Source organism: Aricia agestis, chromosome 15 (assembly GCF_905147365.1).
Source record: "Aricia agestis chromosome 15, ilAriAges1.1, whole genome shotgun sequence".
NCBI classification, from domain to species: domain Eukaryota; kingdom Metazoa; phylum Arthropoda; class Insecta; order Lepidoptera; family Lycaenidae; genus Aricia; species Aricia agestis.
The window spans coordinates 9,702,315-9,846,493 of NC_056420.1; the positions used below are offsets into that span (position 1 = coordinate 9,702,315).

At 36.3% G+C, this 144,179-nt stretch overlaps 6 protein-coding genes across 6 annotated transcripts in view; 3 read left to right on the forward strand and 3 right to left on the reverse strand.

Annotated features, from left to right (window-relative positions):
- Positions 1-333, forward strand: part of LOC121734387 (probable phosphomevalonate kinase) — a 1,618-nt gene extending 1,285 nt beyond the window's left edge. The window contains exon 3 of the mRNA XM_042124982.1: positions 1-333. This exon is cut by the window's left edge and continues 660 nt beyond it. The gene's annotated coding sequence lies outside the window, so the exon portion shown is untranslated.
- Positions 334-5,364: 5,031 nt separating this feature from the next.
- On the forward strand, positions 5,365-95,630 carry LOC121734368 (sodium channel protein para-like). The gene is given in 39 exon segments (XM_042124932.1): positions 5,365-5,493; positions 60,843-60,962; positions 68,859-68,965; positions 70,159-70,262; positions 71,494-71,673; positions 71,849-71,881; positions 73,758-73,913; positions 74,214-74,419; positions 75,136-75,264; positions 75,538-75,629; positions 75,880-76,092; positions 76,444-76,501; positions 76,581-76,725; positions 76,890-77,054; positions 77,166-77,471; positions 79,162-79,227; positions 79,790-80,033; positions 80,270-80,475; positions 81,013-81,121; positions 81,481-81,546; positions 82,960-83,237; positions 83,347-83,520; positions 84,516-84,678; positions 85,718-85,905; positions 86,053-86,257; positions 87,363-87,485; positions 87,611-87,726; positions 87,812-87,953; positions 88,064-88,329; positions 88,409-88,582; positions 89,743-89,865; positions 90,681-90,803; positions 90,890-91,084; positions 91,405-91,650; positions 91,732-92,002; positions 92,076-92,380; positions 92,455-92,658; positions 92,777-93,329; positions 93,332-95,630. Coding segments are annotated over 35 exon segments (6,603 nt in total). The 5' UTR covers positions 5,365-5,493; positions 60,843-60,962; positions 68,859-68,965; positions 70,159-70,262; positions 71,494-71,526; the 3' UTR covers positions 93,745-95,630.
- Positions 53,464-55,284, reverse strand: LOC121734379 (cytochrome P450 6B1-like). Its single transcript, XM_042124953.1, has 2 exons — positions 53,935-55,284; positions 53,464-53,851 (listed from the first exon to the last, which is right to left on the reverse strand). The coding sequence occupies exons 1-2, from the start codon at positions 55,259-55,261 to the stop codon at positions 53,688-53,690; spliced, it is 1,491 nt and encodes a 496-aa protein (XP_041980887.1). The 5' UTR covers positions 55,262-55,284; the 3' UTR covers positions 53,464-53,687.
- An 8,784-nt stretch (positions 95,631-104,414) lies between the features above and the next one.
- On the reverse strand, positions 104,415-116,026 carry LOC121734378 (E3 ubiquitin-protein ligase ariadne-1). Its single transcript, XM_042124951.1, has 10 exons — positions 115,685-116,026; positions 113,091-113,243; positions 112,730-112,798; positions 111,896-111,982; positions 111,466-111,594; positions 110,481-110,651; positions 108,942-109,138; positions 106,073-106,262; positions 105,326-105,552; positions 104,415-104,621 (listed from the first exon to the last, which is right to left on the reverse strand). The coding sequence occupies exons 1-10, from the start codon at positions 115,886-115,888 to the stop codon at positions 104,540-104,542; spliced, it is 1,509 nt and encodes a 502-aa protein (XP_041980885.1). The 5' UTR covers positions 115,889-116,026; the 3' UTR covers positions 104,415-104,539.
- Positions 116,027-138,489: 22,463 nt separating this feature from the next.
- Positions 138,490-139,464, reverse strand: LOC121734386 (COMM domain-containing protein 10). The gene is made up of 2 exons (XM_042124981.1): positions 139,306-139,464; positions 138,490-139,128 (listed from the first exon to the last, which is right to left on the reverse strand). The coding sequence occupies exons 1-2, from the start codon at positions 139,335-139,337 to the stop codon at positions 138,576-138,578; spliced, it is 585 nt and encodes a 194-aa protein (XP_041980915.1). The 5' UTR covers positions 139,338-139,464; the 3' UTR covers positions 138,490-138,575.
- A 733-nt stretch (positions 139,465-140,197) lies between these two features.
- The window catches only part of LOC121734372 (isoleucine--tRNA ligase, cytoplasmic), a 5,786-nt gene continuing 1,804 nt past the window's right edge, over positions 140,198-144,179 (forward strand). Inside the window, exons 1-4 of the mRNA XM_042124944.1 lie at positions 140,198-140,412; positions 140,485-140,590; positions 141,096-141,297; positions 142,633-144,179. The exon at positions 142,633-144,179 is cut by the window's right edge and continues 1,804 nt beyond it. Coding sequence (XP_041980878.1) covers positions 140,285-140,412; positions 140,485-140,590; positions 141,096-141,297; positions 142,633-144,179 — 1,983 coding nt within the window. The 5' untranslated portion in view covers positions 140,198-140,284. The remainder of the gene's footprint in view (positions 140,413-140,484; positions 140,591-141,095; positions 141,298-142,632) is intronic.

Sequence of the window (144,179 nt, forward strand, 5' to 3'; positions counted from 1 at the left end):
TCTTCCATCAATATAGGTGTTATAATGGTATTTGAATGGTCTCTGGTTAGGTTATTTAAGTAGGTATTAAGGGTATTGTTTTAATGCTGCAGGTAAGCACAAAATGGAGTACATGATATTATAATATAGTTATTAAAAATATATTTATTCAGTGATAAGGTGGCTAAGAAAATGGAAAAATTAAAGCATAGTATTAGTAGATTTTTCTACAAATTAGACTCTCAGACATTATGTTATTAGAGGTTATAAGGATAATTTGATTAACCGATTCAGTTGCGGATGACACGGCAGCCGTGTCATTTAAAAAACTGTTGTATCTCCCTCAAATTACACTTTAGAAGGTTCTACTCTAAACAAAACCATCTTAATTTTCCACGTAGAACATGCCTATTAAGCTTGATTTCTGAATAATCTGTGAATTGAAAAAAAGTAGAGGCCGTCAACCCCTCCTAGTCAACAAAGTTTAGTTGATTACAGACAGCCTCGGATCTAGGGGGGGGGGGCGGCAAGCCGGGGCCTGTGCCCCGGGCGGCAAATTCAGGTGGCGGCCAAATTCATACTTCACGGACCAATGGACAACTCATTGACCACGTAATAAAATATATTATAATAGCACAAGTACAGCAATTACTGGACCCCCCACTTTACTATCCATCTTGTCCACTTTTTTACGTTAAGGGACCCCCCCCCCCCCTAAGGAAAGCCCGTGGGGGTGACATTTTTTAGTTTTTGCCCCGCCTGAAAAAAATTGAAGATCCGGGGCTGATTACAGAACCCTTATAACGGAAGCCAAAAGAGCTGATTTTTTGTATATTGATAGATTAATAGTCCTATAATTTAAGAGTAACAAACAGTCCATATTTTAGGACCATCAATTCAAAGTATGAAATCGTCTTATCAAAATCACAAAAAAATATGCTTGATACTAATAAAAAAAAAATGGTCTAGGACTCCCGTACTATAATGGTTATAGCGTTTTTTATACTCCTAATATACTGGCCCTTTAGCCAAGACGTTTTCCTTATCGCTTCTTTATAGAATCGCCGATCAAAATGTATAGAATTGACATAAGCGTTCGATAATATTATGGTCCTTTAAGCCACTCTGACATTGGCAACTCACCGAGGCGGCCATTTTTAAAAGAAGAAGAAGAAGTTGACGTTCGACTTTTTTGATGATAATTTTGATCGGCGTTTCTATAAAGAAGTGATAAAAAAATGTTTTGGCTAGGGGCTCTGGTTATCGAACTGAAAATGTTTCATGTTAATTTCAGTTGTGTCTTGTGGTAGCATTTTTGGATGTAGGTAATATATTTTATAAAAGCGGTTATTTATAATAAAGGATTTATAATAAAACGCAGTTTGTTTTTCCAATTTGGATAGTTATCGCAAATGTCACAATGTACAATCTTTCCAAAAAAACTCGAACGGCAGTCTTTACGTCGAACATCGAAGTAATGAGTAATGAGGGTTATGTAAGAAAGAAAATAACTAAAGAAGTGAGTGGATGAAGAGAATAACATTTTATAACATTTAAGTATCTAAACTCTAAACACGCCATGCCGAAGTTACGCGGCCGAGGTTCCGCATGATTACGTCAGCAATGTCAAACGCATACCACAGAGTACTAGGTATAATACCTACTGGCGTAAGTCGTAACGCATACCCGCGTTAAAAACAATCAAAACGCCGCGCACTCGTAGATTGCAAGAACTATACTGACTAATGACTATCATTTATACTACCTACACTTTTATCTTTCTACTTGAGATGTGCCGACTAGTCGGCAAAGCCGACTATCCGGCTACTTTCGTAGTCGGCGAATAGTCGGCAAAATTTTTAAATATATTGTGATAACAACAAATTAGGTAAGTATGTATTATTAAATCAAGATTACATGTACTATCAGAGAAGTATATTCATAGGCAGATGGAGGGCCTACGCAATTTGGTTGAGTTATTATGTCGAACCCAGCTAACAGATCTCGACTAACATTAATTGACATTACTCGACCAAATGACAGGTCTGTCAACTGCCTATGAATCAATTTCTTCGATGGTATAGGAAATATTTCCTGAAAACCATCACCTGTAACATAAAAAAACCGGCCAAGTGCGAGTTGGACTCGCCTATGAAGGGTTCCGCAGCAACCATAAGGTTTATTTTTATGAAATTTAAAGGTTTTTGATTTATTTTTATGTTTCAGTTGATTTAATTAAAGTTAATTTAAGGTTTACCATGTATGACATGTAAAAAACTACTCACTAGATTTTTTAAAATGAAATAAGGGGGCAAACGAGCAAACGGGTCACCTGATGGAAAGCAACTTCCGTAGCCCATGGACACTCGCAGCATCAGAAGAGCTGCAGATGCGTTGCCGGCCTTTTAAGGTGTAATAGGGGAGGGTAGGGAAGGGAATAGGGGAGGGTACGGAAGGGAATAGGGGAGGGTACGGAAGGAAATAGGGGAGGGTAGGGAAGGGGAAAGGGTAGGGGATTGGGCCTCCGGTAAACTCACTCACTCGGCGAAACACAGCGGAAGCGCTGTTTTACGCCGATTTTCTGTGAGGACGTGGTATTTCTCCGGTCGAGCCGGCCCATTCGTACCGAAGCATGGCTCTCCCACTTTAGATCTCGTTCAAACCAATTTTCGTTGGTAGTTTTTATAGTAACGTACATCATATATTTTTTAGACTTATCAATACTTTAGAAATTAGAGGGGGGGACACACATTTTACCACTTTGGAAGAGTCTCTCTCGCAAACTATTCAGGGTTAGAAAAAAATGATATAAAAAACCTCAATATGATTTTTTAAAACCTATCCACAGATACCCCACACGCATAGCTTAGATGAAAAAAAAATTTTTTGTTTCAGTTGTACCTATGGGGACCCCTAAAATTTTTAATATTTTTTCCATTTTTGTATCAAAATCTTAATGCGGTTCACAGACTACATCTACTTACCAAGTTTCAATAGTATAGCTCTTATAGTTTCGGAGAAAAGTGGCTGTGACATACGGACGGACAGACAGACAGACAGACATGACGGGGATCTATAAGGGTTCCGTTTTTTGCCATTTGGCTACGGAACCCTAAAAATAACATACGCGAAGTAAACATACCACGATATATCCGATAACTTCGCAGGCGGCGTGTGTGACTTACCCGCGAATCGGCGTTACCGAAACTTCCGAAACCATGATCGGCTTGGCCGACTAGTCGGCCTATTAGTCGGCTTCTTTGCAACCGACTAATCGGCTAGTCGACCAAAGTCATGATCGGCGCATCTCTACTTTCTACACTTTCTATCAATAATTTATAGATATTTAAAATTATTCAATGACACTGGTAGACCAAGACTGATAATTTTTAAAACAAAAAAAATATTGTAGAAAAATAATTTACGGGCGATCTGAGGTCGGGAAGGGTGGGGGAGGTTTAAAGGGGGAAAAAAGGTTTATCTCGATTTCCGGCAAAACTAATATTCCTATAAAAAAGTCAAATGGCAAAGTTGCAGGTAAGAAAAAGATTTAAAACTTTTGTATAAATTACGCTTTCTTTCCATAACCTCAAAATTAATGTCGGAGAAATATACTAAAAAAACATAATTTTACTGATATTCATGTACACCCGTGTTCCTTAGGATGTAAGGAACCCAATTATAACATATGTCGTGACCTTTTCGTTTGCACTGCCACATATCGTAAGCAATAAATGTACCACATATCGTAAGTAATAAATGTTTCATACGTGGGAGAGCCATGCTTCGGCACGAATGGGCCGGCTCGACCGGAGAAATACCACGTTCTCATAGAAAACCGGCGTGAAACAGCGCTTGCGCTGTGTATCGCCGAGTAAGTGAGTTTACCGGAGGCCCAATCCCCTACCCTATTCCCTTCCCTACCCTCCCCTATTCCCTTCCCTTCCCATCCCTACCCTCCCCTATTACCCTATTCCCTCTTAAAAGGCCGGCAACGCACCTGCAGCTCTTCTGAAGCTGCGAGTGTCCATGGGCGACGGAAGTTGCTTTCCATCAGGTGACCCGTTTGCTCGTTTGCCCCCTTATATCATAAAAAAAAAAAACTAATGTAGAGACTAAAATGGAAAACATTTCACCTGAAATACATTTAAAAGTATCAAACAAAAATGTGTAAATGTAGGCTGTAGCCTGTATGCCTCCACCGGTATCACGCGAGGCGAGGTACTAATGTCATTATTGGAACACACAATGTGCCTGGCGTAGGGTAGACGAATTGACCCATATTTTACTTTAAGCTTCATGAGGCTGATTTCACAATACACGTGTACTGTGTAATGAAACCGATAAAGCGTAGGTCACAGAGTACTTTATTATATACAGGTAAATAAAGGGATATTGGTTTATATGAACTGCCACCGCCACGAAAATTATGAACGTATTGTCTGAACGCGGGTAAAAAAAAAACTTTATTGTAAGCAATAAGTAATGAACGAAAAGGATGGGTACGGTAGGAAAGCAGTTTACTTATGTATGTATGTTTATACAACTGTGGCGCCTAAACTTCTGTAGATTAGGACCGATATAGGAATAGGTAAGGTTTAGTCAACATAGGCCATATTTTTTGCTTAGTGGGGTTATACTTTGTTATTTAAATAAACAGGTTCATTGGACATATTATTTATTATTTATATAAATTTATTGATATTATGACGAAATCAGATCTATATCTAATGTTGTCCAGGGAACCGAAAAGGTCAGAGAAGGTCCATTGTCCGCACTTCTCGGAAAACTTTAGCAAAATAATGATGCACAGCTAATTCCCTTGAAATTTGTTTTCAGGTCTATAAATAAGGGTCAATATTATCTGTGTCTATGGGGACGGGGGAGCCCTTAGCCAACACGTTTTCTTTGACGCTTAGTTATAGAATCGGCGATCAAAAATCTATGGAATTGACAAGCATTCGTTAATGGACATAAACATTCTTTAATATGATGCGACATTCGACTCATGTCATGTTCATACATTTTGAACGGCGATTTTGTTAGACGATCAATTTTATTGTGCAATATTATTGATCGTCTAGGGTTGATATTGAACGCCTTTCAATCTTATTGTCAAATAATTTGTTCAATGATATTGCACAATAAAATTGATCGTCTAGGGGCCCACAAACGGGTTGGCTAGGGGCTGGTCCTGTAAGGCGCGCTCGGCCGCGGCGGAGGCCGGCGGGTAACAGCCGCTGCGGTGGAGGCGCGAGGTCGGCGGTCGCGCGTGTCCTCGCGCTATCGATGCCGGTGGGGCTGCGCGCGCAGGCTTCGATTTTCCGTCCGGGCGACGGTGGCGGCGCGTTGCATAACCGTGCGGCGGCACTCCGCGCGCGATCCCGCCCCGAGCGCCCGCGAGCGCGACCCGCGCAACGCGCAACGCGCCCGAGCGATAAGCACGTCCAGTGATAGTGTGGTTCCTGGGACGCCGAGGACGGAGCGGGCCGGCGTCGGGCCGGTGGCGGGCCGGTAGGTCTCCTTTGTCCGACGGCGGCGGCGGCTCGCGTGCTGAATAATTGACGCCCCCGCGGCCGCCGCGCTGGCTGCCGCATGCCGCCGCCGCCGCGCCCGATGTTTTTTTATCGATTCACAGTAGTCGTAGTTGACGTATAATTAACCTATTTCGTCCCGCACAGGTAAGGTTCTGTGTGCTAGTAGTCCGTAAGTTTGTTGATGTGCTCGATTCGGTTATATAATTCATACGTGATCGTCGACGTCGAAAGTGAGTCTAGCCTTTGTTGTAGCACCAGATCACGAGTAGATACGTCCTCGGCTTCGACACATGTAGTTGTAGAACAAAAGGAACTGCCAACATTACATGCAGTAATTCGACGGAAACAGACGAGAGTGAAGTCGGTTTATATAAAGTAGATTACGTAAATCTAAAAGTGAAACGGAATCCTAACCTTACATAACTGGACCGCGGCCGTACTACCCTTTATCAATAAGTTTCGGGTCCCAATGTCTGCTCCGTTTCGCGGGCGGTTGGGCGTTCGTAGCACTTTCGTAGCAGCCCTCTACGAGATTACTAGCAGTCATCACATCAAATAGTTAGGTATTTCTTTTGTTCGATAGTATATTATGTCTTGGTATATCAATAATAACAGTATATAAGTGAAATATAAGCCATATAAAAGTCCTAAAAATAAATTACGTAAACAATATCAAAGATGTAAGTTTCGCTTCAGTACATTTTCCTCAAATAACATATGTTTCTGTTTTCGCAATAAGCAATTAACAATCAGCATCATAATCAAAAGTTAAAGACTTTAAACCGACGACGTTTATAATAAAATACTCTTTTATTACAAGTTTTGTTAATTTTTCAATAAACATAATCACTTGTTTTGGATGAGACGGTAGACAAACAGACATACACGATACAAACATAAACTGATCAAATCATTACCCTTCTAGCATAACTGTAGGCAGGTAAAATCACAAGACTAGGCAAATACAAAAGCCTAAATACAGTAGGTTCCTTTGAAATATTTCTTCAAACCCCTCCGCATTTTTAACTAAAATGTCTTACAAAATCCTCCAACCCTGAGCATTACTGAATTAAGGGTAATGTTCCATTCGCTGCCAAAATCAACTGGATATGTGCTATAAAACATTTTTTGCGTTACTTGCCAAGTATCGTGCCATAATATAAAACATATTATAGAGCGTACATTTGGTATAACATATTAAGCAAATTAAATGTATGTTTTTTTTATTACGTAATGTTACAATTGAAGCTTGTTTGTTTGTAATTCATTATTTAAATTATTTAATATTGTGATTGATTAACACATCCATCGTCGTGGGTATCGCAGACACAATAGATTTTCAATTGTTATACGGCAACTGGGTGCCGCTTGGGTATTGATGGGTTAGTTATTATTATAACCTCTCATTTTGAAAAAGAACAACTTTTTCATAAAATTGTTACACACTAAGCTACTAGAGCAAATTCTTCTTTCCAAGTTGGACATAGATGATTAACCACGATTATCATCATTATTGCGAAGCTTTATATTAGCATGCACAATCATCGTCTATTTGCAATACTTGACAAATATACTCTACACGTTCTCAATCACTTGTATTAGTCCATCATGGAAAAGGCACTTGAAAGTAATTTAAAGACCATCAAAATAGTGATTCTCGTATGTGATTAGAAACTTGTACCCGAAGGATTAGCTTCATCAGTCTATCTCGTTCCCTCGGGACACTTTCTTCACTCGATCTCAGTTGTCAGTTTACTCTATAGTACAATTCAGTTTATGTTAGCTTTTAACTTAAGAGATCCACACTGTGTAGTTTGTATACCTGCAAACGTTATCCAATGTTTTGTATAATATTGTATAACATCTTAAAAAGGGCAGTAAAATGTTTTACTGCTTATCTATATTTATGTCGCAGCCGACTGGTTTATTTAGCATACCATGCAATTTTAGCATACCATGGTTACGTCGCGTCCGTCTTATGCTATGGTCTAATAATTTGTGGTAATTCTACCGACTTCGATCGCGCTTTTCGAACACAAAAAAAATGTGTTCGTTCTGCCTGCGGAGCTCATTTCTTAGATAGTTGTAAGCCATTATTTAAAAGACATTCTATTCTACCCCTACCCTGTCTCTACATACTAGAAATCTGTACATTTGTGCATAAATATTGTGACGATTTTAATACAAAGAAAACCGAAACAGCAACCAAAAGCTGCAGACACCATAACAAAATCTGCATTCCTGACCACAGGTTAAATATCTGCAGCAAAAATGCTTATTGTTTTGCTGTTAAAATATACCTATAATAAACTTCCAAAAATATTAAAGGACCTATCTTTGAGAAAATTAAAAACTGAACTTTTTAAATTGCTACTATCTAAAATGTATTATGATGAGAATGACTATTTAATTGACAAGAAATTAGCATTATAATCTAAACGACATTGACATAAATTAATATAACTAATATTGTTTACTTCTTACAATAATTATTATTAATGTTAAATCATGAATTATTTGGTATAACCTGTTTAAGGAATAAAATTAAATAAACAATTAATCAATGTACTTATTGACATCTACTATTATTAAATATTATTACTATGATTATTGACATTTAAATGACAGTGAATTTAACATTATAATTTATTATTTTATTAAAGGTATAATAATTATTATAGTTTGACATTATTTATCTATCAGAAGTCAGAACTTAAAAAGAATAATAATAATAATAATAATAATCATATTGAAATAAATTATTTAATGTATCCACATCATTACTTGACTGAAAATTATATTGTTTATTTTATGAATACTTATAGGACAAATTGACGATGTTACTAATGATATTATTAAGACATATTAAATTAGGAAAATAATAATTGAAGATAAGAAAATGAATTGTAGTGAATAATTATAACTCTTAATTATTTAATTGTACCTAAGTGACTTGTAAAATTTGCACGCCATCCAAAGGCAAAATAAGAGGACTGTTTACCCGACTAACATCATAATATTGTACCTTATTTTAGCAAATAAACGATTTCTATTCTATTCTATTCTTTAAATAGCCGTTCAATCAAACAGCTAGCCCTTTGACTGAACAACGCCATTCAATCACATGGCTTTACGTCGTTTAGTCGATTTGTTGACTACAACGTTCAACACTACAGCTAGACGATGCTTAGCCAACTGGTTTAATGGCAAATTAACTAGGGTGATTATTAGTTTATTATCTAATTTGGGAGAATAGGAAAACTTTTTGTATTTTTTAATTGAAAGATTACTCTCGGATTAAGTTTAAGTGTTGACCAAAAGTTTAATGCAATAAGTAAAAATAAAAAATTCTGAGGCGCGTTTTGTGACGGTCGCCGGCTGCTGCCGCAGCACTGTCACAGTTCTAACCTAACCTACTTTTGGACTTTCTGGATTGTGTTTGGTTTGGATTGATATTTGTTGAAATTTTGATTCAGTCGAATACGACAAAAATTATTAAATTTTGTCTCTTTAATAACACTTGTAACTTTTATTAAGTACTTTCTTTCCGAATAACAACCACAAACACCAACAAACACCTGCTAGTTGACGCCATATTGTAAATAAAACGCACCTAGCGCCGCAGCGGTGCGCGCTGAACCACTTCAATTAGACGGCGGCTTTTGAATCAGCTGTAGTGTTGAACGTTTTGAGCGACTAAAATATTCAATCTAAAAGCTAGACGTGTTGTTCAGTCAAAGGGCTAGCTGTTTGATTGAACGGCTATTTAAGCCAGTCGGCTGCGACATTTATATGACAACCACTGTGGCTCAGTTGGTGGGCTGTTGGTCAAGCCGGGGGTCGCGGGTTCGAATCCCGCCGACGGAACAAAAAGTTTTCATAGTGCCTGGGTCATGGATGTGTATTAAATATGTGTATCATATAATAAAAGTCTTAAATATATGTATAGCATAAATGTATTTAATATATTTCCGTTGTCTGGTACCCGTAACAGAAGGTACTTAGCACGGGGTCAGACTGACGTGGTGTGAAGCATCTATAGATATTATTATATTATTATTATATCTGTTATAGAAAGTTTTAGATCTTCTTTGTGCTTTTCAGATATTACAGACACCAAAAGTAAAAATGTTTTAGATTGCTTTTACCTAAAAACAATTGAAATACAACCATAATGACCTTCTATTTCGTGAAAAATGATTTGTCTATTCTATTAATTATACTATTTTCTTTGTTATTGAAAGTTATTTTTCACATTGACCACTAAAACGAAACTACTAAACTTCGCATATAGCGTAGATAACAGGAAAACAGGAAACGCACAACCTATTTTCATCACAACAACATTTATTTTTGCATGCATAAAATTTCTAGCAACATCAAATACATAACATGTACAGAATATGAACAACAGTTCGCATATGCATCTATTTCCTCGTAACTACCCACAAGGATTAGTTTGTCTGTCCTGCTCCCACGGGGCGTACTCTTCCCTCCTGTCTGTGCAGAAATCCACTCTATCTGAATAAACATGAATAAAATAACTGAGAAGTGCGCTGCCAGTCTTTAGGTTGCTGCTTAAATTTCTCTTGCATTATAAATTTGAATTGGATGCAAAAGCTTACTAGTCAAACGGAGCTTTTTAATGTGGTACTTGGTAGGTACTAATATTATAAATGCGAAAGTGTGTCTGTGTGTCTGTTACCTCTTCACGCTCGAACCGCTCAACCGATTTTGCTGAAATTTGGCATGGAGATAATTTGAGTCCCGAGAAAGGACATAGGATAGTTTTTATCCCGGAAAAATGTACGGTTCCCGCGCGATAAATGAATTTGGCGCAACGGAGTTGCGGGTGTCATCTAGTGTAGTATAAAAGCATAAATGATTACAATTTATACGTGGGAGAGCCATGCTTCGGCACGAATGGGCCGGCTCGAACGGAGAAATACCACGTTCTCACAGAAAACCGGCGTGAAACAGTGCTTGCGCTGTGTTTCGCCGAGTGAGTGAGTTTACCGGAGGCCCAATTCCCTTCCCTATCCTCCCCTTTTCCCTTCCCTTCCTATCCCTACCCTCCCCTATTATCCTATTCCCTCTTAAAAGGCCGGCAACGCACCTGCAGCTCTTCTGATGCTGCGAGTGTCCATGGGCGACGGAAGTTGCTTTCCATCAGGTGACCCGTTTGCTCGTTTGCCCCCTTATTTCATAAAAAAAAAAAAACAACATTTTTTCTGTTACGAAATATAATTGACTTCATTTGTTTTCGAAGATTAGATAACATGTGAATTATTATGTTTAAAATATTATCCTAGTAACGTAAAATAAAACGTTTTAATTATACAGTTTTTTTAATGTCTGATACGTTACAAAAGACGCTTGATACACATCACGACGACAAAATATTGTATAACTATTATTTTGTATACACAGTGTAGATATTTTTATAAGTGTTTGTTTTTTTACAAATCGTCGCGTATATTTCAGCACTTAAGGTCCCGTAATGTAGGACAATGTTTTACATCGAATATTTTTTGCCGAAATTGTGCCCTTAATATCGAGTGTATTCGTCTCCAATGACCTCCCTGACTTTGATATATTATCTCATTTGCCTTGTAACTCGATTATGTGTCAAATTTCACCTTAAAATATCCGTTTATTGGTTTTTTCCACTTGATATCGGTGTTATGGAAATATATTTTTTCTTAGAAATTATAAAGCTAAAAAAACTTTCTTAAATGATTTTATAAATGTATGTCTTTTCCTTACATTGTGTCCGATACAGGCACTTTAAATATTTACGTAGGTCGTAGAGGCTTCGTAGAGGACATTCATGTCATTGCATAGCTTTCGTAGCACCATCGTAGCACGCTCACTGCTTAAAGATGAAGCTACAGATGAAGCGTATAATAATAATAACTCCCACACCGGTTTCGGTGACGGCGGCCGGTTTCATTAAAACCAGGCCAGTTACGCAGGAGTAATTTCATAGTGCCCTAGTGTGTGCGCAGTACACAAGAGCTCTCTCTATTCCTTTTACTCTCATCACCCAGTGGGACGGAAGACCGACACGACTGGCGAGAGATCAGGCGCAGGACCGACTTTTCACGCATGCATCATCTTACTTGTCAGACAATCAGGTGATCAGCCTACATTGTCCTAACCAAACTTGGGAATAACATGTTTCCAACGCGGGGATCGAACTCACGACCTCCGAGTCAAGAGCCACGCCCTTAACCACTGGACCACGGAGGCGTTAAACTCCTATAAAGCCTATTAATATGTTGTAGGTGTAACATACAGATGATAAATTAAAAGATGAATTTATGGGGTAAGCGACTAGAAATATATAAATATATTATAATCAATTCTACTAGTTATAAAGAGGAAAATTTATTTGCTGGCGTCGCATAGTTTCCGAAAGTACTAGGCCCATTTTGATCAAATTTGACATAGATATATATACGACCACGGGCAATACATAGAGACACTATTTTTATGCGGGCGGAGCATTGCGCAACTTCTAGTAATAAAAACAAAGTGTAACAAAATGATAATACTTTAGGGTGTGTTTGTTTTGTAATTTGTTACGTCCTTAGTCCTATATATTATGTCTGTCTGTTACCTCTTCACGCCCAAACCGCTGAACCAATTTTGTTGAAATTTGGTATGGAGCTAGGATACTTTTAGTCCCGGGAAAGGACATAGGATACTTTTTGTCTCGAAAAATTTTTTTCCCCGCAATAAATGATTTTAGGCACAACGGCGTTGCGGTTGTCATGTAGTTAAGAATATTTCTGATGATTTTCTCCCTATTTTATTCTCTTACACGTGCCAATGATGATATAAATATAAATGATTAAATGAAGCATTGGCTTGTATCCGTTTGTACTGAGCTGAGCTTTCGCCCACGCGCGGCGTACGGCGTAGTACGCAGTCGTTCATGAGAATCACTGTTTTAATGATAGAGTAGCAAAAATGTATTTCAAAAGTATTTGTTAGTTTGTGCATTACCAAAATTTCAGTTTCATTTCATTACATATTTTGTTTTAGATTAGTATAGTATTATGATTATTAAAATATGTACGACGTAGCCATTTCCAATAAGCTAAAGATTTTTTGCGCTTATATTGTATCGAACTTAAAAGTTACAAATAAACTAGTTGCACAAGGCTTCATATCGATACTATGAAGCCTTGTGCCACGCCTAAATTTTTGGCCTAAGGGTCAGTTACCTTGCTTCACATCAATTTCCTAGCAAACTCCGTCAAGACCCTGCAAATATTTATTATATAGGTCGCTTGTTATATTACTCCACCTATAAGTTTCCGTAATTACAAACTCGCAAAGTTCCGCAGTCTCGGGGGACGACCAGAGACGTAGTGGACGAAGGGAGTATAAGTAAAAACTTATTATTGACTATCCAAAAGTACAAACTTATGTTTTCTGTGCAATTGGATAAGGTTGCAAGTACATAAAAATTCATGACGTAGATTATAAATTATTTACTTACACAGCAGATATTTTTAAAAGATTTACTGTCATCATGTTTTTTGTGATTCCTCCAATGTGTTAGAGTTTAGACAAAGAAAAATCTAAAATCACTGCACAGCTCGGCACCTATCTTATAAACTATGCAAGCAAGAAAATGATAAAGTATTTTAACGGCTCATATCTTACACTCTTTACGAATTTAATTATAAGATAGCATTTTAAGATAGCATTTTAAAGACTATGTCCACTCTTATTCTTTCACTGTTACTTATTTTCTTGCTGACGATAAGACCAATATGGCTTACAATTATATTTAAATTAAAACTGTTTTTGGACACAAAAGTATCTAATTACATATTTGGAAGGAAAATGGAGGGTTCACGAGTAATTAACTGTGGAAGGGCGTTGAAAGTTATTTGCTACGATCGAACGTGACCAGTTAAATGCCAATGACATGCTTTAAAAGTATTTTTAGAGGTTAAGAAAGGGGCAGTTTGACTAAATTCTTAATCCATACTTCCATACTTAATATTATAAATGCGAAAGTGTGTCTGTCTGTCTGTCTGTCTGTCTGTTACCTCTTCACGCTCAAACTGCTGTACCGATTTTGCTGAAATTTGGCACAGAGATATTTTGAGACAATTTTTCTTCACCAAAACCTGAGTTCCAAGCAATACCTTTAAATACGTTATGTTACCGTCTTAGCCATCGATATCCATACTAATATTATAAATGCAAAAGTGTGTCGTATCTGTCTGTTACCTCTTCACGCCCAAACCGCTGAACCGATTTTGCTGAAATTTGGCACAGAGATACTTTGAGACCCGGGAAAGGACATAAGATACTTTTTGTTCCGGAAAAATGTACGGTTCCCGCGTGATAAATCTAGTGTTCGAATGTTCGAATATTTTCTATAAAAGACTAGATGACGCCCGCAACTCCGTTGCGCCAAAATTAGTTTATCGCGCGGGAACCGTAAATTTTTCCGGAACAAAAAGTATTCTATGTCCTTTCCCGGGTCTCAAAGTATCTCTGTGCCAAATTTCAGCAAAATCGGTTCAGCGGTTTGGGCGTGGAGAGGTAACAGACAGACAGACAGACAGACACACTTTTGCATTTATAATATTAGTATGGATATCGATGGCTAAGACGGTAACATAACGTATTTAAAGGTATTGCTTGGAACTCAGGTTTTGGTGAAGAAAAATTGTAAACAATTTTACGCAGTTGTTAAGAAAATTTCGTGACACGTAGTGTGCAGGGTTTAAATCTACTAAACGATGGAATAGATAATATTAAGATAAAGAAATTTTGCACGGCAAAAGTTATTATAAATGTGTCTTCATTCAAATATCAGTTAATACAGTTATTTAACTATTAAACGCAGCCTTTAGGCAAGGTAGTCACGGTATTGTAAACTCTAAACCAATATTCTTCGTTCACAACGACACTTAACCACAAACAAAAGATAACTACGAAAACTGTCAATGTCACACCACTACATATTATGTATGTGTGTCGTATCGACCCGATCTTTATCACCTACCCGCAGTTCGTCGAAGACGCTCCAGTATTGTCTATCAATAGGCCAGGTCGACATAAGAACCCCCTAACGATTGTTATCGAGATCTCGAGATAGGCTTAGTGGCTAAGGCCGCCGACTATTTCATACTTCAGACCATTTCAATGATATGAAAGATTAATTTAAATTTTAAATTTGTTTTTAATACGTTTGTACACAACTCGTTGAAATTGATTAATTATTACCATACCATATTCAATAAGTATCTTGACACATTTAAAGAGCCCCCGTAGACTACAGACTTTTAGTCGGACGATAGTTTAACCAAGTTGGGCTTTCAGTACATTATCATCGGCCAATACAAATCGTTTAGTTTGCGCATCTTTATACATCTTCCTGCTGGTTAAGCTTTCGATCAAACTATCGGCCGACTAAAAGTCTGCAGTCTGCGAGGGCTCTAATAAAGATTTTGACATAACCTCTAAAGCCAAAATCTTAAATTAAGTTTTTTTTTTAATCGTACTCAAAATTCAAAATAAGAGACAAAATCTTATTAGAAGATAATATTAAGATAATTCATTTTTCCATAACGATGAATAAAATTATTTCTTACATTTAAACGCGTTCCTATACTTAATTTCATGTATGAACTAAGTAGTAGTAATGATAATACATAATATTATTAATATTTTAGTATAACTTGTAAAAACAATCATTTTGGTGTCACAGCTTCGACGGAGAACCTTTCATGTCATTACTTCTTCAAATATTTACAAAACTGTTCATTTGCCGAAGTATTTTGAATGTACACAAAGAATTTATAATGACGTCTATGGCTAACGAACTACTACAAATAAATGCTAGAAATTTCGATGAAATTTACAATCAACCATTTTTACAGCTTGGTGTGATTAATAATCTGCTATGATTCAAACATTTTTGTTCTTGAGTGTTCTACAGAAGAAAATAAAGAACAAAGTTTTAATTTCTAGCTGACGTTGTTTTGCCATATATATTACTAGATGACGCCCGCAACTCCGTTGCGCCAAAACTCGTTTATCGCGCGGGAACCGTACATTTTTCCCGGTATAAAAAGTATCCTATGTCCTTTCCCGGGACTCAAAGTATCTCCATGCCAAATTTCAGCAAAATCGGTTCAGCGGTTTGAGCGTGAAGAGGTAACAGACAGACAGACAGACACACTTTCGCATTTATAATATTAGTATGGAAGTATGGATTATATCTTATATATAAAATTCTCGTGTCACAATGTTAAGCCGCGTACTCCTCCGGAACGGCTTTACTGATTTTAATCAAATTTTATATGCATATTCACTGAGTCTGAGAATCGGCTACTGGGTACTTATTATATTGATAAGTGCATTTGTTGAATAAATAATAGTAAATGATTACAACACGAGTCTGACGGCGACCATTGTTTGCGTGACGGGATAGCGATGGACGGAATAATATGGGCGAAATACTTGATTTATATTATGGCAAAGCAACGTTTGCCGGGACAGCCAGTATCAATATAAAAAGTAGATAAAACCTATTCTCAGGTCTAACGAACGTACATACAAAATGTAATTAAAATCGGTTGAGCCGTTTTGGAAGAGTTCGCGCACAAACACTGTGACACGAGAATTTTATATATTAGAATATTTATATATCACATGAATTCCTTTTTAAGGCTAGAGAAAGAAAAAAAAGTCAGATCCGTAATCTCGTAGACGTCTCGTAGCGGAGCTCTACGGCGTAGCGGCTCTACGACGTTGCTAGACGTGGGAATTAGTCTAGGGCCTAGGCTCTTTCCCTGGCTTATTTAGATTCATAAAGTAAATTAAGGTTGTATAGGGTTCTAAGATAACAATGTACTACACTTAATTGAGCAATAACATAAAAGTTTACTGTTATTACAAAAATTATCGCTCAATTTTGTTAACTAGACAAAAGCACAGATTTGTCTTTTTTTATGAAATAAGGGGGCAAACGAGCAAACGGGTCACCTGATGGAAAGCAACTTCCGTCGCCCATGGACACTCGCAGCATCAGAAGAGCTGCAAGTGCGTTGCCGGCCTTTTAAGAGGGAATAGGGTAATAGGGGAGGGTAGGGATGGGAAGGGAATAGGGGAGGGTAGGGAAGGGAATAGGGTAGGGGATTGGGCCTCCGGTAAACACACTCACTGAGCGAAACACAGCGCAAGCGCTGTTTCACGCCGGTTTTCTGTGAGAACGTGGTATTTCTCCGGCCGAGCCGGCCCATTCGTGCCGAAGTGTGGCTCTCTCACGTCTTTGTCTTGTTTAGTTAGCTTTTTTAATACTTTGTTGCCGCAACTTTGTTGCCGCAGCTTGTCGTGTAGTAAACTAGTAACCTTACATTTTATCACAATAATATCAAGATAATCGTACATCGTAATGTATTACATGACATAATATTATGTTTCAGTACATTCGTACAAAACCCTGGAAGTCGTTTTTAATTCGAATATCGTTATAATATATTGCTGTCGTAACCGTAATCGAACTGTTACCAATCAAAGGGATGTATCGAGGTTTTTATCAATACACACAATTGACTCAAGTGACTTAAGTGGATGAAGTGGGTAACTAAAAATCTGAAAATGTTTTTTTTTTTCGTAAATTGGAGGCCTCACGACCGGGAAAATAAAAAATTGGATTTCATGTATACATGAAATTTTTCATTTTCCTAAGCTAACTAAGCTATAGCTTAGCCAGATGATGAAGTAGGCAATTTACAAGGTTTGTTCAAATTGTAACAAGGGGAAAATGAGTAATTGCCCTTATGTTATAAAATGTTACTTATATCCACTTTATCTACTTAGGGCTTCAAATTTTTTTTATATTTTTGCGTATTATGATATATCAAGCCACTTTATAACGCTGTTAAATTTTATTTCAATGTAAAACAGATTAACTCCCAATTAACGAAGTTAAGCTTTGCACAAAATTTTTAGCTCCCTCTTTTATACCACCAAACTTTTCAACATAGTTAAAAGTATGTCATGGCCACATTGTATTATCAAGTTGTTAAGTGACAAAAGTATTAGTTACAACTATGTTTACCGCAATAAAGCTCCTAGGTGCCGAAAATAAAGCAAAATTCACTCAGCGGACATAAGTGAAAAATTGCCAAACAGTAAGATACACATACCTTACTCCAAACCTTAAGACAAGTCATGAAATTTAATTTCAAATTGTTTGAAACTAGTCTTGCTGAGTTCTACTTCACTCCAACCCGAAAATATCTTTTTAGAGAAAGTTATACAATGGTACTTTTTTAATTTAAATGCAAATTGATAATTATTAATAATAAGTATATCATTTATCCTACGCTCTTAAGGCTGATCTTGTTTGTAATTGAAATAAAGAAGGCAATTGTGAGAGCCCCACATTACTATTTCCTGTTCTTGTGTCGGATAAAAGGCTTTATATAAATCACGTTACAAACGACTTTTGGTTGTTATTTTTATAATGAATGTTTGTTATTTCGTTATGATTGTATTTATTTTGTGTGATATAACAATATCACACAAAATATTGTTTTGTTATTTATATAAATATTATGTCACGGGAAATTCGATAAATCAATCGATTTAATATGAACATTATTATTCGAAATTGAAAACAATAATATCAAAAAATGTTACATTAATAAGATTTTATTAATTTTTGATAAAACGTCATGGTTAAGTTAATGAACTGAGTAGCTAAGTAGCTATTACGCCAAATTAAGATAATTTCTTTCACTAGTAACCACTAATTTGGCTTTGATAACGTTTTCACTAAATGTACAGTTTGCATGTCCGCATGCATATGCCGTGCACGAATTTAAAATACTACAATTATATGTTTCAGCAATTATTATTCTTACATATTTAATACATTATGATTTTTTACTATAGGTACTATTGTAACCTCAATTAGTAACACTTCTTAATTAAAGTCACTAAAGGAAACATTTAATGCGTTGATTATTTTGCGTTTGAGTTGAGACAAGCGCAATTTTGTATTTTGAAATTGACGAAATTTTTTTGAACATTAAATTGAGTTTTTCTATTTGTAATTTACAAATTCTTATTTTCGATACCTCTAGCAAATTTTGCCTTATTTTTCTGCTTAGTTTATTTTTTATAAAATAAGGGGGACAAACGAGCACACGGGTCACCTGATGGAAAGCAATTACCGTCTCCCATGGACACTTGCAACATTAGAATAGCTGCAGGTGCGTTGCCGGGTTTTTAAGAGGGAATACGTTCTCTACTTAAAGTTTTGCAGGTCGTATTGGTCCGGAAATACTGCTGGTGACAATTCATTCCAAAATTTAGTTTCACAATTATTCTTTATAGCCCGAAAAATACACGAATTATGTACAAAAAGAGGTAACAATTTCTCTCTATTAGTTATTACAAACACTGAAGGGAGTTTCTTACGATGCGATGGGTAAATTGTTGCTTTTCGTTAAATTAGTTTAGTTACTAATGTAATTTTATATATTTTTTGTAAAAGATGGCCCCGTGCGAAGAAACTTCTTACGCCGGTTCTTCTATGGTTCACATTTGTATTTAAACTAGCAAATAGAAATAGATAAGACAGGCACATAAAACATAAAACAAGGTATATAATTATAGGTACAATATAAGTAAATAAATAATGTAAAATAAATGTATTAAATGTCTCTCAATTTTAAATGTAATAAGTAAAAGTTGTGATAAAAATGATGAAAATTGAATTGTAAAGTTAAATGTAAAATTAAAATGTCAAGAAATGTTAGATATAAGTATTTATTGCAAAGTTGTGACAAGGATGGAAAAGTTATTTATGTATAAAAGTAATAATGTCTCGTACAAAATGTAAATATGTAGGTGTAAATAAAAACATGTATAACTGTCTAAATACGAACATGTAATAAATAAATAAATGTAGAAATTGTCCCTCATCATGTAAGGGGGAACAAGAGGTCCCAAGTGAGGGGCCATAAAAAAGAAAAAAAAAGAAGTCATCTGGTTTAATCTGTGATTCGATTGAATAACTACCGCATTCATTGAATGACTAAAGGACAACTCGTCAAGACGTTGATGAGAGACGTTGTGATGTTTAACGTCTTGACTAAAAGTCATAATATGGTGAAGTCGCTAAATGGCATGTTATTTTTTTAAGTAGCCATTGACGGGGTAAATCGGTAAATCCACGCTGTCATGATATTATTTTATTACAAATAAAGCGCTTTAAAGTAAATTTAATGGACAAAATATCAACACGTACTGTCTTGATATGTATCAGCTGCGCGAGCTGTTCGACGCCACATTTGTTTTAGTGACTATATTAGCGCCGTAGTGGAAAAAAAATGAAATACGTTCAATTACCTGACTGATTTTATGTCTGCTATCATCAAAGGGCTATGTTATAAATCGCTAACTAGTTGGACGTTGAGTGACGATCATTCAATCGTCGTTCGGTCGAGTCATTCAATTGAATGGTGTCAGTCAATGAATGCGCTAGTCAATCAATCGAATCGCAGATTAAACCAGATGACTGCGACATATATACATAATATGTCCAAAATGTATATGCGTAGATCATGCAGATGCCGGGTGAAGGTCGCAGTCAGTTTCAATTTGCTGTCCTTGTTCATTCCCGACCCGTCCTTTCATGTCTATGTACTCACAGGGCCGTATTTAGGCTGCAAAAGGCTCAGGGCCTCCGCAAAAAAGAGGTATAAACTTATCTCACTACTTTTTGACACCACGAACTATATGTTCTCATCTTGGCAACATTTTTACATGAAAATGTTTTTGGTGGGATCAATATTTCGCTTATTTCGACAACATATAATTCGGCTTTAGTCACGTTTCACAGCCGAATAGAAGCTGTGAAGTCTTTCAGCTGTCATATACTACAGCTTTTGTGTCCTCACGAGCTCTGATGCCTTTCTAGCACCAATGCATTGTGGTTCGTTGAGTTTGTCGACAATACAATTTATCTTTTTGTCGACTATTCATCGACGCTGCTCGATACGACGCTCAAATTGACGAGAACAGAATAAATTGTATTTTCACTTCATTGCTTGCTAAATGAAGATAACAGCGAGCAATAGCGTCAACCGTAATCAATAGTTTGGCCGAACATAGTTTTCGCGGCTTCGGCCACAACCGATGAAGAAGTTTCGGTAGAGCACTAAAATAAAAGGTTTGCGGCCAAACATTTTTTTCCCAAAGATGGAATTGATTAAAAGCGGTATCTCGGCTACTCGATCGATCTAAGATCTTTACTTAAATGGAGAGTTTTTCTTAACACAAAGATTTGGTCATGGGTCAATTTGTATGTCACGGCCGGGCCAGGGCCGGGCTCGAGGGGCTGCCGCTCCGCCCGCATTCATGCGCCGCGGAAATATCTCAAAAATTTAGCCATCCTCCTTTGTTTTCCATTTATTGTCATTATTCGGTACAAAAGGTTTTAATGGGCTCTGGAATCGGATGTACATTGAAATTTTAATATCTTTTTAGGTGCTCTTCTGTGTGCATTATTCGGCATCACAAACAAAACTAAATGAAGCTTACAAACGTGGATTACCATTAAATACTGTAGACTAACTCAGCCGAGTTCTCTCTCTCTTGTGCAACAAACGATATACTGTATCTTCTGCCCTTTGAAGTTATCTGAAATCAAGCTATATCGCCCAATTTGGGCCACAGCCCGCATAGTTTAAAGATATACGTAATACTAATACCGTACTGTAGTTACTGCCATAAAAACGTTAAACATGACGTAGATGAAAAATTGCGAAAACGTAGAGTCGACGTCTATTACGCCCTTTGAGTTTATGTGATACAAAACGCGTTCCGAAGTTGCACATAAAAAGTTTACGGAAAAAGTCATGGGCGATTACTTGTGGAGCAATAAAAGTCCGCCCTCGTCCCAGTTATACGAGCGACAGAACTGTTTCAAAATTCCCTCCACATGTTCCGCGTCTTAGGATCTACCGTATCCAATCCTAATGTATCCTTCGACTCTGAAGGATTCTTTGGAATTGAGGAGCTCAATATAATACACGGAAAGGATTAGGTATGCTTGATGTATTTTTTATAATGCGTATTATAATTTACTAGCTGTTGCCCGCGACTTCGTCCGCGTTAGCATAGTAGAATATCACATCCCAAGTCTTATTTATTGTACAAAAATATTCAATGTACAGAATTGACTTTCTTACGATTTTATTATATAAGTATAGATGTTCCGCGCGGCTTTACTTGCGTAATTTAGGAATTTCACACCGTACATTTTTCCGCAAATAATAGCCTATGTCCCTTCATGTGGTCTATTCTTCATGTTTGCCAAATAACATAAAAATTGCTCCAGTAGTTCTTAAGATAATAAACAAGTTCATATAATTTCCCACGATTTTTCCACATTGTCCTCTATTTCTTCGCTCCTATTAGTCTTAGGGTGATAAAATATAACCTATAGCCTTCCTCGATAAATAGGCTATCTAACATTGAAAGAATTTTTCAAATCGGACCAGTAGTTCCTGAGATTAGCGCGTTAAAATAAGTCCTTTCATATAATTTCCCCCTTTTTCCACATTTACCTCTATTTTTTCGCTCCTATTAGTCTTAGCATGATAAAATATAGCTTATAGCCTTTCTCGATCCATGGGCTATCTAACACTGAAAGAATTTTTCAAATCGGACTAGTAGTTCCTGAGATTAGCGCGTTCAAATAAGCCCTTTCAAATAATTTCCCCCCGTTTTTTCCACACTTTCCTCTATTCCTTCGCTCCTATTAGTATCAGCGTGATAAAACATAGACTATAACCTTCGTCGATAAATGGGCTATCAAACTCTGAAAGAATTTTTCAAATCGGACCTGTAGTTCCTGAGGTTAGCGCGTTCAAACAAACTAACAAACTCTTCCACTTTATAATATTAAGTATATAACAAGCACGTTTTTTATAACCTAAAAGTGTCCGTTACTTCGTTCAGGTAGGAATTCGTTCATGGCGCGGGAACCGTTCTTTTTTCTCGTGATTAAAAACTATTTTTGTTTAGGATCAAAAATATTAGACCGAGATAGGGCTCGGGCTGAGCTTATTATCTTGGCTGACTTGTTACCACAAATTTTGAGTATTTTATTTTATTTTTATTTATTTGGAAAACATACAGTGTTTTTTTAATTTACAGAAGGCTGTATAAAATCTAGACACCATTTACACGTTTTCACATTTAGAAACTAATTAATTACGAAAGCTTACAAAAATTTACACAAACTTATAGGAAAATTATAGCTTATATACGTAGTATATGGTAACTAATAGGCGCACGCTTTTGAATTTGAAATCTTGTGTAAACGGATAATCATATTTATTAATAAATAACCTATCGCTAATAAAGATTAAAGTTCACTTAGATAGTCAGCTTGGAATGTTTTGCTTGATAAAGGGATAGATTTCTTGCCTAGTTCGCGGACAAGCGCGATAAGAAGAAAAGCTTTCTACGTGAATATTTTATCGCTTTTTTATATATTTAAATATGTTATCTAATTTAAGTATAAAGAGGAAGACTTACCTATTACGGAATGCATTCGTTTCACCTTTAAAGTGGCGTCTGAAGTTGTTTTAATGAAGTGCTTCAGTTAAGTTAGAAGTTGGAACTTAGACTGTGTTAATTGCAAACGTTTTTAGGGTTCCGTACCCAAAGGGTAAAAACGGGACTCTTATATTACTAAGACTTCGATGTCTGTCTGTCCGTCAGTCTGTCCGTCTGTCTGTCTCCAGGCTGTATCTCAAGAACGGCTATAGCTTGACTTCTGAAAATTTCACAGATCTGTAACAACAAATACTAAAAACAAAATAAACAAAACGAGCAAAGCTCGGTCAAATAGCTAGTAAAATTAAAATTAAATAAAATAAATATTTAAAGGGGCTCCCATACAAAAATCACATTTTTGGGCTATTCTTGTTCTATACGGTACGGAACCCTTCGTGCGCGAGTCCGACTCGCACTTGGCCGATTTTTTTTAATATGAGGGAGTGCTCACGTATTCTGTAGTGGTTGAGACTTATATGTTGAAAACACTGCAGTGTTTTCAACATATAAGTCTCAACCACCTCGGCGGTCGCGAAGCTTCTGTAAGGTCACCAGAGGTCAAGAGAAATATTTCAGTGGAAAAAAAAAAAGTTTTAAAAAATTTACAACCTACTACTTATTAAGTAGGAAATCTTTTACAAGAATATAATATTTATCCATAAACGTACAAACTTCATAAAAAAGCATAGGGTGGGTAGGGCTTTCATAAAAGACTTAACATACCAGGTGGTTGCATCACAAAAAAATGTTTCAAAAACACTGCTGTAATGTAATATAATAGTGTGGGGAAATGGTAGTTTATAATAGCATGTCTAGGGTCTACTACACCCTTTTGTTACTAAACGTACGTACTGAACACAAACGTTACACTCCAATTAGTGTAGGTACGTTACCATAATAATTTAGGATCAGTTGATGGTTGCAACGTTCGGCGATGTAACACGATTCATTTTGAAATGAGCTATTCAAAACTGAACTTTATTTTCTATACGAGAAGCTATGTACTTATTTAAGACAGGTTTACCGCCCAATTTTATTCCAATTTTGAATTGCTCATTTAAAAAACCCATAATATTTTCGTCACATTGCATTGATGCAATGTTAACTAACCTTTAGCGCGCGTTTTCCGCGCGCGCGGATTCAAGTCGCGTGTTTCCCAAACGCTACAGCAAAACGCGCACGTCTGAACGCGCCGCTGATATTTAAAGCTACCTATAGCAACATATCAAGCTAAATTTAAATTTAAATACGATATTTACAATATTATTCTGTTAATTTTCGTGTTTGTTTAAGTTACTCCTACACAACATTATCATATTTCCACAGTAATATGAATCTCAGAGTTGTTTCTAAAATAGTCTATGTTTTGATTGGACGTCTGTTTATCTAACAAATTCAAGTGAATTACATTATTTATTATTTTTAATTTGCTCAAAAACCTACTATGTTTATAATAATGTAATAAATAACAGTTATATTTAGACAAAAGACGATAAACGTTTCACGTAAGTTCGAAATTTCAAATGAGGCGCCATTTTGAAAAACATTGGGATCCACTGCCGCTTTGGTAACATGAACAAAGATGTTCCAGGCAGCGCCAATGAGATATTTTAGAACCACAAAGCCACATAGCGACATACTAATGTGTTTCATTTGCTCTAAAACGTATCTTAAATGTATTTCTTTTACACAACTATGTTGTAAAACCCTTTTATACATTTTGTAATAGTGTAAAACTTAGCAGATGCCCAACACATTATAGGCTTGTTGTGGTAGACGAGTAAGTATAGGTAAGAAGTTGATTTTAATAATAACAATATTTGATTAAAAATAAAATTTATTTAAAATTCATGTCCAGTTTATTTACGGATTTTAATCAAAGGTATCTAGTGAAGATACCTAACCCATTAACTGCACATTAACTGGGCAATAGGAAGTTTTTTTTTTTTTAATTTTGGACATTTGGTTTAGAACTTAGGATACGAGGGACATTAAAATGCGCGAGCAAGGTGTGAGAGTCTGCTGACCATTACAACCTATTTTTATAGTAACAATCAATGTAATAAAATACGCGTTAATGTCAATAATACACTTTAAATTTTTCATAAAATAATTGTCCGTAACATTTCGAAAATGCCGCCGTCGAGGGGGCCCGGCGCACGTGCTTGGAGCACTTCACTCAACGACCACTTAACACTAAAGTTATTGCCAAACCACTATTACTAGCTTTCCAAATTCAACGAAAGTAGAACTTTTCATTTTTTAATTACACATTCAAATTGAATTTTACAATTAAATATTATTCTCTACCTAGTGAGAAGCATTTAATGTGCGATATTTTTAAGGTTTAATGTTTATTACTAAAAAATAGTTCTCTCATCCTCTGGGCCAGAGGCTCTGGCGACCCCCCAGGGCGACCCATATGTTAGAATACACTGTGCTAAACAAATACAAGCAGACTCTTCTAACTTTTAAGCACGGGGTTAATACGATACTGGCTTATGTCTACCGCTTGCCACACCCATGTGACTTGGCGAATTTAGATACAAGTCAATGAACTCATAATATTATACTGTACTGAGTACTGAGTTGAGGCTGATACATGGGACGATATCGCGAGGCCTAATTACATTGTACATTACATTGTCTATGTAATTATATTACCTTAATTGACAACTACGGAATAATTATTGACTATTTTCATGCAAATTGATTAATATAGTATTGATATACTATTCCTATTCTATATATCTATATATATAAAAATGGATTTTCAAATGTGTTAGTCGCGCTAAAACTCGAAAACGGCTGGACGGATTGGGCTAATTTTAGTCTTAAAATATTCGTAGAAGTCCAGGGAAGGTTTTAAAGTGACACGAAGTTCACCGGGACAGCTAATTAGGAATAAAAAGGTATATCTGTAACAACTAACAGACATATTAGAAGCTTATTTTCCGACATATCCATTAACCAAGGATAAAACAATGTATTATAACGTCTACAGAATAGACCGTGTGGATTTTTATTAGTAACAGTAAAGATATTGGGTTGGTAATATACCTACTTAACTTGCAAAAACCATTAAACCAATGATAATTATGACTGAATACAAAATATAATTAAATATAAAATGTGTATATTTCATTATTTCTATTTAGTCATAACAGAATTTCATCTCAAATAAACCCTAAATTGTCATTCTGTAAGCTAAAAGTAAATAATTAATGTTTGACCAATCATACTTCCAAATTATCAATTTCTAGACTTCCAAGGCCTATATTCGACGGAAATCGATTTAATTATAGTCACGAAAGGCTAACCTCAGATAATACAAAAGATTCTCGAATTTGTTTATTCTAGAAATGAAAACAAATCCAGAAAATAAAGTTCAGCATAATTCTATATTATGATGTCCTTTTCCTGCATACTTAATTAATTTCCGTACTGAAAAACGGTCATAATAATAAAGGGAATTCAAAACGCATTACTGTGTACTGTGTACACACGGTGAAAATACTAGGCATAACTTAATAATTAAAAAATATATCTCGTAAAAGTTGCATTTTGTCGCTGTTATCCCAACTAACTGTTGTAAAACTTTTCTTGCTAGTTAGAGGTTTTTGCAAGATGTGTATATCTTTCTAATGGAATTGTTGATTGATCAAAAGTCCTGTCGTAAAACCTCCTCTAACGTTAGCCCTTAGGAACCGCTCAATAGCTGGCCTTTAGCCATCTACAATTAGGGTATCGTGGCGGATCGATGGCCGGGTCACGCTGTAACACATTTGCACCACAATCGATACTGCACTAATCCTCTATGCCTACACTTCTATTAGAGGAGAACTATTTCTCCTCTAATAGAAGTGTTGGCATAGAGGATTAGACGTGCAGTAGTGTTTCATGCAAGTGTAGACAATGCGTTTGTAACTCTATCAACAGAACTTATTATCATAGAGTAATAACTATACGCATTATATAGAAATTCTGTACTTAGTTAGGTTTTGCGTCTACTTTTTTGGCCGGGCAATGTCAATTGTCAAGTCAATGTTAGTCGTCTGCTGGGATTAACATAACCCGACCAAATAATGTAGGTCGTTTCTATTTCTCTGATTATACTATCGACTATTTTCAATGATGAGAATCGTTTTGATGATAACTCAAATAAAAAAAATGTAGTTATTAATACAGACTACAGCCTCAATAGTCAATAGACAGAAAAAACTGCTGAGTGTTACAGCATAATATTAAATGTGCCTTTATTTTATCCAGTAAGCATAGTATCTCTGTAGACTATAACGTATTTTAATCATAACTTGTATGGCAAAATATTACTTCTGTGGCATAAAATATGTGGCGTTCTCAGGGGTATTAAACATAAAATCAGTTTTCCTACATAACAATTCCTTTGTCGCATAAAATCGATTTGATTCGTATCGCGCAAATGATGCAACTTCTATTCATAGTGATATAACGAACCATTGTTACTTATGTTTACATTTTTGTTATTTTCCTTTGAAGTAATTTTAGAAAGACAAAATTATATCTTTATAATCTACTAGCTGTTGCCCGCGACTTCGTCCGCGTGGACTTCAGTTTATAGCGCGCGATGACAACAAAATTGGTGTCAAAAGCTTTTATAAAAAAAACCCTGGTACCCCTTAAATCAAAACAGCTGTGCAGTGTGTACTTAATAGTCGTGTTCGTTTCGTTTTTTCAATGTACATTGCGCATGCGCAAAGTTAAAAATTAGTGTCAGTGTGAGTGTCATGTAATCATGTTCTAAAATCTGACAGAAATTGTTAGAACATATAAAGTTTAATAAAAAATATATATCTATATAAGATATTATATAGATATATATTTTTTATTAAACTTTATATTTTATGCCAAATTTTAAAGCTCATTTAGGCCCATAATTACACAACTTTACCCATAAACTATTTATATCATTGATAAGTTTAACTTTTAAGGTTACGTCACTGCAAAGATAAAGTACTGAGTTATTTAATAACGTAAAAAAGTAATAACAATCGAAAAAAATCGAATCTCTAATATAAGATGATACCACCTCTTATAGAAAGAAGTCTGGGCAAGCATCACCGCGATGTAGGAGACGCACGGCGCCATCTATTATGCATTTTTGGAACAAACTTAATTTGAACAAATTTACGCATTTTCGCCCCCTTACAACCCTTTTTTCCAGTAAAAAAGTAGCCTATGTCCTTTCTCAGGCTTTAGACTAACTGTATACAAAATTTCATTACAATCGGTTCGGTAGTTTTGGCGTGAAAGCGAGACAGACAGACAGACAGAGATACTTTCGTATTTATAATATTAGTATAGATATATATAAAACTCAAAGGTGACTGACTGACATGGTGATCTATCAACGCACAGCCTAAACCATAGACTTAATATATAGGTTTATGGCCTAAACCACTGGACCGATCGGGCTGAAATTTGGCATGCAGGTAGATGTTATGACGTAGGCATCCGCTAAGAAAGGAATTTGATCAATTCCACAATTGAAAGTTTGTATATAATAAGACTTCTTTACGCGAGCGAAGCCTAGTCTAGAACAGCATTTACCTCTATATCATGTGTGGTGATGATTTTTAAGAAAAAATTAAAATCGACTTCCAAGGTAAAAACAAAAGTAATATTCTTAAACATAATCTAAAAAGAATCAAATAATTCTTATTCCTTATAATAGTGCCGTCTTCAGACTTAACCTAAACCTCAACTATTTCTGTACTCAATCTTCGTACTTTTGAAGTCGCTACCAGCCCGGAAAAGTTCTGAGATCCTTGACATAGAATTTACGCTAAGGTAAGCTAGTACCGACTTCAAAAGCATGAAGATTGAGTACAGAAATAGTTGAGGTTTAGGCGAAGTCTAAAGACGGCACTTTAATAAAGAATAAGAATTATTTGATTCTTTTTAGATTATGTTTAAGAATATTACTTTTGTTTTTACCTTGGAAGTCGGTTTTAATTTTTTGTTAAAAAATAATAATTTTACCCTTTTTAGTTACCTATGAGACCACAAGGCTATATTACTTATAGCTCGTTGTCTTAGAGTTGTACATATTATTACTAGCGGTCGCCCGCGGCTCCGCCCACGTGGATGTCGGTTACAGCTGCAAAAAGCCTACCCAGGAAAGACTCGGTCAGCAAAATGATTCCCAGGTCAATTCACAGACTCCAACACTGAAATCGACGACGCGGACGCAGTCATTATCCGAATGGATGCATATAGTGCACACTGCACAGATTGTCTTCCTCCCGCACACGCACCCCCGCTTGGTGACGCCCACTATCGTTATATTTTAATTTTGCCATAATTTCAAAACTAAACCTCCAATTTTAATCATTTAAAGACCAAAATATGTTATCTACATAAACTGTACTTAATAATGAAATAATTTATTTTCATAAGGATTAATAGCATAAGTAAAATAAACGCGTATTTAAACGCGTAGTCCAAAAAAAATTTCAAGATTTTTAAATAAAAAAATTGTTATTGTGCCTCACTCGACATAGATAAGTATAGTGTGTCACGGACTTTTTTGTAGATATTTATAAGATCTACAATTACTTAAAACATTTATGGTTCTATCTCTTATAGTTTCGGCAGCGTACGCAAAATAAGTAACTTTTCTGGTTGATTTTACACCTGGCGTCCGAAAAACACAATTATCTTACGAAACCCAATTTTTTTCGAAATAAAATTTAACCTATGTTCAGCAGAAATAATGTAGAAACCATTGGCTTTTGCTTGGAGTAGTTTAAATAAAGCCAAAATCCTCGAACTTGTATCTATAAGGATTCAAAATTTCTGTTGGGTACCTTCGGAACATCCTGGTGCAAAATCTTACTTTTTGGTAGTATATACCTAAAACGCTTCAGAAAAAATCAAAATCATTATATGTTTCCATATAAATTTTGAGGAGTCCCCTCGATTACTCATGGATCCCATCATTAGGTCACCACTTTTATGAACATGGTACCAAATTCGAGTCAAACCCTATACAACACAAAAAGAATTTTGTAAATCGGACCACAAACGGCTGAGTAATCGTTGAACATAAAAAAAATACATACAGCCGAACGTATTACCTCCTCCTTTTTGGAAGTCGTTCAAAAGGCGTGTCTATTTGTTACATCTTCACGCTTTGACCGCTAAGCCGATTTTGATTAAATTTGATATGACGATACTCTGGTCCCAGAAAAGGACATAAGAATCATATGAAAGGACAAAGGACATAAGAATAATTTAAGCAAAATATACGGCTACCAAGTGTTAAAGGAAGTTACCGGCAGTAACTATAATGAAATAAGGATGAATTTCCTGCCACATATTTCCTTCACACGAGTACTGACACATTTATTTTCATTATGGAAATAGTTAGATGGTGCGCACACCCCCGTATTGTTACTAGTTATTACCTTGATAAGGTCAGGATATAGTACCAGTTATTTACCATACTACTCAGAATATAATTTGTAAAAGCTCTTAATTTGACTATGATTAACTTTGTATAGTTAAAGACTAAAAAAGATAAACAACTTATTAGACGATCATAAAAGTTATAAAAAGTACTCTTTTTATACGTTTTCAAATTATCTACATGTTTCTACCCGACTACGGTGGAGCTAAAAGAAAGTGTTGTTATGTATTTTAAATGGACAAATACGTGCGTGTTACTTCCGATCGAACTACGATGATATTAATCCACCGAAGTTCGGGTTATTTTCAATCAAAAGTATTTTCACACATTAAATGATTAGCAATAACTTACAAGTTAATTTATTTTTATTTTATTTTACTTTATATTTTTACAGTTGTATAATAATATGGTATAACAATTGGTAATATATTTTTATTCATGTGGCGTGGCCGCGTAAGGCCGTAGGTGAGGCGTGTCGTTACAGTCCAGTTAGCTTAAAACATGACATTTTATGCGTTAGCTTTCTTTTCTTTTATTCTTTTATGTGGCCCTCTATGTTGTTTTGTGACCAAAGTGATAACGAGCACTTGTCTATGATTGCTAGTGATTGTGGCTGCTATAGCTTCGCCATCTTGGTTATCCAGCATACCCTAACTTTTATAGTTAGTAGAGAGGGGCTTTTATATTTTTTTAAAACGGGCAAAAGGCCCACCTCACATTCCCACCACTGCAACTCATGTGTCGCCAGGATCAACAGTGGTAACCAACCACGAAAACCCTTTGATATGATCTCAGGGATGTCCGAGAGACAAGCTAAATCTGTCTTGGGACACGCAACGAAATTAATCAGAAGAAATGTAGGAGGAGTAGGAGATATCCAATTTTTCAATCAAGGGGCTTTTATAGTTTTATATGTGAAATCTTTTTTGGAAATAGCTATTCATCATACTGCGCCAGAAAAGGAGTGTTTTTCTCACGAGCCACCGCACGGCCCATGTTACCAAACTATAGTCTATGTTTTGAGTAAACAAAAAGCTATCTTATCTTATAATACTGTCTGCAGCCAAAGTCTGCCTTTAGAACACGGTTAACTATTTATCGATCGACATAAAACAGGAGTCACGATCGGAAACGAAACTCCTTAGGTAAACAGTCTTTATCATACTGTCGTTTATGTCCGAACTGGTCAGCTTTTATTGTTTACAAAATATTTTACTTCGGAATTTTCATGATACTGGTTCTTATATCATTGTCATAAAGGTCATTTATAGGTGAATTAAATTTGAACGGTGCATAGTGGAAATTCCATGACGTCACAAGATAGTTATTTGTCTTGTATGACGTGACGTGTGAAAGTTAATCGCTTTGTGAAAGGGCGCCGCCGGACTCGCACTAATCTATACGCATAAGTCTACGAATAGTAAAAACTAAGGAGTCGTAACTCCCATACTATTGCCGTTTTAAATTTGGTTCCTTTTGATCTGTCATGTAACGTCAGCCTAGTACCGCTCAAGGTCACCTAAATATTGCAAATGTATTGAAATGTGTACCTAAGGTACACTTTTTTGACAAGTATTGTGGACCATGTTTTTTGACGGAGTTACTTTTCCTTAGTTTTTATTATTCGTAGGCATAATTTGTGCGGACCCATTTAAAATCTATAGGTTGATCACAAACTATTTAAATACAACGTTTTTAACATTCATCAACTATAGTAATTTTAGTTCTGCTCGTAACGTCAAAAATGAAGAGGGGTGTTCATAAATAAAATATTTTTTAAATAATTGTGCATTATATTTAAGTTAGTAATAATTTGCTGAAGTTATCATGATATCATCGTCTGTCATTACAATATGTGATGACTGACGGAGGAAAGGAAGAAAAGAGAGAAATTATAAGGATTGTTTGTAGTTACTACAGCCTTTGATACCAAGTGAATATAAGCTAATGATGATGATGATGATAGAAAAGCATCACACGATGTCATTAAAATGTTTGTAGATTAATTTTCTCTGGAAGGTTCCACAGTTTACTAATGAAAGCAATTTATTTATGGATACTTGCCAATTTGAAAACATCTTAACATATTTTTCAAGCTTCAAAATATGTGAACGTCTCTTAAATGACGTTAGATTTGTTGAAAATAAAATAATATATAAAGAATATGTTATCATACAGTTGTATGAAAGCTTTCCTTAATAATTATTTTAGTAATTTCTCAGTTTTCGACATTTTCGATGTTTCACATGTTTTAGATCAATACAACACATACAAAATATTAATTTAGATACAAAACGATAATGCTAGACAATTTTCATCAATATTTAATGAATGTGGTGTAGAATATGACAGTAACGTAGCGTTTTCAGTGCTAGACTGCGCGAGTACACCTGACGCCTCGGTGACCTAGTTACAACCGTGCCAACCGCAAGCCCACAAAAACTACGGAATTCACCTGTCTGCATACTGAGCATGGTAATAATAATTAATATTGGCTGTTCATTGTTGAGGTTATATTCCCCCATTTTGAAAGTCGGTAAAAATTGTAGCCTATGTGTTATTCTGATGTATAGGCTATATTATTGTAAAGTTTCATTAAAATCTGTTCAGTAGTTTTTGCGTGAAAGAGTAACAAACATCCATACATCCAAACAAACTTGTATAAAGGCAAATGAAGGTTATTGCTTGTTGTGATTAATTATCATAAAGCATTCTAACAATTCGCATAATTAATACTTCGTTTTATTCATTTCTTCAACTTAATTTTCATTTTTAATTTGGGGTCAGTAGAGACCCCATGCGACTACTTGTGTTAGTTTTTTGATGCGCCCAATTAAGGGTTAAACAATATAAATATAAAAAAACCGATTATAAACAATTAAATATTGTTATTAAGAAAAAAAGTTCGTTCTAAAAATCATAATATTTTCTAGAGCATAAAGTTAAGCAAAAGAAATTTTTAAAAGCATCGAAATAGTCCATTTGTTTATAATTTTTTTGTAAACAAATGGCGGAAAATATATTTTTTTAGTTAATACATGTCTTTCATTAATATAAAACAATTATGTGACGATAAATGAAACAAATTTTTTTTTTGACAATATTACTTGGATTTCTATTTTTTTGTATAAGTTATAAAATTATTATCTAAACAAAGTACTGATTTAACTTTTATGGCGTGTAAAAATTATACTAGCAGCGCTAAATGAGGTGGGCGCACGCACTCGCGGATTCGTGGCCCGCGGCGGTCTTTCGACGCGTGCGCCCACGCCCGTATTTGCCCGTGTTTTAGCGTTGGCCCTCAGGGCCGGGACATAAAAACACGATACGACGTCGTATCGTATTTTTGTGTCCCGGCCCTTAGATCTCTGTATGTCAAATCTAACATTTCTATTTAAATTAAAAATAAAAATAAAAAAAATAAAACATTCTAAAATTAAAAAAGATGAAGATAAAAGAGGTGAAAATAATTGCGAAATTATCTTATCAACTCCCAAGCGGCCCAAGCGGGCCGCGATAAGTGATAAAAATAGATTTCCAAGAAGCGCGATCGAAGAATTAACCGGTTAATTTTGGGTTTTCAAAATCGTTTGTGTGTTAGTAACCGGTAACCTTTACTATTTGGGTTACGTAAAAACCGTTCGCTTGTTTAACCGGTAAATAAAAGAACGATATATTTACCGGTTTTTAACCGAAATAAACCGGTATTTTCAAACCGGTTCCGAGCCCTGCTTTCTGCTTATTTAGCAAGGAAAACAGTTTTCACTGTACTCGGGGCTCCCGCAGGAATTTTAATATTTGCTCATTTACGTTCCGGTGGCGTGTGACGTCACCCCCACTTTTTAATTTTGACGACCTCTGTGGCTCAGTGGTGAGCGCGTTGGTAGCTCAAGCCGGGGGTCGCGGGTTCGAATCCCGCCGACGGAACAAAAAGTTTTCAATGTTCCCGGGTCTGGATGTGTATTAAATATGTGTATGATATAATAAAAATCTTAAATATATGTATAGTATAAAAGTATTAAATATATTTCCGTTGTCTGGTACCTGTAACACAAGTCCTTTAGGTACTTAGCACGGGGCCAGACTGACGTGGTGTGAAGCGTCCATAGATATACATATAAATATGTATTTGTCTGTTACCTCTTCACGCTAACACCGTTGAAACGATTTGATGAAGTTTAGAAAATAGATTATTTATGTCCCGGAAAACGACAACGGACACTTTACATTCCGGCATATATTCCAGAAGATATTGCTGTGTGTAAAATATAACTACACATAGGTAATTCGCATTTATAATAGAATAAAGAAACTTTATTTTATTTGAAAAACCATTTAGATATTATTTAAAAAGAAACAGAAACATATAAAAAACAAGTCTTACCAAAGTGGATGTCAGTATGGATATCAATGAACGTATTTGTACAATGGCAATCGAAAATAATGTCTGGAAAAGCATACTGTAATTAATTTTATCGTGCCATAAATTTGCGAGGCAGATTTCCTATAAATTAGTTGGCGAATTTGAATATATTATCTTGGGTTACTTACACGACCTAATTCGAGGTTAAATGTTTTGTATGAAATCGATACTATCGTCTACCCTCTCCAAATTAGCTGAAAAAAACTACCAAAAGGGTAATTTATTGCAATGTCAAATTACATTCATTAAAATTGAGCACGAGGGAATATTATATCTTTATATAATACGAGCTTTTGACCGCGGCTTCGCTCGCGTTTAGAAGTATTATTATATACAAACTTTCATCCCCTATTTTAACCCCTTGGAGGTGGAATTGATCAAAATCCTTTCTTAGCGGATGCCTACGTCATAATATCTACCTGCATGCCAAATTTCAGCCCGATCCGTCCAGTGGTTTGGGCTGTGCGTTGATAGATCACTATGTCAATCAGTCAGTCACCTTTGAGTTTTATATATATAGATAAAGAAGAAGAAGATTACTTTTATGGTTTTTAGTTTCATGCCTCAGATGTTTTGTGAAACACGTAGATCAGTGATCATAATATTTTAGCTCTTACTTATACTTCCAAGTTTTCCTTCTTATCCTCTTATCCTTCTTATGTGGAATAGGCTATGATGTAGAAATGTCAGTCGAAATATTTTGGCAAATAAATATAAACGGTCGGGATACAGTGTGGCGGTAAATAAAGAAGCTGATTGGATTTCCGTCGGTCCGTTATGAGGAGTACGATATTGCGGACGACGTTTACGACTGACGTCGCGACCCATATACCGAGTATATTGTTGTGAGGCAAGATAAACTATCTATGAGGGTAATCAGGTTTAGTTCGGACACAGGGTAAGTCCGGACAGTTCAACTTCACTAAATGGGTAGCTTCACTAAATGTTTTTTTTTTTTTTTTGCCTGGCGCTACGGGCATATACGCCATACTGCACTGCAATCTGCAACCACAAAATGTAGTACCATACCGTAACTGTAGTTTAATTTAGCGTATAAACTTGAATTTTCTGGACTTACCCTGTGTCCGAACTAACCCTCTTTTACTTAAATATATGGGGAAAGAAAGCCAGTGAAACATTCAAAATGAATCTCAAATCTTAGAGTTAGTTTACACTGAGGCATGACGAATTTTGAACTTCATTTATAGAAGTAACACCAATCAACGCCACTCTTGAATAGTATACGTGTATCTTGTGTGAAATTAACGTTTAATTTTGAATACTAGGGACTTCTAATTATTGGAAATTCTGTTCAACTATATAGGCTACTAGCTAAAAGCCGAGCTTAGTGAAGTGCGTAACGTTTGTTCATTTTTTTAATCTTTTCACTTCATTTCATTTCTCATCCGATTTCACCTAGAAGTGAATTTGTAAAGCTGGCTCCACACTCTCGGTGCGAAAGCCGCGAACTGCGAGTGTGGAGGGTTTCGCGGCTTTGCGTTCGCGCTTCGTGACTTTCCCCGTCCGGTGTTAGTTTTGGTTGGTTTGGCCCGCGATAAAGGGCTCGCGAAGCGCGAAGGCGAATATCATCCACACTCGCTTTTATTCCCAGTCGCACACAATGTCAGAGCAGCAGCAACAGTGACTTCAACGTCCACCATTTTACACAAATGCCCGAAAGTAAATGCGAACATTGCGAGTGTAGAAGGCCGTATTTATTCGTGTCGTGTTCACGACGTGTAGCACCCATGAATCTCGACCACAATTCGCGCGGCGAGTGTAAAGACTAGAGAGGGCTTTAAAATTATGATGTTCATAATTTATATTAAGTTATTCAATTACCCTTTTACCAATACAAATATTCATATACACACATATGTATATACAGGCGTTAATGTTAAACAATGTTTTGTTTTGTCGTTGTGTGAGCTACAACGACTTTACCGTCAGTGTGAATATAATAAATACTATTTTATATTATATTATTATAATGTATAGACATAAATGCCAATCACGGATATTAAAATCAATTAAAAACAAAAATATTCAAAATCGTTAATTGCTCATAATAGTATGCGCAATTAGAAATCGATTACGTTCCGAATGTTTCACAATCAAGGTTTCAGTGATAGAGAAAACAAGACGACCCCGCCCCCCGCCCCGCCCCCAAGGGGGTGGGGTTCAAGGCTCGTTTCTGGCGCAACTGCGGGGCTATGCGTATAACGCGTACCAATTATCCGAGTTTACTTACAACTATCAAGTTTCTACTTAAAACAGAATCGTCGTGTACCTCAATTCTACATGAACATTGAAAAGTCGATGTCTAGGTATGTACCTATTGACATTTGAATCCGCATTGCCCTTGTCCATGGCTCAAACGGCTGGACCGATTATGATGAGATTTGGTGCAGATGTAGATTAGATCTTTTTACTTGTAATACCGGAAAATACGCGACTCCTGCGTGAAACAATTAGTAAAATGACTTTAAGATACCTTATCAACAGCAAAATTGGTAAAACCAAGGTTAAGTATCAAATATAAATTATTTATTTTATTTTAGGTTATGACTTGATCGTATAAAAATACTCTTTAAAAGGCTTTATCAAATAAATATTCTAAACCTAGCTACCTATATTATGTAATCGGCACATAGTAACACGATTTACAAACAAGGCTATACCGATATAAATAAAACCTTTTTGCCTAATCCTTTTAGTCGAGCTATGAAAAATAATGATTCCGGTTGCTAATAGAAAATATTATTAACAATATGCAGCACGAGTTATCATATTATTACATAGTATATTTAGGCCCATTCGCTCGAGTGTGGGTAAAAATTAATTGTGGTTTAAATGTGTGTCTCTTTCATATATTTTGGATTACAGAGATAGCATATTTTTGACTAACGGTTAGCAATTATACCCAGACTCTGGGCAGGGGCGCCAAAATACCAACTGCTCCCTCTGGATCGTATCCAACGAAGGGCTGCTCGAATTGTTGACTGCCATAGTGTTTCAAACAGCTTGGACCCCCTGGAATTACGCCGAGATGTAGCTTCACTCTGCATCCTCTATCGGTTGTATCACGGGGAGTGCTCTGAGGAATTGTTCGGAATCATACCACCTGCAAATTTTCGCTATTGTCCCACGCGAAAAACATACCATCCTCATCACCTTGATGAGTGGCAGTCTTCCACAGTGCATTTTTCGCGTAGCTTTCTGCCGCGCACTGTAAAACTCTGGAATGAACTGTCACCAGCAGTATTTCCGGACCGATACGACCTGCAAACATTCAAGAAAAGAGCGTATTCCCTCTTAAAAGGCTGGCAACGCACCTGCAGCTCTTCTGATGTTGCGAGTGTCCATGGGCGACGGTAGTTGCTTACCATCAGGACCCGCTTGCTCGTTTGCCCCCTTATTTAATAAAAAAAAAAAAAAGACTGGTGCAAGTGGCCCTACACTTTAAATACTATAGTAGTCACGTTTATATCTTAAGTAAAAAAGATTTATACTGTCGTATGTATACAGACGATTTAGTTACACAAAGTATTTTGCATATGTATGATACGTTAAAAAAGCGAATTGATAGACAAAACATTGGATATATTTTAGTGTGAATCCAGAATATTTTATTCATAAGAAGTAATAAGTATAGGTATTTACGTTTCCTAACATTAAATTCAAAAATAGACATCTCATACGTCATTGTTTCTAGTTTTATTCGCGAATATTTATACCTCCAAATAAACTAGTTTCTAATTCGGTACTAGTTTTCCCCAAATATATTCAATTCAATTCGAGTTATATTCCGATTTCCGAATATAATTCCGGTTTTAGTGTACATTCGAGGTACGGGTTGAGTCCGGGTAATTATTATATTATAATGATCGCGTGTCATCCAGCTTGTTAAACACACGCAATGGTTGGTGTTCGAATATTTTGTTACCACTGGTTACTGAGTGACGTTTAACTAGGATTTCAGTAACCCATATTTGAAAACTTTACCAGTTCTGTAGCATATTCATTAAATATTTAATACCCCTAATATTTCCATCTTAAATTAAACAATATATAAAAAAATGGATTTTCAATTGTGTTTAACAGCAGGACTGCTATAACGCAATAACGACTAAACGAATTGGGCTAATTTTAGTCTTAAAATATTCCTAGAAGTCCAGAGAAGTTTTGTAAGATAAGAAAGTATAGAAAAATAGCGATGTTCAATATTATAATAATTAAATACTTAATAGCGTTTGCGACAAAAATTTTGCCCTTGTAAAGCTGTAAAAATATTTTGGCTTTTTTTACTTGACTACGGCAAAACTAAAGTAAACGGATTTGATTTTGCCAGCCTATATTACATTTGATGATGATAATTACATGAATGTTCATGCTTACTTGCATAGGAACCACGGAAGATCAGGTACCGTGGTGCAGTTTCTGCGCCGTGGTTATACACCTGAGTCGGTATGGATACCGTACCTAATGGTGCCATTCTTTTTTTGTTGTTATTTGTGTTTTGTATGCTTTTACATATTGTTGTTTGTTATTTTAGTTAAGCAGTTTTTTTTTCTTTTGATTTATTGCTTGTTGTTTGCTTTAGTGTGTGCCGTGCATTGTCTCAATGTGTGAATAAAGCATTTTATTAATATTATATAGAGTGTCAATAAATTTGTAATAATCGTTCGGTTAACATTAATTCTCATATAATTTGCGTATTCGGGTTATAATGAAGACGTAAGTAAAAGAAGTGGTTTACTAATATTTGAAAAACATTTTTTTTTGCGTTAATGGAGGCTGGAGCTGGAAAATTATTTACTGTTAGTCCATAATATTGACTCCGTATTATAAAGCATAAACAATTGTTATTATGTTCACATGTACAAACATACCCGCAAACTAAACTTTGAATACAATATTATTGTAGCTAGCAGTACGATAATAGAATATTCAGAAAGTGCTCGGGGCATTTTCGTGCTTTTACCATATGTATGATATACTGTATAAGATTATTATTATAATATGCACAAAATTATTAAATTATCTTACCATAAATGTGAAATATGACGACCTCTGTGGCTCAATCGATTGAGTGTGTGGCAGCTCAATTTGGGTCGCGGTTTCGAATCCCACCGACGGAACAAAAAGTTTTCAAAGTTCCCGGGTCTGGATGTGTATTAAATATGTGTATGATATGTATAGTACAAAAGTATTAAATATATTTCCGTTGTCGGGGACCCGTAATACAAGTCCTTCAGGTACTTAGCACGGGGACAGACTGACGTGGTGTAAAGCGTCCATAGATATTATATTATTATTACTATAAATGGGAACTAAAATGTTACAAACGTGTTTTTAATTGCTAGCGGGCCCGACGGAGGTCATTACGTCATATTCATGTTATTGCCAAAAGCAGTAAGGTTTCGTCATTTGAAATAATTATAAAGTAAACTAGCTGTCCCGACAAACGTTGTTTTGCCATATAAAGTATTTCGCCCATTTTATTTTATTGAAGTGACTATATAAGCATGGCACCATTAGCCAGTAGCCTATTCTCAGAAGTCAGACCTATTGAATATTATGCATATAAAATTTGGTAAGAATCAGTAAAGCCGTTTCGGCGGAGTACGGTAACTAACATTGTGACACGAGAATTTTATATATAAGATAAAGTAAATTATGCGGCAAAGTATTCTTAAATTTACTTATTTAAATATACATATTTTTAAATTTTTATCTCCAAACCAACTTCGTATTTCAAAGAATATTCTAAAACAAGAATCAGTTTAGCTATTCTCGAGACTAGCACTTAGCAACACATTTTGCTGTTCATGTTTATATAACAGAAGACTAAAATAATCAACACAACTATGCTAATTATTATCTTGTTCTTTTATTGGCATTATTTAATCATCAAATCAAATCATTTGTTTTACGCTATAGTAGAATCGTGGGACAAGGCCAGCAAGGTTTTTTGTCTCGCTCTGGGCGCGGCCCCGTAGCCCGTAGCCCATAGCTCCGTAGCCCATAGCTCTGTAGCCCGTAGTACCGTAGCCCGTAGCTCAGCTCCGTAGCCCGTAGCTACATACCTGATACCGCGTAGCACATCTACGAAGTTGCCCATGACATTCAACATGCATGCAAGCATATAATTTTTCTTATACTTACAGTAGAAGTACTAGATGACATCAACTCCATTGCAGCAAAATTCGTTGACCGCGCGGGAACCGTACATTAATTTACCTGGATAAAAAGTATCTTATCTCCTTTCCTGGGACTCAAAGGAGATATCCATACCAATTTCAGCAAAATCGGTTTAGTGGTTTGGGCGTGAAAAGGTAACATACAAACAGACAGACACACTTTCGCATTTTTAACATAAGTATGGATAACAAAAATGATATAATTCAATTATTATTTTTATATATTTCACGATATTATTAACTAAACAAGTGCAGTCGTGGGACAAAGCCAGCACAATGTTATCCATCTCGCTCTGTGCGTCGTAGCCCGTAGCTCCGTAGCTCGTAGCACATCTACGAAGTTGCTACGAGGCCACCGCCCCAACAGATTACAGCAAAGTGAATCTAAATAATTGTTTTATGTCGTTTCAATTTTTCATATATTATAATGATAAAATTTCTTTTATAATGATAAAATTTCGTCACGCAATTCGTTCTTTAGGAACCGTTATTTTTTTCCGGAATCCAATGTATACTACTTTACAAGGACTCAAAGTATCTACATACAAAATTTTATCAAAATCAGTTTAAGCGTGAAGAGGTAACAGAGTGACTAATACACTTTTCCGTTTATAATAGACGTGGAAGAGCCATGCTTCGGCATGAATGGGCCGGCTCGACCGGAGAAATACCACGTTTTCACAGAAAACCAGCCTGAAACAGCGCTTGCGCTGTGTTTCGCCGAGTGAGTGAGTTTACCGGAGGCCCAATCCCCTACCCTATTCCTTTCCCTACCCTCCCCTATTCCCTTCCCTTCCCTTCCCATCCCTACCCTTCCCTATTACCCTATTCCCTCTTAAAAGGCCGGCAACGCGCCTGCAGTTTTTCTGATGCTGCGAGTGTCCATGGGCAACGTAAGTTGCTTTCCATCAGGTGACCCGTTTTCTCGTTTGCCCGCTTATTTCATAAAAAGAAAAAAAGTATGGATATACTAAAGTACAAATCAATCTTATCTTCACAATAAGCAATGCTTAAACATTTGATGATATAATGAATACGCAGTTATTAATTGTTTGTGCTAAGCCTTCTGAAATCACGATGGTCGGAAGTTAGCTATGAAAAGTCATTTCCAGTCGAGTGCAGCTCTTGTGGCAACAAGTTGTTACAACTCTCAACGACCGACGTCTCGGAAATCACAGCCAAATGATCTGCGCAGCTTGATATAGTCATACTATAGTAGTCCCATTGTCGCAAAGTATGTTGTATCTTCATTCGAACACATCATAATCCATAAAAAACCTTGTATTATTTTGTATTGTATTAAATGTTGTTCCGTTAGTCAGTCAATAAATAATTAATACTAATGGATATTTTTCATACTGATATTATAAACTCAAAAGTGTTCTTACGTCTGTTACCTCATCCCATTACGGCTGATAAACCAATTTTTATAAAGAGTAAAAACCGTAAACGGTTAAAACGTTACAGCAAAAGACGTAGGAGTTATCTAAAAAAGGTAAGGAGAATGTTATCTAGAAAAAACTGTGAGGTTCCCCTGTAAAAAGGATTTGGATGCAGAAAAGTCGCAAGCGACAATCCGCCTGTGTTGTTGTTTAGTCACCAAACAGGTATTTTTATCAAAATATGGTTATATTTTCAGCGTAATTCTGTGCTGAAAATATATTTTACTTTAAAAATCTTTTAAATACTCAAAGGAATTAAATTCAAGGACTCGTAAATAAGGGGAGTTTATTTCGGAATACATCCGCCCGTCTGGAGAAGCCTTGTACACAAATTTTCGTAATTATTTCATTAATTTAAACTCTAATTATGTACTCATCCGTACACAGAAAGCGTTTAGATGGAATTTAATTAAATAATATACAGAATACAATAGGTTAGTTGGAAGAAAGAAGTTTGGTTATATTAGCAACGTTACTCAATGTTTTTATAGCTTATTTAAATTTTATACTCTAATCGTTCAATCATTCACTTGTGAAGCATAAATAAAAAAAAATATTAAACAATAAACATTTACAAACATTTTAAAAACTTGAGTGCTTACATTATACATATGACCTGTGTCTACATTGCAGTCTCAAAATCGTCTCAACTCTAGATAACTGTCCATATCATAATAAAACGATAATTTAAGATCATTTTATTTTGCATTCACTAAAATCTGCAAGGTTTTTGCAAACAGTTAATCAATCTAGCCATCGCAAACATCTAAAAAGTTTTTCATTTATAAAACACTATCTAGTGGGCCTGAATTAATATTACTAAATAGATTAGTAAGCAATAAGCATGTTTCAGCGAGCATTTAGTAAGTTTCGCAATTCACTGCACGATCTGCCATTCCCGCTATTTCTGACAGAAGTGACGTCATCGTGCGTGAGTTGTGAGGGCGCGTTATGTCTTCATCGTTTGAACGAAAAATAATCGAATTGGGTCGTATTTACCCGATTATGGCAAAGGAAAGAAATGTTTGGCAGTATGTAAAAGGTGTAAAAAACTATAATATAATATGTTTAAGTACATAAAGATGTTCATGACAGAAAAATAGTCTTGCTTGAGTAAAACAATGATGAATAATTATGAATATTATGAATATTGAAGTAGAATTAATACAGTAATATAGTAGAATTTCTACAATGAAGTAGAAATTTTGGTTCATAAATGACACTCTTCTAGGCTTTCTTTCTCATGGAATATCTTTAAATTACTAGTACACAAAGTACTGTGATCAATATTTTTGACATCTTTTATACTATGTTTTTTTTTCGCTTTGTAAAAGCACTGGGTAACATTCCACGTGGCTCGACCACGTAAATCTCACTATTTTGATTACTGATAAACTTGACATTATTGAAATAATTAAATAACGTTTATTTAATTATTTTAATACTGTCGTTAATAACGTTTATTTCTGTACTCACAAAGTGGTTTCTAGTGATCTGAATTATACAAACTATAAAGTGTATTTAAAAATATATTTTCTATGCAAACTTTTATCTGAAACCATTTCTTTCCTGCGGGAACACCGTACTATTGGTATAAAAAACCTGTGAGAAAACAAATTCTGATCAAAATCCATTTAGCAGCTTTTGAAGAAATAACACACAGTCAGAAACTTTTGTATTTATAATATTAATGTGATTTAGCCTTAAATGTATACCATTATAACGCGCTAATCTCAACAACTACTGAACCGATTTGTATATAATTTTGGCACAGATATAGAATTGACCACATGATAAGACATAGACTCTTTTTGCGGGAAAATATACGATTCCCACGGAACGTCTACTTGTTAAATAAGTAAAAGTAAAAAACTGAAAAAAAATTCAAGGCTGCCCATAAGAAACTATATTATATTTAAGTATCTCTTTACGCCGAGCCGATCTTGTCTCGACCCAGATATTATCAAAGCCGAAAGGTCAATAATAAGACGCAATACGTAATCTTCTTCTCACGACAGATTAATACATTCCAAGTAGCATTATGCATGTAATGCATAGTAACTAAGCCTTTCCTAAGGCCAAAGATTAGCAGTTCTTACCTTTAAGTCCCTTATATTGTCGAAGATAATATGTTACAAATAAATGTGTGAGAATTCAATAAACCTTGGTATCTTAATATTGAAAGTATCTATTTTTAACATTATTAATAGAGCAAGAATGTATTAGAGGCTAAAAATGCGTTGTAAGAATATTTTTGATTGTATAAAAGGAGATACCTATTTATACATTTTATCGGGTAGTTGTACGCAGAGGTAATAAAATGTCGCGAGGCAATCCGCGTGACGCCAAAAGCACATACTATAAATAAAATTAGTAGACCATCTTTATAGTACACCCGAAACGAACATACGCACACATTAGCGTGATTTCAAATAACTTGCAGACGCAACATGACTTAGAATTACGTCGCATTTGTCTCTGTACTAGGAGAGTCGGATTTCAAGGACGCTGAGTCACCCTACCGTATTATATTTATACTGTGCCGCCAGTGTGCCAGGCTCAATGTTTTCGCTTACGATGACCTAGTTTTCGTTACTAAGAGATGTGTGTCATAGTAAGCATCCCCCAAGCCTCTACATTTTAATTTTTAATAAACGACAACTTTTTGTTACGGCCATATTTAATGTGCCATTAAAATAATAGTTATTTTTTTTAATTAGGTACATTTAAAACAAACTGAAAAGCGTTTGCAATGTCATTTGCCTTGATTAAAGAGTAAAAAGAAAATTAAAGAAAGCAAATACCACAATAGCGAAATATACTGTTTTAAAACCAGTGTAAGTCTTACTCAAGTCTTACTTAACCTTGGGTTAACATAGTTTCGTGTGTTTGTTAAATAAGTAAACCCTTTCTTATTTATGAACATTGTATTTACAAAGAGTAAGAAAGACAACATGATATTTAACTCAAGGTTAAAGTCAATCTAACACAATATATTTTTACTGGTTTTTCTGTAATACTTATATAAATTTTCTTTTTACCTATTCTTTTGCTTGGTAACTAGCAAAGTTATTTAAGCAAGACTGTAGCTATATCACATAATACAGAAAATATATTTTAAGAGCGAAAATTAAACATAGAATTACTATGAAACATCTACATAAAGTCTATGAATTATTTAACAAGCAATGTCTGTATTTTTAGGAATAGAAATACAGATATTGCACTAATATATATTCTGTGATATTGCTGGTAATATCGCGTAGAAAAAGGAATTCTTTTCTTTTTGTACATCTATACTTTAAAACTATAATTTCAGATAGGTTAATTAACGAACCATAACCATTTTTAATTAGGTTTTTGAATATTTTATATTATATTTTTTATAAATTTCTGGACTCTCCATGATTATGGATTACTAGACGTTCCGCGTGGCTTCGCCCGCGTAAATTAGATATTTCACAGACAAATTAGTCCACAAAAAATTGCCTATGATCTGGTCTACTTCTTATCTGTGCCAAATAACAGAAAAATTGCTCTAGTAGTTTGTGAGATAAGCTCTTTCAAATAATAATTTAATAATCAAAAGCGTTTAACTACTTTGCGGCTACTTTCTAAACTCTGTCAGTGTTTCCATTCTATCGAATTTCTGCTGTTGTCATGCTAAATGTCTAACCATCGCTCAAAAGATTTAATGATAAATTAACTTAATTTAACGAATAATTTTATCGATTGAAGGCCGCCAATTCAAACTATTTCCGCTTTTGCAACTTGTGTAAAATGATTTGTTTTGTTTGTTTGAATAAAGAGTTTTTTTATTTATTTATTTATAAAAATTCTAATTAAATTGTCCGTTCCCAAGTTGCAACGCAGTCCATATCTGGAAAAAATCTTCACATTTCTCCCTGTCGTAAATAAGTTTCGATAGTCTAGGACACTGTGGGCAACATATTTGAATATCGACTGTACTATTTATACCGCCCGCCCTCGCCGCCCGCCCCGCCGCCCGCCGCATTGCAGAACGCTGAATGTCACCGCTCCACTATTGTGTTGTACTTTACACCACGGCGTACCTTTTTTTTATTTTATAAAGAAAAAAAATGTTACCGTACCCGTGTAATAATAATCGTTACATAAATAAATTAATTTTGCTTACATTTATCTTCTACAGCAGGCTTAGCATGGTCACCATAAAAACGGTTTCTTTCTCGGAAGAATAGACAAGTGACAGATAAAGGTAATTCGCCATTTTGTCACTAAAATCTGTCAGTATGTCCATTATTTCCTGTTGATAATGTTGTTATGCTAAGCATGCTGGTCGTGGTTAGGATGCTAGGTTTCTTTCTACGCAAAAACACTTTCTACAGAAGACGGCGTCATCATCATGTTGTAATCTTTAGAAAAAAACGTATTTTTTGCTCACAATCTTGCAGTAAACATTCTTACCAGGACGATCATAGAGGGGTTTTGTTTTTACGAAAAAAGTATATTTTTAATTATTTTTTTCCGTAGAAAATATACAGAGACAGATTGGCAAAAGAAATCTGGCATTTTGTCCTTAAACTGTGTCAACATTTCTATAGTTTCGTTTCTACTGTAGCAATGCTAAGCGTGCTGACTTGTCGCTTGCATGCTCTGCAGGTACCAATTAGTCCTAGGTTTAGTAGTTGGTCATTTTAACTATAAAACGCTAAGTTTACGTGAAGCTTAGTTAAAAATTAAATAACTATGTTATCCTTGACATATATACGGCCTGCAATCCGTACAGGCGTGGTTGGGAACTCCTGCGTTCCATGAACTTTTAAACCTCTACTACTTAACGCTGCACTCAACTAACTCAATGTCACAACAAAAATATTAATCTCACAGCCGCGCTCAGAGACATTTAATGATATATTACTTTAATAAATATTTTACCTAAGGTCCATACATTTTCTGTAACTATACATTAACTTAAAGTAATAATTAAGTGTCTTTAAGAGGATTCCACATCGCCGTTTTTCCATACAAACGCTGTCCCCTGTTTCCTCCCTGGATAATGCCGATAGAGTTATGATTTTTTCCTGAATATCTATGGCCACTATAAGCATGTCCCTATGTTTTCTTTTTTTTCATAATTTTATTATTAAAAAAGATAAGAACGTCCAAAAACCCAAAAAAATGGCAAGATTTTCCTCTGTGTTCAAACACCCAGAAAACAAAACTGGCTAAAATATACAAAAAAAGTAAAACATAGGAACACAGCTCAAGCCTTGCTTTAATTCTTAATGAAAAAAGTACTTAAATCGGTTAAGTTTAGAAGAAGGAATCAGCGGACAACGAATCGAAGATTTTCTGTTCTTTTATTAGAACTTTTGTCGTATTGTCTCTATCGCGCTCTGCGGTGGGAGACTTGAGATTGGTGAGACAGCAATACATTTTCAAATACCTATTTTCAATTTCTCTCGCCCCTGGTGTATCCTCTTAAGTGCGGTCGTAGCTGTGATCCGGCTGCGAAGGCAAGGCTTTTCGATTGGTGAAAGGTGGTCTAAAAATTCGAAACAAATACTTAAATTATATCAAAGTACATTTTCATATTATTTGACTAATACATAGTAGTACCACTAAATAATTAAATTTAATTAATTTAACTTTAAGTTACAAACTTTATTAATAGACAGTATACTTCACTTTAGACGGATAAAGAATTTAGTAAGAATGTAGCGAGCCCGACCTTATCGAGTTATTTCGATGTAGAGGTCGATAACCTTCCCAAAGTAATTGCTTTTCATACGGTCAATACTTACATTTTCAAAGCGTTACTTTCGTTTCGTGAAAATGAATAGATGTAGAGGGTTTATTCTTTTGAAAAAAATCTAGATACCTTGATTTTCCTGGAGAACTTCATATAAGTACTTAAAGAAGATTTTTTTTTCTAAATGTTGCGCACAACTTTCGTCATTTTGAGTAATCAATGAATTCATCAATCGGGCGTGAAGAATGTAGGGTCCCTAAAGTTATTTTATTAGTTACTAGCGGCCCGCCCTGGCTTCGCACGGGTGGACATTGATTTTTAAATAATTAATTTTGATAAGAATTAATGCCATGAGTAAAATAAAGGCATTTAAATGTAGTCCAAAAACATTTCAAGATTTTTTAATAAAAAAATGGTTATTGTGCCTCACTCAACATAGATAGGTATAGTGTGTCGCGGACTTTTTTGTAGATATTTAAAAGATCTACAATTACTTAGAACATTTTATGGTTCTATCTTTTATAGTTTAGGCAGCGTACGCGAAAAAAGTAACATTTCTGGTTGATTTTTTACACCTTGCGTCTGAAAATCCCAAATATCTTACAGAACCCTATTTTTTTCCAAAATAAAATTTAGCCTATGTTCAGCAGAATTAATGTAGGATTCCAATGGTAAAAGAATCTTTCAAATCGGTCCAGTAGTTTCGGAGCCTATTCAAGACAAACAAACAATCAAATCTTTCCTCTTTATAATAGTAGTGTAGACAAAGGTCAAACGATAGTTTATAACTAATAAACTATCGTTTGACCTTTGTAAACTGAAAATGAATATTTCAGCATTTCGCATTTAGAATAACTAGAGATCGCCCAATGTTCGAAATTCGACCTTACTTGCAACAACATTAGGACTACTACCTATATTTTGTAAAAAATATTGTCTTCATCATAGTTTTTTTCAATTCTTGTCACTGGGACTCAGCTGATCTCAGACTGGCCGTTTAAACATTGTGTAATAGTCTCTAAAATTAAATAAAAAAAACAATAATCCATTTTCAATTTGTCAACTTGTTGTCAACAGACTTCAACCATAAATAAAAGAGTATTATTCGTATGTATAGGCTTGTCACTCAAAAATCTGTCATTTTTCCTAGTAGTAGTGTCGTAGTGTGTGTAACGTTTTATTTGTTAAAAATATATATGATAAAAGCATAATTTTAAAATAATATTAGCTCGATGCACTCCTTCACCATATAAACTATAACTGTGCGAAATTTCATGCACCTACGTTTCCCCATTTTTCGTAAAAAGGGTTACAAAGTTTTTCTCTCACGTATTAATATATAGATACTCATGAAGTAAGTGTGTTATTAGTAAAATTAAATTGTTAATAATATATGTATGATTACTGATTAGCATTAAGTGTAGATAGATCACAGTTACATAGTTTGCTTAAAACATAATAGTAACCGAAACTCTCGTACGTAGATACAAGGTTGAAGTAGTCGTAGTGTTAAGTGTAAAAGGCTTAGACGCTGAACAATCTTCTTAAGGCACTTAGTGTAAGAAACCTTCCAGATCGCTTATCTTGTAACCCGATGTAACCTCATTTGTAAATCGAGCTAGCTGAGTTTATTTTTATCGATTCCATAATATTCGTGTTTCTACCGAGTAATATTCATACATTTCAATAAACTCTAATTTTATCTCTGGTATTAAATATTATGTAGCAATCTTTGAAAGTTTTGTAAAATATAAAGTCTAAAATAGCTACTATGAAAGCGTTAAGCTAAAATCAACAAAATTTATTATAATATGGCCTTGAAGATAAGTAAAGAGTTCAAAATAAATTATTCTATTAATCATATTATGTATGGGCAAAGCTGCGAGAATGCCGAGAATTAAGATATCGTCGTTTCTATGCAGTTACGGAAAATCACGAGCTAATTATTAGTTCAGAGTTCAGATGTTACTTGGCGGAAGTCCATTACAGAGTTAACAACATATTTGTTAGCTAATTTTACGACACGTGTAAGTAAACGAGCTCTTGCTTATTTAATAGAACTATTAAATAAGTAGGATTATTCTAATTATGTAACCTACAGAGTAAGTCTAGTCATGGAAGCAATGACCAGACTAGCCACTAAAATACATATTTTTTTTTATATTTATTTATTATTCATTCTTACATTCTATCCTTATAAACTTAATTTTTGTATCCAAATTAGAATCAAGTTCGCGTACACATAAGCGTAATTTCGTATAATTTGTACCAATAGTCGCTGAGCTAAGCATTTGTGTATTAATTTAACCACATTTTTTTGTTAAAATATGAATGCAGTCTTTTTATAAAATCTAAATGGTCTAAAGAACATAACAGCATCAATAACATGGGATATTTTTTATCATAAATCATCCCATGTTACACAAATGCTTAGCAGCGTCCAACTATGTAATGGCGCGTTTATGTTGAGCGAATTTGCATTAAAAACACGTCTGAATTACTCTACACTATGTTGATTATATTGTGTTAATAAGTCAGGAAAAATCGATGAAACATCGCGTGTGCGAATGTGCTCCAGTCCTCGATTATGTCGACGTAATTGTGTCATTCGCACCGTTTCCATTGAAACAGGAGTGAGGTGACGTCACTGTCGCATTGTCGATACAGGCAGACTCGCCGACGCCGCGCCGGTAGAGTTGAATGGAGATGGGACGAGTTTGCTTCGAGTTATACTCCTATTCTAATTTAAACGCTGGAGTTGAATAGATAGCGGATGAGTTTCATTGGAGTTAAACTCGTTTTGATTAAAAGCTGTTACTGCATTTTTTTAACACGGGTACATGTTAAACGCACATTTCCATCATTGCACAGCGGATTAACACCATGAAATCCTATGATATCATGCTTGCCATAGCTCTGCCTGCCTCTCGGACTTCCAGAGATCCCATGCTGAACTGTAATATTAGGACCGGCAAAAAATAAAAGTAAATAAATACTTTAAATACTAGTTTTGATACAATCAATTTCTTCTGCCATGATGCTTGTGTAAAGACAGAAAAAAATCACTATAGTAACTTTTATAAGACAGCAACTATTATAAAATAGCTAAAAATATACGGGTTTATTAGTTTCGTTTAAAAAATCTACGTAGAGCTTAGAAAAATATTTTTAGTTAAGTACAGAAAATAAATAAATAAAATATCTTTTTAATCAAAATGGGTATCATCATACAATTTTTGAAAGTCGAACGAAAAAACTAGGTTGCCTACCACCGGTTCGGGAACTACCCCGCCGAGAAGAACCGGCGTAAGAAACTCGCACGGGGCCATCTTTTACTAAAAAAAATTAAAAACACGTCTGAAAAACTTTACCTACTCATTGTGGTAACTAAATAAAAGTGAAATCTGTACGATGTTATTGCAGGGAAATGTCATGATGAAAAGGAATCTTCTGGAATCCGCATGGCACGTTAGTCAGACGTAAATCCAACAAAGGGGAGTTTACAAATTAAGCTTGTAATTTAATTTACCGGTAAAGTTTCACGAAGAGCAAAGCTTCCTTTTAGCGGAAAACAGAACTAAATTAAGTAATTTTCTGTCCTGTTTATGAAATTAGCCGCGTGTCGACTGAGACAAACATTTAAATTAGGTACCTACTTTATTTTTGACATACTTCCAAAAAGGACGAGGTAATACGTTCGGCTGTATGCATTACTCAGCCGTTTGTGGTCCGATTTTCAAAATTATTTTTGTGTTGTATATTGGGTTTGACGCGAATTTGATCCATGTTCATAAAAGTGGTGACCTGATGATGGGATCCATGAGTAATCGAGGGAACTCCTCAAAATTTATATAAAAACATGGTGATTTTTGTTTTATTAAAGTATACTAAGCATTAATAAATTTAGGAAAGTAGTCAAAGAGCGTTTGTGTAGCAAAGCCAAATTATAAGGTCAATGATTTCATAAACGATGGCACATCTTGGGAGTAGGATGGCTGCTTGCAAGGCTACTTCTACTTTATTGTATGACTTACAATATGTATGTATGTAATTGACATTGTATAATTTAAAGTTTATTTATTATATATTTATTTTAAAAGATTAATTTTTTATCTCGCTTTTTTTTTGGTAAAAAAGTGGGCCCCCTGCGAGTTTCTCACGCCGGTTCTTCTCGCAGGGTTAGTTCCCGAACCGGTGGTAGGCACCGTAGTATATCAACGTTCTGAAAGTATTTTCTTAAAATCTATTCAGAAATAAAACAATTTTTATTTTTATTTTATTTTTATTGATTTATTTGCTACCAAAAAGTAAGATTTTGCATCAAGGTATACCATGGTTCCGAAGGTACTGAGAGAACTCCTAACTCCTTATAGATATACGTTTGGAAGTTTCGGCGTCACCTGATGGAAAGCAACTTCCGTCGCCCATGGACACTCGCAGCAACAGAAGGGAATAGGGTAATAGGGGAGGGTAGGGATGGGAAGGGAAAGGAATTGGGCCTCCGGTAAACTCACTCACTCGGCGAAACACAGCGCAAGAGCTGTTTCGCACCTGTTTTCTGTGAGAACGTGGTATTTCCCCGGTCGAGCCGAGCCCATTCGTGCCGAAGCATGGCTCTCCCACGTATAAAAAAAATATTTTTGAACAAAAAATTAAAACCGACTTCCAAGGTAAAAACAATAAGAATATTAACTAAAAAGTATTAAATAATTCTTTCTCTTTAATAGTGCCTTTTCCAGAATTCGTCAAAATCCTAACTATTTCTGTTTCTTTTATTTCTATTTACCTTGGAAGTCGGTTTTAATTTTTTGTTAAAAAATAATATAATATGATTTTACAAATTGTTAAATCAAACATACAATTTTAACTACCTATTCCTATTATTAAAATCCGCTTGCATGTAACTAGAATATTATACTAACAAAATAAATCCTAAAAACCAATACATATTACTTACTGCTTTATTTATTATCTAATATATAAAAATAAGTCGGGTTTTCCTTCCTGACGCTATAACTCCAGAACGCACGAACCGATTTCCACGGTTTTGAATTCGTTGCAAAGGTCTCGGGCTCCGTGAGGTTTATAGATAAAAAAATCAGAAAAAACTTCAAGAGAAAAGTAGGAAAACTGGGCAAACAGGCAAAACTACATTTGCCGGGACAGCTAGTTATTATTTTTTCCTATTTATATTCGAGATATTATATAATTAAAATAATAACTTAGCTACTTTAAGACGCTAGTATAACCTTACTATTTAAGTAATCCAGTTCCATCTTTAATCGACCTCAATGGCCGTTTCAGCGCCTTGGTATAAGATTTAAAATAATTCCATCCTTTGGACTCATCACAATTCGTCGGGGGTCATAAGTTACATTTTTAGTGTTTCTGGATATTTCCACCCGATATTGTTTTAATAATTTCACCGCGCAAATATAAGACTGCAGTTTTGCGAAGCGCATTCCTGAAAACATAACAATGAAAATAAGAACACACAAAAAACATTTACTTCATTATTACCGGCGTAATTGTTATTTAATAACTTACCAATACAATTCCTAGGTCCAACTCCGAATGGAATGTACGCACAGGGGTGTCTATTCGCAGAATTTTCTGGAGAAAATCGTTCGGGGTCAAATTTTTCAGGATTCGGATAGTATTTTTCATCGTAATGAATACCTAAAGACGATATAATGATTGTTTGCCCTTTTTCAATAATGATATTAGTATCCGGTACCCTATAATTTACTTTCGCTCGTCTTTGCAGCTCAACTAGGGGATACTTCCTAAGCGTCTCGTCAAATACTTGTTTCAAATACTGCATAGAGCTAATAGCTTCGTACTTTAGTTCACCATTTTGCTCATTAATAACATCGTCTATTTCTTTTACCAGTTTTTGTTGAATATCTTGATTCTTTGCCAGTTCATAAAATAGGTAGGCGAGAGTGGTGGCCGAGGTTTCGTAGCCGGCCGCATAGAACACAAAAGCCTGCGCCGCTATTATGTCATCAGTCAAATCTAATCTCAGCTCTTTCTCGCCGTTTCTCGATTTGGAGCTCAGAGTCTCAGTATTCTTCAAGTCCAATATTAAATCTATGAAGTCTCTTCTATTCGATATAGAGTTTGTTCTCTCGTTCATCACTTTTTTAACCAAATCTTGAAAGAAGTTCGTTATCTCCGCCGGGAATAGAGACAGATTTAGCTTCTTCAAAATTCCCGGGTACATCATGTCCACCTCGTAGAAGAAGTTTTTGGTGAATATCAGCTTGTCGATTTTGTTTATGTTGTCTATGAAGGAGTCGTTGACCATGTCGATGTCTATTCCGAAGGCGCAGGCGGCTATAGTCGACATCGTGTACCGCTGGCAGAGCAAATGTATTTCATGTTCTGTCTGGCTCGTATCTCTCAGGTGTTTCATGAAGAGGTCGCATCGCTCGGTCATCAAGTGCATCATATTCTTCAGCTTCGTCGTAGTGAATAGTGGCGTGAACTTATTCCTCAGCACTCGCCACGTTTCGGCGTTGGCATGAAACAAGTTCGTTCCCAAACCTTCGTCGCTGAATTCTATACCACGGTCTTCAAACGAGTCGAAGTCCTTCAACAGAATATGCTTGATAACTTCCAAGTCACGAATCATGAGGCAGGGTGTCGTCATTCTGAAGAATCCCACGATCTTTTCTTGAGGGAACGCGTCGTAGACTCCCTTGTAAGTGACGGTCAAGTTTTCCTTGCGGGTCGCGGCATTTTTTAGGTTCCCAAAGAACGGCACAGGTTTTTGGTAGACGATCTTCCTGTTCTTCCAGTAACTGAATGTTCTGGTGAAGTAGTAGTGGATTATAAGCAACAGTGCTAAAAGGCCATATAAAACAATCATTTTTTCGCTTCAGTATTTTTTGGTGGCCTGCGTGGTACTGACAGGTCCGCTGACAGTTTCAGATTTTATACTTCCATTGAAAATTGACCAATTATTATAACGAGACTCCTAATAACACGTGTGGTCCTGATTATATAACCGTAATGTTGTAATTGTAAGTAATGATTAAAGTTCCGTGGAAACCGCCACATGTGACTGTAATCTGTAACCTGCAGTATCACTAAACCGGTTCAGCCATTCTCGAGCTTTAGTTGTCAAGCAGACATACGTGCATTTTATTAGACTTCGCTGTAGTTGAGTAAATAGACATAAACTTTTAACAAATATTTTGCTGCTTATAAATGCAAACATTTATATCGAATAAATTAAGAAATTAAAAAAAAACCCCGCCAAACAACTTTAAAAAGTAATGAAATAATATATTTTACTGACTTTAAGTTTAAATAATTCCTAAGTGTAAAGTGATATTTTAGTCCATAACTGTTGTCACGGTGTGTCGGGGGACCGCCAACAGTGTATTTTGCATTTTGTATCGCCATTTCACTGATTGTCTCGATTCGGTTCGCTGTGAACTGACCCTTAAACTATAATGTTATGTGAAATCAAACATCTATATTAGCGGTCCCCCGACACACCTTGACAACAATTATGGATTTAGTCCATAAAGTCAGTAAAATATATTATTTCATTACTTTTTAAAGTTGTTTGGCGGGGTTTTTTTTTTTAATTTCTTAATTTAATTTTATTTCATGCTTTTTAAACTTGTGTTGGTTATAGTGCAGAATAATTCCTATCAACAGGATCATAATATTTGATAATATATCCCAATGAATACCATCTAGGAGTGTCCTTTTGGATGAGGCCGTCAATATGAGTCCATACATGAAACCTCCACTTTGGGTTCATAATATGGAGCTCGGCTCCTATAGAATCCAGGTAATGCTACAGCAGCAGCATGCAAAAATTTATTGGTTATCTACGTCTTACTAGTTGTCGCAATTAAAATGAGCCCAAACACGAAACCATTGCTCTAAGTTGGTGAGGAGTTGGGTATCCTATTGATTTCCAGGTGATGCTGCAGTACCAGATCAACTTTCCATTAATGTGTAAATATTCATAAATGAATCATTCAAAATCACGAACTAGAATGCAATAAAGCCCACCAAACGACTGCAATTTGCTAATCGGTCCTTCACGAACCAGATGAACCACGATTTTTCAGCACGGAGCAGGCTGATGATGATGAACTATAGCTAAAAACACTCTCAATTAAGTCAGCTTTCTCCACCAGCAAAATCGGTCCACCCGTTTGGATGCTACGATGCCACAGACAGACAGACAGACAGACAGACAGACAGACAGACAGACAGACAGACCGGCAGACAGACACGACAAACTTATTACACACACAAACACCCCTCTTTTTTGTCGGGGGTTAAAAATACAGAACAAGTAACCAAAACGTTAAATTCGTACTTGGTATAGTCTAATAAGTGATTTGAGTATGTAATTTAGTAAACAATTACATTACCTACCTAATTGTAACACAATTATATACAATTATTATAACCACTAGCTAAATTTGATTTCTTTCAAATGAAGTTTTTTTGCTTATTACGTCAAGATATAAAAACATAGACTTCTAATATATAGAACTTATAATGTTTTAATAAGAGGTTATTATTTTAACCTTCAATAATTACTTACTTTTCAAATAATACATAATAATACTGGTCTTCAGTTTAAATAATTAAAGATTAGAATCTCTATTTGTTGCTAATTTTTAATTTTGTGTTTGATTACCGACTTCTACTAAAAATTTAGTAGAAGTCGGTCATCAAACACATATAAGTTCTGCCATTGACCTGGCATTATGTCTTTCAATTAAACACGAGAAATTGCTGTCGCATACCTAAATGCCTACATACATTTAGCTAAAAGCGTACGAGAATGAGACAAATAAGTTAATTTCTGCATATTGGGTGATCAGGCTATATAGTGAACGATAAAATACCTACCTACAAACCGTATACAAAGCAAACGCACACAATATGATACATATTACATAGGTAGATAATATAATGTAATAGAAACCTTTTGCGTGATCTCCGACTCGCAAAAAATTTCTACGGAAAGAAAAACTTTACAAATTACTGAAAAGCGAGGGCCATGTTGATTTTACCGCCGCTATTTCTGTTATGGCTTAATTTAATTATTCTTATAAAAAGTTTTATTTTTCCATCCTACCCATTGTAATTGCTTCTGAGAACTGAAGTTCCTACATGTATGGACACAGGACTATTAATAAGATATACAAACTAAAGAGTGTTTAATGGACCAATTTCAATTCAGACCGCCACGCAGCGCATAGAATGTGCAATAGATGCATTTCTAAATTTGTACGGAATTGACATAATATTTTGGTTAGCGTGAGACGTCTCGCACGTGCGGGTTGCGGTCTGCAGCATACCTAAATAGGTATGCTATATGTAACTTTCAATAAACCATCTCTAAACGAAAAGGTTGATCAAAGCAAAAATCGATTAGACGGCTTATAGAAGTAATCCAGCGATTATCTTCGCGGTGGTGTGAAATCACAACATGGACAATTTTCACACCAACTCAGTAATCCCTGCAATAACTGAAAGAATAATTGTGAATATTACTCAAAGGTCAGAGCAGAGAGTGCTACTGCCTAGTGACTACTACCACATTTACAGTAAATAATGCGACCAAAGCCCGACTATACTCCACTCGGGCTAACTTGTCGCTAGCGGTCATTGACTCCCTGTCAAAAACTTGTCATTTTTTCACATAAACCGCGATTGACAATGAAGTGTCAGATATTGTCAATCGTGGTTTTATTTTATATGGAAAATGACAAGTTTTTGACAGGGAGTCGATGACCGCTAGCGACAAGTTATCCCGAGTGGAGTATAGACATGTTGCACACGTCATATCAGAATATCGATAGAAACGTTTGCAAACGTCGAATGAAACTTTTATAATGTATTATATGCTGGTGCTGCCTCTTGCGTGAAAACATTTCAGTAATATACTATGCTATCGTAAATAACTTTTTTTCTCCATAAAGCGGGGCATGATTCTTTTGAACTCGGGACAAGACCTACGTGAGGCAAAATCTCTCCTTTTTGTACTTGTATTTAAATTGAAAACTGTTTAGTTTGGTTAAATACAGATGAGAATTATTTTCTTGACAGGTTTATTTTGGTAAAAACAGACACGTTAAATTAAATACGGAACCCTAAAAACAATATTTCCATTTAGAAGAAAAAATACTAGACTTGTTGGTACGAACTACGAACGAATTGTGATTTTTTGCTGTAAGACCTCTTCAGACCGTGCAATTATAATTATTACCTCAGAGTTTCCACGCTAATCATCCTTCTGTCTTAGGTACTATAAAGGTCCTGTTACAAGTACAATTCAGCACGCGTCACGTGTTTTCCCAAAAACTATACCAATTTGAGGTTTTATACTAAATTACATAAAGGTTATCTTCATTTACACAAATCGCTTACTCGCAGAAAATAATTCAAAATGTACATTGTACACGTCTGAACGCGCCCTAAGTATGAGCGAAGTGTAGTGACATTGCAAATTACCGATATTACATAACCCATACGTAACTTATATTAATTAGGTGTTACGTGACAGGAAGTAAACACACTTTGTGTTAACAATGTAATTGAATGGCTATGTAGTAAACATGACATTAATGTAATAGATCATAATTTTGATCGTTTCTTCCACTTGACACCACCAAAACGACACTACCGGTGGTGTCATATGGAATCTTTAGTCCATATGACACCACCCTAGTGATGTCAAGATGACTATTTGAGCATCATTAGTAGTCGGTGGTGTCATATGGACTAGAGATTCCATATTATGAAACCGTCGTTTTGGTGGTGTCGGTGATGTGATGATCGATTTTGATAATGATAATTAATTAGTATCAGGACGCCTACTACGAAACCGTTTTGAGACTCAAACAATTAAGCGACAATGCCGCGTCCTGCTCTAACAACGTCATTTTATGTTGGTTATAGTAGGACGCGGCATCCTCTTTCGATTGTTTGAGCCTCAAAACGGTTTCGTAGTACGGTCCCAGAAACGACGTTAGGGGGCCGCCGCAAACGCCCCATTTTACCAAATCTTGCCGAGGGCGCTGGAAGCACTAAAACCGACACTTATTAGTATGATTTTATAGAGAAAACAGTTGTTGGTTGTTTGCATCTGGTTCCGAACTTCCCTGGGGGATTTTATTGAAATTTTGGTACAAATGTAAACTAGACCACGAAGACAAACGCTGCAACTATTCAAGGTCCACTATATTTGTCTGTCACGTGATGTTATCAAAGACTAGTAAACCTTTTATTATTATTCGCTGTAAAAATATTTGTATTGTGCTTGTATTTAACACAGTCTCGTTAGGGCGTCAATTTATAATAGCGCAGAGTTGAAGCGAAGCGAAGCGAATTTCCAAAAACTGAACATATAAAATTCTACCTTAACTCTAGAGCGTAACGCATACAGTACTTCTGTGAGGCCAATCAGCGTTGGTCGGGCGCATTCTCGCGAATTCGCGCGGATGCGCGCGCCTTTTTAAGTTCTCAGAAGTAATAAAGTGCGTTAACGCTTTGGAGTTAGGGTTGAATTTGTTATATTCAGTTTTAATAATTCGCTTCGATGCGCTTTTTGACCCTTACGGACTAACTAAAGACAAGCAGCTCTACCGTGAGTAGCTATCAAAAAACTATATGATTTTACCGTACTCGCTAACGAGCAAACGTGCGTCGAATAATAAAAAGAGTCGTGTTACATTTTATATTTTTAGCTACCTAATAATTATGGTTTAGTACTTTGAAGGTGTAGGCGAAGAATCTTAATGAAATTATAATTGCAAAGTTGTTTTTTACAATAATTATAATTTATGATAATAGATACTAAGAGCTCCCGGTGCTATCCCCAAGGTGGCTAACCGTTATTAGCGCTAATTCGGATTTTTTGATGTTGTTCCACTAAGTACTAAAAAGTTTTCTGTCTCAGATTATAATAGCTTACCATATTAATACATATTGAAAACCGACGTGAAACAGCGCTTGCGCTGTGTTTCGCCGAGTGAGTGAGTTTACCGGAGGCCCAATCCCCTAACCCCTACCCTATTCCCTTCCCTAACCCCCCCCCCCCCCCCCTATTATCCTATTCCCTCTTAAAAGGCCGGCAACGCACTTGCAGCTCTTCTGATGCAGCGAGTGTCCATGGGCGACGGAAGTTGCTTTCCATCAGGTGACCCGTTTGCTCGTTTGCCCCCTTATTTCATAAAAAAAAAAAAATTATAATCGCAAGTTTTTTAAAAAGTAATTTCAATAGTTTATGTGATGTGTGCTTGTACAATGTAGAACTCATATTGCGGTTGTATAATCGTCATCATTCAGGCGAGAGTGTCCACTTTCATAGTTAGCAAATGGTTAGCAACAACGATTCTATGGTTAGCAATAACCATAAGATCTAGCTCAGTTGCCAGTTTACAGCTATAACTGTGGTATTGTTACAGGTATAGGTGTAGCGACATCGATGCACCGCGCGCGCAGACGGCTGGAGGAGCGCGCTCGGCCTGTCCACGCGCCCTCATCCACGCGCGCCCTCACCACACCGCGTTAGACACTATATTGCGGTACGTACATACTGGATGTTTACGCGTTACACATTTGGCGATATGTTGCGCGTAACAGTTGCACGACGCGACGCGGCGCGATGCCGTTGCGCGGCGGTCACTAGACCATAGATGCTTGATCGCAGCGAACGCGCGGCGGATTTGCGAAAGATTTGCGGCGCTCGCTACTAGCTAGACGCATGGGCGTCGTGTAACCGCTCTACCCGCAAACTGCTAGTGTACTCGTACTCGTAATAAGGCTTTAGACAAAATGAATTAGAAAGTTTCGACAGTAAAGATAGAGATCACTAAAGTATGGAATTTGACTTAAAGTGTCGAACATTGCCGTTTGAATAGAGCATCGAAGCTGTATTGCTAGATATTAGGATCGGGGTAATAGCCTTAGGCCAACCTAAGTTACCTAAGACCGTATAAGTTAAATAAGTCATAAAAAATTGTAAGCAGAGATTAATCATTACAATATATCAACAAGAGTTTAGCACTATGTTTGTAAACTTGTATAATTAGAAATAAGTTGTTAATGTGTATTATCAACTTTAGTGAATCAATAAAAAAGCATTTTCTCGAGCCGAGTAATTTACGATCTCTAGTCGGCAGAGTAGACGCCAGACGGTGGTCTTCATGAAATGAGAGTCGACGATAAATGATTTTCTGGTAACGTCAACTGTCACGTGTTTTAAACTCGAACAATGGCTGAAATTACAGTTCCATTTCGGCCAAACCGCAAACGTGATCTCTCTGACCACCCCGCCCACGCCGACCTTATGTAATATCGACCTTATGATTATAGTAATAAGGTTGAAATATAGTGACTATTCTTCTGTACGGTCAGTATAGCGTGGGAGCACATTTCACAAATACACATCTCGCCTTCTGATATTATAAATCATAATATTAGCGACAAATATTTGGTATCTTCGTACTCTTATATTATTTTTTGCATCATAATAATATGATTATTTTTTTTTAATCGCAAAATGCAAGTCTGTTTGCAATTCATGTCTAGTAATTCCAAACTAATCCGTACTAATTTGACATTAATTGTCAGTTTGACAGTTTTGACAATTCAGTTGCTGAATTGATTGAGAGGAATTGCTAAATGTGACCATTTTAGCACCGCAGTTTAGCCCCGCTGAGGACCTGTCTACATCTCCACGTCACGACGTCGTCACCGTGCCACGTTACTGCACCGTTCCACGTTGACGACGTCGTGACGTGGAGATGTGGACAGGCCCCTTAAAATCGTATTCACAGTACATTCATTTTAAATATCAACTAGTGAAGTAGTAGGGCGCGTTATTTCAAATTAGACAAGCTCTACCTACTTACTTCCACCGAATATGACAAAACTGTCTGTCTAATGTCTATCATAATATACAGGGTGCAATTTAACCTTCCTGCCAAATTTGGATATATTGATCCTTGTTAAAAATAAAAATACACGTATTTCTTCTTTTATAATCACTCAGTACTAAAATTTTGAGAAATAGCCTCCGAAAGTTATCCTACCAAACACCACAAAATATGGACACATGCACCAGAGTAGACAGAATTATAGAGTATGCCGACTTAGAACTGATGTTGAAATTTTTAAATTTGACGTATTATGATGAAAATCGTCGCTAGGATTGTTAACTTGTTACCTACGAATTTAAAAATATGACATATTCGTTGGACGTGTTCCTCTTTGGTCGTATTGTTGTTGTTTGTGTTTTGGCACATGCGATTAAAATTGTCAGAATCCAATTTTGAAATCTTTATTTTAAATATTTAGAAATAAATTATATCAGCCAGCGCGAGGCACATTCCGTTCGTAATCCTAGTGAAACCCGACGAATTTCACAGAGATTGAAACCTGTCCGTTTTTTTGCAGTCGAACTACTGGTAGTTATGTCTATTGTGCATGCACGGCCCGGCCCCGCCCCGCCCTTCCATTGACATTCTTGCAGTGACGGATTAAGACTACTTGATGCCCTAAGCAATCCATGCCTGTGGGCCCTCCTATCCGTATCTCAAATAGAATCGGTCTTTGAACTCTTCTGGTGCCTCCTCAGACGTGATGCCCTAGGTAATTGCTTAGTTTGATTAAGGGCTAATCCGTCACTGCATTCTTGTTATTATCATAAGTTGCGAATTTTTCCTTCATACCACAGAATAGATAATAGTACAAGTATAATACTTCATACTTTGACGAACTTAGGACCGTCAAATGTAAAGGACGTAGACAGGTATGTTTAGAATAAAATTAATTGTTACACATCAAAAGAATCGAAAATTACTACTTTTTAATTACGAAAAATAAGCACTTTAGAAATTTATAATAAATCTAAACCACATCCTTTGCATTTAGGCGTATTTAAAAATTCAATTAACTTATGTATACAGTACACTGACCTCCATTGTATAATGGAGATTAGTTACACAGTACAACTAATTAAAAAATAAAAACAAAACAACCCACCTCTAAATCTTATTTACTTCCATCTTGTCTACACTTAGCATAGTTCAAACGAGTTCAAACTGCAATCCGTTTTGCTTTAAGCAAAGTCTAGCGCGTTTTGCACATTGTCTTTAAAAGTTTGTTACTTTAAAAGTTTGTTAAGCACAACTTTGTCACTTTTAACCTCGTCAGAGGCATGTCTTCGAGGCTGGCTAGGCGTGTGCAGGTGTTGCGAAGTGCGAACTGTCCATAATCCGAGTCTTTGATTGTCTCGCGATTCAGATTCAGGGTACAGCTGCTGCATTCGAGAATCATCAATCGGCTATTACAAAGACGAGGAAAGCTTTCTTGCTCGTACAGTCTCTGGGTTCCGCGTAAACTTTAGCCACTCAAAATGTAGCACTTCCACCTATGCCTCCACATTTCATAACACTCGATCGTGGTTGGAGTACATTGTAACAGACACTAATTAAAGCGCGGGGGCCGGGGGCGCCGTGACAAACAAAATAATCACGTGTTAGCTATACAACTACGCGCGTGGTACTAAACGGTCGCCGGCGACCGGCGGGCGGCGGGCCTCCCGCCTCCCACCCCGCGCGTCACCCCCGCTTTACCTCTACGCATAACCGTCTCGACACTCTCGACTGGATATCTGTGCGGCGCGATGTACCATCGAGGAAGTTGATTCCTATGCAATTGACAGACCAACGTTATTTGGTCGAATATGTCAATTCAATGTTAATTGTGATCTGTCAGCTGGGTTTGACGTAACGCAACCAAACTACTTAGGTCCCCGATTTGCATAGGAATCAACTTCTCTGATAGTACTTAGCTCGGTCGCAATATCACAATTATTATTAACTTATGAAGTGACCATTGTGCATCGATTTTTTTTTGGGATAAAATATGTTATTGTAAAAAAATTACACCACCACCCTATTTTTTTGGTTTAATGGACTCACTTAATGGTACCTAAGCCCCAAAAAAAATTTGGCAGGTAGGTTTAATTGCACCCTGTATACAGTCTAGACCACAGTATAGCAATATGACATATCCCTACAGTAGTGGAACGAATGTACTTGCGCAGAGCAACGGAGGGGTACCCGCGGGGAAGCGGGCGGCGCGGGCCCGCGTATACAAACTCGCGGAGTTTGTATACCTGCGCGCACAGGGGTGACGTTGGCGTGTTGTCTACAAATTTTGTGTTGTAAAACGATAACTTATCTTATAAACAATGGGATATTATAATAAATATTCAGTGTACGGATGTAAATCTGATTCAAAAAACAAAAAGGATTTAAATTTTCATAAATATCGGCTCATAGTTTACACTAATTTTGTGTTGGCCTTGGCGGCATTTATTTGCATCTCTATTTTATTGTTAACGTTGTAAGTAGTGTAACAAGGAGAGAAACAATATAGAATAAATTCAAAATCTGTCAAATACCCTGTTACATACTAATAAGTACCTACCTAGCTAGGTACTCACACCAAATGTAATATTTTGTCCTTTGGACCGCCCTTACCGCGCACGTAATAAGAGTTTTGAAGTGCTTCTGTTACACCAGACGTGTGATTAATTATTGGATATTTTATATATTCGAAATTTCGAATGCGTCTTCATTATTTTAATCCTTCGATCGTAATTCGTGGATCCTTGGAAATCTATTGTTATTCTATTGTGTCTCGCTCACCGGTGAGCTTATTGGGCTTGATGGGTTAATTAGTTTTCTTTTCGATTTTTTTTTTTGTTCTCAATAAGAAGTCTTCTGAACTTATTAAAATCTTACTTGTAAAGCTAAAATGAACTAAAATATGTATTATAAAACAGGCTAGTGGCCGTACGGTTTCTTTAAACATTTTATGTTATTCACTCTCTAATATAATAATTTAAGCTCTTATTGGAAATAAACGATTATTTTAGATCTTTTTAAGGCTCTTTGTTTAGCAGCGCTAACTCAGTAGGTACCATCGAGGAAGTTAATTCCTATGCAATTGACAGACCAACGTTATTTGATCGAATATGTCAATTCAATGTTAATTGTGATCTGTCAGCTGGGTTTGACGTAACGCAACCAAACTACTTAGGTCCCCGATTTGCATAGGAATCAACTTCTCTGATAGTACATAACGTTAACGTCTGTCAATCCGGAAATAATCATACGGATAAAAAACAGACATCTATACATCTATACATTTATACATCTATACATATAAATAAAATTGGAGTGTCTGTTTGTAATATTGAAAGAACCGTTTTTTACTACATGCATATGAATGTATATAGGGTACATACACCAAAACAACATTTTTTACAATTTTTGTCTGTATGTCTGTCTATCTGTCTGTCTGTCTGTCTGTTTGTTCCGGCTAATCTCTGAAATGGCTGGAGCGATTTTGACGGAACTTTTTTGGCACATAGCTGATGTAGTAAGGCATAACTTAGGCTACTTTTTAACCGACTTCCGAAAAGGAGGAGGATATATTTCACTTTTTTTATATTGGTTCGCTGACAACAGACCGATTTCCAAATTTCTTTTGTTGTTGTATGAGATGTAGCCCGAATTTGGTAACATAATCACGAAAGTGGTGATCTGATGATGCAATCCTTGGTAAATCGACAGGACTTCTTGGGGCTCCCATACAACAAATGCCTGAATTTCGCCTCCTTCATATTATACCACAGAATATATATTAGTAGTACCAACAGATTTACCACTCGTGCAACCCGTTTAAAAAAATAACAACTCATGCTACGATACTATAAAGTTCAAATTCCGACCGCGCAGTGCTAGGTGCCTACAATTATATTTGCCTACATGTACGCTCTCTTTCTATCGCGTAAGAGGCACCCTTTCTGACGAAATCAAGATTGTCACCTTTTAGAAAATAAAATAATCTTCTTTTAATTACTATAACTACTAATAGCAAACTTTTTTATAGTAATAATCAAATAGTAACCCAACGTATATTTTATAATAGTTTTATATTCGATTATAGTGTAGGAGCTGGTCAGGAATTTTTTACAACTTAAACATAGTAACTTGTGTTTATTTATGTGTAGTATGCGGTTTGTTTGTAACAAATTAATTTATTTGCTATGTTTGTGTATTTTTTTTACCTTTTTTTTGTATTTTAAAGTCTTAAATTACTTTATTGAAATATTTCTTTGACTTTTTTCAATTGTTCATATTTATCAGATTAATAACGATTATGTCACAGCGGTTAAATCAGTACGATTATACTTTCTTTATTTTGTTTTTTTTTTTGTATTTGTTGCTATGGCGGCAATATCTAGCTCGCAGTTCTTGAGATACAGCCTGGAGACGGACAGACAGACAGGCTTCAAAGTATTTGTAATAAGTTTCCATTTTTACTATTTGGGTAAGGAACCCTAAAAAGGGGGAAAATTTCTCTCTTTTTCATTATCTTTGTTATCACATTTTGTTAACGCGGACGAAGTCGCGGGCAACAGCTAGTAGAGAATAAAAGTATTGACTTTGATCGAGTTAACAATACTTACTCTACATACCTAATTAATTTTTAATTTTGTTGTTCTCCCTATAACTCAAGAACGGCTGAACCGATTTGACTAATTTTAGTCTTCAAACAATAGTTGAAGTCTAGGGAAGGTTTATAAGCGATACAAAGTTCACCAGAACATCTAGTATAATAATAAAGATCCATATAAACACCTAGTAGGTACTTAAGGATGAACCATGCACAATATACGCGAAAGTCTTTTGACCTGCGATATAAATTGTATTAAAAGTTTAAGTTACTTTTAGTTTGTTAGGATCGTATAGATTAAAAGGGCAAAGATTTTGTTTTGCATTGAAAAAAATACTATTACTATTGGGCCGATTTAAGATTGCACAAATATCGATCGGACTACAAGAAATCTCTACATGCCGTAATATTATTAGAGTGAGCCTGCGATGGCCAGCCCAAGTAGGCAAGCGATTATCGTAAACGCTAACAAAATATATGCGATTTGACATAAGTCATCGCTTCGCTAGCTAATTCTAATGTCAAATCCCATACATTTTGTGGCATTGGCGTTGGCGTTTACGATAATCGCTTGCCGCTTGTCTAGGCCCTCAGACCTTCCTCCGATTCGTAAAGCTGAAAGTTTACCTGTTTGTGGCCTTTATAGAAGGAAGAACCACCAGCAAATATGGTCTTTCGGTCGCGGTTACTTTAGTCAGTTCTGAAGGTCTACCTGACCTTCCAGTAAAGCTCAATTTCATAGCTTATATTCTTCGCGGTAAGTGGAGGAATCTTGTCTTCCAGTGCCGGACATTTTTGACAGTTGCTTCCAGTGTTGCCAGACGTCCCGATTTTGGCGGGTCGTCCCGATTTTGTAATCAAAATGAAATGTCCAGGACAGGCCTAGACCCCAGTCCCGCTCTTCGGGGATAACTCGAACGTACAAGTGCAGCGTGCTGAGAAAGAAAGTTGCGTGATGAAGATAACGAGTGTGGGAGATAGAGGGGTAGATTTTGCCGCACAAAATGTACGGTTCCAGACGGATTGTCATTATACAATCGTAGTGTACCGTCTAGACTACAGTTCTTAGACGAAATTATCTCAATTACCATACGTATTGATATTGTATATTATCCAACATATGAAGATTATATTGTCCCAAATACAAAAATTACAAATTATTTTATCGTTTTCGTCAAAGCCAGTTCTGAGTCATCGGACTTTACATATTTATGGAGAATTTTCACAACGAGTTTTCTTTTCTCGTATTGATTGTGAAATGTCGAAGGGTCGACGAACCGTGAGGGTTCTAGAAACTCTAGAGCTCGCTTGTTCCCAAGTGGCTCAAGAAAATACTAAGTTTTCTTTGTAGTATCATTTGTCTAACGTTTAACGTGTTATTTTTTAGTCAGGTGATATTTTTGGCATTTGTTGCCAGAAATAATAAATAGTTACAGAATTAATAAATTCTAATCGTGGAATGATAACATAATACACAAATGCTTACAAATTTTATTAACGTAAAATCACAAAGGGCGTTCGCAGACGACACACTTTTTGTGTGATCGAGTCTGCGGCGCACATACTGCAGTAGGCATGGCGCGGCCACTCGATCACACAAAAAGTGTACCGTCTGCGATCTCCCTTAACTTGTACTGTTCGTAATTACCTCCTGAAGGACCGTAATATCTGAGCGAAAAGCTCGATTTTGTTTTTGCTCGATATTTCATATTGTTGTGTGTTATTTAAAGGTTTGTGGCCGGTACCCACAATTCGCCTAACATTCCTGCATCGCGCTATCGAAGTTTTCTAAGTGCGTCGGTATATATACGACAGCTGAAATGTATCACGCGGGCTTCGGCCTGACCGAGCATTACACCTCGCTCGGTCGGAAGATCTTCCTTTGGCCACCACACTCATATCCCACAGGTTTATTATTTTGCTTAATTGTTATAACTTTGTTGCAGGTCGGACATGAAAAATCTAGATTCTCTGCTGGCTGTTCCTATCAGCGAAATCGTGGTAACTTTCATCTCTACAGTAGCCGCGGTCACACTGCTCCCCTGGACGACAGGTAAACATAAAATATATTCTCTATGTATTATCAGAGAAGTTAATTAAAGGCCAGACCTATGTAATTTGGTCGGATTATGTCAACTTAATGTAAGTCGTGATCTGACGGCTGGGTTTGACAAAACGCAACTAAAATATCTAGGTCATGAATCAATTTCTTCGATGGGTACCATTACTTATTCGAAGACGAAACAGTACTTCAATTCTCTTTATTAAACATAAAGAAATATTGCTGATATCGTTGGCATTATAACATAACAGTATTACTTACTTTTGTAAATTGTAGGAAACATTTTTAAGAACGTAACAAAAATTATTTACGGCACTGGGCCTTTGGTTCATTGGCTTTTAAGATAATCGCATGCAAATAAATAACTAAAGACAACATAATATTCTCCAGCATCCAACAGCAATATTATGAAAACATTCTTCAGGTTGCACTCGGTATCAGGCCTTCGCATTTATGTCAATAAATCAGCACTAAAAGGCATAATCTTCAAAGAATAATTATTGAGGATGTATGTCATGTCTGTGTATATAACAACTAAGGGGCCATCCATAAAGTACTTAACACGATTTTCATGATTTTTAGTTGTTTGTTACTTGTGTGAAAGTGCAAATGATCGAATGAAGAAGATGACAATTTTACAATTTTACATCTTAAACATTAAAGCCACCTCATTCCTCGATATTATAAATCTCGCTATTCAATTTAATAAACTTTGAGTGTGAAGTCAAATTTCGGACCCCTCCCTCCCTCCTTGTCACACCGTTTCACACTTCGTCGACCCCTTTTAGGGTCAATTCAGACCGCAATGTGACGCTGCATTTCTAAATTTGTATGGATTTGACAGATTTGCAAGACGTCTCACGCAATTGAAATCTGTCAATTCAGTAAAAATTTAGAAATGCATCGACGCGTGACGCGTCTCATTGCCATCTGAATTGACCCTTAGTTTCTAAATATACTAGGCCGAAAATACGCGGCCGAAGTTCGGTACGATTACGCGCGCAATGTATTTTAAATTACCGATGAGACACCATGCCGAAATTACGTCGCATTATATTGTATTCGTAGCGCATTTCTGACGTAATCATGCCGAACTTCGGCTGCGTATTTTCGGCCTAATGTGTTTAGACACTAAGGTGTGACATATTTTATGGATGTCCCCTAATTACTGTGTATGTGTACAGAAGGGCGGTCCGCCCGGAGGTGGTCGGCGGGAGATCGCGGGCGCCGGTCGTGTAGCCGCGCGCGGTTCCCACACCACACACACCCACCTATTCACTGTTAACAGGTAACTACCACCATTACTAGTATTCATCACAATGTTATGTTGTTGTTTGTCATCAGTATAGTCACTTGTGACCTAATCGAACTGCCATTTTGGCAGTCGATTTTTGTCGATTCTAAAGGCTTTAATCACCAAGTGAATCCACCATATTACATTGATAACACATCATATTCAAATAGAACTTGGACTACAGTCAATGAAGGTCTTGAACCATAAACTAGACTAACGAACTTCATTAGGTAGGTATTATATCCAAACGAATTAAAACATTATGTGTATCAAATAAGCACAACCTTATTCAAAAACTAACCGCGCAAGATCTTCTTCGCAAACGTAAACCCTGGTAATAAAGATAAGTTATAAAATTGTTATGAATCAGATTTGGAGGACAAGAAGGCCCAAGGCTTCGCTCTGTGCAGAGATTAAATCAATCAACATTATAAGAGGCCGTGACAGACTGCCCTCCCTCGCCAGAATTTTATTACCCTAACTAATGGTATCTCTTAAATACAGCTCTGGCAAATATTAGATAACAATTTTCTTCTTCCAAGGCTCTGCTTAAATCTGTTATAATTTATATAACTCGATACCTATAATTTTGAACAGCTTGATATTTTTGATGTGGGACACCATTCTTTGGCACGATTTGCCCGGCCAAGTGTTGCAAGTGTCAACAACTGAGGTGGAGTGGCATGCTTTACAAATCTAATATTTGATTATTATAATCTAATCATTTTGTAGGCCTAACAGGTTGATTCGTCTAGGTTAATCCTTATAAAGTTATTGGACTTTTTTTCGCCTTAGCACTAAGCCGTAAACGACAAAAAAAATTTCAAAGCAATTTTTATGATGTATCAAATATTATAATGAATTTGCACACAACAATTTTGCAGTACACTTCAATTAAAGGCCGTTAACACCTCGCCTAATTTATAGCTAACATTGTCCGTCTGTTGTTGTTTTATTCCCTGAACGAGCGCTGAATTGCCTTAATTCAGTCTGTCTCACTGACCAGACACGTTAACAGTTTGTTGGGCTAATTCGCGTCGTTACTGCTGTAACAAGATGACTAAATTGCTTTGTGCTACATTAAATATTCAATCTTCCAAAGTGGTACCAACTTTTTTCATATTATTCAAAAAGACTAAAGTGGTCCAATAATGTTGTTTTTTTAACATACTTCAATTGGAAATAATTACTGTATTCAAAAGCGTTTTTTTTTTTCTTTTTCTAGTAGGCAGTTCACTCGGGGGGAGTTTAATATACAATGTCCGAAGACTTGGACTCGATCAGCGAGGAAGAACGAAGTTTGTTCCGACCCTTCACCCGAGAATCATTGGCCGCCATCGAAGCCCGCATAGCTGAAGAGCATGCCAAGCAAAAGGAACTCGAGAAAAAACGAGCGGAAGGCGAGGTAAGTGCTCACCGACAGACGACACGAACTACTATATATGTTTGTACTTTGTCCTGGAGTGATAGTGCTAACACACAACAATTTTACGACCGAGGGAATAATGCTAATTCTGATTTTTGTACTCGACGAGGACTGCTGAATGTTCCTCTGATGGTTATTTTTTAAACTATTCCAGAACGATTTGGGGCGGACGAAAAAGAAAAAAGAAGTAAGATTGCTTGTTTGCCCCTTTTACCTTCTTAAAGCTCGTTTTAGAACAAATAACAGCAAGTTATCGCTCGAAACAAATTCATTTACAGTGTGATCCGTCGAACGGACGATTGGCGAGACCGAGCTGCGATAACTTGCCCTGCATTATGATTTATGCATTTTTGAACACATCGCTTTGTCGGCAAAGTCGTTGAAGCATCAAAATATATCACAAGTTTAGCTGTTGCGCCTTTTGTTTCAACAGCCTGACTTTTTGTAGATAAAAAAAGGCTTATCATGTTTATTTGCATTACCGAATCGGGCGTCGCGACCCGAGTTGAACGGAATCCGAGCGCCGAATTAGAAATAGAAACCTACCCTTCTAAATTTAGTCCAAATTAATCGTGAGAGTTCCTAGATAACCCGAACGATGTAGAACGTGTAAAATAGCCCCCAGAAAGCATAACCTGACCGATCAGAAATCTGTTCAATGTGACCTTCGTGTAAATAGACCCCAGCAACAGAGAAGTCCCCGAAACACACTCGCACAGAGGAATCACGATCATCCCATCGCACACGATTGGCTCATACCGCATCATCTAGGCTGCTGTCATCAGGTCTGGCATGGTGTTAACACCTAGCTGGTTTAGTGCAACTCAACGACCTCCTATTTTACACTATAAATTAAGAAAACAGTATTACGAAGTATGCAAAATACTTGTGGCAGTGAGGTACTTACACAACTTGCAGCCGATAATTTCGGCAGCGATGTTAAAAATGAAAATGTGTGGGATTTGATTTTTTTATTATTTGCCATAAATATCTATGGCATCGCCAGCGTCATGTCAAATCCCATGCATTTTGGTTTCAAACTTCCCTATCGAAAATACTGAACGCAAGTTATCTAAGTACACACTTTATTCCTATAGAAGTTACACCTCAAAAAGACTTTAGTTCGTGAAAATATGGGGTTTCGTTAGCAATTCGCTTCTAGTTACGCCAAAGCGCATCCTAGTAAGACAGCAGCATCACGACGGCTTAAGCCACGAGCCATACTGCCTAGAATGTATTTGTATTCTACAGCATACACTGATCAATATTGAGTTCACTGACATTTCAGCAGCGAGGTTGAGTTACTTGTAACAACTGCTCAAATGTTTGTGAACTTAACTTTATAAGTTTGTCATAAAACAATTTATAATGGCCTAGTTGCATTTTTATTAACACTTGACACAATTTACTTTACATAAGTTTAAACATTTATGGTACACATATTTTACCGCCAAAGTTGAATCCTAAAAGGACGACAAGGAGTAACAAAGACGGTTTGTATTACAATTAAATATAGTACCTACTTTGATCAGGGTTGACGTAAGTTGTAAAAATATTGTCGAAAGTGTATTCCGTCCGTTCTATTGAACATATAGAAATTAATTAAAATCTGCGCCATATTTTACTCCAAATTGCATAATTATAGTATAATAATCACGCTTTACACAGACCAAACAACCGTTATATGATTCTGATTCTCACACCTTCTTACTTAGACGATATCGTCTAAGTAATAAGGCCAATTAGCCGAAACTTTTTCGTTTTCGCTTCGTTATAGAATCGCCGATCAAAATGTATGGAATTGACATAAGACGAGTCGAACGTCAACGTCATATTAACGCTTATATCAATTCGATACATTATCATCGGCGATTCTATAACGAAGCGAAAACGAAAAGATTTTGGCTCACCCCAGGGTGAGAAATTGATTTCTCACACCAGTGTGAGAAATCATCTAAGTGAGAAAGGTCCTAAAAGTTTCCTTCGATTGCATAAACCGATCACGCTTTATGCCACACTGCGCCAGTAAGTTCGCTTCCACTAATGGTTTCTCCTGGATGTAGGTGCGATATGATGACGAGGACGAGGACGAGGGCCCTCAGCCGGACGCGACGCTGGAGCAGGGCCTGCCCCTGCCCGTGCGCATGCAGGGCACCTTCCCTTTGGAACTCGCCTCCACGCCCCTCGAGGACATCGATCCTTTCTATCTTAATCAAACAGTAAGTGTATTTAGATGATTTTATATGACGCTAATTTGGCTATTTTAGAACAATTTTCCAGCAGCGACTAATTTAAATTCGTAAAAAAGATGACAATATGATTCATGAAACAAAAATATTATTTAGGAAATTTGCCTTAGCCTGAAGGCAGGATTACCTCTGTAATGATAGCGTACGTAAACAGCATATTTTCAATGGAATGAGTTTTCGCGAGATTTTCCTTCTCAACATATTTTCTATTTTCCTCTATACCTTATTATAATTCCTGACGTATCTGTTCACGACGTTATTTTGTTTCAGACATTCGTAGTCATAAGCAAGGGTAAAGATATCTTCAGATTTTCGGCAACGAACGCTTTATGGATACTGGACCCCTTTAATCCCATAAGAAGAGTGGCGATATACATATTAGTTCATCCGCTCTTCTCGCTGTTTATAATTACCACAATCCTAGTCAACTGTATATTAATGATAATGCCCACCACTCCGACTGTCGAAAGTACTGAGTAAGTATCCCGTAGCACTAGAACCTTCGATATACATTTCAACTATACGAGTTAGGAGTACCATTTACGTAGACTGCACGCTAGTTTCAAAATTTTAGTAATCAGATAGTTTTTAAAATTGTTGGATTGTAATTTATATTTGATTTAGATCATCGGTCGTAACTCGTAGGTTTTTATAATCCCTTGATAGATTCCAGTATATGAACATAATTTTTGGAAGTCCAAAATGTTTTTGCATCGTTTATAATTTTGTTTACTCTACCTTGTTTATGGAAAATCGTGCTTAACCTCGAGCAATGTACGAGCTTAAATAGTATTAAGCAGAACAATTCTTTGAAAGTAATCGATATCTGACTCAGTCTGCATTATGTAACTACTTCATTGCGGAATACTGAAAGTTTTCGTAGGTATCAGAAACCACACAGAACATTTTGAGTGATCGTAGCCCATTTTGGTTTTCGCGACACAACGATTGGATCCCTCGCAATTTTGCAACTAGAGTTCATTACGAGTCTTCCACCTTTTATGATTTTTGATTGAAATTGTTTATTACTGTACATAACACGACCTACTTACTCATCTAGTCATAGGTGTACTTAGATACTCTATATTGCCATATTATTTGTAACCTAGCTATAGTTTTACTCCTAGTATTATTTTATGTGACATTGTTGTTTTATCGAGCGGCGTTCCACAATGGAGGTGAATTTTTCCAGAGTTATCTTTACCGGCATCTACACCTTTGAATCGGCGGTGAAAGTAATGGCCAGGGGTTTCATACTACAGCCATTCACATACCTTAGAGATGCATGGAATTGGCTTGACTTCGTAGTTATAGCTTTAGCGTGAGTAGTAGACATTTTTATTACGATTACGTAGACCGAACTGATGATATTTAAATTGTAGATTTTCGTCGTTATTTCAATGTCTATAATAGTTCAATAGAAAATTATATAAGTTAGATTTTTGTTTCTCTACCGATCAATAAAATGTTTTATACGTCAAGACGAGATTTAGGTGTCGAATACTACTAAGTGATACTGTAACATTTTGTTTAGAGATTATAGCGGTAGATAGATATATTAACCTAGCGGTGGTTGTTGTGGGTGTGTTTGCAGTTATGTGACGATGGGCATAGATCTCGGCAACTTGGCCGCTCTCAGAACGTTCAGAGTCTTACGAGCTTTGAAGACTGTGGCCATCGTACCGGGTAATTTATTTGTAATTATTCTATACCTAGCTATAATAGATAAAAATCCATAGAACGTAGGCAATATATTAATGCTTATAAGTAGAAATAGAAACTAGACAACTAGGAATTTATAGGAAACAAAAGAAAACAAAATTATGTAAGTACGATTTGGTTTAAAGCACACAGATTGACGATTTAAAATTTGTTTGCGTGTGGTTAACGTTAGACTTTAGTCGCATTAGACAGTAACGTGTAATCCGTCTCGCAGGTTTGAAGACCATCGTCGGAGCCGTAATAGAGTCCGTGAAAAATCTACGCGATGTGATAATATTGACCATGTTCTCGTTGTCTGTGTTTGCGTTGATGGGATTACAAATTTATATGGGAGTGCTGACGCAGAAATGTATAAAAGTGTTCCCAGAGGACGGGAGCTGGGGCAATCTGACTGACGAGAACTGGGAAAGATTTTGTCAGAACGAAAGTAAGATTTACTACGTACTTAGAGTTTTTATCGTAGCAGCAATACACTGAATCTACCCATATTGTAATACAATTTGGTATTATGCATTGTAAATATAACGCTTAAACGAAAGAAGCCACTAAAATAGATTTAAGTAAACCATGCTTACCACAAAATGAGTAATATCTAAATTTAATCAGATTCAAGTAAACAAAGAGAAATCATTTTCTGAAATGCGATTCTCAAAATGTTAACATTCTTCAAAACACTAGAGTTGAAAGTTCGATAACGAAATAAAACTTAGCATCGGAAAACTGCAGGACTGCACCCCCAGGGAAGGATTTTTGTAACTTGGAATTTATTTTATTCCAGCAAATTGGTACGAAGAAAACGGCGACTATCCATTATGCGGGAATTCTTCAGGAGCAGGGTACTAATCTTCTTCTGTCTATTGTTACTAGATCTACAAATTATCTACTTTGTTTTATCTATACTAACATTATTTTTAGGACATGTGAGCCGGGCTATATATGTTTGCAGGGCTACGGCCCGAATCCCAACTACGGCTACACAAGTTTCGACACCTTTGGTTGGGCCTTTTTATCTGCGTTTCGTCTTATGACCCAAGACTACTGGGAGAATTTATATCAATTGGTAAATTATTGGCTTATTTATTTATTTATTTATTTAAAAAGGAGCAGACGGCCCTCAGGCGAATGTATAGCAACTCCTTACGACATTGCGATATATTTACCACAAAGCAGTAGGCTAATTTCAAATGAATTATAATTTTTTCAATGTTACCTTTTACTTTCCAGGTGCTAAGGTCAGCAGGTTCGTGGCACGTTCTGTTCTTTGTAGTGATTATCTTCTTGGGCTCGTTCTATCTTGTGAACTTGATCTTGGCTATCGTCGCGATGTCGTACGATGAGTTGCAGAAAAAGGCAGAAGAAGAAGAACAAGCGGAAGAAGAAGCACTTAGGGTAATTAAGCTTATAAAAATAATAACATTAATAAACTACTTGTTATTAAAATAGAAAAAAAGAAAACTTTCGAGAGAGTTAAATATTAAAGTAAATAACAATTTTCAATAGGAAGCAGAGCAAAAGGCAGCAGCGAGAGCGGACAAGCAAGAAGCGAGGGAAGCGCACGCGCGGGAACAAGCGGCAGCGGCGGAGGCAGCAGCATACGCCGAGGCCCACCCCGTCAAGTCCCCCAGTGACTCCTCCTGTCAGAGCTACGAGCTGTTCGTGAACCAGGAGCGGGGCGCCCAGGACGACAATACACGCGAGCGCATGTCCCTCCGTAGCGACCCCTTTCAGGACTCGGTGAGCACCCAGCCCACGCACAAGCCCACCGAATCGCACGAACCGGCACGCCGCCAGAGGAAGGTCAGCATGGTGAGTATGCAATTTACACGCGAACGCCTCACTGCCAATGTTTCAAACCTTTATTATATTACCTTTTATTTAAATTGTGATATTATTATTATTGTTATTAAGCTTTTAAGAAACGCTCTTAAAGCGTAACCTTCGAATCCTTACCTAAATAATATTTGACAGTCGTTTTTGTGATGTACTTATTTTCTGAATCATTGGCAGCAAGGTTGTGTCTTTTCAACTTGACTCCGCATAAGCTTGAGCTTAAAGTCACTTCAGCAAAATTAATATTCGTTCTCGTCAACACCCGTTTTATTTGATACATATCACATCATCAAGTTGAAAAGAATAATTTGAATAATGTTTCTGCTGAAGCTTTAATGTTTTGTTGATCCTTTTCTGAAATATTTACGTTAATGCAAATAAACAGATCGGCATCGTCTCATTTAGAATTTAGATGTGACTTGTTACCGTTAATTATATGATTAACTATTACCATGTTTTAGATGATGGTTTCTTTTATGTAAAGCTGGCTGGATGTTTATAATTAAAATTAGATTTTCTTTTTCTTATATAATTTCTTATGTATGTATTTTCACATTTATTTTTCAGATTATTCATTGGATTTATTTTATTTGGTTTCGAGGCATGCTTTTAGACGAACCTACCTACCATTTTCACTAAATCATTACTGTCATGATCATTTATACTTTTATTAACAACAACAGAATTTAACACATTGATCATTATTAATTTCTGTGCCATAAATTGGTTTTATAGATTATCAAATTTATTATTTAATCCTAATTCGTCAATAGAGTATGCAATATTATTAGCCTCTCCCCGAAAGCGTATTACCTCAAAACGCATGTTCGCGAATTTAGTTTTAGTAAACCTAGTTTTTGGACTCGTTCATGGTATGCACTTATCGTTTCTGTTATATTGCCTTGATCTCCAATAATATTTTATTTAAAAAAAACGTAATGTAGCTCTCAGATCCTTCCATTACAAACTTCATGCAAATAAGTAGCGATAAATAATATTGGAGAGCATGAGTCTATCGTCATGTTAGATTGTTTCTGACTTGTAAGTGTACGAACGGGCCAAGCTGATATCGAACGTAACACCGATGAAGAGGTAGGTTCGGTCAAGTTAATTTTTACTAAAATATTGAACTATTGAATAACAATTCCTCAATTTCGATGAGTAATATGCGGAGGCTTAACTGTTTGATAGAACAGTCTCATGACTTTAGATAAAGGCATGACCGATATCTATAGATGGATAGGATTAGTATGCGATATGCATGCCATTTACCCCCACATTACTTCATGTGTTTATAAACAAAAGTTACATGACTAACCTTTGCTTTCACATCACATTCCATTGCTTGTTTCCGTATCAATTTGTGTAAATCATTTGCAATAAGAGCCTTGTAGTTTGCATTAACGTAATTGGTACCACGATGATTTTCAAAAATTTAACTACAACATCTTATTGTATGATAAAATCATTTTGGTTTTCTCCTTTTTGTATTATTGTAGATTTATTTTGTCCTATATGTTACACTTGTTGCTGTTTATCTGCAAAATTTTATTCAAAATTGCGATGACCTTTTTTTCTTCTCGATCCTTTCCTTCTTGCTAGTAATTGTCTTACGTTAGAGATCTATACTCAAGATGATTTAAATCACTTTTTCTGTGTATTGAAGGTTCCCCACCCTGAACGCATTAATAAATATGGACAGTTATATGGGCCACTGCGCGAAGGCTCCCAGGTTTGTCCACTCCACATTGGTGTTTGTGTTCCCTATCCCCTAAACCTTTTAAAATATCTGAGTTTAACTTCCAATCTTTAAGTTTTATTACTGTTACCTTATTAGCGTCAAATTGTAACAATACAATAATTAGCAAAAGCAACATTTTGCAGCCATACCATTTTTCACAATACATTAAAAATTCATTGTGCAATTTGACTGTATAAACACGTTTTTGTTGTTTCCTACACTTGTATTTTTTGTGTGTTTCTTTTCTTATCTCATTTGTTTATTAGCACATGAAAGTATACTAGAACAATAACGTTTCCTACTAGAACTTTGAGAAGCTTCACAAAGCCTCTGCTATAAGTAAATTTTAAATTCTCTGAATTCTATTTAACTCGATCTTAATTGAGGAACCATGTACTTGAAATAACCATGTTTGATATAATTAGTATATCTCGAATCCAAATATAATGTTCTAAGTTTAAAGTCAAATATCAGAGAAAAATATATGTGATATTTACATACTTATTTTTACTCTTTTTCTTTGATTGTACACTCATAAAAAGACTATCTTCAGGCTTCGTTATCTCTACCTGGATCACCGTTCAATTTACGCCGTGGTTCTCGAGGGTCCCATCAGATGGCTTTAAGACCAAACGGAAGGTCGAGGTATCCACCGGGAGCGGACAGGAAACCGCTAGTGTTGTCCACGTATTTGGATGCCCAAGAACATCTGCCGTACGCGGACGATTCTAACGCAGTGACGCCGATGTCCGAAGAAAATGGTGCTATTATTATTCCAGTCTACTATGCAAATTTAGGTAAGAACAAACAATACTTTGATATCCCGTTTTAAGTTGTGCTATAACCTTGCAATAACCATAAAAACTGGTGCAACATTAAATTACTTCATAAAACTAATAACAATTTCAGTTACGCTAGTCCCTTACTCCTGATGGCACCTCCTATTGGACTTAATTAAGTCTCTCTACTCCCATAGCCGTTATTATTCGACCCTTATTATCCATTATTTGCCAACATCATAAAAAATCTCCAGGTTCAAGGCATTCCTCGTACACGTCACACCAGTCTCGGCTATCGTATACATCTCACGGTGATCTGTTGGGAGGTAAAGCACAAACGAAGGAAGCTAAACTCCGAGGTCGATCAGCGTCTAGGAATCACAGCGTGACGTCACAGCCGCATGCCTACGCACTGCCACGACAGGACTCCTCGCTCGCCTCAAGACCGCTGAGAGAATATGTATGTAAAACATTTAAATATGGCCGCCAAGGCTTAATATTTGGTTTAAAGCCTTGAGCTTTTGTAATAAATTTATTTATGCATTGATATTTTACGAAACACATTTTCTTTTCCCTGATAAGCCTTGAGCAACTTCAATAATCATTATATTTCCAGAATAGAGATCTGGTTACATTGCTGACTATTCTGTCATATTAATTTAAAACTAATCTCAGATCTCTTAGAAAGTGAACGAGTACAAAGGTTGTGCCCGACTAAGAAACAACTCTAAATGTCACAACTTTGTAGAAATTGTTCTAGAACTTCCCGATCATTAGCAGAGACCTCACCTAAATAAGGCGTTGTTTGTAAGAAACAACTTTAGAAACAACTTTAATGTCAGATATTTCATGTCAATTGTTAATGAAAACCTACGAAATGAAAACTAAATACAAATATAAGAATAGCGGCTTTTTTGCAAAGTAATATAATTCATATAACTAAATAATTAATAATTAAATAATTCATATAATTCATAAAACAAATAATTAATTTCAGGAAATCAGCACAACGGAATGTACTGATGAAGCAGGAAAAGTTCTAAAGCAATCTGGTGACAATCCCTTCATAGAGTCCTCACAACAACCTAACGTAGTAGATATGAGAGGTAAGGATACTATTAACGAACGAGACAAAAACGATTGCAGACATATTTAAACAAAATTAAAGTGATTTGCTATACTTAGGGCCTGTTTCACCATTTTCTGATAAAGTGCCGAATAGGCTATTCACAACTTTTTGACAGATTCTCCATACTTCATTTGTCAAGTTAAGTGGTAGGTAGCCTATTCGGCACTTATCACGAAGTGGTGAAACAGGCCCTTAGTGATTTGTAAGGGGTTAATCAACGGTATGTTGACAAAAATAATTATCAAAATAAAACATTAGCACATGTCTCGTGAAAAATGTATTAATTTAAAAATAAGATCGCGAACTTCTTCTAACACAAAATACTATGTTTTACAGATGTAATGGTATTAAATGAAATCATAGAACAAGCTGGAAGACAAAGTCGAGCGAGCGACCAAAACGGTACAGAGTTGATTAATTTCGTAATATTTTGATCTTGTTGTGTAATTGTCTATAACTCAGAATGACTTGTTGTCTTGTTGCATACATTTCATTTGTTGTTGTTTCAATGTGTTTAGTTATAACGCTTCTATAAAAAACGAAAATAAATAAGATGTTATCTGCTACTATTGTCATGCTAAAGTAAATAAACATGAAATTTATATTAACAGTTCAGAATCTGATTCACACACAACTCACACTACACTTAAACTACTGGTATTTGCTCATTATGCAAAAGCATAATTGGCAAAATTGACCATTTGTGGGTGTCATTTATTGTTCACTAAATATAAAGCACTTTAACGCACAAGCCTAAACATCACCCTAGCACTAAAATCCCACATATTTAGCAAAATGACTTAAGACAATATTAGTGTCTTATATATTGTTATAGAACATAATACATTTTATTATACTAGTTTATAGAAAAGACTGTACCTTCTAGGTGCTTCATTTCAAATAAAATGTATAACAAACTACATAGAACCTTAGCACAAACGCACAAACACAAATCAGTTCATCATCTTCATCATATATTTAAGCAATACATTAGAATTTCTTTTATATCTTAAATTATCCTTTTAATATCTCATATAGCTAGACCTTCATCATCTTTTTTTACATCATTAGCTTTCGTATAATAGAATCAGCATAATTATGCTGATGCTAAGTAAGCATGTCAAAATTACTATAGGGCCAGGTACTTATAATAAAAATCGTAGAATATAAGGTACCTGTGATGTAAATAAATTTTATTATTCATTTAATTTTGTAATAATTCTGCTGTAGTACTAAGCATATACCTTTTTAGGCATAGTTAAGTTTTAGAGAACTATATTCATATTTTTTGGCTTTCAATCATTAAACAACATTTTAGATCGCGTAGAATAATAAAATCGCAAATCATAATATTATAATTAGCTTCAAGCAGGCAGTTAGTTTAGAATGCCCTGAAATCTGCATTATTATATCAAGCCTGCAGAAACAAATTTGCTATTAAGCTTGCAGGCTTCTTTGGTCCGAAAATATTAAGATATAAAAAAATGCAAACGCTGGCTTAATAATATGTAGAGCTTGACAAAGCTTGTCAGCTCTATATTTATTCAGATTCATTAAAAAGCGGGCCTTAGCTTTAGCATGAACGAGAATCGTTTCTCCATAATCCACCTATGAATAAATGACAACCGGTCGTGTACAAAAAATATGAATATTAGTGCAAGAATCATTGGTCCCTTCGAATTTAGTTACGTAGTCCCCTAAATTAGTGACTCCTCTTGCCTTGATTGGTTTAGATAAATAATGAGCGAATACTAACAAAATTATTTCTCTCTCCTCACACACAAACACACGAACTACGGTAACGCGACACAACAGTGTCAGTGTACTACTTCCCAACAGCTGAAGACGATGAGGACGGACCGACTTTCAAGGAGAAGCTTCTAGAATGTTTAATGAAGGGAATAGACTTGTTCTGTGTGTGGGACTGCTGCTGGCTCTGGCTGGAGTTCCAGAAGTACGTGGCTCTGCTGGTGTTTGACCCCTTTGTAGAACTGTTCATCACGCTTTGTATCGTGGTCAATACTCTGTTCATGGCTTTGGATCACCACGACATGGACAGAGATATGGAGAAGGCGCTCAAAAGTGGCAACTATGTACGTATTCTTTTACGCTATTTTAAATACCTCTATTCTTTCTATGCACTGTACTTATGTATATTATCTATGTAAGCTATCACTTAATCCGTTTCGTGTTGTGTTTCAGTTTTTCACTGCTACATTCGGTATTGAAGCTATGCTAAAACTGATTGCAATGAGTCCGAAATATTACTTTCAAGAGGGTTGGAATGTATTTGATTTTATAATTGTGGCCTTATCATTATTAGAATTGGGACTCGAAGGTGTTCAGGGTTTGTCTGTGTTGCGTTCATTTCGTTTGGTAAGTTGTCATTTTCTTTTTAAGCTTACTAATTCTAAGTTAACTCCTAATGATTCACACACGCAACAAGCAATACCCAATGGACTTGCGCGGAAAGGTATACATATTACAGTATGTTATTTTAAATCACAAAATATCACCGTTCGGTTTACCGTCCACTTTGTCTGTTTATGTGTGATTTACGTGTAATTAAATATTTTCAGCTACGTGTCTTTAAACTGGCCAAGTCTTGGCCGGCGCTAAACCTAATTATATCCATAATGGGTAGGACCGTGGGAGCTTTAGGGAACTTGACCTTTGTACTTTGCATCATTATATTCATATTTGCCGTGATGGGAATGCAGTTATTTGGGAAAAATTACACAGGTTCTGTTTGAAAGAAAACTTAGTATTATAAAGAGTTAAAGGCTTCATTATCGATTCAGCTTCACACCCCAGAATATCTTACACAGGGCTTGATTGAACATTAATTTCATGACGGACCTAACCGTCTCATTTGGCTTTATAACACGGAATGTGTCCATCGAGAATGGATCCCAGTCACGTTATAAAGCTATTCCACGCAGCTTCTTATAAGCTTGGCATTCAGTAATTTAGATTGACTTGCAGCTTCGCTTCCCGAGGGTTTCAATGCCTCAGGTCGACTACTGATGGGATCTATGTCGAACGATCTGGCCTTTAACTGAAATCCGATTTTATGACAAATGAAAAGGATTCCAAAAGATGCAAAAGCGCTCTCACGAAACGATGAAAATGAAAACATAAATCCCACTCACACAGATTTAATCAACGCACACTTTTTGATAGGTTATCTAAGCACTCATTTGCTAATTTAGTATTAATTCGATCTAGAGTCACTCAAATCATCCATCGATCGATAGAATAGTCTGGTCATTTGAGTGATTACGGATCTCCAGAAAAGTGCCGCAGTAGCATAGGTGAAGCGCCGGTAAGCGAGCTTGTGTGACGCCTTGTTCCACAATTTATACTTGCAGCTTCGAGTATTCAAATTGGCAAAATCATGGCCGACCCTTAATTTACTCATCTCTATAATGGGTAGGACGATGGGTGCCTTGGGCAACCTGACCTTCGTATTGTGCATCATTATTTTCATATTTGCCGTGATGGGTATGCAACTATTCGGAAAAAATTATTTGGGTAAGTGGAAATTGGTGGGAGTGCTGCATGTTCGTTGGTGTCTGTTAACCTTTGCGACGAGAGCCCGTTCCAAATCTGGCAACGTCAATAGGTAATCTTATCTCACCGCTACGAGTACCCCTAACTCCAATGTTTTCCAATGTATTAATCTAAAACAAATAAAATTCTAAATCTGTAAGGCTCCATAAATGTTATAAAAAAATCGTACCCGTGTGTGTGGATGACCCTACAAATACATCCACATAGCTGGAAATGGGCTCTGCGTCGCATTAAATAGAATCTATTGTGTTTATGTGCGTCACACTGTTGTGCTCATTCTGTTAACTATTGGCGACAATCGGTGCTTCTTTCCAAGACTTCCAAGTGAGCTTAAACCTTCAAGTATGTCAATGTAACCCCCACCAAGGCGCCTCACTTGTGGGACACTTGTTGTCAGCTTTTCTGATCCTTTCAGTATGTAGGTACTTTACGAACTCCGTATTCAATCTCTCACCCCATAAGTAGTGTCCAAAGCTAGAGCATGCTAGAAATCTTATATACGTATTAATGTTAGCTAGCTACAGTATATTGTGATAGTAGTTTAGCATGTTTAGAAAATATTTTATTATTTGGCAGAGGTTAACCCCAAAATTTCGACGCTTTAAGTAATTAAAAAACGAAATATATTATTGATATTTATAATTTTATTTATAACTTAATATAAATTAGCTTTTTATAAATTCTACTGTTACCTCTGCATTTATTAAATATATTATATAAAACATAATTTATTACATTTTGTAAGCTTCATAGCTATATCGAGCTTCAATTTTTAAATTCTTTTGCATAATACAATCAAACTGTATTTGTAGCCTACTGATTACTTTTTAATGGCAGTCTAGCAATTCCCAGTATTAATGTATAAGTAATTTAACGATTGTAAATTTTTATTGATTGAAGCTTGATCCACAATAATTGCTAACTCAAATTCCAAAAATGTATCTTTTTAAATTTTTGTTTTGAAAAGACAGATTCTAACATTTGTATATCAAACAAACAGATTATGTGGATCGATTTCCCGACGGAGACCTGCCTAGATGGAACTTTACGGATTTCATGCACAGCTTCATGATAGTATTTCGCGTGCTCTGCGGAGAGTGGATCGAGAGTATGTGGGACTGTATGCTTGTCGGAGACGTTTCTTGCATTCCGTTCTTCTTGGCGACTGTCGTCATTGGCAATCTTGTGGTCAGTATTAACTTTTTTACTTACTTTCGAAAATTAGAACACGAACATTTTTGGCTTCAGTTTCTCCTTTATTGCCGTCTTTATGATTATTAAGTGCATCATTTAATATGAGTTGCAGAATGAATATCAGTCTTGAACATATTCCAGGTACTTAATCTCTTCTTGGCCCTGTTACTGTCAAATTTTGGTTCGTCCAACTTATCATCACCAACGGCCGATCAGGACACGAATAAAATAGCAGAGGCCTTCAACAGAATATCCAGATTTCAGGATTGGGTAAAGAAGAACATCGCAGACATGTTGAAGATGCTCAAGAATAAGCTCACGAACCAAATAGCCATACACGCTCCCGGTAAGATTGCAGCCAGATTGTTGTGGCATGTTACCTGTTGTGTATAATTAAAGAATAAAGAGTGGTATTAAACCTGCCAACATCCAATAGAGATCATAGAAAAATCCTTTGTATTGAGTGAGGCTTGAGAATCATCTTGCTAACTTTGAAAAATTTGCGCTAAAATGTACGTACAGGCTGATATGGAGTATCAGTTAGAGTCAGTAAATTATAGTATTGTAATTACATGCCTCACAAGAAGTGTCATTAATAATTGTAACATAAGATAAATCATTCATGAAATCTAGACCTTTTCCCTGTGTACCATATTTGTTATTGGGTACTTTTATTAAACTCCTTATTCTGTTGATTTCTCTTAACAAAAACTCAAATAAGTATGTAGTACCCGATACGTAAAATTCATGCTCAGCTAAAGTGTCTAACTTAATAGCATGTTTGTATTTCATATATTTTAATATACCATTAAATTTGTTTAAACCGATTCTAAGCAAAATTTTCTATTAACTTAATCATTCGTCAAATAAATAAATGGTATATTAAAATATAATAACCCTATTACGGTTTGTACACTGTGCGTTGCTTGTACTCTAGCATTCAAGTGTAGACCTACAGACCTGTACTGTATTAGAACCCCTATCACATTTTCCTATCATCCTTTGGTGTATTTGGACCGGTGTGTATTTATAATGTCGTGAAGTTAATCGTGCTTTTATGTTTGTTATATTAAGCTTGTTTTATGTTTCTGCATGTCGATTCCGGTGAGTGTCGTGATAATATTATCAAAATTGTTTTGATTATTTTATGTATTTATTATGTGTTTTATTTAAAACGATTATTGGATTTATATGTTTCAAAGTTTTAAGCTTTACAAAAATTACTTGAGAGATTAAATTACTGTATTAAAATTATTACTTGTATCAAAAATATTGAACTTGTATATATTGTCATTTAAATACTATAGTAAATTTTACTATCGTGTCAAAATTCACTTTCTAAGTTTTTCGTCCTGGTCTGATTTCTATGCTTGGATGCTGCGTCGACGCATATTGGGACAAACGCGCATTAGGCTTAAAAGCGGCTTTATGTGGCCGCTGTGTCTCCTCAGAACGAGTGGATAACGAGCTTGAACTGGGCACTGACATGGATGATGGAGTTCTCTACAAAGATAAAAAATTAAAAGACCAAGTGGAAGTAGCTATAGGAGATGGCATGGAATTTACGATACCAGGTATACAATTTGTCAGCTTATGATCCCATATGCCAATTAATCATTAATATAATTCGAACAATTGAAGATCACTATTTATCAAAAAGCTCTAACTAAATTGTTATTCCTAACACATTTCCCTACAGGTGACAATAAGTACAAAAAAGGGAAAATATTGATGAACAATATAAACGCCATTACAGATAACCATACTGATAACAGAATAAATTGTGAAATGAACCACCATGGATATCCAATACAGGTAAAGAGAAGTTTTAAGTTTATTGTAAAATAAATTACTGATAATGAAGTTAGAAGAATATTAATTCATATTTATTTTTCCATAGGACGATGATACAATAAGTCAAAAGTCTTACGGCAGTCATAAAATCAGATCGTTTAAGGATGAAAGTCACAAAGGGTCCGCAGACACAATAGACGGTGAAGAAAAGAAAGATGCCAGCAAAGAAGAATTAGGTTTAGAAGAGGGTAATAATAATAACAATATTATTAATGACAGCGGTTCTGTGTATTTGTTACACAATGTAAAAGTTTCCTTAGTAAAACATTTATACGTGACGAAAGTTCCTTTTTTACAGAGGTATTAGAAGATGAAGACGCCAAATCTAATGGACTCGGGGGATTAGACATAAAAGCTGTAGAAGGGGAAGCAGTGATAGAAGAAACACCATCGGACTGTTGTCCAGAGCCTTGCTACGCACGGTTTCCATTTTTAGCTGGAGACGACGAATCCCCATTCTGGCAAGGCTGGGGCATGCTTAGATTAAAGACTTTCAGACTAATCGAAAATACATACTTTGAAACAGCTGTGATAACAATGATTTTACTTAGTAGTTTGGCTTTGGTAAGATTGAATTGTTCCTAATGTAAGTCACCTTTTTAAGAAATCAAATATTGTTCACTAATTTATTTTATACTTTTAGGCATTAGAAGACGTACATTTACCTCATCGACCAATTCTTCAAGACATACTATACTACATGGACCGAATCTTCACCGTTATATTCTTCATTGAGATGTTAATCAAATGGCTTGCTCTTGGCTTTCAAAAATATTTCACGAACGCGTGGTGCTGGCTCGACTTTATCATCGTGATGGTAAACTATACATTTAATAAGTTATATTTAATTATTATGTTTATCTTTATATTACATTATTCAACCATTTAAGACAGTAAAATGTGTTTACTTACTTTGGAACACTTATAGACGTGTTTCTTAAAAGCAACTACTAAGAACCCGACAAGAAGAGGATTTTTTATGGAGGCGTGAAGTAATTTAGTTTAATAAATATTTAGTGGAATTTAATTATATTTAGTATAAGATAGCTATAATAATTTAGTCATAAACTTATGAATGACAAGTGGTATCGTTAGTTGTCCCTCGTAAACCACGGCGCAGTGATGGCGGGGGCCGATGATATTCCAGCATTCCGCTCGATGCGAACGTTGCGCGCTCTGCGACCACTCCGCGCGGTCTCAAGATGGGAGGGCATGCGCGTGAGTAGGCGCAGCACAGCTGACTGATTGCGCAGCAGACGACCACGTCGCGCTGCCTATTGTACCACACGAAGTTACGAATGGCGCTCGTCCAATAGGCACCGCGACCAAAGCATTGGCTTTGATTGTTCAATGTCTATACAGCGAAGACTTTCCGGTCTTGACACCAGCTCTCAATGTCGTTTTACTGTTTGTGACTCTGCTTTAACCCTAATTGTTTCTCCTTCTATAGATATGAACAACAATGTGCTCTGGAGTATGCATGACGTATCATTCTCTATGTCAGAACTTACGGTTGGCCTATATCAAGAACTTTTGAAAGTCTATCAACGATTATACTTTTTCCTCTTCGATGTGCGCTATGTGTATTTAATATTTATTTATTACTTTACGCATCTTCTGGCAGTGTAAATACAAAGAACGTTAAAGGAATGCCTAAATTTAATGTGCTTTACCGTTCTTTTACTTGTACATTTTCGATGTCGCTTACTTATAAATAAGCAACTTCTATATGTGATGATTGTGTATTATTATTATTTGGTTAGCCAGATTATGGAAGACTGTCGATATCTATTTCTTCTTCAAACTTCATCTCTCTCTTTGCAGTCGTGGGTTGAAAGTCTTCGCAATAGATATGCTATCATCGACCTCTGACTTAACATTTTTACACATCATATTGTTTTTTAGGTCCAATCGACACGCCATCATTATAATGTATATTATATTGTATTCTCAAAGTGCAACTATTGATTTCATCAGGTCTCGCTTATAAACTTCGTTGCGGCGCTTTGTGGCGCCGGAGGCATTCAGGCGTTCAAAACGATGAGAACGCTTCGCGCCCTACGGCCGCTCAGGGCCATGAGCCGCATGCAGGGCATGAGGGTATGTACCTCTGCCTCAAGGGATCCATTCCGCCGCTCTTCACACAGTGCGTTCCACATTAACACTCACATCAATACAACTTCACCATCACTTCAATACGCCTTAGATACATTCAATATTTAACCCTCTTCAAAATTGCATCAGTAATTTGAGCTCATCTGTTTTAACATATCTAATTCGATTCATTGGCCGTAGTGGAGAGTTGTAATTAGTAAATCATTTTGAAGTCTTCGATGGCACCCCTGAATGGCTTTGTATCATCATGAAGCGTGACATTCTCTTACAAGTAGACGAAATCGTCCAAAATTTTCATCTTATTATTTTGGTCTCCTTTTTCTCTTCGATTTTATTATATTTAGCGTAGATTTAATTTTTGTTATGTAATGTTATTTTAGATACTGCACTTTAGATTTTTCTATGTAAATGATGGTATGGTCTATTAGAATTGCTGGATGCATGCAAACTATTGACAATAGTACCATCCATCACCGCCCGCAAATGGTAAGTTATAAGTTGTGGTAAAATTGTTATTAAAGTGTTTCGCTTTGTACAGCATGCTTAGCGGTTTTTAGGCGTTCCTACTAATTTTAAGTAATATCCGAGTAGTTATTTCACCATCTAAAGTTGCATTAAAAAATAGAGCGAGTAAAATCATTGTCGAGATATCTGAATATTCAACAATCTTTTCATTATAAAGCATCAAAATCAGCATTCACAGTATTGTCACTTGTGCTTTACTGGCATGTAGAGAGAATAGGTAAACTACCAAAGTATTTGTAACAATAATATCTATTATAACAGAAAATGTATTCTAGGTGGTAGTGAACGCTTTGGTACAAGCCATACCTTCTATCTTCAACGTGCTGCTCGTGTGTTTAATCTTTTGGCTCATTTTCGCCATCATGGGTGTTCAACTGTTCGCTGGCAAATATTTTAAGGTGAGACAAGAAACAATTTTAAACATTTCAAATTATGCAACGCCTTTTTTTCTCTCGAGGCTAATTAGTTCTCTTTAACATTTCAGTGTGTCGACATGAATCACACAACACTAAGCCATGAAATAATACCGGACAGAAACGCCTGTATTTTAGAGAACTACACCTGGGAAAATTCACCAATGAACTTTGACCACGTCGGCAAGGCTTACTTATGTTTATTTCAAGTTGCAACCTTCAAAGGATGGATTCAAATCATGAATGATGCTATTGATTCAAGAGAGGTAAATTCTGACTACAAAATAATCTCATTATTTTTGGAACTAACTATATTTTATATACTTACGGCCATTCCCAATATTCGATCTATCTCTGGTTTTGCCCTACTAGAGATAGGAATAACTCACATTAGACATTAATGTCAATTGTGAGCTTTTCCTATCTCTAGTAGGGCAAAACCAGAGATAGATCAAATATTGGGAATGGCCGTTAATGTTATGTTTACATCGGTTACATTAGCCGAATTACTTCCAGCACTAAGTTTATAATAATTATTTTGTTGGGTCTTTGTTGTGGCGCTACAAAGAGATTTTTATGTTTCCAGGTTGGCCGTCAACCAATACGAGAGACGAACATTTACATGTATCTTTATTTTGTATTCTTTATTATTTTTGGATCATTTTTCACTCTCAACCTATTCATTGGTGTGATCATCGACAACTTTAACGAACAGAAGAAGAAAGCCGGAGGCAGTTTGGAGATGTTCATGACTGAAGATCAGAAAAAGTATTACAATGCTATGAAAAAGATGGGCTCCAAAAAGCCGTTGAAAGCTATACCAAGACCGAGGGTACGTTGCTTTTAAATCTACGCAAAGAATTGCATGTTTTGGCATGCAATACAAATATTTAATAATGCTCGTTTGTTTCAGTGGCGGCCGCAAGCCATAGTTTTTGAAATAGTAACAGACAAGAAATTCGACATGATCATTATGTTGTTCATCGGTCTGAACATGTTGACGATGACGTTGGATCACTATCAGCAGTCTGAGACGTTCAGCATGGTTCTGGACTACCTTAATATGATATTCATCGTGATATTCAGTTCAGAGTGCCTATTAAAAATTTTCGCCTTAAGATACCATTATTTTGTGGAACCGTGGAATTTATTCGATTTTGTAGTCGTCATGTTTTCTATTTTAAGTACGTATTATTTCATTGACATTCAACTCGTTATTAAATTTTGACCCTGTAACTAATAAATTAAATTTTACAGGTTTGGTGTTGAGTGATATAATAGAAAAATACTTTGTGTCGCCTACTCTACTGAGAGTAGTCAGAGTCGCAAAAGTGGGTAGAGTGCTTCGACTCGTGAAGGGTGCGAAGGGCATACGAACTTTATTATTTGCCTTGGCCATGTCACTGCCAGCTCTATTCAATATTTGTCTACTGTTGTTCCTTGTGATGTTTATCTTCGCCATTTTTGGAATGTCTTTTTTCATGCACGTCAAAAACAAAGGAGGTCTCGACGACGTGTACAACTTCAAAACGTTCGTGCAGAGCATGATCCTGCTATTTCAGGTAAAGTTTTGTTTCACATCGCCCATTAAATTGTGAAAACTGATGGGGAGTGAAAATTGGCAATGTCTGTACAGATGTCGACATCGGCGGGCTGGGACGGCGTGCTGGACGGCATCATCAACGAGGAGGAGTGCGACTTGCCGGACAACGAGCGCGGCTACCCCGGCAACTGCGGCTCCGCCACCATCGGCATCACATACCTCCTCTCCTACCTCGTCATCTCCTTTCTCATCGTCATCAACATGTACATCGCCGTCATTCTCGAGAATTACTCGCAGGTATGATGACATTTTTTGAAGAATAATAAAAATTATTTAATATCGCGGTGATAGTCTTCTCGTTTTATACTGTTTCTTGTTTTTGTTAATCTACTAACATACTCGATACTCGTTACAGGCGACGGAGGATGTGCAGGAGGGCCTAACGGACGACGATTACGACATGTACTACGAGATCTGGCAGCGCTTCGATCCGGAGGGCACGCAGTACATCCGGTACGACCAGCTGTCCGACTTCTTGGACGTGCTGGAGCCGCCGCTGCAGATACACAAGCCGAACAAGTACAAAATAATATCCATGGACATACCGATATGCCGCGGCGACATGATGTTCTGCGTGGACATCCTCGACGCGCTGACGAAGGACTTCTTCGCGCGGAAGGGCAACCCCATCGAGGAGCCGGTGGAGGTGGGGCGGCCGGACGAGGTGGGCTACGAGCCCGTGTCGTCGACGCTGTGGCGCCAGCGCGAGGAATACTGCGCGCGGTTGATCCAGCACGCGTGGCGGCGGCACCGGCGCGCACAGTCGCCGGGCGGCGAGTCCGGCGCGTCGGCGGCGCCCGGGCCCGGCGAGGAGGGCGCGCCCACGGCCGTGCTGCTGGACGCCGGCGCCGGCCGCGTGGTGCTCGGCGCGGGGGCCAACGCGCGCCCGCCCGAGCCGGCACCGCCGCCCGCGCCCGTCTGACCCGCGCTAGCGCTCGCGCTGCTGCCCGCGCTCGTGGACGACGCGCCGCTGCCGCTGCCCGCACCGCTGCCCGAGCTCTTGAGCCCACCCAAGCGCACTTAATTACTATTATTTACGCTAGTCGTTTCGAGTTCTCTGCTGCGGGCGAGCGACGCGCCGCGGCGCCGGACGGTCCGAGCGCGCGGAGACGCGAGCGTTCACCGGAGTGTTTTGTGTTCGCGCGGCCGAAGCTCGCGGGACGATCTGTTTTGCGACCGGAGTCGCGCCGCGTTTCACCGTCTAGTGGTTCGCTTCGTTGGGTCGTCCCGGTCCGCGAGGCGACATCGAGCGCCCGCTCGAGTGCGGACGTGCCGTTTTTCGTCGCTAGTATTATAAGATATCGGATAGGTGATAAACATTAAAGCTTATTTTTGTATTCGACGAAGACTACACTCTACTCGTGTAAATTTACGAGCGGCTCGGCGAGAGTGTCTCGACTCCCGCGGGGCGCGGGCGCCGCCCTGTTCCCCGTGGCGGCGCCGACGCCCGCCGGGAGGACGCCGCCTCCGCTCGAGGCATTAGTGTCCCGTGTATACGGACATCGCTACACTCGTATTAGTTTTAACCTTACTTTGATTGTGTTCGAACGCTAGCGTACACCTGTATACCTCCGCTCGGAGAAGCGACGGCTACGCCTATTCATATCAAATTTGTCCATGGTAGATTTTAGTAGCTCCGATTTTTAAGCTTCTCGCTGTACCGAAACGACGTCTCCTACCTTTCTAGTCGGGATCGGATTCTCGAGGTTTAAAAAATTTTTGCAGCATCGTCTACGTAAGCTTAGCGAATCGACAGCGAAATCGGTACCAGAGTTCACTTCCGTCCTAAATCAGTACGCATCATAAGAATCGAGCCATTTTACGTAATGCGCACGCGCACGCGCGCGCCCCGCGCGGATCCCCGGCGCGCGGGCGCGGCGCGGGCGGCGCGGGACTTCCCCGCCCCCGCCGCCCGCGCCATCTACCCGTTTCAGATTTTTATTGTCAGCGGGCTGGTACTGCTTCCATTAACGTTACTCGTGCACATATTTTCGGCGACGTTTTTGCATCGCAGACGTCTACCGCGCGGTGGACGCCGGTATATATCGCGGGACGAGATTCGGCCCCCGAGAGACGCGACAATTAGCAGTAAGATTATTATCGATAAACTACGAGCGAACGTCCCCGAGTCCCCGTCTACAGAGTGAGGTAGACCACCGAGATAGCAGTTATTTTTCGATCGACATCACCGCGCCCGGCGGCGGCCGGCGCGGCGCGGGCGACCGGCGCGGGCGTCGCGGCGACGTCCCGAGGTCGAGCTTCGTCGGTGTCGTCTTTTCTAGCACAAGTAAATTAATAAATTATAAAATTTTGTAAATTAACTTTTAAAGGTGATCAAATTTTCTATTTCTCTGTACATATTGCGAGCTTGCCCGCCGGCGCGACCGGAAGCCCGGGGCGACGGACGTCCCGCGCCCCCCACCCCGCCCGCGAGCCGCGCGTCGTTCGGTCGCGGGAGACGCGAATCGCGGAGTGCGAGACAAAGTAACGTCGCGAAATTTTAAAGAGTCAGTGTATCGTAAACTAAGAGAGACGCTTAACGTTTTGCACCTATTTTGCAATAATTTACGACTACGAATAATAAATATGTAGATACTTTTATAAAGGATTCGGCCGCCGATGAGCGCGCGCGGGCGACCTTCCCCGGCGCCCGCGCGCGGCCGGCGGTCGCAGTTCGGTCGGCATTCGATGTTCGCGGCTGTATGTCGTGGTGTTCACGCTTAGCCGAGCCTGGGAGCGACGGTCCGCCGCGCGCCCGCGAGGTGCCGCGAGTTTCGATGTTTCAATATCATTTTTGTATTAAACGCGAGAGGAGTACACAAAAATATGTGAACGCCTCCGTGTAGCTCGACGTAATCCGCTTTGTAAACGGTCGTGAACGAAGTTAGTGTGACATTGTGTTTATGTGACATTGTATTTATCGTGTAAACGTTCCGAGCGCCTCGCGGCGGACCGTGTCTCGGGGCTCGATGTATGTTTTTAAATGAAATTCGTTTAATTTGGTAAAACCAATTTATCTACTATTAGGCATATTGGCACAAAAAAGTTGTGTTAAATTAAGTTAGACAATAAGTTCAGATATCATTGTATTATTTCGTAATTCTTTAAATAAACTTATGACGAAAAAGTGAGTTGAGTTTGCTGAATGAAAAAGATTTAATTGAGTATTTATTATATATATTGTTGAAGTTTGTACAAAATAAATTAAGTAAACGATAAAATATAGAACTTGACTGCTTTATACTTTTGTTTTATTAGTTACTCCTCGGTCTCACCGAACCTATATTTACTTATAAGGAAGTTGACGCGAAGGCAGACTATTGTGCGGGATAGAAATACTCTAGAGAATTGATACTAAACATATTGGTTGAATGACTTGAATCATAGAAAAATATCTACTTACCTACAGAAAAACATCGACCGTCTACTTTTATTAATTTTTATTTTTGATTTTTTTTCTACTGATTTCTAAGCATAAAATAAAATTGTATGACTCTAAAATATATATATATATAAGTATTATCATAAACATCTAATTAATAATGATATTTGTAAGTAATTATTATTCTGTACCATTAATTATATTATTTTTATTCTTGAGTACAAGTTACTTGCTTGATTTTGAATTAATTCCGAACTGTCCGAAAACAGAATCATCCTGAAAAGAGATTTTGGTTAATACATATCTATTATAAGTTTAATATCAAAGTAATTATTGTGCTCTCCATATGTAACATAGATTTGTCAGTAATATAAAGTAGTTTTAAATAACAATGCATGATATACATTTTTGTCTTTACTGTCTTTTCCAACGCATAAAACAAGCACAAAACGTTGCATAGTATTGGAGTTGTGCAAATATTTTAATAATACCTAATGGGGAACAAAATTAAAAAAAAAGTGTGTTAGCTTGTTAATAAAAGTAATTTTACTTACATAAAATTATACAGTACGTCCGTTGACTACGGGCTACGGTAATACGGCTACGGGCTACGGTTACGTCTACGAGCTACGGGTACAGGCTACGTCTACGACGCGCTACGTCACAGGTTGCTACGACGTAGATCGGAGATTACATAGCGCTACGGCTACGCTATTAGTGTCCTCAGCCGGGCTAGCACGGCCACTAGTAGAAATGCGAAAGTATGGACAAACTGTGGACATAAACTTAAGGTGCCGTTCCGATCTTTACCCCGGCTAATCGCGACCGACAAAAATTCAATTAAAATGCCACTTTATGACAGACTATAATAATATATTATGTCATAAAGTAGGATATTATTTGAATTTTTAGAACTATAGTCTGTCATAAAGTGGCATTTTAAATGAATTTTTCGGAACGAAAAAAGATCGGAACTTCACCTTAAGTGTATCTCCACAGTTTATCTATACTTTCGCATTTCTACTGATGTCAGTGCTAGCCCGGCAGTAGAAGCGGTTATACGTTTCTCCGTTTGCGTCGTCAGAAAGAAAACGTATCGCATACCACAATATCTGCGTTGCATGGATGCTGAATTCACCCCCTAACTTTAGTCTAAAGCTAAACCATAAAGTTAATATACCTAGCGGAATAGAGAAACAATCCCGAGCTGTCAAACGAAACCAAAATTGAATTATAGTCTGTCAAAAAAGTGAAGAAATTAAAACGTCGCAATATCGTAGCAAGCACTACTATGTTGCCACTTTTTAATTTCTTCACTTTTTTGACAGATTATACATCTGTGTGTACAAATCTGCGTGTAAATGATGTTCCTACATACATTTTTCTTAGAACTCAAATTGTCAACGTGCCGATAAGTCCAGACTGACTGTCAAAACAGATGAAAAAAAGAGTTCTGCTACTTCAAATCACTCATCTCTTTCTACCACGCAGTGTTATTGATAGTGACATCTCGCTTGCTCAGCTCTTTGTTTCACTATTCCGCTAATTCCGATAGGTATATTAACTTTATGGTCTAAACACCTTGCGGCTTCACTTTAAGTAAGTATTCTATATTTTTAATACTTCGCTAGGGGCTGTACTTTGCTAGCAAATTTTAAATGTTGCAAACGCTGTTGAACAACTGTAAATACACAAAGTAGTTACGAAAAAAAATGTTTTTTTAAGAAATTACTTTTAAGTTTACTTTTAAAATGTCCCATGCTCTTAAATTACTTCCGAGAGCATGGGACATTTTAGTATGAAGGAAAAATCATTTTGGCGGCAAGAGATGAAACATGTGCTAATCGATAGTATGTAGTATGTACTATCAGAGAAGTTAATTCCTATGCAAATCGGGGACCTAAGTAGTTTGGTTGCGTTACGTCAAACCCAGCTGACAGATCACAATTAACATTGAATTGACATATTCGACCAAATAACGTTGGTCTGTCAATTGCATAGGAATCAACTTCCTCGATGGTACATCAAAATATAAATAGGAAATACCGAAATGCGGTTTTTTCCAAAATTTCCAACTTTAGGTATACCAATTAGGTCCTTTGCTCTTTACTACCAAAAATAATACAGCATCTTCACACAATTCTAATAACACATAGGTAATAATACTCTAAGAATTTTCCGTACTATAACTCTACTCGTATCAACATCATACCCCTCATAATAAAAAGACTTACACTGAGTTTATACACTGCGTAATACAATGTTTTGTTACTACAAAACATTGTATAACTTTAATTGTATATTTATTTATGAAACACAGTGTTTCTTTTTATCAACAAAAAGGTGTAAACGTAAGTTAAGGACGAGTACCTCTATCAAAATCGATCTGTTAAGATTTGCTGGCAGGCGAGGGCTCCAAAGCGTCCCTGTTGCAGAAAAAATCATTTATTATTCTGGATATAAACTACGTTCAGTGCAAGAGAATTTCTTTAGATACATTTAATTTACCAGAATTCTCGGTAGCCAGCGCAGCAGTTCTAAATTATTTTTTTGGTTGGTCCGGCAAAAATGTCACTTCTTAAGAGGCTCCTTTTTAAGAAGTAACATTTTTGACGGACCCCCAACAAAGAATGTTTTGTGTCTAAATTAATCGTTTCCATCGACCCTGTTTTATCGCATAAAACAATGCAACCCGGGTTACATCGTTTTGTAACAATATAGTCTAAATTAATCTACTTGATGTAAGCTTTGTATTGATTGAACCCACAAAACTTTTGGACCAAAATTTCGCTGTCCCCTAAGACGTGCTTTGAGCTAAAAAGTTTTAAACTCATTTTTTGCAAGTTGACGTGTTAGGCTAAGAACTCACGGCGCGGTTTTTTCCCGCGCCCGCCGCGGTTGCATTCTTCGTAGAATCCAGTTTTTTATGTAAAAAAACGAAAGCAAAACTCACGGCGCGTTTTTCGCCCGCGGCGGGCGCGGTTGTTTGCGGCTCCCGCTGCACCGGCGGGCGGCAGTCGCCCGCAGCCTCGGCGGTTTGCGCCCGCGTGCTCTGCGATAGTTTAGCGGGCGATCGCAGTAGCCGTACTAGGGAGCGAAATCACGACGCGGTTTTTTCCGCACCCGCCGCGGCTGCGGGCCCGCACAAATCAGCGGTTTCGTGAGTTCTGAACTAAAACCGCTCATTTGCGCGGGCGCGGGAAAAAACCGATCCGTGAGTTCGCTCCCTTACAGGTTACTGTATTTTGTCCTAACAGGGCCACCATCCAAGTGACAGATGCAGTTTTGCCGGGAATGTGAAATGGTGATGTTGTGTTTTTATATTATTTTCCTAAAATTGTGTTATCTGGGTTTTTAATGTGTAATATTGGTAGGATATTAACCATTAGATATTCATTATCGTGCACAAGTGTGGGAAAGTGATGTAATAACCAGAAACGTGCTCTTTTGTGTTCCCTCCAAAACTCCATCGAAAGTTTCAGTAAAGCTCTACCACTTTACTGAATCGACCGACTTGACTTCTTGGCTGTATTGACTTTATACTTAGACTATGACTAGACTTTAGACCTGACTGACCTGACGATAATATAGAAAAAATTGTATTAAAGAATATTGTTTTCCCGCCATAATATTATACTCGACACTGGCAATGGTTATAGCCGAAGTGCCATTATAAGAAAAAAAAAAGTAGCAGATGCTATTTTTAAAAACAATTGTGCTCGCGGAGTATCTACAAGGCCTTTGCCCCAGGGCTCCGCGGAGCACACTTTGAGTATGGCTGGCCTAGCATATTATATTAGCGCACGAGCTCCGAGAAATCGCTGGCTAAGGAGCGGACGAACCCGCATTATCCTCGGAATTATAGTTATTATTAATATAACCTTAAGGCTGGTTTACATGTATTAAGTTGATAAGTAGTCAACATTTTAACTTAAAGTGACTTAATTTTTAATAAGTGCCTGTCCAAACGTAATTCTAATTATATTGTTTAGTAAGTACTTAACTAAATTTTAACTTGCTACTTGCTACAAAATTTTGTGTTCACATGCAATTAATAACTTAAGTTAAAATTTAGTTAACTACTTATCAACTTAATACGTGTAAACAAGCCATTACTCTCACGCGCAAAGAACAATATTAAGGTAAAAGCACTAATGGTAGACTCGGAACTAATAGATGACACTTACGACAAAAATACCATTAAAATAAGAATTACTTTAATTATTTCTCAACACTATAAATTTTATAAGCTTCTCAAGCTATCTGTTGATGTGAAAAAATATATTAGGGACGCCTTCGGGAACAAAATTTTGAAATGGGATCAGTTTTCGTAAATAATGTGACCGCGTCAACACGCGCTCGGCAATTTCTTAGCAAATAGGTTAAGGCGAGGATAAACCCCAATTTGTTATTTCGCGACTTCCGGTTTACCTAGTTCCAATATAATAACGAAGTTTTAAAAAATATGAGGTATAAAGCACAACATTTAAAATACCTTAAACCATAAACATTTTAATAAAACTTAATACTTTGGCTGTAATTAATTTACAAACTTATCTCCGATAAAAATCTATTTCCTCGAAATATAAGTATTAACTAGGATAATTATACATTTTATTTGAATAAATTGTTAGTAAATCTATATTAAAAATTCTTTAACCGAACAATTTTGTTTCTTAATGTTTATTTCCAAAGATATTTAAAAAAAATATGAAAAATAGAGAAAATCCGCTCGAGTGACTTTAGTTTTATGCTAAGCTAAAATAAATCTTATTGCGATGCGTATACGCTTGGTCTTTGGTTGTGTGCAAAGTTATCGTTTTGGATTGAGATTAATCCCCGCCTTAAGGAAGGCGAAATATTGCACGTAACTTTTGAATACATTTATTTGATTTTTTGTAATTTCTATTGATTTCATTGGATTAATGGCCATGTTGTATACACTAATTAATGTTTATTTATGATTTTTATCCATTTTCCCTAACAATATAAAGGGTGTCTACTATTAGTTCTTGAAAATGTAAAAAACCTAATAGATGACATGGATCTCATCTTTTAGTTTTGCAATACATACTAAAGTTATTTTGTAGTTTATTCTACTGCAAATATCACCACTATTCTCTGAAAATATAATTCTATTAACAAACTAACAAATGAAAACTACTGTACCTAAAAATGGACATATTAGACCTTGTACTGATCTAAAAATCGATTGCTTTAGTTTTTTAACAGTAAAAAGAAAAAAAGGAGAGCTGAGAAAAGAAAGAAGAAAGGCGAAGAGGCAAGAGAAGCATGGAGACTAAAGACTGAAAATAAATTTGCTTGGAAAAAATATCTGAAAAATAAAAATAAAAGGAAAGTTAGTTTTAGCATGGAAGAAGGGATCTGGAGACAACGTGGATAATATTCCATATGCATGTAGTTACTATGATGAAGTAAATGAAATCTTTTGAAAAACGGCAAATAAATACCTTATAATAGGAAAATTTTAAAATGTAATGTAATGTTCTATGTCAACTATTAGTTCATATTGGTGTCTACTATTAGTGATATTCGTTTTCTGTGATGTCATCTATTAGTTGTTATGACTAAGTCTACAAAAAGACCAATAATATATTTTTTAATTGATTTGTCAGAGAATAATTATAATAGTTTTGTTTTGTAAGAGTTACTGAAGACATGGAAGAAGTAAGCAATCCTTTATTTTCATAAATATATATTTTATAACATTCAAATGTTTTATGTTTCCTTAAAGCGTCTGCCATTAGTGCTTTTACCTTACCAGTAAGAATATCGGTGGTTTGGTGGTCCTGAGCACGCCGCAAAGTGTAATAAGATAGTTATGCAGATTTGTAAAATTTGGTAATTGAATAGATAGAAATATTGAGGCATTTATAATTATTTATGGTTACTTGTCTCTTTCACTCACACCCGAATATAGCGCTAACTTATTTTCACAAGTAGGCGTAAAAACGTAGCAATGTTTTCGTACGCGAGTAAAAGAGAAAGTATGCTTACGCCTGTATCAAATTTTCTCCCTATTGAAAGACCTTTAGAAACGCTAACTAAAGAAATATTAAATTATAATAATAATATGTCTTGCTTCCACTTGACCCAATCTGAGTAAGTGTTAATCATGTGTTGAAATTTTGCCTACCTTTTTTGTTATTTAACGGGGAACATATTTAACCAAGGTTCAACTTTTACCCAAAGTGGCGCAACTGGGCCTCGTATAAGGGAAATAAATAACATACATTCGTAGATGTTACTATTTATTTTCGTCTTACCATTAAGACAATTATCGTGTCTCTGGGACACGTACGGGATGCTCGTCAAAATAAAATACATAAGAATTATCGTGAACATGTTATCCATATAAATATTTATACAGCATCATAATATGTACAGTCCCGCAAACTTGATCCAGCGGTTCGAACACTGGCGACAGACGAGCCCCTGGCCCGCCTCCGACAGATATGTAGCTATCGAATATACAAGCTGACAAACTAGTAAAATTACGCATTTAGAATTTCACAATAACATGTTAGTACATGAATGGAATCACACAAAGAACGATTTTACGAGGACAAAATAACAGTAGGTACAAATGCGCCAAGATCGCTTGAATGTGTACGTGAGCGGCGTACATGCACGCACATTCTCGGCCGCACCGTACGCACGCACACAAATAAACCAATCACGACCCGTTTGTATGACGATGTTCTACTGTTTTAATAATTGTACTGTAACAAACTTAACAATTTCAGGGCTAATATTACCAAAGTTATTAGTTAAGTAACGCATATTCTTTAGACGTAATATGAGTAAAAGAGAAAGACTTTTGTCCTCGTGAAAGCGTTAGTCCAGCTAGAATTTTCCAACGATCCTTTGAGGCATTAAAATAAAATCGATCACAGAATTAAAACATTACCATGAACTAGCTTATCGTTAGTCGATATCGTACTCTAATAACAAAAATAGGATTTTTGGTAAAAAATATTTTTTTTTTCGTTTCACTTACGATAAAATATGTTATTTAGTATTGTGCCACTATTTGAAATGTAATAAAAAAAAAGATGAAAGCGAATTACTTGAAGCGAATTGACCGATTTGGATGAAACTCGACTATAATGTAGTGTCGCCTACAGGCTACTACACCACACTAGCTACACGACGAAACCTACTTCAATCGCTGTGAAGTACAATGTGTTATCAAATAACGAAATAAACGGGAATTCAAGGTGCATACATAAAATTCATAATTAGATTCATCATCATTATCATAATTTGTTTTATGAAACATACTGTACTTCACATACAAACAACTAAAATACAAAACAATACTAACCATCTTACATCAAGTTACAGTCAACTCAAATCTATCAAACTATCATCAGAGATCTGGATTTTAAATTAACGCAATCTATTAAACATAAAACCAACATTTTAAAACATTCTCGAACATGACGCCATGTTATAAACCGCCAAGTTACATACTGAAGTTTCGAGTTAAAAATGTAATTTATATGTAAGTAAACATAAAACCGCCATTTTAAAACATTCTCGAATATGACGCCATATTATTAACCGCCAAGTTACACAATCAAGTTGGGAGTAAAAGATAGCCTACTCTAATGTGGGGGGATGCTTTATTTTTTTATTTTATTTTTTTGTGATGTTTTACTTTTATTACAAAATTATAGTCCAGTAAAGGTAAGTAGTATTTGAATTAATAAAATTTTAATATTACTTTAGGTTAATCTTAATAATTAATAATTGGTAAATACGTCAATTCGACAGGCTGATAAAATTTAAGGACAAAAAAAACTTCGACGGGTAAAATACGATAGCAATACAATATTATTTAAACAAAATTGTTCGTCGCTTTACAAGGGAATACAGAATATTAAATTCTTTCCAATCCGTATATATCCAAACGTGCGTCTATACTATAATACCGCTAATATATTATTTACAGCAATATTCGCGTAACCACTCTTGAGTTATTCTTCTATGAAGACGTCAAAAAACTCGGAAGAAATCACAGCTTTATAGTATGTGTATTTTAAAATTGTTGTAGTGACTTAATAAATTGAAATATGACCTTACTGATTAAAACTTTAAAACATGCAAAGTTTAAATTTAAATATAGAATTTTTTAAGTTTTTTTTTTAAGTCTCGGTTTTATTCAAAAATAAAATGATAGGGGTATATAAATATAACAAACGAACAAAAAAAATATAATCGTTTTGGCACCACAGTAGAAGCTTGCAAATACACCAGAAAACCAAAACAATCGCTACATTTCTTTACTTCTAATCGTAAAATACCCCTCTTCGTACATACAGTACGAAAAGATGGTCCGGTCTTGACTAGCAATATTTAAGACCTAATTAGTAAATCTATGGACAGAATCTAAAGCAGTGGGCCTTTTTAATGTTTCAAACTAAAAATTTACCAATATTTTTACGTTTTTAGTCTTCTAAAGTGACAACTATAACGAAGCGGGGGTACCGATATTGTTACACAAATTTTTACAAACTAAGGCAGTTTAAAACTAAATTTCCCTACGTCCCGTCTCGGGGGGGACACTAAAATAAAAACATACTCATATGTGGACACGTTCGAACGAGTATTTAATACCATTTCCGTTGTTAAGCCCGGCTAGTGTGCGGGTGCGTATGAGAGAGAGATAGCTGTACACGAGTGTTGTGTGTGTGTGACAAAGAGGGAGGATTACTCTGTGTAGTCCCAGCAGTCCTTCTCGTAGCCTTCGTGCACGTGCTCCAGTAGTACTTTGCGCCGGCTGTCGCAGTACCTACAAAGCAGAGACATTTTTTGTAACAATCATATATCTATAATTAAAAACTCTAATTTGCCGGCAGGTGCCGCTATGTAGCCTTAGGGTCTATCGTGTCAACTAGGCACATTATCGTGACACATGATAGCTATATCGTGACATAGACCCTAAAGCTACATAGCGGCACCTGGTGGCAAATGGAATATCAAAAACCCTCATTAATTTTATCACTGTCACGCAAAGGTCCTAACCGAATAGCATTTGATTCCTATTAAATAAATTATTTAGACATACATCATTAAACTTAGATACCATGTTAACATGTCTTCTAGATTTTTTTGTAACATTACCTCAAGAAGCGTATAACATAAAAAAATATTATGAATGGCCGCGTTTAGAGACATTTTAGGATAACTTTAATTTAATAAAGATTTTGACACAAACTCCATACATTTACTGTCAACCTTCATTACGTCAAAGTTAAGTAATTAAATGTCTCTGACTGCGGCTGTTAGTCGGCCCCTAGACGATTAATTTTATTGTGCAATATCACGTATTGTCCAATATTATTGATCATCCAGGGTTGATGTTGAACGCGCCTGCCTTTAATATTATTGTCAAATAAATTGTTACATAATATTGTACAGTGATATTGGACAATAAAATTGATCGTCTAGGGGTCCGCTTAGAGAGATAGAAATTTATCTCTATCTCTTTCTCACCTGTACTTATCCTGCACCTTCTGCTTGATATCAGCCAAGTTCTCACTAGTGATATCCCGCTCTAGGTACTCAGACAGAGTCTCGGTCGCCGACTCGAGGTCACGTTGGTTGTCCTCGAATATGACGCTCTGGTTGTTCTTGCGGAGATAGTACGCAAACACGTACGTGTACATTAGCGTCTGGCGGCACTGGCATAGGATGTCCACTGCCTTCTTGAGGAATTGGACCTGCGAATAGAAAGTTGGTGTTAAATACGTCAAGGACAAATGGGTCATGTAGATCTGGATCCATATTAGAACAAGTGTATTCTAATATTATAACGCAACAAAGGGACACAACATTTTGTCATTGTTGCGTACTAATTACTATGCAACGTTAACAATGAGCAATGTTAAGAGTACGTAAAACGCCACCGTTGCAAGACGTTGCTGGAGCAATTTTACAACTTTTCAGACAGATCTACATAGCTTTATGCGTTACGAAACACGATTACATGACGTTAAAGTATCTCTATTTTGTTAGCAAATTATACAACTGTTTGCTATGTTAGACATTAGACAATGTTTTCACTATTTAACTAAATGCCGTACTCAGAGACATTTAACGATGATTAAACTTCAATTTAATGAAGAGGCTTATGTCAAAGTCTTCATTTAATTAGAATTAAGTCATTAGTTTTCGTCGCTGAGTGCGGCAGTTAGAAGCGTATATTTATCTAAAAAATATACGTGTTACTTTGCTATTTACCTCGATCCAGCTCATGTTGTGCTGCTGCATCTCCTCCATCTTCTCCTTGACGGAGGCGTAGAGCTTGGACTCGAACCGCAACGACTGCATGTGGTTCATGTAGCGGTTACAGTAGAACAGGTACCGCTGCAGCGCCGCGCGGGACCGCTCCTGCGCGTCGCGGGCCGCTTTCGCCTCGTCCTCGTCGTATCTGAAATAGAAAATTGAAAGTAATTCTAATATATAAAATTCTCGTGTCACGGGGTGCGTGTTGAACATCACGAAAATCGGTTGAGCCGTTTCAGAGGGAAACGGCTGGACCGATTTTCGTGATTCATCTTAGCGAGCATATCGGCTAAGGTTGAGAATCGGACAACATCTACTTTTTATATTGATAAGTGCATATTTTGTTGAATAAATAATAGTTTCTGCGACCGGATAGCGATGGACGTTGCCATGGTGACATACTTATTTAGTCACTTCAATAAAATAATACGGGCGAAAATCGAACGACTTTATACGGCAAAACAACATTTGCCGGGACAGCTAGTAGTGGTTATAAAAATTGTAATAGTAGTATTTAGAAAATCGGCCAAGTGGTAACGAGACTCGCGCGCAACGGTTCCCAAAGAATAAAAAAATCATTGGTTGCATAAAGGCCCATCTGAAATGTAATTTTTTGTAGTTTTGAGGGCGAGTATTATATCAAATTATCGTTTGTAACATCAATATTAATGAAAAACTGAATGTTAAATTAAGATTCAGCAAACTTCAAGACTAAAACTAGTGACTCAAAAACACGATAGCATACAATTTTCTCGATATAAAAAATTGCGAAGTTGCTTCTAAATCACCTATAATTAACACGTTAAACTGCTGGTATTCGAGTAATACATTAAAATAAATCTTGAAACTTTTTAGTATAATTACATTATAGATAAGGCAGGGATTATGTTACATATTTTTTAATAACTTAATAGATATCCTTTAAAAAAAGAATACCTATAACTGCCCGCTAACTTGGCGATGAATCCGCGTCGTCCTTTTTCACCTGGCATATGAAAGACGGGCGTGAGTGTGAAGAGAGAAGGTTTTTTGGATTGGTCGCCCCCTTAAGTATTTGTAATTACAGCGATATCAGAAACACATTATTAAGTAATCTAAGCTGTAAAGGTGCAAAAACTATAACTCCATTACCAAAATTGATAGATTAGCTATTATCGCTAATCTATTAACATATTTGACACCTGATTCATTATAAATGGAGCATTACTTCGGGCGCTACATTAGAACAAACATAAAACCACGAATCTTATATCTTTAACCCTTAACCACCTAGCACATATAACCTGCCATACGTCTGTGGGACCCCGGCTATAAAACATACGATAACTATAAATAAAAAGGGGGAGGCAAATATTAATTTAAAAAATTATATTTAGGCACTATTAAGCTCTTTGTTTAAAAAATAAAAACTTGAATATCAACAACATTTTTCAAATAATACAGCATATTTTGTACAATCTCGTGTTTTTGGCTTACTGACTAACACTTTCAGAAAATAATTTCTAAAAAAAAATATTTAATTGATAGGAAATTATTCTTACGTTTTTTATTTAATTAAATTGACAAGTAACTTTTAAAAAAATAATAAAACTCATTATAGTTACTAATTCTAAAAAATCCAAACTTACAGCTTTTTATGGCCGTGAAGACAGATCTTGTCTGAGCATTCGAGGCAAATAGGAGCTTGGCATTCAAAACGCATGTGTTGTGTTTTATGTTTTTTTAAGTGGAACAGTTTTTATGAATTGCCAATCACTCTTCATCAGTGCTGCAGCATGGGATATCTGCTGGAGGGTCGAGTTAATCTGAAGGATTCTTCATATCATGTTACAGTTTCACATTGCTTTCACAATGTGCCCTAAGCGATCTCGTAAATTGTTTAGCCAGTTTCTCCATAAACATGTAACTGCTTTTAACCTTTTGTCTATGTAGCTGCACAGATAAGTTCACTAGAATGCAATTTCAGGCAGGGCAGATGACCAACTAAAGTGATTTTTGGCTAAATAAGCATTCTTCCTAGGTCTAGATCGAATTTCCGCTAATTGGTACATCATCCTCAAATGAAAACTCTTGGTCACTTTCCGAAGGAATGTAACTTTGTGATGTATAGCTTCTTTGCACTGCAGTTGGCTCTTCGCATTCGGAATCAGACGCTCCACTATGAACTATATCTTCCAATACAATATGATTAATTTTGACCGGCTCCACATCGCTGCATTCGTCGTTTGGTATGTTTTCATCATTTGTCAGGCCTTGGTCCAACCAACGCTCAATAAGAACTTAATTAAGAGCCATTATTTCCAAAACAATAAAAAAATTACAGTCGAAAAAACTTACGTAACCTCCTGACAGGGGTCTCTTAGACCCCCGCAAGTCTTTATAAGATAAATGCATGCATGCCTAACGTCGTCGAGCCGTTGGGCGATAGCTAGGGGCGCAGGAAAAAGGTACAAAAGCCAACGAGTCGATACAACACTCCGGCGCAAAAATATTAACAAAAATAATATCAGCGGGGTCTGTGAGACGTATGACAGGTGGTTAAGGGTTAAACGAGCAATTCTTGTTTAAGTGTATATATATATTTGGAATCTCGGAATCGGCTCCAACGATTTTCATGAAATTTACTATATAGGGGGTTTCGGGGGCGATAAATCGATTTAGCTAAGAATTATTTTTAGAAAATGTCATTTTATTCGTGTTTTATCGAATACCGAGCAAAGCTCGGTCAAATAACTAGTGTTTCATTATGTGTTATAGAGTTTTGGCAGTTCCCTTCCTTCAATCATCACCCTAATATGAACTAAATAGTCAGTATATTATATACCTGTTACAGTTATACCAGCTGCTGCCATGCGGCTCCCAGGGTCCCAGGCAGACCCAGCAGAAGTCTGCCTTGCAGTTCTGGTTCTTGCACACCATGTGGTTGCACCCGCCATCCTTCTCGATGGTCACGTTGCACTTGGGACATTCCTTCGTGTTCGCCGCTATCCAGTTTGACGTTTCCGAGTCGTCGTCGCATTTCTGGAAGTTAAATAAACTTAATTATATACTTAATTCTTCTAAGCTCAGTAAATCAACTAGGTATATTAAACCTATTGAAATATATGGTAAAAAAAACCTAGCGTGATTATATTTTGGGCTATCTAGATATCTACTTATGATAAGCCTCTACGTGTCTAAAATTAACTAGGAAATTTAATTGTTATACCTAACTTGAATAAATGTTGGGATACCTAGACTGTAGATACCAGGATAAAGTAAGTAACCTTGATCCGCCGAATTCACGAAATTCAGTCAGATAGGGTGTTGGTGTCGGTAAGGATTTAAGACTGCAAAACATCTGCACATAAAACTCAATCTCTACCTGCTTACGAAAAGGGAAATAAGGAATGTAGAGAGGTATCATTATTTATTAAATAAGTATTACTAATCTACACCAAGGGTTCCTAAACAATCAAACAAAAAATTTTCTACTATTTAAAAAAATTGCGAGATCCTAATAATACGGACTACATTTTGCTGACCAATTATTATCGATACCGGAAATTTCAATATTGTCATAAAGGACTTCTGGACAAATATGAGTTATATAACATGATAAAAAGTACCCATATATTTTAGTACCAAACCAACTCAAAAAAAAATGGCTAAAATGGTCACCTTGGAGAATCATAATATGAATCATGATATGATTAATTTTTTTTAGAATCGCAAAATGCAATTCTGCTTGCAATTCATGTCTATAGTTTGTGCGTTTTATGATGATATTCGTGACACATTATAATTGACAATAGTAGGGAAGTTACCTAACAAAAATTAATTGATAGTTTGAAAATATTGAATCACTTCGTAAAGGAATTGCAATCGAAATTATCGATTTCGTACTGACATTTCAGTGGTGCCGGCGATATAAGATGGCCGCCCTTTTTTATCGATTTGATTTCGATTCAACCGCGTCAATCTCTATTGACATAAGTTCCGTTTCATCGATATGACATTTTTCAAATGTTTACGTAACAATGATATTATACTCCTATTTCACAGTTAATATTTATAATTTTTATTAATAAGTTAGCATTTAGCAACTTTTCATTTTTATTCATTTACAATTGTAGGAAACATTTGTTTTTGTAGATGGAATATAATTTTTATATTTTGATTTTTTTTTGTTTTCTTGTAAAAAAACCCGTAGCAAGGAACATGAAAACTGTCTTCCATATCATCTTAAAACGCACAAACTATAGTAATTCGTAATAATTTGACATTAATTGTCAGTTTTGACAATTAATTTGTTGAATTGATTGAGAGGAATTGCTAAATGTGACCATTTTAGCTCCGCAGATCTACAGATAAAGGGCCTCACCTTAATCCACTTCCTCAGCAGGCAGCATCTGACGGGATCGTGCCAGTTCTCCCCGCAGGCGAAGCAGAAGGTGTGCGTACACCGGCACGTCACCGGCGCTGCCTCCACGTACGCGACTTTCACCGCGTTGTTGCAGTCCGGGGACGGACACCACCGGAGCAGACGATTGCACTGGAATAGGAAGAATAATAGTTTACTTAATTAATTTACGGTCAATATATACTAGCGCGGAGTCGAAGCGCATCAAAGCGAATTGCCAAAAATCTGAACATAACAAATTCAACCTTAACTCCAGAGCATAACACACACATTACTTCTGCGAGACCAATCAGCGTTGGTCGCGCGCGAATTCGCTAGAATGCGCGCGTCTTTTAAAAACGCTCTGAAGTTAAGGTTGAATTTGTAATGTTCAGTTTTGGTAATTCGTTTTTTTTTTTTTTTTTTTTTATTAAATAAAGGGGCAAACGAGCAAACGGGTCACCTGATGGAAAGCAACTTCCGTCGCCCATGGACACTCGCAGTATCAGGAGAGCTGAAGGTGCGTTGCCGACCTTTCAAGAGGGAATAGGGTAATAGGGGAGGGTAGGGATGGGAAGGAAAGAGAATAGGGGAGGGTAGGGAAGGGATAGGGGATTGGGCCTCCGGTAAACTCACTCACTCGGCGAAACACAGCGCAAGCGCTGTTTCACGCCGGTTTTCTGTGAGAACGTGGTATTTCTCCGGTCGAGCCGGCCCATTCTTGCCGAAGCATGGCTCTCCCACGTATAATCCCACGCTTCGATGCGCTTCGACTCTGCACTAGTATAAATTGACCCTTAGTAATTAAAATAAAATAAAAAAGCATCAGAAGAGCTGCAGGTGCGTTGCCGGCCTTTTAAGAGGGAATAGGGTAATAAGGGAGGGTAGGGAAGGAAATAGGAGAGGGTAGGGGATTGATTCACTTTATATCCTGACGTACAATTTGACGTATTTGAAGTATCCTCACCTCGACGAAGCTGTTAGTGATGATGTGCTGGTACTTGAGCTTCACGCGGGCGTCGCGCACGAGACGCATCACCGTCGCGTCGTCGACCAATATGTCGCACGCGTGCGCCGCGCACGCTATCGTTTGTCCCTGAAAATAATAATGTTAAATTAAGAAAATTACAAATAAACCCTCTATTTCTAACTCGAAAAAGCGCTCCAGCCGTTTATGCTATGATGCCACAGAAAAACAGACACACTGATAGTTTGTCTATCAGAGATTTAGTCAATTTTAAAACCTTATTTGTTTTAAACGATTTTTTTAGCTTAGTTAAGAGTGAACCACATTGATCAGTTGTGGAGCACTTTTATGATGATGCTGTACTTACAGATTTCTTAGAAATTTTAGACAATATTGCTACAAACTTTAAAAAAAACAAAGAAATACTTACTAAGCCCTCCTCCATAATTTTTGTTGTTAAATATTCACACCAGCACTGTGTACAGAACCTGTGTCCGCATTCCAAACCAGTCATTATCTAAAACATAATGTTTGATTAGCACAACAAGTTCTTCGTTCTATCTGTCTGTCCCATGACTTTATAAGAATGTTTTACAATGAATAAGATAGATATATAAATGATTAATCTTCTGTTAAGAGCCATTACTTAGGATAGAACTTTATTGAAATAAAGCTTATAGTTCAGATTTTTAGACAAATAATAACAATGATTTCTTAGGTTTTCACGAGTATCACTCATTATATTACACACGGTGGTCCACAGTCCACCCGTAACCACGGCCACTGTAAAGTAGCCGAAACGTCGGGATTAATAAAAGTGCTCCGCGACAAAATCCGTAAGTGTTTGAACCTTGTAATATAACAAATAATAACATATAAGAATTACAATATACAAGAACAATATTTAGGCTATTGTTGCCTGGACGCTGAATTTAACTTAAGTGACATTTTTTAAGCATATGCCACATCACATCATGCTGACATTTTTTGAGCATATGCTACATCACATTATGCTATTATAATATCTCTAGAGTAAAGATTGAAAATCATTCTTAAGGCTGTTTGTCCACCTATCCACCAAGAACCACATTATTATGTGCTGATAAAATGCCTAATAGGCTATTCACAACTTTTTTGACAGATTCTCCATACTTAACTTAACAGAAGTTAATTGGTGGATAGCCTTATCAGGAAGTGGTGAAACAGGCCCTAATTCTACCAATATATAATAATAATTAATAAATATACACAAATATATACTTACTGATGAAGGTAAAACAGAGAAACATATTTCACATTCTTCAGTTCCAGATGTCGATATTCTTCTTGGCAACTAAAATTCAAGTATGAAATTCAATGATTTTTATAAATATTTCATCTATGTAGATAAATAAACAGCGTAAAAATGATAGACACGCCAGTAGCAAAAACATAATAAGATTATCAAGTTTAAAATTTTAGAGTGGCAGTATTTCCTAACCTTTTCAGCCACAGACCCCTACAAAATCAAACACAGTTTTCACAGACCCCTTGTGGTCCAGAGATGACACCGCGGACCCCCATACAGGTTGAGAAACACTGTTCTAGAGATATAGCTATAACTGTGTTCTGAAAAGTATTCTTACCTTTGGCCTCTGTATTACGGGTTTTCTGAATGGATTTATAACTCTTGCCTCATTAAACAACTGATCCTGGTCACCATCATAAAATCTTTCCATAAGTTTTTCTTTATCCCATTTGAAATGATTTAAAAGTATCCGTGTTGTGGTCGCTGGAATCTAAAACATAAATTAACTTAGCAAGGCTGATTCTTTTCAGACACCCTATAAAAGGTAGCCCAGGAAAAAAATTCTAATCATAATCATTTATTTGCCTTGAATGTAGGCAGTTGAATGTTTAGTTTTATAATTATTGACTTCTCAACTTTATCTTTTTGTTTCAAGGTTTTTGGTATACTTATTTCATTTTTTTGAGTTGATGGTGATGATATACAATAAACAAAATTGCAATAAAGTATTGGTCAGATTAGTGAGCGACCCAGAGATTTTTTTCAAAAGTTAGAGAAAAAATATTTGAAGGCCAATTCCTCAATAAAATATGCCATAGATCATAACATTTAAGGATTGGACACCGGGGTTGGGACACATTGTATATAATATGCCCATTCAGTGGCCCCATGTTAATCTATACTAATATTATAATTGGGAAGAGTTGGTTTATTTGTTTGTTTGAACGCGATAATCTCAGGAACTACTGGTCCGATTAGAAAAATTCTTTCAGTGTTATGGGCTTTCCATTAATAAAGGAAGGTAAGCTATATTTTATCACGCTAATACTAATAGGAGCGAAGAAATAGAGGAAAGTGTGGAAAAAACGGAAGGAAATTATTTGAAAGGGCTTATTTGCCAAGGGCTCGATGCGCGTTTCGCCCCAACACCACCAGTAGTGCTAGCACGGCGACCAGCGGAAATGCGAAAGTATGGACAAACTGTGGAAATAAACCTACGGTGCCGTTCCGATCTTTTTTCGTTCCGAAAAATTCAATTTAAATGCCACTTTATGACAGACTATAGTCACAAACTGTGGAGATAAACTTAAGGTGCCGTTCCGATCTTTTTTAGTTCCGAATAATTCAATTAAAAAGCCACTTTATGACAGACTATAGTTTTAAAAATTCAAATAATATCCTACATTATGACATATACTATAGTGTGTCATAAAGTGGCATTTTAATTGAATTTTTCGAAAAAAGATCGGAACGGCACCTTAGGTTTATTTCCACAGTTTGTCCATACTTTCGCATTTCCGCTGGTCGCCGTGCTAACACTACAGGTCGGGGTTTTCAACTTGCATAGTGTTGAGAGGCCTTGCATGAATTTGCTAACATTATTGCTTTTAGGGAGGTGCTTGCATGCGAGCGCATAGGCTGTGTGGGAAAAAAAGGAGGTGCTGTAACGCATGCCTATGCGTAAACTCACTCATATGCTTACAGGGTGAGGTTTTTTCGCGAAATATTGCTAAAAAATAATAATAAAATATAATAAATTTTAAGCTATGGATTTCTGCAAAGTAACATCTGATTTAACTAATAGACAGTTGTCCGAGGGTCAGAGGAAAGTTATAAATTTTGTGACTTTAAAGTACTCAAACTTTACAGTCACAAAATTTATAACTTTCAACATATTGTATTCTCATTACATGTAACTCTTCTTTTATCTATCAAATAGCTTGGTCAATAATAATCATTCAACAATTTGCTACAATTAAGGGTGTTCGCTGTGTTGAGCATTTGCCCGGCGCCTCTGTCTGCCTCGGGCGCGCGCGTCGTACAGGCTGACCCGCCTCAATGCAGCGCTGCTCTATAGGATGATATGAAACAAGCATGCTACACGGGTGGCCGCGCCGGGCGCACGCTCAACGCAGCGAACGCCCTACTACAAGGTATGGCCTAAAATCCTAAATTTTGTATGTGAAATGAAGTCTAGTTGCATTTTTGCTGTCTTTTAATATTTTCCCTGAGACTTATTAGCATTTGGAATGTCTACAATAGATTTGTGTTAAGAAATAATATAGAATTAGTAGGTGCACCGTTTTTATAGGTCATATTACTATGTAGGCCAAGTACACAGCATGCAATCTGTTTATCAGACAATGTTAATACAGAATTTATAGTGTTACCAAATGTAATATATAAACCTACATTCAAGTTTTGTTATTTACTTATAGGTACAGCTACAGCTATAAAATAGCACCTCCTTTTTAAGAAGTAGGTCAAGTAGAAAAATATTTTTGGGTAGGATGTGGTATCAGAACATAATATACTAGTTGTGAAACTTTATTACTTTTGTTTTTGTAATGATGCTCATAAAGTTTATCTTACATTTTTTATCAAACATCTAAGTTGGTGATGACTCATTTGGTTTTTTGCACACAAAAGATTCTCAAGTAAAATGTCTGGGCTTTGTGAATCAATCTAGATAAATACATCAACACAATGGAAATACAACTGAGGAACACACATAGACAACACTTTTTCCTTTATTGACTTTTTGTTCATCACAACAATGACCTAGAAACCTAATAAGTACTTTGTATTTCCATTCTATGAAAAAAACTCGTCGATTCGGATTTGGAACTCGACTAACGATATAAAATAAAAGACGCAAATCCATGGACGAGTAACCTCATTCGATAAGTAGATTGTTTACCAGCTACTGACCTCGACTACTGTGTTCACTTCTTTGATGCAATCGACCATATGCTGGACGATTTCCTCAGTGGACAACACTTCGTACGGATACTCCTCGAGTTCCGTCTGCCGTTCCCTTGTGCTGTGAGTCTCGTCCATGACAAAGTCGACATCGTCCCCGCTGGATTCGTTACCAGAGTCCACATCATCCTTTGTGTCATCTTCCGAGTCCATTGTTGGTGTAAATAAACTGTATACTAAATTGTCCTAATATGCGATACACTCTTATTATTGTATTAATTACACCTAAGATTTAGGAAAGGTCAACAATGAAGAAAATAGTTCACCCACGGACTGCCAAAACCTGTGACGTATTTGTGTAGTGTTGTCAGCACTCAGCAAACTGCAGCAAACGCATTAGTACGATGGCAACTCGATTCAAAAAATCGATTTTAACGGTTGCATTTTAAAATTATTTTCTCTATGAGCTATTTACTTCATCCTTATTTCATGGATTTTACCACGGATTTAAGAAATATAAGAATCACCCTTTTTATGCTCGGTTCTCGAGAAAAGCTGCAAACTTTCTTTAAATACTTGTACATTAAGCGGAAATCATTATTAATCTTCTCATAACATAATATTATTGTACCTACGGTAATAACGGTAATCGGTATATTGTCTAGGCGTCTATCCGTTAACGTACAGCGAAGTATAAATTATAAAAAGCTTGCTACTAGCATTGAGGTACTACCTATACACTAACACTGGAGAGAGCCTTATAAAGTCTGGCTAGCGAAAGATGAGACTGGCTTTTTATTCCAAAACTGATTATGGTAACATTGTCATTAACGAATAACGTCAGTGTCACCTATAGCATCTGTTGTTTATGTGTCAAAGTGAAAAATATTTCTGTGGTTTACGTTTACGTGATTTTCCAATTTAAACGTGACGAAAACTGCTTTTAGCTATGATTAGTAATTACGAACAAAAAAGAAGTGTAAAGGATGCCACTTTTAAACAAAAACAAGATTGTTTACATGAAATACCCCAGTGCATTGGTAAGTACAGGTAAAGGATTTTCATACTTTCAATTACAATTAATTAAAATCAATATTATTTATCATGTAATTGAATTTATTGTTTTGCAGGTAACATGAATGATGCAAAGGATTCAGTTATGCAAGTTAAAATATCAAGCATAAATAAATTATGAGATATTATGTTCCAAGAAGAGTGTTTAAAGACAAAATCAGTTCCCTGATGACATTTCTTCTTAGACCGGTAAGACCCTAACGTTACAAAAAAATACCTGAAAGCAACCTTGTTATTGAATGCTAACTTTATTTATGAACATATTTTCAGATGTCAATGTTTGTACCCTAAAAAGAATTAAAAAAGAAGGCCACATAAATAACGGCGTGTGGTTACGGGAGTTTGACTGGGAGGTGTTAATGCATCCGCCGTATAGTCCTTAGTTACTGACCTTGCACCTTCAGATTTCCACCTGTTTCAATCGCTGCAGGATTCCTTAGGCAGTGTCAGGTTGACATCACAAGAGGACTGCTAAAAACCACTTGTCGAAGTTTTTTCATCAGAAGTCCCAAATTTTAATAGCAATGGAATCGTGTCCCTACCAACAAGATGGCAAAAAGTTGTCAAACAAAATGACACCTATATATTTTAGTCAATTGTAAATAAACTTTATAAAAAAACCTTTAGAATGTTTATATAAAATGCGAAAAAAATTCCGCAACCCTTTGATTTTCTGTGTTGTTTTTTCATCTCCCCTTAATCCTTAGTTTTTAATCAACTTGCAAGGGAGGGTTATTAGTTTCAGGCATGTACAAGTGTGTATTAAATAAACATATTTGAGTGTAATTAATACAATCTATGATGCTTGCGAGTAATAATATAATATAGGAAATTATTTAAATTAAATTATATTTAAACTTAGAAACAGTAGTGACAATTTAGTTTAAGAAAATGAAGATAATTGTTCGGTTAAATTATATTTTGTAATATATTTCATGATGTACGTATATTAGTGATTGAAGTGTACGGTAACTAGAGATGGGCGATGGGTAAATACCCAATCTACCCACCTGGTTATTTACCGGGTAGATTGGGTATTTACCGGGTAGATTGGGTAAATACCCAAAAATGGTGGGTATTTATAATTCAGCGTACGTTTTCACATATTTTTTTTTAGTAAATCCTTAGTAAAACCTCCATTAAATACTGCAAATTTGGTGACTAGCCCGTAACTGTTCGAATAAGCCCCTTTAAGTCTTAAACTAATGTATGTTTGCAATACAAAACCATGTTTTTCATGAATTTCGGCCGCATGTCAAAGAGTAACGCTGTGTTTTTGAACTTTTTTCCTAAATTTTGGTTTTGTATGTGTGATATTAATATTCTTTAAAGTATACTGCCTTTTAATGGTGATAAAGTTTTGGGAATTGAGTAAATCGTCTTAGTGGACGCCTTCATCGTTAAGGGAAACACGCGTGCGAAATTTCAAAACATTCATCCCTCCTTTAGGCTAAACTTTGAAAAATTCTAAAATACATAGGTTCTCGTAATTCAATATTTGTTAGTAATTGTAGGCACTTAATACGAAATATTGTGTAATTGTGTCTAAGAAATTATAAGGTTCCACTAACTAACCTTGAGCCTATACTATTACAACCTCAAGGTATAAAACCTCTTTTAGGTAAGAATTTTGTGAAATACAATTATAGTGGATGCCTACTTTATTAGAGGAACACGTGTGCAAAATCTTGTCTCCTATATAACCAGTACACAATGTCACGATGACCCACTGCAGGCCACGCCATTGCCCGCCACGCCTGAAAATCGTCCGCCATCATACACCATTACTCCGTTTACACAATGGCGATGGCTAGTAGTGGGCCAGTATGGTCAATTGTGAAGAGGCATCTTTACAGTCTTGACACCTATATATTATGTACATGCAAATTAATGTATTATGTAAATGAGTACTGTTTTTGTATAAACGCAACTAATGATCAAATATAAAAAGTTCTTGGCCTGTGCGTTACTTAAAAGAAAAAAATTCCCTTTTAACCGTGGGAGAGCGATTCTTCGGTACGAATGGGTCGACTCCGAAAAAACCGGCGTGAAACAGCGCTTGCACTGTGTTTCCTTCAACACGCAAAAGAGAATGCCGATCTTATGACATGTCCTCATGTCGTCCAACTCGACCCTTTATGATGAGGGCGGAAACTGCCAACCGGTATGGTTGGTTATGGTAACGAAGTATGAGCGTCATGTCGGATATTCGGTTTTATCAGCGCTCAGTGCAAGTAGCTCCAGTGAGTGCTCCAGAGTTGGCTCCAGTCTTTACGCGTCTTTTTTGGCTCAACTATCCTACTCACATAGTTTCGGCTTCTTGAAAGACAGCTTTTTGAGAACCCGATACTTAAAAAATGTGACCGTTCCAATTCTTCCAACAGCAGATCAATCGCTATAACTTTCTCGAAGATGATGGAGTCCATCATCAATAGCCAGCCCCTTCGACACTTGGACGCTCAGGGATTACTAAGGCTCGGCTCGGCTCTCTTGGCGTACCTAACTCATCGTTGGCTCAGGCGATTGAAACTATGGGTATTAGCTGTCAGTTTGGATATATACAATTTCACTATTATCCAAGATTCCATACATCCAAGAAATAATGCAAGAGGGTCACAAGTTTCTTAGCAGTCGTAGTTGATGGTGAATGCTCTGATACTCTATCTGTTGACGCTGGTATCCCTCAGGGCTGTGTGCTATCGCCTACCCTATTCATACAGCATATCAATGACATGTTACAGACCAACGGCATTCATTGCTATGCAGATGATAGTACAGATAATGTGATTTCTCGCATATTTCTCGGGGTGGAATGGGGTAGACGTAACTCAGTCTAATTTAACCGCACCAAAACACAAGTCAGCGCGTTCACCACAAAAAAGTCACCAATGGTATATCCTCGTTTAAGGGAACCACTTTAACAATCTTCCCCAGCATGAAAATTGGCGTAAACATTTCACCAAAAATACTAAAAGAGCTACCAGAAAGTAGAATCAAATATCTCACACAAATCCGCGTGTATTTAAAAAAAAATTGTCCCCCCGCAATGTAAAGTAGAGATTATAATATTAATCCCCAAACCCGGAAAAGATCCATAGGATGAAAAATCTCACCGGCCTATAAGTCTTCTGCCAGTGCCCTCCAAGGTCTTAGAAATACTCTTCCTGAAACGCATGATGCCAGAAATCAGAGCGAGTAAACTGTTACCCGATCACCAATTCTGTTTTCGCCAAGCGCATGGGACCGTGGAGCAGGTACACAGACTGGTAGAAGAAATTCAAAAAGCTTTTGAAAGCAAATCTTACTATTTTTCTAGACATATCACAGGCCTTTGATCGATTATGGCATCTTGGACTGTTGTATAAAGTTCGTAAAAAGCCACCCTTAAACTTCTACCTCTTTATAAACGCATACCTCAGCAATAGATATTTCTATGTTGAGTACGGAGATAGTGTCACATATCTCCATGAAATCGAAGCAGGAATGCCGCAAGGCAGTATATTGGGCCCTTATCTCTACCTTCTAAGCACATTAGACCTTCCAAGTACTGATGAAGCTCTGACATATACATACGCAGATGACACAGCAATCCTCGCAGTAGACCAAACAGCCCATGAAGCATCGGCAAAATTGCAAAGAACCTTAAACGAAATATCATAATGGTTAAAAGATTGGAGGATAAAAGCCAACGAGAATAAATCTGTCCATGTAACTTTCACATTAAGTCACGAAACATGTCCAGAAGTAGAACTTAATCGGATAAAAATACCACAGTCAAACGATGTTAGATACCTAGGAATTTATCTCGACAGGCGATTAACATGGAGAACATATATATGGAACAAAAGAAAGGCTTTAGACAAGCAGCTACGAAAGCTTTACTGGCTGATAAAATAAACTTATTTTGTATAAAAGCATACTCAAACCCATCTGGACCTATGGGATGCAGTTGTGGGGCACAACCTCCACATCAAACACAGAAATTCTACAACGATTCCAATCTAAAACCCTCGTATAATTGGAGCCCCATATTATGTTACGAATAGCCAAATCTACAATGATCTAAAAATCAAGTAAGTATGTAAAAGAGAAAATTAAAAACTCCCTTCAAAACTAAATAAATAAAAGAATAAAATGACATCCCAATATGTTGGCAAAAAAATTGATAAAAACTCTACCAAACCAAACATTCAAAAGATTATAAACATTCAAAAGACGAGCCCCACAAAATCTTCTGTAAATAAAGATAAATAGTAAATATATAGACGCATCAATGGATGCGTGCCATACAAAGAAGAAATTCAAAACGACTAGTTCAATATCTAGAAGTCAAATGGCTAGCAGAATGAGAAGTTAAAAAAATCAGAAGCAAATCAAAGCAAATCAGATTTTATATAAGATAGGACGTGTTATATGTATAAATAATAAAAAATTATACCTACATATTTTTTTATATAATTTCTTTAACCAGGTACTTATACATTGTCTATTTTAAAAGTAATTTTCAAGGGTCTTCTAATATTTTTTCTAATTTTTTTTTTAAATATTTTAAAGGTTTTTCAAATATTTTAAATTATTAATAAAATAATAGAATGTAAATAAAAAAAATCGGCCAAGTGCGAGTCGGACTCGCGCACGAAGGGTTCCGTACCATTATAGAGAAAAATTAGGACAAAATTTGTGTTTTTTGTATGGCAGCCCCTCTTAATTTTTTTATTTTATATTAATATTATTATTAAATATTAAAGTTAACATCCATCTAAAGACTGTGTAAAAATTCAAGTACCTACATTTTGCTATTATTGATAAGATAGCAGAAAAGGCCAAAAAAAACACGTTCGTTGTATGGTAGCCCCCCTTAAATATTAATTTTATTTTGCTTTTAGTATTTGTTTTAATAGTGGCAACGGATATACACAATCTGTGAAAATTTCAACTCTCTAGCTATTACCGTTCTTGAGGCGGTTGTGACTTAAGTATTGAATTTTATCTACCCGCCCTTTTGGGTAGATACGGGTATTTACCGGGTACGTGAGGGTAAATACCGGGTAGATGGGTAAATACCCAGGTACGTGCCCATCTCTAACGGTAACTAATAAAGAAGAAGTTTTAATACTCCGACAAAAACATGCAAAAGTTTTCGTCAACAACAAAACACAATGAAATGTATTGCAAAGTAAAATTTAAGTAATTATCAACAATAAACTTATTCTTGAAATGAGTTATCCAAACTAAAATATAATATTATTGTCATAAATAATCAAGTATCAAAACCAATGATATTCTATGTTACTTTAGAATAGTTGATCAATGAGTTTCGCTCGCCTAAATTATTAGGAATTTTACGGAAATCGTATATTTTTTCGCAACAAAATAGCTTATCTCTCTGTGCCAAATAACATACAAAATTGCTTTAGTAGTTCGTGAGATAAACCCTTGCTAATAATTTTCCGTTTTAACCACATTTCCTCTGTTTCTTCGGTCCTATTAGTTTGCGTGATAAAATAGCCTATAGCCTTCTTTGATAAATGAGCTATCTAACACTAAAATATTTTTTTAATCGGACCAATAGTTCCTGTGATTAGGTACCGTTTTCAATCAAAGTACAAATAAATATTTTTTAAATCGCTTGACAAAATCGAATCTTGATCTAAATGACTATGAAAAGTACCAATGGGTCATAATAGGCTCATAATCATGGGATGCATATAACTTTCTAACGTTCATAAAGCAATGCAAAGGAGTTCTCTCAGCACCTTCCCAATCTATTCATGGTATACCTTCCCACGAAACCGAAGTCACCACATGTTTCCATATAAATTTTAAGGAGTTCCCTCGATTAGTCATGGCTCCCAGCATCAGATCACCACTTTTGTGAGTATAGTACCAAATTGAGATGACACTCTGTACGCCAAAAGAAAAATTTTGAAAATCGGTTCACAAACGGCGGAGTAATCGTTGAATATAAAAAAAAACGAACATAACACCTCCCCATTTTGAAAGTCAGTTAAAATTGTAGCCTATGTATTATTCTGATGTATAAGCTATATTATATATTATTGTAAAGTTTCATTACGATACATTCAGTAGTTTTTGCGTTAAAGAGTAACAAACATCCATACATCCAAACAAACTTTCGCCTTTATAATTTTATAAAGTAATAAAGTATAAAGTAGGATTAATTATATTCTGTTCACTAAACAATGCTGGCATATCTTGTATGGCAAAAGCCCTTAAAATAAAGATTAAAAAAAATCTCTTTGTCGCGGCGGGACAGAAAACCGACAACAATCGGGGAACAACCGACAACATATGCGAATCGGATCTCTCACTCATGCTTCGCAGGAATTTCGCGGCGCCGCGGTGCCGCGGCGTCGCGCACGGTTCGCGCGCGAGTGGGGATGCGGTCGGGGAACCAGCCGCGAAGTGCGAAAAATATGCGAACCGGATCCACACTCACGTTTCGCGGAAATTCTGCGGCGTCATGCGCGGTTCGCGCGCGAGTGGGGATGGGGCCAGAGATCCGATAATCACGCAAACTAATAGGACCGAAGAAACAGAGGAAATGTGGTTAAAACGGAAAATTATTAGCAAGGGTTTATCTCACGAACTACTAAAGCAATTTTGTATGTTATTTGGCACAGATATAGAGTAGACTATGTGAAGAGAGATAAGCTATTTTGTTGCGAAAAAATGTACGATTTCCGTAAAATTCCTAATAATTTACGCGAGCGAAGCCACGCGGGACATCTAGTTTATAATATAAAGTAAGATAAATACGGCTCAAGAGCGCAAACTATAGTGCGTCAAGAAAGTGAAGAAATTAAATAGTGAAAACATTGCGAACATGTCGCGAACTTTGCGAGTGTGGATCAGTAAATTTGGCAGAATGCGCGTCCCCGGCGCGACGCGCGCCGCGATCCCCGCCGCGGACCGCGGCGCGCTGTCGCGCGCGAGTGTGGATCGGCAGATATGCTATAAGTGACAATGACGTAAGTGACAGTGTTACCATAATCATTTTTGGAACAAAAAGCCAGTCTCATCTTTCGCTAGCCAGACTCTATCATCGTACCTATATTCACCATTATGCCACGCAAATGCCACTGCACTGGCAGAATATACTCCACTCGGGCTAACTTGTCGCTAGCGGTCATTGACTCCCTCTCAAAAACTTGTCATTTTCCATATAAACCGCGATTGACAATGAAGTGTCAGATATTGTTTATCGTGGTTTTATATGGAAAATGACAAGTTTTTGACAGGGAGGCAATGACCGCTAGCGACAAGTTAGCCCGAGTGGAGTATAGACAGAATATTGTGCCACTGGCATCAAAATCGAATAATATTATTGTCGCGACTCGCGAGTCGCGACTCGCGAGTCGTGACTCGATAAAACGGCGACATTAGCGACGTTTCTTAATTGAGTCTTAATTAATATTTATACACAATAGGACCTTCAAACCTTCAAGAAGAAAGCGTATTCCCTCTTAAAAGGCCGGCAACGCACCTACAACTCTTCAGCCCCTCTATCATGAGCTCTTAAAGCCAGCCAGAATACTGACTGGCTCGCATTTTGGTACCATGACCTCTATTTTCCAGCCAGTCAGTGGTCACGTGACACAAAACTCACTTCTCCATTGTTAACTGAGTAATAATTTCGTATCATTTGGTATCATCATAATTTTTAATGTGCTAGCTTTGTTGTGTACTTAGACAAGCTGCAAAATAATTGCTACTCACAAGTCTAAAACATTGTTATTGTTATTTATTTTGTTACATTGATTGTTAATTTGTAACAAACTTTATTATTATTTAAGAATTACAGTGAAGTGTGAACTGTGAACATGTATCCTGTCAAATGTCAGCTGTCAATACCAATAGTTTGTGGCTGTCAAATTTGCTTATTTCTGTGGTTCTTCTTCTTCTTTGTTTCTTGTTCTTTTTTTTATGTTAAAAGAAAAAGTGATAAAGCCTTGTTTTCTTATAACGAATAATAGCAGGCAGCAGCAGCTACTATATTGAATTATATACAGATTTATTGTTAATTTTGAAAATATTCTTTAAATTTATAAAATTGTGAAGTCGGTTGGTGTGTTACAAGTAATTATATAAGAAGAAATACATATACATATTTATATTTTATTATTATATAGATAACGTTATTGTATATATTATATTTATATATAATATTATATTGTTATTTTTTTTTTTTTTATCAATGTTTGAATCTCTAGATGATAGTTTTATATCTATTTCGGGCTCCTCGAGTTGCAGTGACGATAGCTTTCACAGTACTTGTTCTGATCATTTACTTTCTACACTTAGTTCTCACTTCTCTAACAACTTAAAGAATTTTAATATTATACACTTGAACGCTCAAAGTATTCCGGCGCACTTTTCCGAACTTCTTAACTCATTTGACTCTCAATCATTCATTGACGCTATCCTTATTTCCGAATCTTGGTTCAAACCCTGTCTACCTTCCACTTCTTACTCTTTACCCGGTTACCATCTCATTAGAAATGACCGTATAGGTAGACCAGGTGGTGGGGTTGCAATCTACCTTAAATCTAATATTAAATATAAAATTTTGAGATCATCAGCACAACCTCCTTCAGCCGATGATACTGAACACCTTATTTTAGAAATAGCAAATGGCGTGTCTAAAATATTGCTTGGGGTATTCTACAGTCCTAATCTCTCCGTCAATTATTTTACTGCCTTCGAAAAATTGCTCGATGAATTTATTCCTTCTTATGAGCACATTATTTTGATGGGAGATTTTAACACTTGTCTCCTAAAAGACGATTATCGTTCTAAAAAACTTATCTCTATCATTAACTCATTTAATCTAAATACTCTTCCTCTGCAAGCCACGCATCACTATCCTCATTCCACACCATCACTTCTTGATCTTATGTTTGTTTCTTCACTTCACCTTGTAGACTCTTACGGCCAATGTCCAGCGCAAGGATTTTCTTACCATGACTGCATATTCCTCTCATACAAATTTCGTCTAGCTAAAACCAAGCCCAAAGTTGTCTTGCATCGGTCCTTTAAAAATATCGACATAGACAGTCTCCGCGAGGATGCTGAAAATGTGGACTGGGAAGAGATAACCAATGCTGATTCGATTGACGAAAAAACTTTTATATTTGAGAGTAGAATCATCGAACTCTTTGATAAACATGCACCGTTACGCCCTGTTAAAATAAAGCACCTTCCAGCGCCATGGCTAACAGACGATATTAAATCCTTAATAAATAAAAAAAATCGTGCAAAAGCTAAATTACGCCAAACACATTCTGATGTCGACAAATTAGCCTATAATAAACTCCGCAATCGCTGCAACACAATGTGCAGAGATGCGCAAAAACGTCACATTCAATCGTGTGTCGAAAATGGTGACCAAGCTAAAGTATGGAGGTTTTTAAAGTCACTTGGAGTTGGCAAAGATCCTAAAACCTCAATTTCGTCCAGCATTGATTTAGATCTCTTAAATAGTCATTTTGCTAACCCCGCACATGTCTACGATACTCACAAAAAAGCTCACACAAGTCATACTATATCTAACTTACCTATACCAGATTACCCCCCATTTTCATTTAAGGATTTATCTATCAGTGATGTTAAAAAGGCTGTTCTGTCAATTTCATCTAAGGCTGTGGGTAGTGACAACATTGGGCGTAACATGATAGTTCCATTGCTTGACACATTATCACCAGTCCTCGTCCATATCCTTAATTTTTCCCTCAAAACCTCTGCTTTTCCTAGCTCTTGGAAAGATTCTTATATAATTCCTCTGCCCAAGAAATCTAGTCCCCTATATTTCTCTGATTACCGCCCAATTTCAATACTTCCTTTCCTCTCGAAAATCCTTGAACGTTTAGTACAGCAACAACTATGCTCTTTCCTTAATTTAAATAATATATTAAATCCTCTGCAATCAGGTTTTCGCCCCGGCCATAGTACTTCTACAGCCTTAGTTAAAATTACTGATGACATTCGTCATGGCATGGATAACCAAAATCTAACTATTCTCATCCTTTTGGACTTTAGCAATGCTTTCAATACAGTAGACCATGACATTTTATTACTCCTTCTTAGATCGCTCAATCTATCTCCTGAGGCCGTCAACTGGTTCCGCAGCTTCCTACAAGGACGCCGGCAGCGTGTTAAAATTGACAATAAAATTTCCTCATGGTGTGATGTATTTGCAGGCGTGCCCCAAGGTAGCGTGTTATCTCCTCTTCTATTTTCCATTTTCATAAACTCTGTTTCACAAATAATTTCTTCTTTCTACCATATGTATGCAGACGACTTACAAATCTATAGACAGGCCTTACTTTCCTCACTTTCTAACGTGATTGCTCAACTTAATACTGACTTGTCAGAAATACTAAAGTGGAGCAATTATTACGGTCTTAATCTCAACCCGAAAAAAACCCAGTGCATCATCATTGGTAGCAGGCAGCTGATTGCTAAAGTCGACTGGGCTAACTTACCAGAAATAATTCTTGACGGGGCTATCATCCCCTATAGCTCCTCCGTTCGCAACCTCGGTATATACTTTGACCGCAGTCTTTCATGGAACACCCAAACTCAAGAACTCCGCAAGAAGCTCCTCGCTGCCACTGCTTCTCTCAGACGCCTCAGTTACTTCCTTCCTGTATCAACCAAAATCTCATTAGTTCACGCTCTACTCTTTCCCATCCTAGATTACGCAGATGTCTGCTACAGTGATCTAAATGATCAACTTCTTTCTTCCCTTGAACATATGTATTTATTTTATTCGGTATAAAGTATCTATTATATTTATTTGTGTATTATATTTATTTATTTATATACTAATAGTATCTTATCTTATTTTTATTTTAAATATTTTTAGTTATATTTTATGGTTGCCTGGTAGAGACTGCTTCCAGCAGTAAGGCCGCCAATTCAAACTATTTCTGTTTTTGTAACGTGTGTAAATTGATCTGTTTTGTTTGTTTGAATAAAGAGTTTTTTTATTTATTTATTTATCATGACAACACTTCTGACATAAGCTCGCTTGCTTTTACGTCAAATACGGCAATTCAATAAACACCAACCAACGAGTAGCTTTTACTGAATAGTTTACATTTTAGTAATTTTATTTATTAATATTACATACTTTTTAGTCTTAAATTATATTGCTATTTAGTTGGTTAGTTACTTAATAAGTTATATTTTAGTCTATAGCATATATTTTAGTGAAAATAATTCGTTATTAAAACCAAAAAACTAAACATTCGAAGTGTCCAAATTTTTGGAAAACGATTAAGTATTCTCAAGTTAATCACGAAGTGATACATAAGTAAAGACGTAGAGACCTTAGTAATCCATTTAGTGTTAGTGAGGTTTCAGAATAATAACATAAGTGAGGTGTAGTATACCTATATGTCTAGTCAACAATAAGGTTTGCATTTGTGCGATGAGCTAAGACTGCATTGATTTAGTACACAAGAAACACATACAAGGTATAAGGAACACAAGTGTTGTGTATAATTACTGTAAAACAAGTATGAATTTTCACCAAAAACCTACAGGTACAATCTTATAGTTGCATTGTAGGTTTTTGTGTTATTTCACAAACTATTTCCTTGTAAACCTGAAGTATTTTGGTATATGCATGATAAACACTGCACCAAAGAGGTAAATAATTCAATATTACTTACTTTTAACAAGAATTTTCAGAACACAACCTTTTAAACTTTAGATGTACGTATAACATGCTCCGGATAAACATTGACACACCTAAACTACTAGAAAAGTTAAATAATTGATATGATATTATCAATCCCAATTAGAATCCCAATACGACGACCTCTGTGGCTCAGTGGTGAGCGCGTTGGTAGCTCAAGCCGGGGGTCGCGGGTTCGAATCCCGCCGACGGAACGAAAAGTTTTCAATGTTCCCGGGTCTGGATGTGTATTAAATATGTGTATGATATAATAAAATCTTAAATATATGTATAGTATAAAAGTATTAAATATATTTCCGTTGTCTGGTACCTGTAACACAAGTCCTTTAGGTACTTAGCACGGGGCCAGACTGACGTGGTGTGAAGCGTCCATAGATATTATTATTATTATTAATTAGCTAAATTCTCATATGAGCACTTTTTCATTTATAACTTCTTCTCTTGACTACAATATGGTATTATATGATGGGAATAGTGTAAATCACTAAATTTTACTCAAAAACAAAAACCTACATTACAGTACTTTTCCAAAAAAGACTTACTTAATAAGAATTGCATAACAAACATATGGAACTTATGGTTCATAAAACATAATATTATCATAGGAACATATATTATTATGTATTAACAAAAATACTTTTGTACTTACCTCAATAATAATAATAAGTATTAGTTTTATATTAAATTAAAACTTAAAATACATGAGGACTTACTATGTACTTCTTAGGAACCTATCTTAGGAGCATTTCGTACAATCTTTTGATTGCAGTAGGTCTTTGTGTTATTTCACAAACTATTTCCTTGTAAACCATGCATGATAAACGCTGCACCAAAGAGGTAAATTCAAAGGTATTACTTTCTCAATAACAAGAATTTTGAGAACACAACCTTTGAAACTTTAGATTCATGTATATTCACGAATAAATATTGACACACACACATACACCTAAACTACTAGAAAAGTTAAATCATTGATAATATAAAATCCAAATTAGCTAAATTCTCATATGCACTTTTTCATTTATAACTTCTCTTGACTACAATATGATATAATATACAATGGGAATAGTCACTAAAACTCAAAAATATAATCCTACATTACTTATAGTACTTTTTCCAAAAAGACATAACAAAAATTGCATAACAAACATACTTATTGTTCATAAAACATAATATTTTCATTGGAACTTATATTATTATTACCAAAAATTCTTTTGTACCTGAATAATAATAATATTAGTTTTATATTATTACATTAAAATTTAAAATACATGAGGACTTTAGTAAGTCCTCATGTATTATACATTTTAAAAAGATGTGGTCGTTTTAGGGACCTATCAGACAGAGTGGTCACGCGTTGAAGCATTTGCGTTGGAGCAGTCAGTGTGTGACTGAGGAGCAATTCTGACACATTCAGAACTCCTCCTGTGTGAGTATATAGAGATACTCACACGGGAGGCATTCTACAACATAATACAACACAAAGAACACAAAACCCTTGACCGCTCTCTGTCTGAGATATCCCAGGCAATTTCCCATAGTTGCAACTTGCAATGCAGTTTCTAATTGTTATTGGTTTGCCAAATAAAAGTCTGAAATTATAATATTGTTTTTATCTTTCATCAAAAGTTGGTATTTGAACTCCTTTAATAATAATAAATTAATATTTACACAAGGGATATTTGATTCATCTTCTTTGATTTTAAGTGACAAGACCTTGTTTAAGATTTCCGCTGTATAAATATTTTTATAAGTATAATATAAAAGAGATTTAACACTTGCCTATCTGATACTAGGTTGATAATAAGGTGTAAGACAAATGTAGTACCTATTGATGAAAGCTGTGTATGAATATGTATCTAAGGTAGGTATATTTAAGTGAGAAAATAAATGAAAAAACATTTAAAAACGAGTATTTATTAAATTTCTTTTAATTAAAGCTTTTGAGTGAATATATATTATCTTCCTAGGACTTCGTCATCATTACACTTGCAATTCTTTATTATAAAATGTAGTACTTATAGTATCTCAGTGTTAGCAATCATCCTTTATCCTGAAAAATATTTGGTTCAGCGTACACAGTACTAATTATACTCGTGTTTCGTCCTCGAGATTAGTATAATTAGAATATGAACACACAGTAGTAGTAGCTAGTGTCTCCGCTTCAATCACTATGTTTAGAGGTTATAACTCTAAAAAAAAAATATTTAAAAAAACTTACAGTTGGTCTCTGGTATATACTCTATGGTTTGCTCGCTTTTCCTGTTCCGGTGGACTCCATTTTCCTCCTTCGGCCAACGGCGTTGATTCGACTTCATAAAGTATTTAGTGCTCGTCCGCTACACTAAATTCCGCGTTCGTGCTAAAATCTGTTAAAAAAATGCCAAAAAGGCGTAACCAAGATAAATTGGATCTAGTTTTTAAAAAATTACGTAAGTTGGAAAAACATTTTAAGCGCGATCGCCATGTTGAACAGGAAGATTCTTCTAGTCAGTGTTCTAGCTCTAGTTCCAGCTCTTCATCTAAATCAGATTCTCCGATGGAAGAAACACCAGGACCATCATATGGTATGCAGATAACTCATAATATTAATAACGTCCCTCGGGACTTCAAATTTTTTCCAGCACCCACGTGTTGCCTCGACACGTGGAAAGTTTTTCAGCATGCATAAATATAACAATATATTGGGCATAATTATGAAAGATCCGCCTTCTCGCGTCACAGACGCGAGACAGTGATTTATAACGGAGTCTTGCTATGCAGCGCTTTTTAAATGGCATGAAATACAATGGAGCACGTGGTCGGTCTACCCGACGGCAAAGGCATGCATACGCTATAGCCTTTAACCGGTTTCTCGCGTCACAACAGCTATCGCTTGAGCTGTAGGCGCGGTGTGTCCGTTAACGACGGTTTTCAGATAATAACATGCCTTTAACCGGTTTCTCGCGTCTCAACAATCTTTGCTTGTAAAGACGCGGTGATCTTCCGTTCACGACGGGTTTCAGAATATAATATGGCTATAACCGTTTTCTCACGTCACAACAGCTGCATTGGCTTGGATAGACGTGGTGATTTACGACGGTTTGTATCTTATTTCAGGTAATATGGCTAATGAGCCTAGCCAAAATGTGCTTCCCCAGACGTGTTACGCTGCTGTAGAGCCTCAATTAGAGGTTCAAATCAATTCTGATGTAAATTTGCTTCCAAGTACAAGCAATATTAATGAAACTGGTGAAAACCAGGGCACAAATGATGATTTTTCAGAAATCTTGGGCGAAGATCCGTCTACTTCTGTTGCATATGGCCCAGATATCCACAAAGAAGTAGCTTCTAGATTCACCTACATAGCCACTAAAGGGCTAGATAAAGAAGCACGAAAAAATCTAGTAGAAAAGTTTCAAATACCCAATAATTCTAAATTCATAGCTGCACCAAAGCTTAATGCTGAACTAAAAGCTGCCATAATCGACACGGCTGTAAAACGTGACAAGTCTATTGAAATCAAACAATGCGAGATAGCAGCAGCTATCTCTTCGCTGGGGACTATTATCTCTAATGAAATCAAGTCGGGCTCGGATAAAGAGCTTATACAAAGTCTGATGGACATGGGTCGACTACTATGTGATATTCAATATAACCAGTCCTTATGCAGAAGAAGCCTTATTTTAGGTCATGTAAGGAAGGAATTAAGAGACCATCTTTCTTCAACTAATATAGAGGAAAACCTCTTTGGACAAAATTTTATTGAAACTATAAAAACTGCAAAGGCAGTTTCTAAATCAAGCTCTGATCTTAAACCAGAAGCACGTAGGAAATTTTTTTCAGCAAGCTCCTCAAGAGGTAATTTAAACTCCAAGGCGAGGCCCACTACTCGCAGGCAGCAGACGGGCCAAACGCCACGCCAACAACAGCCTGCTGCGGCACGGACCAGACCTGTGACACAGAGAAGGAACGGTCAACCTTACTCGAGGTCATCCAAACAAAACCGCCGTCAGTAGACGAGGTGTGTTATGCAGGTAGACTTTCTTACTTTTATAAACAGTGGAGTTTAATCACTTCTAGCAGTACTATTTTATCTTGGATAAAAGGCTACAAAATTAAATTAAATAAGTCTATACAACAAAATTTTCCTCAAAGTTCCTCCAATTTATCTATGTTAGATGTAAAGGAATTAGAAGAACATGTTAACAGTCTAATATCAATTGGTGCTGTATCACCATGTACTCCTTGTGTCGATCAATTTGTATCCCGGGTTTTTCTAGTTCCTAAACCAAATGGTAAAAAAAGATTTATTTTGAACCTAAAAGAATTTAATAAATATGTTAATAAGCAACATTTTAAATTGGAGGATATTCGAACGGTGTTAAATCTCATTACCAAAGATTCTTATCTGGCAACACTCGACTTGAAGGATGCTTATTTTTTAATTAATGTTCATCCTTCTTCTAGGAAATATCTTCGTTTCTATATTGGTCACCAACTGTATGAGTTCAATGTTTTACCATTTGGATTATGTACAGCCCCTTATATTTTCACAAAAATAATGAAGCCAATTGTGAATATCTTAAGATCTAATGGGTTACTGTCTTCAATTTATCTCGATGACTTATTACTGATTGGGGCTAGTTATGATGAATGTGCAAGAAACATAGATATTACGAAAAGGTTACTAGTGAACCTAGGGTTTATTATAAACCAAGAAAAAAGTGTTATGTATCCATCAAAGACAGTAGAGAGGTGTAAATATCTTAATTTAATGGAAAATAATGATTATAATGAGTACATGACATTACCTAGTTCACTTTTGCCGGATTTGAATTGGTGGCTTAGCTCCATAATGTATTCAAATAACAGTATCAAAGATGACAATAACTATTGTCTAGAAATATTCTCTGACGCCTCAACTACGGGGTGGGGTGCCAGCTGTGGAGACCAAAGGGCTAGCGGCAGATGGTCACAAGAGGAAATTCACTTTCATATAAATCAATTGGAACTTCTTGCAGCATATTTTGCCCTAAAGATATTCTCAAAAAATTACAGTAACTGTAATATTTTAATGAGGGTTGATAATACAACAGCTATTAGCTACATCAATCGTATGAGAGGTATACAATATCCTCATCTTTCAAAGGTAGCAAGGGACATTTGGCAGTGGTGTGAAGTACGTAAATTATTTGTTTTTGCTTCATATATTAAGTCCTCTGATAATATTATTGCAGATCAAGAGTCAAGAAGGACCCATCCAGATGTAGAATGGGAGTTGTCTTTACAAGGCTATGAAATATTACTAAAAAATCTTTCAGTAATACCAGTCATAGATTTATTTGCTACACGAGTAAACAAAAAGTGTGTAAAATTTGTTTCTTGGTTTAATGATCCAGATGCTTTTACAATAGATGCTTTTACATTAGATTGGTCCAAAATTGGTATTTTTTTATGCGTTTCCTCCAGTAGCAATTATTCCTAAAGTATTAAGAAAAATTATTGTAGACAAGGCTGAGGGTATTGTGGTTGTTCCACTGTGGCCTACACAACCCTGGTACCCTATGTTCTTACGCTTGCTAGCTTCTAAATTAGTATATATTGATTGTAATAACTTCTATATTCCTGATTCCAGCCATCGGAACATCCACAGAAACATTACCCTGGTTGCAGGGATTTTGTCAGGACAGCGTTGTTACAACGAGAAATCCCAAGTGTTTCAGCTGATATAATTTTAGCTTCTATATCAGAAAGTACCTTAAAACAATATGATGTATGCTACAAAAAATGGTATGATTTTTGTGTTACTAATATGATAAATATGTTTGAACCTTCAGTTCCTATGATTATACAATTTCTTACCAAGATTTTTGTAGATGGTGCCCAATATGGGACTATCAATTCATATAGATCTGCTCTTTCTTTTATCATTAAAAAATTACCTGATGATGATAGGATTTCCAGGTTTTGTAAGGGTGTGTTTAAATTAAGACCGTCATTACCACGTTATACCTTTACTTGGGATGCAGGTGTCACAATTAACTATTTAGCAACATTATTTCCAAATGAAAATTTGACACTTGAACAGTTAACTAAGAAGTGTGTTACTCTGTTGGCCCTAGTCACTGCACACAGAGTGCAAACATTGTCGAAAATTAAATTAAATGAAATAGTCTATTGTAATGATAAAATAATGATTAAAATCTGTGATTTAATCAAAACTTCAAGACCAGGTATGAAACAACCATTATTATACCTACCTTATTATTGTGAACGTCCTGAGATTTGTCCTGCTAGTACATTAAGAGCTTACATAGACAGGTCTAAAGATATTATAAGACCAGAAAATTATCTTTTTGTCAGCTTTAGAAAACCATATAAAAATGTATCTCCTCAGACGCTCTCTCGTTGGATTAAAATTACATTACAGGATAGTGGGATTGACGTTTCCATATTTAAGTCTCACAGTACAAGACATGCAGCAACTTCTATGGCCAAGAAAATGGGCATTAATATAGATAATATCAGACAAGCTGCTGGATGGAGCGGCAATTCCTCTACCTTTGCTAGGTTCTATGATAGACCTATTATTGACAAAGACAACCTGGCTTTGGCAAATACGCTGTGTTCCTTATAAGGTTATATAAATAATAGAACTAAAATTATCTATTTGTTTATGTTCATTTATTACATATTATGTATTACAGTGTTGTTTTATGGTTTTATATATATTTCAAATATAAAGTATTGTACATGATTTGTGATATTTATTACTCTAAACATCTACTGTGTGTTCATATTCTAATTATACTAATCTCGAGGACGAAACACGAGTATAATTAACGATCAAACGAACTTACCTGTACGTGAAGTTCGATCGTAATTATATGAGTGTTTCGTCCGAAGAGATTAGTATATCCCACCCTCCCTAACAGGTGTAGGTACCCATAGATAAAATATCACAAATCTCTCTCAAGAAATGAAGTCGAATCAACGCCGTTGGCCGAAGGAGGAAAATGGAGTCCACCGGAACAGGATAAGCGAGCAAACCATAGAGTATATACCAGAGACCAACTGTAAGTTTTTTTAAATATTTTTTTTTTAGAGTTATAACCTCTAAACATAGTGATTGAAGCGGAGACACTAGCTACTACTACTGTGTGTTCATATTCTAATTATACTAATCTCTTCGGACGAAACACTCATATAATTACGATCGAACTTCACGTACAGGTAAGTTCGTTTGATCGTTAATAATGTAAAATGCCTTACAAGGCACGAAAAGGGGATTATTAAACTTATAAATTGCCTGTTTATGTTACAATAATACCTATTTGAAAGCTCAAAAAAACGTAGGTGTTCAAGAATGAGTTCAAGTTCAACAAACTATGTTCAACTCATGACATCAACTCTGTTGTAATGCATGTAATTGTAATCCACAAGTTTGATGCATTTCTAAGACTTTTTCATGGTAGATTATTTAGCGTAGGTATCAAATAGGTATAGGATATAATAAACTTATCAATTTCTTGCATAAAACAATATAATCTCTATAAACTTAATAACAATATCTAATTATCTTTTTTTTTTGTCTCCTTCTTCTTCTCTTTTTTAATTGCCGACTCAGTTAGTTGCCAATGTCAGAGAATTCTTTCTCCTCTAGATCGCCATGCTTGTGATAATATAAACATGAAGGAGTGTTATTTTCTCAGTGTTTTCATAAAGGGCTTATAAAATATCAAAAAATATAAATAAAACCATTTACACATTTATAATAATTACCTTTAAATACAATAAATCGGTGCAAAAGTAACTATTCCTACATTGACCACGTTATATATTAGAAAATAGTATATTTTATAATAAAAAATATCAATCTTTTTTTAAACTATATTTTCATCTTGATTTACAATTTTTCCGTTAGTCGTTATGGCTAAGCCATTTCAATTCCTAAAAAAAAAAACAATTCCGTTAGTCAAATTTGACGTTCGTGTTTGACATTTCTTAATCCAGTTCAGAGACAAATATTACAGGTTAAAACCATTCAGAAGTAAAAGTGCACATGATACCGAAACAGAACCACTCACTTTACAACTGTTTACATACCTGCACGGATTAGCTCAGGTTTTGACAAAGTTAATGATAGAGGCCCAGTCTTGGAAGTGTCCATGAGCGACGGTAGTTGCTTTCCATCAAGATACGAATAGAAATAATTATTAGTGTAATACATAGAGTAAAATAATACACGGGGCATTGTAATATTAACACATTCAATGCCACCACGATTTTTTGCCAGCGATGCCGCCCTATAAAAAACGCAAACGTGCTAGGTGAGCTACCCAAAGATTTGACATTTTGCACTGGATTGCACCAACTAACTTTAACTGTAGTCTGTAACTTTAACTTTGACTACAGTGCAAAATGTCAAATCTTTGCGTAAAGTTAAAAATGGACGCCATCAAGACGCCATATTTAACTATAACCATAGAGCTCGACAAGGTTTTAAGCATAGACATAATATATACTGTTTAAATGCATGTGGCGAAAAAAGGAACTAACGCTGTCATTTTTACAGTTCTCCTCATAGATTAAGTATTATGTCGGCTGTACACTCTCGCCGAGAGCTCTCGGGCGAGAGTCTCGTGCGAGAGCCCCTTGCCCGAGTGCGATCATGTACATTCTCGCTTAGTTCAATTGCAGTTATGAACTCAGAGAAGATGGACCATTATTTTGCTCTATGCATCGAAAGATATCATTGTAATCCAAAGATCTATAATCATATTTAATTTTATTTCTCACAGATAATGACTGATAATGACGTTTATTATTGTTATTTTTCTGTTCTGCACTGTCTAGCGGCGCCACTAGTAGTGAAAAACGCGAGAGTGTACAGTAATGCGCTCGCTTTCCTCGCGAGACCCTTTGTCTCGGGCGCAAAATACCGACACCGGACCGAGAGGGTCCGAGACAGGCGAGACGAGGCGAGCGCACCCATTTACACTCTCGCACTCGGGCCGCCTCGCTGTGTCTCGGCGAGAGTGTACAGCCGACATTATAGTATAGTATCTCAATGGTTCTCCTTTACCAGCAGCGCCCCCGCCCACGCGCATGTATAACCTTGTTGGATCAGCTGTCATCTGTCAATTTACCTTAACTATAACCATAACTTTAACTTTAACTTTACCCACGCCTCTGGTGCAACCCAGTCTTAAGAGTTAATTAGTTTACGGCACAATGTTTATGCTCTGAGCGTTTCGGTGAAAACACTGTCTTATCTTTGAGATATTGATAAAAAACGGAGGGTATGGAGATAAAAATCAGTGTAGACACACTAGGCGTGTTAGTGGCTCTGAATGTGTTAAGCAAAATATTTAAAGTAAAGGTAGCCTTTCGAAGCGAGCGCCTATAGCGTCAGTGACACCGCGACTGTGAAAAATTTATGGTTTGAGGTCGAGCGCAGTAACGCGGCAACTGTGACGTCACTTAGGGTCAATTTATAATAGCACAGAGTCGAAGCGAAGTGAATTCCCAAAAACTGAACACAGAAAATTCAACCTTAACTCGAGAGCGTAACGCATACATTTCTTCTCCGAGGCCAATCAGCGTTGGTCGGGCGCAGTCACGCGAATTCGCGCGCATTTTAAATTTCGCAGAATTAATAAAGTGCGTTAACACTTTAGAGTTAAAGTTAAATTTGTAATGTTCAGTTTTAATAATTCGCTTCAAATTTCAATGCGCTTCCACTCTGCACTAGTATAAATTGACCCCATACATTTTTACAGTCGCGCCGTCACTGACGCTCACTTTGAAAGTCCACCATATTATGTAACTACCTATTCAGTATTCTATAATAAAATATGTTGTAATACTACCAACTAACATTAGTAATTTTTAATAATTATGTACATTGAATTAATTAAGTACTTACTGAATTTTTATTCTTCTAAAACTGATATTAAAGTATTTGAATTAGAATAATAATATTATAGTCCTTTGTTGGTTTTCATGATACTTAAATGCAAGAAAACAAAAATAACAAAATAGATAATATTTATTTTTGATAACATTAATGTGATTTAACAAAGGCACAATACAAAGCACTTTATCAACATGGTGTGCTTATGACAATAAGCTATCTAATTCATTTTGCACAGATTCAAGTTGAAGGAAGATAGAATGTAGCTCTGTATGAGATAATTCAATTTCAGTGCTCTCACTACCATTATTAATTGATACATATGCTTTGGGAACTTTACTTCTTTTATGATAATCTGAGCATAACTCAGAGTTTAATTTCCACAGAAATGAAGGTTCATCATTACTCTTTTCAATACTTGTCGTCAAGTTTTGAAGTGTTGAAGATATTTCCGAGGACCAAAGTTTTAAAATGGCTTCAATCTTCTTCTCAGTAAATCCTAGGCTGCTTAAATCATTTTTTAATTCAATAGGCAGGAAAATATATTTAAATATTCTTTTGAAAATATAGACAATGGTTTTAATCGAAAGCAATAATTCTTCATCATTTATTTTAAATATAGTCTCAAGTTTCCTTCTTTCCTCTTCAGTAAAAATGTCAAGGTCTTTATTTTTCAACTTTATCACAATACGCTTAAGGAAATGCTCATATTTTGCATCATCCAGACTGTTATTTAACTTGATTCCCTTTACTAGGCTAAAATAAAAATAAAATTTTCTTGGTTAGTGTCAATTACTGTAGTGTTTCAACACTATTACATCTAGAAAATATGCTTTATTAACTTGTATATTTAAATATTACATATTCTTATAATAAACTTAATTATAACAGTATCAATAAAATATGCAGTGTTTGTTTCTGGAAAACTTTTACCTTGGTGATGTCTTTATCCACAGTAAAGACATTTTATTGTTCGAACTTATTAACAATTATTAGTATTAGTTGTGATTTATGAATATTTAATTATGTTCAGTGCATTATAGACAAATTAAACAAGTACCTATATTGTTTGTTTCTTTTTAGAGGTTTCAGAAAAATAATTTTGCAATGAATGAAATTGTTTACAAGACGTCAAGTTGACGTTTGACAGATCACGTTTTTTTCTCTTATTATGGCACTTCGGCATGGCCAGTGTCGAGTATATTATGGCGGGAAAACTTAAAAGTCAAAACAATATTAGTCAAGAAATCAAGTCGGTCGATTCAGTAAAGTTGTAGACGCTAACACTGAAACTTTCGATGGAGTTTTGGAGGGAACACAAAATAGCACGTTTCTGGATATTGCATCACTTTCCTACACTTGTGCACAATAACGAATATCTAATGGTTAATATCCTACCAATATTACACATTAAAAACCCAGTTAACACAATTTTAGGAAAATAATACAAAAACACAACATCACTCTTTCACTGTTCACATTCCCAGATCCAGCCTGCCTAGCATACGCCCAGGGCTTATAATACCGGTATTAATTATTATTTGATGTTATAAAAATTAAAATCAATTAATCATTAATCATTATCATGTATGGAATCACTAGTTGTACGTAGTATATAATTATATTAATTCCATGTTATCATTACTGTAATGATAACATGGAATTAATATATATACTACGTACAACTAGTACATATTATATGTAATGACATTACATATAAAACGGTACAAGTTACAACACTATTGCAATTTGCACATAATTTTAACATTATTGCGTAAAAAAAACCACATGTCAGCCATTATCTATTAACATCTGTCAACTGTCATATAAAATACGAAAAGTTCATTCGTGTTGGCAGAAATTGCAATTTAAATGTGAATAATTGCGTGGACACGGCTTGCAATATTTCATCATGTCCCTTAAAATAAATAGGGTACCGGAACACATAGATTTCCCAAAGGAAGAGGAGCAGGTGCTTAAATTTTGGAAAGAAATTGATGCCTTTCAAAACTGCCTAAAGCAGTCCAAAAATAAACCCAGGTAAAAGTTAACCTATACATTTTTAAAACTTGTAAGTATAGTTCGAAATATTGATGAATAATTTGGTTATAGATATTCATTTTACGATGGACCACCGTTTGCCACTGGACTTCCCCACTATGGACATATTCTTGCTGGAACTATCAAAGATGTGGTCACTAGATATGCACATCAAAAGGTAACATATTTGTTGTGTAAAACATGTAATAGCATTGACTAATTATGGGCAGTGAGTTGACGTGGGAGAGCCATGCTTCGGCACGAATGGGCCGGCTCGACCGGAGAAATACCACGTCCTCACAGAAAACCGGCGTGAAACAGCGCTTGTGCTGTGTTTCGCCGAGTGAGTGAGTTTACCAGAGGCCCAATCCCCTACCCTATTCCCTTCCCTACCCTCCCTTATTCCGTTCCCTTTCCATCCCTACTCCCCTATTCCCTCTTAAAAGGCCGGCAACGCACCTGCAGCTCTTCTGATGCTGCGAGTGTCCATGGGCGACGAAAGTTGCTTTCCATCAAGTGACCCGTTTGCTTGTTTGCCCCTTTATTTCATTTTAAAAAAACATGTATATAACCCTTTGCTTATATTTATGTTATAAAAATAAAAAATGTGTTGTTATTTATAACATTATAAACCTAAAGTTACAATCCAAAGATTACCTACCTATAAATAAATGTGGTTTCAGGGATATCACGTAGAAAGAAGATTTGGCTGGGATTGTCATGGTTTACCAGTGGAATTTGAGATCGATAAAACATTAGGCATCAAAGGTCCGGACGATGTTGAAAAAATGGGCATTGATAAATATAATGCAGAATGCCGTAAAATTGTAATGAAATATGCCGATGAATGGGAACACATCATTACTCGAATGGGCAGGTGGATTGGTAAGTGTCTGAATACACAAACCTAAGGAGGAATTATAGAAATTGCCAATGGAGGATAATATAAGTGTATTATAAACTTAACCGATTCAGTGCGGATGACACGGGAGCCGTGTCATACATGTTTTTAACAAGTGAGCCGTGTCATTTAAAAAACGATTGTATCTCCCTCAAATTACACTTTAGAAGGTTCTACTCTGAACGAAATCATCTTAATTTTCCACGTAGAACAAGCCTATAGGCTTTGCCTCTGAATATTCTGTGAATTGAAAAAAAGTAGGGGCTGTCAACCTTTTTTAAAGGGGCATTCATTGCGGATTACACAGCAGTTGCGTCTTGTGGGTTTTTAACGTGTGGCGTATGACACGTGAACTGTGTCATTTAGAAAGCAATTGTATCTCCCTCAAATTACACTTTAGAAGGTTCTATTCCAAACAACACCGTCTTAATTTTCCATGTAAAACACACACAGAATAATATAACTGCAACCTATAGGACTGGTACTGACTTCAAAATTATGAAGATTGAGAACAGAAATACTGAGTACAGAATAAGAATTATTATTTAATACTTTTTAGTTCAATTTAGAAAATTACTATTGTTTTTACCTTGAAAGTCGGTTTTAATTTTTTGTTTAAAAATAATAATTTTACTCTTTTTAGTTACTCTTAAGGTTTTCTACACAGTTTTGGCGTTTTTTATCAAAATAATTGTCACTAACACACCTTGGTAGCCATAACATCAAATTCGAATAATAGTATTATACTTTAAAATAACAAAAAAATATTAAAATGTTTAGACAAACTACAGAATAATGATCAAAAACATCAGTCTCAATCTATGAGACTAAGAAAAGTACTAATAATAGAGTCATAATGAGATGATGCATGGTGTAGTGTTGATGATGATGATTAATATAATCACTAATCAGCATAGTAGCTTATGATTTTGGTATTTTAAACAACAGCGAAACACGTATCTATAATAAGGAATCAGGAGTTCTGTTCAGCACCTTCGGAACCATGGTATATACCATGGTGCAAAATTTTACTTTTTGGTAGCATATGATCAAAATACATCCCATAAAACCAAAATAACCATATGTTCCCATTTGATTTTCAAGAAGTCCCCTGGATTCCTCATGGTTCCCATCATCAGACCACCACTTTTGTGAACATGGTACCAACTCGGAACCGGATCAATTGGAACTAATACCCTATACAACAAAAATTCATACTTTTAACTACTCAAATTTTTTGAATTTAGAAGTTTGTCTAGTCTTGAATCGTATTCTTTGTGCACTTCAAATATAATGTATTTGAATTGGTTTTATTACAGATTTCAAGAATGACTACAAGACTCTTTACCCATGGTTTATGGAATCAGTATGGTGGGTATTTAAGGAACTTTACAATAAGGGGTTAGTATACCAGGGAGTAAAGGTGATGCCCTTCTCAACAGCCTGCTCAACTCCTCTGTCAAATTTTGAATCTGGACAAAATTACAAAGACGTTGTTGACCCCGCCGTTGTTGTTTCTTTTCCAACAGAAGAGGGTTTTTCGTTTCTTGCTTGGACTACCACACCGTGGACACTACCGAGTAACCTTGCTCTCTGTGTAAATCCCAAACTACTCTACTTGAAAGTTAAAGAAAAAGCCACAGGTGCATCTTATGTACTACAAGAAAGTAGGTTTCCTGTTATCTTTAAAAACACTGATGATTTTATCATTCAGGATAAATTTTTGGGTGCAACTTTGAAAGGTATTAAATACACTCCCCTATTTGATTACTTCGTGAATCAGTGTCCAAATGCTTACCAAGTGCTGGTAGATGGATATGTCACAGATGACTCTGGTACGGGTGTTGTACATCAGGCTCCATATTTCGGTGAAGACGATTACAGAGTTTGTCTAGCAGCGGGCGTCATCACTAGAGATCAAGATATTGTCTGTCCTGTTGATGCCAGTGGCAAATTTGTTGAACCTGTTAAGGAATTTTTGGGAAAACATGTTAAAGACGCCGACAAAGAAATCATTGCCAATTTGAAAGCGAGAGGAAGACTGATTCAGGCTGGACAAGTTAAGCACAGTTATCCGTTCTGCTGGCGGTCGGAAACCCCGCTTATTTATAAAGCTGTCCCCTCCTGGTTTGTAAGAGTAGAGCAAATGAGTCAAGACTTATTAAAGTCTAATGAGGCTACCTACTGGGTTCCCGATTACATAAAGGAAAAGAGATTTGGCAATTGGTTGAAGGACGCCAGAGATTGGGCAATAAGTCGCAACAGATACTGGGGAACCCCGATTCCATTATGGATCTCTAGTGACAAGCAAGAGGTAGTCTGTGTGGGTAGTATTGAGGAGCTTTCCACATTGACTGGAAAGACTATAACTGATCTACACAGAGAAAGCATTGACCATCTGGAGATTCCATCAAAGAGGCCTGGTCAGCCACCTCTCAGGAGAGTCACAGAGGTGTTCGACTGCTGGTTTGAGTCAGGATCTATGCCATATGCTCAATGTCATTATCCATTTGAAAACAAAAAGGAATTTGATGAAGTGTTCCCAGCTAATTTCATAGCTGAAGGCATTGATCAGACCAGGGGATGGTTTTACACCTTAATCGTCCTATCCACAGCTCTGTTTAATAAGCCGCCATTCAAGAACCTGATCGCGAACGGTTTGATTTTGGCTTCCGATGGCCAAAAAATGTCCAAAAGAAAAAAAAACTACCCCGACCCACTTGAGGTTGTTACACAATATGGCGCAGATGCCCTCAGACTTTATTTGATTAATTCACCCGTTGTCAAAGCTGAAAGTCTTCGTTTCAAGGAGGATGGCGTAAGAGATGTTATCAAAGACGTGTTTTTGCCCTGGTATAATGCATTT

Bases quoted from the DNA above. Each gene is read 5' to 3' on its own strand.
- LOC121734379 (XM_042124953.1), bottom strand. From the start codon at position 55,261: ATGATTGTTTTATATGGCCTTTTAGCACTGTTGCTTATAATCCACTAC. The intron at 53,852-53,934 runs GTAAGTTATTAA...TTATGTTTTCAG, and splicing joins TGGACCTAGGAATTGTATTG to GAATGCGCTTCGCAAAACTG.
- LOC121734378 (XM_042124951.1), bottom strand. From the start codon at position 115,888: ATGGACTCGGAAGATGACACAAAGGATGATGTGGACTCTGGTAACGAA. The intron at 111,595-111,895 runs GTAAGTATTTCT...TATTATTTTCAG, and splicing joins AAATTATGGAGGAGGGCTTA to GGACAAACGATAGCGTGCGC. The intron at 106,263-108,941 runs GTATATAATATA...TTTCTATTTCAG, and splicing joins AGCTGGTATAACTGTAACAG to ATACGACGAGGACGAGGCGA.
- LOC121734386 (XM_042124981.1), bottom strand. From the start codon at position 139,337: ATGTCTTTACTGTGGATAAAGACATCACCAAG. The intron at 139,129-139,305 runs GTAAAAGTTTTC...TTTTTATTTTAG, and splicing joins TGGATAAAGACATCACCAAG to CCTAGTAAAGGGAATCAAGT.